This window comes from Bemisia tabaci, chromosome 8, assembly GCF_918797505.1.
Source record: "Bemisia tabaci chromosome 8, PGI_BMITA_v3".
Classification (NCBI taxonomy): Eukaryota; Metazoa; Arthropoda; class Insecta; order Hemiptera; family Aleyrodidae; genus Bemisia; species Bemisia tabaci.
Window position 1 is genome coordinate 22,738,419 of NC_092800.1, and position 143,788 is coordinate 22,882,206.

Genomic DNA, 143,788 nt, shown 5'->3' on the forward strand with positions numbered 1-143,788 from the left:
AACTCGCGGTGTGTAGTGTTCGGGAATCGTGTACATCGGGGTAGGTCCGACAGCCGACACCAAGAAAATACGTCTTTCCAACGACTTGAGCGCGCACCGTGCTATACGCGCAATGCATGAAGTATCCTGCAGGCTTGTAAGGCGCTATGCTATGCGCGGCGCGCGCCGTGCTGTACGCGCAAGGCATGAAGTATCCTTCGGTCTTGTAAGGCGCTACTATGCGTTTACGTCAGCCGCGCGCCAGCCGTACCGTGTTGGGTGCGGTTATTCAAACTTGCGGCGTCAGCTGTTTTCAACTTATGATTTTGAAGTTACAATTTTTGGAATTACTGTCATTTCAAATGATAAAGCATTACATAAAAACCAAATAATTTTCCTCTCTTCATTTACATATTTTTATAAAAAATTTTAAATAAAAGCAAGCAAGTGAAACGTCATATACATGTAAGCTCCCTCGTTGCTTAGTAATGCAATGGCGTGATCATTTGGACTACATTTTACTATTCGGAAATACATTTTCCGGCTCATCTTTAAAAACTCTTCAGTGCACAGTGAAACTAATGGTGCATACGTTCTTCTTAAAAGACGCCACAAATCGTGGTTCCTAATTGCAAAATTAAGTTCATTTGATCAGTGAACCTTTTTGAAGCGTTTGGTATGGATTCTGCGAAGAGGAGGGTATGGATTTGATCGACATGAATCGATCGAAAAGTAAAAACGTGAATCCATCTAAAAACCCGTGTTTTTTCTCTTCTACTTCTTCCTCAGCTTCCTAATCTTCCTTTCCATTTCTCACTTTGATTTTTTGCCTTTGACTTTTTTTATTATTATTATTCTCTTTTTTTTCATTCTTTATACTAGATTAATGTTTATTATAATTGCGTCTTACTCAAGTTTTAATTTATGTCAACGTACTTTTGTCACTACTTTTTTTTGTTTTGTATTATTTCAGTTGAATTTAATTTTATGTCTGATCCGGCAGAATCATTGGGTATCCCAATCTTCCGGGCAGATTAATGTTGTTTTTTACTTTATGTTTTACATTTTGAATAAATATCTCATCTTATCTTATCTTATCTCATTTTTCCTATATGGATAAGTCGACGGTGTAAGTCGGCAATCACATATCTCGTTTGCGGTGTCTAAAAATCTCCGCCTATGTGTTATTTTTTTAAGAGAGAACAAATTGACATCATTTTTTGAAGTTTTTGCAGAAATTTCTTCGCACAGAGAAGAAAAATCACCGCAGTTTTAAAGAATTACCGTTGAGTAGTTTTCCGTTTAAAAAATCAAGTATGACAGGAAGTCTGCGACGTCACAAACCGAGTTATGTGATTGCCGACTTACACCGTCGAAGTGTTTTTATGAAGAGACCAAAAATAGTAGTTCCTTATTGAAATATGTAATCCAACAGAAATCTATTGAATTGTATAAATTTGGTTAATTTGATTATTTCAGTTGTGGGATCCTGCTTATTTGCCTACGGACTACGACAAGGTGAGCTCTGCAGGAGAGACAACGATTGCGAGACCGGGCTCCTGTGTACGGACACCGGAGAGGGAAGGTCGTGTCAACCTCCGGCCTCCTCTGGCAAACAGTACAGTAAGTAATCATTCATTCATCAGTAAGACTGCTCTCCAATTTGCGGCCGTCCTAGGGAAAATCACCGTATCAGCATTCAAACGCTACTGAATTTTTCTGATAAAAAAATATTTTTGAAAAAAAGTTTTTAAAATTTTCATATAATTATTTTCGATTAAACAAGGAACTAAAAAATTTCTGGGTTCCCTCTGTTTTGCAGGGAAAGCAAGACCACAAAAATTCGATAATGTCAAATAGAGTAAAAAATTTGAGCTCTAACGAAGAGCGGTACAAGACAGATATGGAGAGTGTTCGGCTGAGGTAGATGCATTGCAATACTTGGTGAGCTGCGGTCATGCCAATGAATCTATAAAGTTTTGGGCCTTTAAAGACATCATTAGTAGATCACACTTGTCAGTGAGCAATGCATTCAAGTTTTTAATGCATTATTCCAATGCATCCGCCTGCGCCATCTGAACACTCTCTTTCCTCAGTTTTGTATACTGTGACTCGTTCGAGCTCAAATTTTTTACTATAATTGGAATTCCTAGAAATTTTTTGGCCTTGCTTTCCCCGCAAAAAAGTATGGGCCCAGCACTATTTTACTGCCTTGTTACGTACAGTTTGCATCATATTTTTAACGCTTTTTTCTTGTTTCCGATTAAATTTACAACAAAATTTTCTAAGAAATTGGAAGGAGAATATATAAAAGTCTCCCAGTAAATTTCGTGTTTTATGAAAGCAAATTTGGCAACGACGGAAAGTTCTTACCGCATTTTTTTTAGCACAAACGAATTAGACAGAGTTCAACAGAAACGAACTGTGTTGCGTCAAAATTACCGAGAAAAAGAAGTTCGAGTTTTAGCGGCTCTGGTGCTTGCACTAGAGCTGCTATTCCGGACGGTCCCAGCTGGGGAGTATCATTGGACCATGTTACATTGGAGAGACCGCGCGTTGGTTGATGGGAATCGGCGCCATTTTCTGCTGTTTAGGGGGGACTGATTTTATTTTAATTGATATCTTTTTCCTGTGAGCGAATGCTATGTTGTGTAGTGTATTTTTGGAATCATGGTGATACTGTCAATAATTCAAAACGGGTCTGTGCTTTAATCTCGCACTGGAAAAAATGTACTTTACGTTTAAAATTTGAAAATTCAAATCTATAAGTTTTCGCGCTTTTTTCGAAGAATGCCGTGGTTGGAGCTTCCTAGTCATACTACTCGACATCAGCTGATAGCAAACAAAGGTTACCAAGAAAACCGTAAACGCGTAACAACTACCGTCGCCAGAGCCGCTTTCCGACGCGAATGCGTTGGAGCTTCCTGCTTGTTTATTCCTCCATGAGACTTAATGTTGAGGATCCAGTGAAAGAAAAGGAAACAACGCTGAAAGAAGGATAGTAGCCCTCGGGTTTCTACAATTAATTCTTCACTTTCCTGACAAAAGAGCGTAACTACGTTCCGCGATGAACCCTGTCGTCCGTACAACTTAATGCTTTCTCAGGCTCATCTCGAATTGTAGTTAAGCTCTTTTCTCAGCCAAGCGACTAATTATTGCGTCCCAGGTCTCCCTCGTAACTTTCATATCGTAAGAAAAACACGTGACGAAAAAAGTGGAGGAGAAAATATCGCGAGGGAGGATTTTGTAGAGAGTGTATCACATACAGTCTGACTAATTAAAAAACTTTTGAGCCCGAAGAATTTACTGTCAAATTAAACGAAAGTTGACGACGTGGACTTTGCTTACACGGCAAGGGAAGGGGGAGGTGGCGGAGGGGAGAATCAACAGAATTATTTACTGCCCCGAGCACTTTTCAAACTTAGCCATGAATATTTTGTCAGGCTCTTTTTCATTTCTTTACTTTTGATGGTGAACCAGGCTTTCGTTCACTGTGAAAGCAGTGAAAATTGAGTCTTGCTTATCCCGTGGGTTTTGGAAAGACAGTCAAGGTCTGCCTTGCCGTGCTATGAAAAATCGGCGTATCAGCCTTCAGGTGTTGCCAAATTTCCCTTGGCAAATCACCAATTTTCAGGAGAATTTTTCAATATTTTTCTGCCGATTGCTCAGATAATTTTGGTTGTAATTTGATCTAAATAGTCTGAAAACAAGGGAAAATATTCATAATTTTCCTCCAAAACAAACATTTCATCGAAGGAAATTTGGCAACTCTCTAGTGTTCACACGGCGTTCTTCCTTTGCACGGCAGTGTCTGCATGTTTTCAAGTATTAAAAGTTGACGAATAACCTTATACTTTCTTCTCCATGTAAGTTCAGTCAAAGCTGCGTATTTAAATTTCTCACCAACTATAATTAACTAACTAACCTTTATTATATTTTGAAAAAAAAAGCAAAAATGAAGTATCACAAGTTTAATACTTTGAACATTTTGCATAAATGCTTTCTTGCATTTCAAATTCATAAAGTATGAACATGCGTGTTTTTTTCATAATTCCAGATGAATTCTGTTCTTTGAGCAGTGAGTGTGATATTCACAAGGGTCTATGCTGTCAGTTCCAACGAAGACATAGGCAAGCGCCGAGAAAGGTAATAAATTACTATTCTTTTCAAAAGATGTTTAAAGTACACGAAGGAGAAATACTGTTAACGAGTAATTGCTAAGACTCACGTCTGAATGTGAACAAATTCTTCAGAATATAATATCTTCTACCAAGTTTAATTAATTTTATGAGTAAACCATCGACAATATAATTAAAAGAGCACTAGTGACGTTACAGACTCATGTATTTTTTACGGAAATTACATTTCTTAGGACCAAATCTTGAATGCACAAAACATGGCAACACCGTATATGAGAAAAAAAATTTTAAAGTACAAAAAAATTTACTTTAATGAGGATTTCTGTAGTTTTTCAAACCAAAAAGCACGCATACCGTATTATCTTTACAAATCAAATCAGCAATCTTCACTTTGGGCACACACAAAAAAGCCCCTTCATTTAAATAAAATACCACAAATCATACAGTACACAATACGGATCGAGGTCCCCACTTTAATGAGAAAAGATATCAATGGCTGAAATTCAATGACGTTTTTCCACATTGCAAGATGTCTATCCTTATTCCTCTTCCTAAAAAGCTTATCTTTACAGTATTAAAGTCGTATTAAAGTACATCTCTACTTTGTACTCAGTATATTTTCAATTAAATATCTACCATAATAGAGGATAGCAGTCCTAAAAAAAGATCAAAATGGAATGACGAGAGATATTTTAAAATATCACCACGCTGGATTTTTTAATGTTACCTATCGAGAGAGCAATAATTAAACTGAGTAATTTACAGATTGTGGAGCGAGAAATGTACTTATACAGTAAAGTCCGTGCTCTTAAATCACATTTTCTGCAATTCTGCAGACACCTGTCAAAGAGATAAGCCTTGCAATCAATATTCTTACGGGCTCATAGGGGCTAACAGGTGAAAATATGGCATGGCATGGGTAGTTGCTGTTACTTATCCTCCGTGACCCTGTATTGATTTTTATTCTTATTTACACATCAATTAAGAAAAGTAGAAAGACGCATATCTCAACTCTCAACGTTGAAAATGTCCTCTAATTTTGTGCCGGTGATGGTACAGATATGTCGAAAGCAAATAGTGAAATCAGACATTTTATCAAATGCTTAGGTAAATAGTCAAGTGTTCTTAGATTGAAATTTTGATTTTTTACCCTAATTTTAGACAAAATAATTCGTTGCTCCCGTAAGAAAGAATTATCTGTAAAAATATGCAGCATACAATAGTATTTTAACGATTTTAAAATCCTGAATCCACGTTTGGACGTATTTCTGCCAAACGGAACTATGTGCATTAAGACATGAGCTCTGAGACCCATAAGAATATATGTATAACAGGGTTCACATCATCATGCACATAGTTCCGTTTGGCAGAAGTAAATCCATTTACGTTTGGCAGAAGTAAGACCATTTATCATGAAATTTTCAGCACATCATAAGACATAGAATTTTTAAAATTTTAACATTTAAATTAACTGCAGGCATGTAAAAAGGAAGGAACAAGGAGAGTTCGCGGATTCGAAGAGTTATTTTCCCAAAATATTGATAACCCGTCAACTCCTCACCATAAATACAGTATTCCGTAAACTGTCAAAATTTGACTACCGGCCTAGGCATTTGATTAAATGCCTGATTTGACTAATTGCCTTCGACATATATATTAATTGATATTTCCGTTCTTGTGGCGAGTTAGCAGAGATAAAACGGGCATGATTTCGTCAGAGGCTTACACTCCTCACAAGTCTTGAAATTTGGACCTTAACACCTTTTGGGACGAGAAGATAGAGTCCGCCCACACAGCCGTTACGTGACCAGTAAGAAAATTAGTTGAACGTATTTCTGCCAAACGGAACTACGTGCATTGTGACGTGAGCCCTGTTATGCATGTATTCTTATGTGTCTCAGGGCTCACGTCTTAATGGATATAGTTCCGTTTGGCAGAAATACGCCCAGTTGAGAGTGAGAACCAAACAAAGAGGAAGAAATATTTTCATCTTAAAATGTTCGTCATGGAACTACAGCTTTGAGGATCTTTCCGTAGCTCCGTCACTTTCATCCCAGGACCCGGATGAAGACGAAAAAGCTGGGGAAAACTGCCTTTGAAAAGGTTATTATAAAAGTGGAAGCGGAGTGGTCCATTTCCTGCTTCTTTCATGACGCTTTTGGGTCGTTTCTATGCCCCGCGGCCATTTCAAAGGGATTAGCGAGTAATCGCATTCAGACCCTATGTATAAGAGGAGTATCAGATTTATACTACTACTGTTCTCTTCAAACGTTAGCTTTTGCAATCGAACAAATTTTCCCGAATTGATTATTTTCTCACATAAAGCCATTACAGATCTAACCTAATCACGTTAGGTACAACCAATTTAAAGCCTTGGTGAAGGAAGGGCATTGGCAACATTACCAAAAATAGAATATAAAGATAAATAACTTAAAGTTCTTACAATTACGTAGCTCTATAGCTCAATCTTTATATTTTTATCTGCCGCACAATGGATCGAGTCAATTAGAGAGATCGGACATAAAATGTTTGACTAAAACTGCTAATTTTGATGTTTAAGCAGGTCAATTCTTCAAACTCCGACTTCCAGATTTTGTTGGAATATTGACGCCATAATGAGTCGTATTTTGTTCGAAATAACAAATTGTTTCTGTATTTTTTCTTGTTGTTTTTGCGTGATTCTGAACAACCAATGAGAAGGCGAATTTCAATTTCAGGTTAGAAAACAGCGTTGTCTTAGGCAACAACATAAAGACGACTTGCCTCTGAGCAGGTTGCAGTTGTTGTACAACAATGTTGCTGCAGGGGCTCCCAAATTTTTCGCGCAAAAATAAGCCCCGCCCCCACAACACAAAACAACTTCGAACAAAATGCAATTGTTGCTTACTTTCCCAACATGTTGCGGGTGTTGCCTCCGAACAAAATACGACTTTGTACCGACCTACGTCCAGGGGTGAATAGAGTACCTATATTGAGAGAGTATGGCCACTGGGGTTATCTGGGGCCCTCTGATTGGCTCAGCCATCTTAGGCTGAATGGAGCCCTAAGGACCCAAAAATGGCGGACGCCATAAATTAATGTAATGCAAAATGACTCAAAATGTAGTTTTCTTTGCTTATCGTAACGAGAAATTTACTCAAATGCACTTTTGCGACATCTTTACATATTTTTAAGACTAATCGTGTGCAATGTTTGAGAAACATTATCTTAGATGTAGTAAGGTTGGCAGCAAGTGCGGTTGGTGATAACCGTCAAAAGTTGGCAATGACCCCCCTCCCATCCACAAAAACCAAAACAAAGCACCGCCATTTTTGGGTCCTAAGCCTCTCCATGGGGCCCAGTGGCCATTCTAGAGGTGAGCAATCCTCAAGATCCAGAAACCCTCTTTTTTTTCTATGACTGAGATCATTCGCAATGAAACTTCACATTAATTTTTTTTTCTTTTTTTCTTTTTTTTCTTTTCCCAGGTCTGCTCGTACTTCAAGGACCCGTTAATCTGCATCGGTCCTGTTGCCTCAGACCACATCAAATTCGCCGACATCGAGCACACATCTGGTGAGAAGCGACTCACCGCTAAGACGACCGACAGCTTCGCTCATTTGACTCGCTGAATCCGCAACCCGCAACACACATCTTCACCCGAAATGTCATCACCTCCCACTGACATCCTACTCTTCCTTCCTTGATGTATGCCACAACTTCAACCTGATGGCGCCCACTCCATCCATCGAAATAATCCATCCTTCTGTGTCAACTCAACGCCTCATCCTTCGATATAAGATTTTCAGATTCATCTCGTCTATTTTGTTTAAATATTAGACACCCTAACCGATGACGAAAACCTTGAGAGCACACCTGCTGTTCGCCGTTAATTGAATTCTCTTTGCCGTAATACATTTCAAGCCATTATCAACTGAGTTAAATCATTATAAACTTGCCTCTCAGTGCTGATGGATGCTTTGTTTACTTACCCCTCGTATCATATCATTATTTTATAAGTAAGTGAATGGATTCAGATGGCAAGATAATCATAGATGTAAACGAGTGTGCACAGAGAGAAAGTATACCGAGAAAATTCATTGATGAACTAAGAATATTTTGAAGGTGTGAAATAAGTTGTCTTCCTGTTCCTAATTCCCCGTCAATTGAAATTAAAATTGTTCAAATTGATGATATAGTCGAGACGTCGTAATTTAAATGACTCCGTACCCTATCAATCCGAACAAGTATTGGAAAGCAATCGTTATTCAAAAGTGGTTTACAAACCAAAAAATCCCCATAACACAAAAAGTTCTACTCCTTAAAACTTTTCAAAATCAAGTTACCTTTACATACCTAAACAAAATTAAAATCAAAATGAACTAGGAGCTGAATTGGTTCGACACTGAGGCTCTGTTCCTTAGTTCCTGATCGATGTGACCGCATACTTGTTACGACGAATTTCAGCGTGTTTGAAAAACTTATCTAAATTTTAAAATTATCTTTTGATTTTTTCGAACCCGCAGAAATTCAATGGTTCGATGTATTGGATTTTCCATACGCATTTTAAGACTTAAAAAAAAAAATAAAAAAAAAAAAAAAAACCGTATCAAACATGCTTATTTTCCACCATTTAAATCATGTTTACATTATGAAATGGTAAAAGATGCTGGTATGACTTCCAACTTAACAATTTGGAAAACTTTAAAATTAAATCATCATGTTGAGTTTAAATTTAGATACTATGTGATTGAATTCAAATTGAAACATGATTGTGCAATTTGTCACATACTGTGGCTAATCTCTTAATCCTCTTTTCCTCGTTTTTCGATAGCAAGAAACAGTCTTTTTAAAAAAAAATTATGCGCCCATGTCTATTCATAGTAGTGTACAAATTAAGGCACATTTCAAGCCAGTGTGCAGATAAATGGCTACATGTACTTCTCAAGATCTGAGGATAGTTCATAAGATATTTGAGGAAGAAACACCAATAGGGTCCATTTCGTTTCAATCTGAAGATACTCTCGTGGTGAGGGAGGTATGTGCCTCTGTAGTTTATATTTTGTTGAGATCTAGAGAGGAACTACCTGAAAGAAATGCGTTTAATTGTTAAGTTTGCACAACTTGCACTGGTTCCTGACAAGGAAAATAAAAAATGAAAAAAAAATATTGACAATGCATTGAACAAAATCTAAGATATTTATGTTAATGTTAATGCACTAATTGCATGAAAAAAAAATAAATGAAAAAGCTAACCACTAAAAAATGGGAAATCTGACTGTCTTTTCCAAAAATATCCTGCGGGAAATCAAAACTTTCACGATAAAGCACAAAGCTGAGTCAAAAGCACAACTTGAGGACGCATCTGAGTGCTCATACTCTTTGTTGATAGAGTTTATTGGCGGATATATTTGAAATTTCATGAATGCTACATGATAGCATTTACGTCACCTGTTTTCTTTTTTATCGAAATATCTTAATTGACATATCCATGGTTTAGAAAATATAGGTAGATTTATGTATATTTCTAAATGTTATTCTTTACTTTTAGTCATTTAGAACTCTATATATTTTACTACTGATTAAAATAAACTTGATAAGTACCTATTAAAACAGATTTTGTTTCCTCATTTATAATCGTTCTTCGAAGAAACAACTATCATGAAGTCCGTGGATGTGGTTTTTTTATAATTGTTTCGAGTTGAAACCCGATCAATTTCATCGCCTCATAATCTTCCAAATCAAGAAGAGGAACTAAAAACATATGATAAAAAATCAATAAATAAATACACAAACATATAAAATAAATCAATTCTTACATCTACCGCATAAAACTGATTATACTTCTCTCCTAAAAATATTTCAATTAATTTTCTTCCTCCTTCTACGTCAGGTAAACAATTGAAAATTCTGATCAATGCCACTAAAAAATATTTCTTGTTCCATGAACAAGGATCTAGAATTGAATTCCACGCGATGCAGGTAACCTACTCGACCCCACCCGCACGTGCCGTGCGTATCCACGGTGAAACACCTAAACCACATACGTCGTTTGCAGAGTTTACAGATATCCGCTCTTATTTTATTTTATTAAAGAGAACAAATCTATTTTATTCCCTAAAGTTTTCATCTAGTTTTCGTCGCGTGGAGAAGAAAAATCTTGGAATTTCACGAGAATTGACGTTAAGTAGTATCCCGATTGAAAAATAAAGTATGACAGAAAATCTGCAACGTCGCAAACTGAGATACCTACGTGGTCTGGTCTCTGGTGGTTTCACCGTCGGTATAGCATTAAATCCGCAGGCCCAGTTAACAGCATAATTTTTTAATTTGAAGGTGAAGAAAAGAGACTGTAAAAGGGATGGAAGAAAAAATGAGAAAGGAGACGAAGATACGAGAAAGAGAAAGAAGATAAGAGAAAGATAAAATTAGAAAATAAAATAGGTACGATGGTGAAACTCCAAAACCATGTACCTTGTTCGCTAGTCTAAAAAGCTCCACTTCCGCTTTGCTTTTTTAAAGGAGGACAAATCAACGTCATTTCATAAAGTTTTTGAGATTTGCTTCCTGCAGAGAGGAAAAACCAAGGTAGTTTTTAAGAATCGACGTTGATGTAGTTCTCCGTTTGAAAAATAAAGCATGACAGGAAGTGTGCAGCGTCACAAACTGAGACACGTGGTTTGAGAATTTTACCATCGACTAGCTTTTCACCAATGAGAACTAAATTATATGAACGTCGTATCAGTTCACCTTCAATTTTTAGTTTAGGCCATGCGAGCTCCTGCGAGATCGTATATTGGTATCAAAATGAAATGCTACGCTCACTTTAGACACACACTAATAAGAGCTTTTTACGAAACGGGTGATTCGAGATAGTAACAGATCGACAAGAATCGATTGAAACGGGTTAACTTGAACCTCTTCTCTGAGTTATTCATTAACTGTAAGGGAGAAGAATTTTTCTAGCAGTATTTTCTTAAACACTCTTATGCTCGTAGTAACAGTGTAATCGGGAGTTTCATTAAAGCTGTAAACCTCCTTAGGATTCCTATAATTTTAACCTTCAATTCTCTCTCCTTATGTTTAGAAGAATTTAAGAGCATAAATTCATTGCCTAAAATATTTTTCGCTGTACCTGTGCTGCAGTTGGCAGTTGCTGATCTGATACTGTCTTTTAAAAATTATCGTAGAGGACTGATGAGCCGATAATTTTTTTGAACGACAATTTTTTAAACTCCAGAGCGACCCTGCAAGTCAGTCACTAAAACCAATGAAGATCCTCTATCGGATTATTATTGATTTAGTGTGATCTGCGTACTATTGACTGACCTTTTGATAAGGTTCACGCATGATAAAATCTATGTAAACGTCCTTTCGAACAGAAGAAAAATTCATAGTGACATAGATTCGTATGCCTGTTATTTTTGTATTTGCACACCTCTTGACTTTCTTTTTACCTCGTTCCAAAACGCGCAGATTTTTGGGGATGGGTCGGCAAAATAAATACTCTAAGTTTTTATTTAACTCTGTGATCATGGGATGAAAACCTAGACCTACTTTTTTACTATTTGAGCAGCTGAGTTATTTGAATACGAGCGTTGAGCCGATAGTGTATAAAAAGCCTAATAGAAATAAACTGACATGAGTCGATCAGTGGCGTGGTGCGAATGATCGATTATCGATATTTCCCCATTTGAGTCCGTGGTGAAGAATCGATTATGAAGGTGTTCGCTGCGAGCAACCTATTAATCGATCCTTTTCCATTGGTTCAAATGACAGATCAATCGATACATCGCAAAGCACGCCACACCACTGGAGTCGATGAGAGTACGCTCGGTTTTGAGAGTAAATATTCATGAGCGAAATCCCCTGACATTTTTTTAAAACATCTGATGCGCGTCTGGCTGGTTAAAATTGTGTCTCCATGTGTGTGATAGATGGATTTAAACTAAGAAAACAATTATCCGGCGAATAGTGTTTGATTAGATCGTTGTCACGTGTGAGGACAACGACATTTTCAAAACGAGAAGAGGAGAGTAAAAAATACATTAATGGCATACGTTTACCGAAAAAATAATTAACACTCATATTATACAGGGTGATGAAAAATTCCCGATTCTCGCACGTGAGAAGAATTTTTGAGAAAACTTGATCGTGGAAAAGTGGAGAAATCCGAGGGTTATTCCCTCTGAAAATGAAAATTAAACTGTGACTATGATGTAAATTTTTAGTCGGTGATACGGGCTTGCGTTTTTATTTAATGGAAAAAAAAACGTTTTTGCGGAATATTGAGAGGGTAGTAGCCTCGTCATTCACGTTTCTGCGTTAAGATCTCCCGGAAAAAATTGCACATGCTGTGCTAAAATGATTGGAATATGAGCTCATCAAAACAGGTTGATCAATTGGGGGTGGGGGGAGCTGTTTTTTTTATTTTTCTTTTAATAAAATATCAGGTAAAAAAATAGGTATCTATGCAATTTTATCCCAAAACCAACAAATTACAACCTTACCTGAGTAAATGAAGAAAGAAGTTCTGCGATGTTACTAACTTACTACTACAAAATTTTGACACACCCTATATTTTGTCAACAAGCGTGTGCGTTATCCATGTCGCTCTTTTTTTGGAAGAAACTGCGCGCTTTAAATTTTAAAAATATTCCAATACCTTCACCTACTTTACTTTAACATTCCAACATTATTGACTTTCCCAAAATTTGATCGATTCATCATCAAAATCAATAACCTGGCGATGATATAAATTCGAGCGTACATGTATTATAGTTCATTAGTAATATAGAATCATACCTTGTGCTCCTCGCCTCAGAGTCGACTACTTTGCGCTCAAGATGTACCTCAAATCGTGTATTTTTGTGGCCTCATCACTCATGCTCTTGCACGTCGTATCGGTAAGTATACCCTGGTAGAAATATTTTACCGGTGAGATATAATCAAGGAATCTTGTAACACATTTTGAGATTATCTTTTGCGTTTTTGAGTGGCGGTGAAGCCGTCTTAAAAACTCCAGTCAATAATTTTATTTCAGAAACTTACCGATGGCCAATTTGCGAAAGCACCTTCCTCCACTTGTGACGCTGCAGACTCCCTATTATGCTTCACTTTCTCTTTGGAAAGCTACTGGACGTAATTTTTTTTAAACTTCCTTGATTTCTCGACTCTTTTGGCAGAATATTCCGTGTTTGCAAGTCATAAAAGTTGCTTTTAAAATTCGAAAAAATAAAATCAGAAGAGACATTTTGAAACGCCGCGATGGAGGTATGTGGTTTCGCACCTTGACTATCGGTATTCTTTTAAGTTACCTATAAGAATGCGATTCGTAGAAACCAAGAGGAAAAAATTGAGAAAATGAGAGGAAAAAGTAACGTAAATTATATACTTGTACAAGATGCTCCTCTCATTTTCCATTACTGTTTGTTAAGATAAATCGTATTTCAAAAGTGTAACATTCATTGGACCACTTGACACGGTGCGAACTTAATGATTATAATATAGGTTTCCTCATCAAGCAACTTAATCACGATAATGAACTATTTTGATGCAAAAATTAAAACTTCCCGCTCATAAGATAACAATAAACTCCTCAAGTCAAATCGTAAACGCTGTACATTACCGTAACAACTTCTGCGGCGTAAAAATGTGTCAACATCAATTCCGGCGCTTTGGCTCGGCTGTTGCATGGTGTTTACACTTCTAAAAACTCATGAAGGGGAGGAAGGGGGACACTGCTTAATTCAGAGACCTGCCAAAATCGTTTTACGCGCGATTTGACTTACGTACACTCTGGTTTTTCTTGTGAGCAAGGGATTTAAGTTTTTCGTACCCAGAGCTCAACGAACTTTATTATCTTGGTTGAAAGTTGATTTCAATACTTATTGTTGTGCAAGTCGTGCTATACGTGATATTTTAAGGAGTTAATATTTAGAGAATGCTTTAATTGTTCCTTCATTGGTAGTTCATTAGATACAAATCTGGAGAATACATCTATGACCATTGTGCATTGTACATATCCACGTATATCCGTTTGCGATGTTCAAAGACTTTCTGTCATACTTTTTTTTTCTGCCGAAAACAAGTCAACGTAATTTCTGGCAAACTTTCTTGATTTTTCATTTCTGTTAGCAAAATATTCTGTATCATGTCAAGCTGAAGTTGGATTGTCTCTCCTTAAAAAAATAAAAAAATAAAAAATAAAAAATAAAATAGGAGCAAAATTTTTGAGGCACCGCAATGAAGAAATGTGGTCTCGCACTTTGCCCATTGGCATACTTCCACTGTCCCTTTAAGGTGATTCGACGGACGCCATTTTTTGTGTCAGAGCGACGTGCGATATATCGCATCGATTCGTTCAATAATTTTAGCTACTTGTCATTTTTTTCGAATTTTGAGATCGCACTTCTGTTGTCATGGGACTAAAGAATTTATGTACGAAATTTGACAAAGAAATTCAACGTAATAAAGGTAGGGTTTTTTAGAGGAAAAATATCGCACTCGATACTGATGTCAAAACTGCACTCGAATGCGATATTTTTCCTTTGAAAAACCCCTGCCTTTATCGTGTTGAATTTGTTTGTCAAAAGGTGCACATGAATTCTTTAGTCTCATGATAACAGCAGAGCGATCTCAAAATTCGAAAAAAATGACAAGAAGCTGAAATTATGGAACAAATCGATACGATATTTCGCACGTCGCTCTGACACAAAAACTAACGTCCGTCGAATCACCTTAAAGGAACAAGTGGAAGTACGCAAATGGGCAAAGTGCGAGACCACCTTCCTCCATTGCAGTGCTTCAACATTTTTGCTCCCATTTTACTTATTTATTTATTCATTTTTTTTTTAAGGGAAAAACAATCCAACTTTAGCTTAAATTGATACAGAATATTTTGCTAACAGAAAAAAAAATCATGGAAGTTTTCCAGGAATTACGTTAACTTGTTTTCGGCAGAAAAAATGGCGTCCGTCGAATCACCTTAAATACTCCGAATATAAATTGATAGACAATACTGATTTATCTCTTGTTCTACAGGCGGTAACGCTTAAGGACTTGCAGGATCGTTTACCCTCGGTATGTCCTGGTGCAAGTCCAGAATCGCACCAAAGGTGTCAGAAATTGTACAAGGATTACAAGGAATTGGCGAAAACAGACCAGTACAAGCGTGTAGCGGATAAAAAGTGCGGGCACTTGGACAACGTTCTGTGTTACAGACCTGAGGCATCAACCGCAAATACCCCCCAGTCGAGAACCTACACGTGCGCTGGGAACCCATTAAAGGGGTGGGTTCTCAAAGAAACCAACACAAAGGAGAAAATACCAATAAAACAGTGCATAGATAAATTAGCAGGAACAGGTGGCTCAGGTAGCGCAGACCCAGGTAATGCAGGTAAACCAAAGTAAAAACCTATGTCATGCTCAGTAATATTCGCTGCAGCAGGAGTACGTCAGCCGCGCTCAGTGGATCGAGTAAATGCGAGAGGTCGGACAAAATTTGGAAACTTTAAAAGCTCATAACTCCGTTTTCACAAAATTTTGAGGCCTTAAACTTGGTCCCATTGATTTTCTCGTAAAATATACACCCGTAAAATTTAAAATTTGACGAAATAAACATCAAAATTAGCATTTCAAGTCGAAAATTTCGTGTCGGACCTCTAATTGAGTCGAACCACTGTGCGGCGGCCAGAAGCTCCTCCATTGCAACTTTCACTGCGTGAAGCTTATGAACTCTAGAAAGGACGGATTTCCTCCGCTGTAAAATTAATTTTTTGGGAAGTATTATTTACTATTTCTGAAACCGATGTATATCTATTTTTTCCGTTTGTTTTGTATTAAGATATTGAATAAATCATATTTGAATTTCCGCAATTATATTCACTCCTTATAAAACTCCTGGATTTCATCTGTCTTTGTTTCCGACTTTTAATGGGTTATTTTCGCTAGTCTCAGAATCGTGTTTTGATGTTTGATTCTTGTCGATTAGCTAAAAATATTAAGATCCGTCCAAACAGCAATTTTCTACGTTCAATATTAATTAATTGAGATATATTGCCCTTTGAAAAATTGGGTTTATGACATCATCCACCCACGGTAATGGTACCCTTGTTATCATCCACCTTGCTTTCATCCGAGTTACACATTGAGTAACCAGAGAAAATGTGTGTTTCCCTGACTACTGAAAATAAGGTTGAAGAAACTATAAGTCGTCGCCCTCACGACGAAGGGGCGTATCATCAAAATTGGACATTTTGAGTTATGAATGGATCCTTCTTCACCTCAAGCTCCTTTTTCCATTGAGTCTTGTTTGAAAGCTCAACTCTCAATATTAACCGAGTTATTGAGGAAAAACAAATAGGCGTAACATAAGAAAGACCTTTTCTGGGTACGGCGAACGGGCGCATCATAAAGCAAACGCGACTACCTGACCTCTCCTCAATGATACGTCCTCGAAAATCAGACCCTTTCGGTTCGCGCGACACAATATGCCCGTCACTCACTGATCGGGTGTGTTTCTCAGTTATTGTTTCAGTATTTTGTTATTCCTGCTATAGATTTTAGACCAATCTGGCGGTATTTTTTATATTTGTCGGCGTGTTTTAATGCTACAGCCTAAAGAGCTCTTTATTGTTATTGGTCAGGAAACCTAATTTGTCGGGTGTTTCGGTAAACATTCGTATTGTCAGTCGGGATTCTTTGATTTCGATGGCTTTTCGCCTCTTAATTTTGGTTTGACAGGATATTCTGGGAAAAGATCTAAATTGTCCGGGGGTGTATAGACGGTAAATGTCAAAAGATTCTCAACTAGGTCAAGATTTTTTCAGTTTCTATTTACATGCCAATAAACACTTGGTTAGCTCTAATTGTTTTCTTTTGACGACGTATCAAATGTAATCATGTTCGGTTTTTTTTGTCTTTCACCTACAATTATAATGAGTGTAGTAATTACAATCGACTACTATCGATGTTTGATTTTTTGATTTTTCAGGCATTCTCTTGCTTTATCGTTTAAATAGACATTCATTATTCATATTTAACTTCATTGTTCTAATTGTCCAGACACAGCTTTTACCACCTGGCCATCAAGAGTAAGCAAAATGAAGTGTTTTCAATTGAATAAAAGAAAAAATCTTTCCGCCGTTTTGTTCAGATAATGAGATTTCAATATTCAACATATCAAAGCTTTTGGTAAGATTATTAATTTTCAGTGATTAAGGATGACAAAAATACATTTGGAGTGGCAAGGAAAACATTATTTTTAAACACTTCAAGTTGCGAGCTCTTATTGATCAAAAGTAAATGCAGTTAATGAAATATGACTCGTCGTGTCAGAAATACAATTAAGCATCCTAATGCAGTCAATTTTAACAGTTAACATTATTTCGTCTTTGGCGAATGAAAAAAATTATTTTACTTTATCTTTTAAAATGAAATGTCATAGTCTGCCCTGAAATTGAAATATTGGCACATCTCTTTGAATTTAAACCTCTTTTTCTTCTTAAATTTTATTATCAAGGCATTGTTTTAACTTAAACAGCTGTAAATTAAAGTATGTCAAACTATCAAGAAGGACATAAAATATATACTCTTATGTTTATTACTTCAGTATAGATTCCTTTAGAGTCGTATTAATAAGACACTGCTTTTGAAAATTCTGATTGAATATGCGCTCTCTTGATATTTTTCATTTTCATAACCTTTTAGAAATCTCAAAAAGGATGTACCTTAAACCATAGTAAATATACAGAACTGACCACCTAGAAAAATCGCGGAAGAAAAATCAAACTCAAAGAAAAGAAATTAAGTGAAAGAACTAACGAGTAAGGAATGAAGTAGGGGAAGATATAGCGCAACAAGATGATACGCCCGCCGAGAGGACGCGGCGGAGCAGCGGAGGTGCCGAATTCAGTGTTTCGCCAACGGGCGTATCAGGACCCTTTTCTAATATTTCAATGATATCAGGGCTGCTAGACATAATTTTACAAATTCAATGTGATATTTAAAATCCTGATCTTTTTCCGGCGCTGAATGCGAAAAAAAAAATCAGATACGTTAATTAGGGACGTAGCGGCGAAGGAATTAAGTTCTTCAAAATCTTATTTTCGCTCTCCTGAAAAGTAGTCAGAATCTTGATACGCCTCTTCGTCGTGAGGGCGACGAAGTGTCACTACCGCGGTGGAAGACGTTATAAACCGAATTTTTCAAAGTGCGATATCTCAGTTGACATTTAACGTAGAGAGTTGTTGTTTGGACAGATTTTATCATTTTATTGCTGAGTTTACTATTCTCATACCTCAACAAGTTTATTATTAAACTCGCTGAGGTATGAGCAATTAGTAAGCCTCTAATAAATTCAATTTTGCCGATTTCTGCTGATGACCATTTGAAGCACGGAATTCTGAGTTCTCATTTCCAACTTTATTTTGTCACCCATGAAAATTCTTATAATGTCAATCCTAGAAAGTTAAAAAGCATTGTAAGTATTGACGCCTATATATGCAACTGGACAAACAAGCTTTTTCATCCATGCCTGCATAGTGAGAAATTTTAACACAAAAGTTTGGTTACTACGGGAAGTAAAACATAAAATAACCCTAGCCTTCGGTTGACAGTTTCAAGAAAAAATGTCTTGAGTTTTCTTAAAGAATTTAGTAAAAAAAAACTAGTGATGAAGTGTAACTTCGCAATCGGAGGAGTGCGCACTTGCCCAGTCTCTCCATTGCTTTCTGCCCTAAATATACCGCGAACTGCACCAAAATCAACTTAAAATGTGTGATGATTTGTGTTTCACTTCCTATATTAACTAACAATACTCACTTGCCGTTTTCTCCGAATGACCCACCGAGAACCCACGCAACTGGTCAGAAAAGGACGTTAAATTCATGCCTTGTTGCCTTTCTCGCGAAAAAATCACGGCAGATTTCGAAGTGTCCTTTTTTCTTTACCCGCACTGAGTAGGTAACTTGCAAAAACTTGCAACTGAGGTAACTTGGGGATGAAAAACTTGCAACGTTGCAAATTGAAGTATGAATGTTTTTTATCTCGCTGTCGTTGAAGAGGAAATGTGTAACCGCGCAAGCACTATGGTGCAATTTCAGCGGCAATCGTCATCTTCCGCCATCAAGTCGAAGCGATACTGTCGCAGGCGCTATGAGCAACTATTCCGCCACAGAAGTGTTTCACGGTATCAAACGTAATTGAAGGAGCACTGTCGTATGTAAAACCGGATTCGTCACTGACTGTGAGTGGAGTCCTATTCTGCCGTGATAGTGAAGAGAGCAGTAAGTGCAGAAATGAAGCTTGGAGAAAACGGGCTCAGAAGTATCTGGCCGGGAAATTTAATTGAAAGCCTCCGTTCTTTCTCGAATTATCACCAGTCGTCGATCCGAAAGACTCCTAGAGATCGTACATGGATTATTAAAAATCGACTGATTTTATTTCAATTACATAAAAAGGGTATTTTTTTTTTCTAATTTATGATAGGTTATTGTTAGGCAGGACAGCCTTAAGGTGATTCGATGGACGCCATATTTTGTGTCAGAACGGCATGCGATATATCGCATCAATTGGTTCCATATTTTCAGCTACTCGTCATTTTTCTCCTATTTTGAGATCGCACTTCTGTTGTCAGGAGTCTAAAGCACTCACTTACCAATTTTAACAAAGAAATTCAACGTAATAAAGGCGTGGTTTTTTCAGAGAGAAAACATCGCATTCGATACTGATATCGAAACTGCACTCGAATGCGATATTTTCTCTCTGAAAAAACCACGCCTTTATTACGTTGAATTTCTTTGTTAAAATTGGTAAGTGAGTGCTTTAGACTCCTGACAACAAAATTGCGATCTCAAAATAGGAGAAAAATGACGAGTAGCTGAAAATATGGAGCCAATTGATGCGATATATCGCATGCCGTTCTGACACAAAATATGGCGTCCATCGAATCACCTTAAGTGTTATCTACTGCATGCTTTTGTGTTTGCGTTTTGGTCACACAACAAACACATTTTCAGGTTAGAAATTGGCTGAAGAGGGCCGCACTTTACTTAAAAGCACTGATTTCATTGGCTCCCTGCCAGCTGATTATTGAAACTACATGTCAGCACAACAAGAAAAGACATAGCATATCTTAACCATGCAACATATCCAAGAGCATTCCAATGTCGCTAACCTTGCAAACATAAACGATCATCTAAACTAGTTTCACCTCTACTCCCAATAAACTATGAATTCAAGACGAAAATTACCGTCGCAAAGTTTACTTTTTGCAAAGAATGTACCTAAGTTGCACAATCCCAGCAACATTGAAATGCTCTTAGTTCCTTTTTGCAAAATGCGATCCAATTGGTTGTTGCTGCAAAAAAATAGTTTCCCACAACCTGCTATACAATGCTCCAGTGACCATGTAAGTTGGCCCGAGCACTAACTTTTCGGGAAGAAAGCCTTTCCCCTACCTGGTTTCTCACTTAATATCCGCCCGAGTTTCGCATATCTTCCGTTTCTCCTCATCGCAGCTTCCATCAAACCGCAATTGCCCGGAAACTAGGACCGCACATCTTATCTGATAAAATCGTTCGCCCTTTAGACCGATTCTGGGGGGTTAGGCTAGACTAGTCGATGAGTCAACTGTTGATCTAATTTCATTACGTGAACGTAGAAGAAAAACGGGGTAAAAAATCACTAATGTGTGATCAATTTTCAAGGACAATTCTGTAATTTCTCCTACGATTTTAAATAGATTAAAACGCGTAATATCCAAAATCTAAGCTCAGATTCGGATTCCTCGTGAAAAATTGATGCGATTTCATGCATCATATGTTAGAATAGCGTGAAGGAAAGAGGTTTAATGACGTAAAAAAACACTAATGTGTGATCAATTTTCAAGGACAATTCTGTAAATTCTCTTACGATTTTAAATAGATTAAAACGCGTAATATCGAAAATCTAAGCTCAGATTCGGATTTCTCGTGAAAAATTGATGAGATTTTATGCATCATATGTTAGAATAGCGTGAAGGAAAGAGGTTTAATGACGTAAAAAAACACTAATGTGTGATCAATTTTCAAGGACAATTCTGTAAATTCTCTTACGATTTTAAATAGATTAAAACGCGTAATATCCAAAATCTAAGCTCAGATTCGGATTCCTCGTGAAAAATTGATGAGATTTCATGTATCATATGTTAAAATAGCGTGAAGGAAAAAGGTTTAACGACGCGTATAGATTCTGTCATACTGCCCTTTGAACTACGCCGCCGCCGGTCGCCGAGTGAACGAACGGGAGCGCACGCGCGTTCGGTTTCGTCCCGAGGAATTTCTCACGATAAATTCTTATTCTTCCTCCTCCGCTGACCCACTGAGCACTACCCATGTTGCCACGTTGGATTCATATGCTCGAATCAGTATGTCTACGTTACGTCTCTTTCCTTCACGCTATGCTCGGGTATGATACATGAAATTGTATCAATTTTTAACGAGGAATCCGAATCTGAACTTCGATTTTGGGTATCACGCGTTTTAAGTCAAATTTTCCAAATTCGAAAATCTGAAATGACTGACGTGGCTTAAAATGCCATCTCGGCTCCTGTTCGATGGATTTTCCTGAAATTCGGTGTCAGGGTATGATACATGAAATCGCATCGATTTTTTACGAGGAATCCGAATCTGAACTTCGATTTTGGGTATCACGCGTTTTAAGTAAAATTTTTCAACTTCAAAAATCCGAAATGACTGAAGTGGCTTAAAATGCCATCTCGGCTCCTGTTCGATGGATTCTCCTGAAATTCGGTGTCAGGGTATGATACATGAAATCGCATCGATTTTTTACGAGGAATCCGAATCTGAGCTTCGATTTTGGGGATCACGCGTTTTAAATCAAAATCTGTCAAAATTCAAAAATTCAAAATTCGAAAATCCGAAATGGCTTAAAATGCTATCTCGGTCCCTGTTCGATGGATTTTTCTGAAATTCGGTGTCAGGAAGTATTTTTCGACGGGAAACTCGAATTTTTAGTCCATTTTTTAAAATTCTCAAATTCAAGATGGCGGACGTGGGCTAAAATGCTATCTCGGTTTCTGTTTGTTCGAGTCTTGTAAAACGCGGTATCACACGGAATTTTTCAACGGAAAACTCGAATTTTTAGTCAGTTTTTTAAAATTCTCAACTCCAAAATGTTGGATGTGGCCTAAAATGAGCCCCGGTTCTAGCCTCCGTTTCTGTTCGTTAGAGCTTTGAGAACCGCGGGATCAGGGGTACTTTTCGACGGGAAACTCGAATTTTTAGTCGATTTTTGAAAATTCTCAATTCCAAGATGGCGGACGTGGCCTAAAATGCTATGTCGGCTCCTGTTCGATGCATTTTTTTGAAACTCGGTGTCTGAGGGTATTTTTCGACCGGAAACTCGAATTTTTACTATGTTTAAAAATTCTCAAATCCAAGATGGCGGACGTGGCCTAAAATGCTATGTCGGCTCCTGTTCGATGGATTTATGGCGCCCCCTTACTACATGCCTACTCTTGTATTTCTGTACAGCCGCAAATTTAGGGTCAAGGGGCGCCTGACCGTTTATGGACCAGGTGGAGTTTTTGTCCTGAAAATTTACCTTTAGACGGCAATTCTCTTTATATTTTGTCTATGGTTTTTATGCCCCCCCCCTTTCTCGCGGACTCTCTTTTCACTTTTCTTGCCTCCTTTTTCCTTCCATTTCCCCCCTTCTTCCTTCCTTTCACTGCCCAACCTTGTTTCCTTTTCCTTTTTTCCCCTTGTGATTTCTTCCCTTTTTTTCCTTTTCCTTTTTTCCCCTTGTCCTTTCTTCCCTTTTTTTCCTTTTCCTTTTTTCCCCTTGTCCTTTCTTCCCTTTTTTTCCTTTTCCTTTTCCCCCCTTTTTTCCCTCTCTTCTTCTTTCGTGGCGCCTCCCAAAGGCTGGCGCCCGTGTGCGCCGCACGCCCTGCACACGCCCTAAGTCCGGGCCTGAACATATCGCACTTCGATGTCTTATCGGGCTGCTTTAAACTTGAAATTAACTTGAGAATAAATGTCACTTACGGCTGTTTTGCCTGAAACTACGTATTTTTTCAACATTTAAGACTTTCATATATGTCTAATTTTTATACAATTAAGATGAATTTTGCTGTTGTAGCTATTTCAGTGATTTAATCTAAACTAGATTTGACGAATTTTGAAGGAAACTAGATTTCGAAAATTATTTGACACTTACTGCTCTCTTCGCTTACGGCAGTATTGATCCGACGATATGAGGCTACAATTCGTTTGTTATGGCGCTTTTTGTACTCTTCTGGCCTACTTGCTTCGAGGATTTTAAATTTCGGATCCGCTTTTATTCGTCCATAGTTCCTACTTATACTTATTTTTCCATTTTTGAAGATAGCATGAGCATAAACTTGGGTGAAACATTAAAAAGAAAAAATTTTCATCATACCTTGGGAAAATCATGGCAGATTTTAAAGTGTTCTTATACCCTTATAAAGCAGGCACTGAAAACTTACAAGATCGCATATTGAGGTATGAACTTTTTTTATCTCATCGTTGGTGACGAGGAAATGTGTAGCTGCGCGCCAGGGCGTGGCGTGAATTGCGATGTATCGATTGTTCTGCCATTTCAACCTATAGTAAAGAATCGATTGTGAAGGTGTTTGCTCCGAACACCCTGTTTATCGATACTTTTCCATAGGTTTAAATGACATGACAATCGATATATCGCAAAGCACGCCACGCCACTGCAACACGCACTCTAGACTAAGGTTTCAGAGGTAATCCTGATTTTTTTGCAATCAAATCGAAGCCATTTGTCCTCTTTTCTATTGTTTTCATACAATAAGCACTGAAAAATTTGCAATGTCGCTAATTGAGGTATGAATGTTTTTTATCTCACCGTCGTTGAGGAGTAAATGTGTAATTACGCACGCGGGGTGTTATTTCGGCAATGATAATCCTGATCCTCTGCCATCAAGTCGAAGCGAAACCGTCGAAGGCGCTATGAGCAACTATTCCACCTTAGAAGTATTGCACAGTATCAAACGCAATTGAAGGCGCACCGCGTGACCGCTACTGAAGGTCAGTAGCGCTCAGCGCTAACGTTGTTTCCTCGTACTTTAAAATAGGTGCTCAAAAACTTATCAGAAAAATGATCTCGCACTTAAGACACTCATTTGCATTATAGAATGATCAAATTGAAGCATCAAAATGAAAATCTCAGGGATTAAAAGTCTGATTTCCGGTCATTTTGATGTGATGAGACACCATCAACCTATTCTTTCTTTGGTTTCCGCTACGGTTTTTTTTTTTTTTTTTTTTTTTTTTTTTTTTTTTGTTATGTTCTGGTATTTAACCGCAGAACTTGCGCTGAAAAATTACAGTTGCGCGAGTTTAAATTACGCGGTACTTTTTTGGCGGCAAACTTTCTGCGTTCAAACACCGATGGAAGTTGAGTGGTTTGTTTACGTGCTTCGTGTTTACAAAGTTTTCAGGTTATGTTGACAACTGAAACTCGTGGAATCTGCAAAGTGCTAAGTTGGAAGCTCCGTGAAAATTCCTTTTGAAGCAAGTTCGTGCAAGTTTGCGATTGTTTTGTGTCCCATTTATTTATACAGGGCTCTCGTTTCAATTTGCGAATGTTCTCAGTTGTCTGGAAGAGTTGAAATTACCATAAGCTTCGCTCAGTGTCCAGTCAGAAATTCAGGATGTCCGGGAAAGAGGACACTCCAGCACCTGAAAGCAAGCACGTGCATCGGTTGCCCTCCTTTCGCTCTGCCAGAGATCTGAACCTAGACAAATATAAACTTCCTACTGCCAAACCCAACGCGAAAAAATATGTTCCAAACCTGAACGTCACAAGAAAAAAGCAAGATGAGTAAGCATCCATCTCTCACGGAGTACCTTTATTTCCATACTTGGTCATCAATTTTTCTGTAATCATAGAATAACACACCTTGCCCAAGATCTTCTTCGAAGTATTATGAATTTCTATGAAAAGGGCTGCGATGTGATTCCAAGGAATACGGTGACTTTTATGGCTTTGGAGCTTTTAGAAGTTCCCAGAAGCGTCACACAGCTCTCAGAATTCTCCCCGCCACTGTCAATAAAATACTTTAACTTGCACGTATCTACACTATAAAGTTGTTTAAATATTTTTTACATTGTATCCTACTGTTTTAAACCATTTATATCACGAACTTCATCATGAAATCTTGTCAGTCCTTGGTGGCAAATTCTCAAATCAGTTTCGATGACCAATTGCATCATATGGTAAAATCACTGAGGTAAAGGACACAATGTGTAAGATAGATATCGACGGTGCAAGTCGGCAATCACATAACTCGTTTGCGGTGTCTGAAAATCTCTGCAACTATGTTATTTTTATAATGGAGAACAAATGGACATGATTCCATGAAGTTTTTGCAGAATTTTCCTCGCACAGAGAAGAAAAATCATGGCAATTTTAAGTAAAGAATTTTTGTCGAGTAGTTTTCCGTTTAAAAAATAAAGTATGACAGGAAGTCTGCGATGTCGCAAACCGAGTTATGTGATTGCCAACTTACACCGTCGATATGAATAAAATGCACTATTGATTGGTGCTCTCAATGTTTCCCAACATTTTATGTGTGTTAAAGTGCGATACTCGTTAAGCATGAACCATTTCTTATTTCTGCAGGTCAAACGCAGTACCAAAGTAATATCGTGTCATTATATCTTGTTGCATTTCTTTGTTTTACAGCGAAAAAGGTGGGACAAGTTCAACATCTAAAGAAAATGATAAAAAACAGAATGGTATACCTCAGCGTGGTCGAGGTCGCGGCAGGGGTCGAGGAGCTAGCAATCTTGTTCAGGTATTTCTGTCATCCTATCTCATTCTGTTCGTAAATTTCAATATGACTCCCATCGCTCTTTCTTTAGGTACGTTTAATTTAATAGCTAAACATCAGTAACTATGTTGAGAATCGGCTAGTATTAGATGATTTGATGAGATTTTAACTCGTAGCATCAAATGTTTCACCAAAGTTATGGTCAGTTATCCCTCTAGGGGCAGTTCATTAAATAGGAACAAAAAGGTAAACTTCGGATTTTTGGATGTTTGAGGGACACTTTTTCACTCGCTTTTAATTTTTTTGATAGTAATGGAAGAAAAATCACCACATAGTCTTATTTTTTTAAATTTCATTTATTCTGAAGTGCGCTAATTCCTGATTTTAGTAGGTATATAGATTAAAACTGAAACTGAGTTGGAAAGGAATTTCCATCTCCAGTTTCTGTTTTTTTTACGTATACCCAGAGAAGTTGTTTCTACAATCATTTTTTACTCTGTTTTGTTTTCAGACCAAGTCAATTTTTTCGGAAGGAATGGGTGACAGGAAAGGTGCCAAGTACATGAAACCATGTGATGTCGAATCTGTTCCTAGAACATCAACCGTAACAAAATCTAGTTTTTCTCAGGTTAGTTGTTTTTTTCTTTTTATGTAACATTGCAGAAAAATTTAAATTAAAAAACCTAGGTAATCCCATGACAAATAATCTCGGAAACTGTCACAAACTTTTCTTACGCTTCAGTTCTATTGATTTAAAGCCTGTGCTTTTTCAGCACCAAAAATAGAGAGGAAATGTGAAGAGGAGGAAGGTGTGTAAATGAAAAAATATGTGTGAATCACTCTACATAATTTTTTTGCACTCAGCTTACTATTGATGATGATAAATCTTTACTTTTAGAAGACGAAGTGTATTTGGCATCTATTTTTCAGTAAGAAACTCATTCAAGAAACGCATCTCTAACTCATTCATGTTAGCAGTAAGTAAGCAATCATGTGCATAAGGAAACAAATGGGAGGTGCGTTGTTCCTAATAAGAAACTGAGCTAGAAATAGTAGTTCCTAATTGCAAAATGAAGCGCATTTGACAAATTCAGTCACTAATTCTTTGTTTCTTCCCAACTCTCAACCAACTACTTACTTTTTAAAGGGTCATAGCAGAGGTTCCAGAGATAGATCTTCAGGCACTTCAAAATCAAGGAAAGAGCATGGTGAAAGATTGCCAGATGATGATTTTATTGATGACGTAGATGAAGGTGGCTATGAATATTCCTTCATGAAGCCTGTTAGCTTACCATTACGATTATGTAAGTTGACCTTTCAAAGATTCTCATCCACAAAGGTTCATGTTATTTATTTTAGGTGTTTGCAAGTTGTTTTATAGTAGATAATCATATTGTTGTCCAGCTAATTATGGCTACTTAAATGAAAATGCAAAAGATTGGAAAATTTCTTGGAATTTTTTGAAGCCGTTACGTTGGAAAGAGCCAGAAGTATTTTTTTATCGAGTGCTTCGAGGACATTAGGATACAAACTAAATGGAAATAGCACAGCCTATTTATATTTCCTGCTATCTGCTGTGATTACGCATAGTGCACAACCTCCAGCTAACATTGTACAAACACCCACCAAACCTAAACTTACAAAATTTGTTCTTGTTGGTGTATTTTATTTTATTTTATTTTATGTTCTTTGTTTTCTTTCTTTTGAGAAGTGTGAAAATATATTTATTTAAAGTGTATTTGGTGCATTTCAAAAAAATAAAAAATTCATAAGGAATGCCATTGATTTTTCGATGAACGTTAGATAACATATTTTCCGAGAAGAGAAGGGGAGAATGAATGAGAGAGGAACAAAAAAATGTGATATTTTTGTAAAAATTCAAGCACATCTAATTGGTGGTGGCTGGCTTTGAACCTTTGACCTTTTAAACATTATTGAAGTGTGGTAGCCAGTGGCCAATCACGCAGTAGTGTCCACGTATAATCACTAATCTGTGCAATATTTTCTGTCCAAAATACGGAGCTTTAGAGGGGTTTGGGGGAAATTTTAGTTATACATGAGCGTTCATTTCAAACCAAAATCATTAAAATGATAGGCTGGCTCATTGTGACCTCTCCTCGTTAGTTTATCATTATTATTATGCCTTCATAGCAAATTCATGTTAAACATTACTATTTCTTTCTTTCTTTCTTAAATAATAATATTTGTTTTCTTTTTTGACTCAGCTGAAAATTATGCCTTAGAAGATATCTGTGATGATGAAGAAATAGCTCCAGGTGTTAAAAGTAAGTTGTTGCATCATAGTCTAATGTGTATCTGTGACTATTCATGATGTGAGGAAACAAATTTTTTTAAAATTGAGTGTTTTTGCAGATTAAAAATCAAATGTTTGAATGTAGGCAATGTGTGTTTCACGTATTATTTGGCTTGTTCTGATGACCTGAAACCATGATCTGACCATAACTATCTTTATTTCATGTCACAAAACACTTTACTCTAATGTCATTATTGAATGCAAAATAGTTTTGTGACGCTCATCAACGTAAGAGCAAGAAAGTGCATTATTTACCTCTGAAATAACATTAAAAAACAATCAAAATTTGCTGGCAGACTTTTCAAAGGCAAAAATTTTCTTTGTTTTTGATGACTTTTACAGCAGCAAAATTCTTATGTTACAAAAGCTGGCCTTAAAAAATTGAGAGTTGGCTTATTTTGAGAAAACTACATCCTTAAGTTATGGGAGGAAAAGTTACTGGAACTGGTAGCTCGTATTTTCAGCTTTCTAATAAGCTCTTGCTAAGCTCATTTGGTTACAAATCTATTCAAGCACCACATATTGAATGTTGTAATTCTCTTTTTGTATTTAGTATTCTCATAATTTCTCTTCAATTTTTTTCAGTTAAAGCTGAACCCGGTACTCCAAAAGTCAAAGTTAAATCTGAAAATAAACCAAGGAAAGAATTTACCAATGTCAAAGAACTTTTATCTGATTCAAAACCTCAATTGTTATTTTTGCAGGTCTGTATTCCAACCTATTACGTTTTTGGTATACTTTTAAAGTTTGTTTCACTTCCCCTTTTTTTTACCCTCACTTATATTTTCAAAGGCAGGTATTTTCAAAATTGTTTCTGGAATTTTATAAATAATTCTCATTTGCAAATGATGACTTTTGAACTCCTATGTATTTTTTCATTTCTTTTTCTTGGCTGGTTCTACAGTCCAGTGTAAGTTTTGACCTTTAAAACTGTGTTTACTCTACGTGTATTGTAAAGGAGAATCCAATGTAGTGTTCTTTTTTACGACTTACACCCTGGCTGACAGTTTTAATTTCTTTGTTTGAAAGTAAATCTTAAGTATACACCATGCCAAATCGCAGTCCAAGAAACTCACCCAAAAACTCTTTATGGCTGTATTGTCGTTTATCCTGTCAATTTTTTGTGTGCACGCATATCATAGCGATGTAGTCTTTCAGCATGAATGAAATAGCCGAATATCATTTAGCAAAGAAGTTTTGTTTTTCTTTTAATAAAACCACACGTGAAACTGCTAAAATGATTATCAAAGCTTGCAAATGAAAGAAAATGGAAAGATCTTAAATTTACAAGAGGCTAGTCCAGCTTAAACTAGATGAATTGTGCATCGACAACTTTGAATGTCCGCCCTATCCTTGTATGAGGACATGAAGGTACAACGGCCCAAACTTTTGAGGCTGTGAATGCACATTTCACTGCCTTTTAAGTCGTGTCAGCTGTGTTTACATTGATTCAAGAGATCATGATCCTTTAAATCAATTGTAATAATTTATGTCTATTTTCAATGAAGAATAATTATTTTCTAGTGCCTCAAACCCCTTTTGCTACAGCTGTTCAGTCCTTTCAGATTTTAATTTTATGTCTCATTGCTATCATTGACTTGTCCTGCAGTTACCAACCAATTTACCCGGGCTCCTATTAGATGACAAGGCAGACACTCCTTCTGTGATACATAAAGAAAAACCTATCGTGATAAAGAAAGAACCAGGCACTGAGGATAAACAGCCCCTCAAAGCAGAGCCTAGCACTAGTAGCGATTCCAGTCAGTCCACCAAACCAAACACTGCGCAGGAGGCAAAGGTAATTTTCTATTCACTATTTTGGTAACTTTAGTTGTGCAGATTGTGCCACACAAACTGGAAGCAGGACAACGCAAGAAATATGTCATTAATGCAATTTGAAGGTTATCACATGGAGTAACTACATTGGACACGTTGTTAAACTCGAGTAAATGTACCATGAATATCTGTGATTGTTGTCGTCTCAGCTGAATGCTTCAATTACAGGCTAGCAGCTAAAAAATCGACGATTGAGTTAGAAAGGGCATTTCGCTCTAAGCTTCAGTGAAAACATACTGTATAGCCAGCTCAGTTCCTCCACAGCATTACTGCTATGTTAAGCAGTGGTCATTAGAAATAAAAATGTGAATAATTTGAAACTAGCTTTTTGCCATTCTGCTGGTAATTGATCATAAGTCCTCAGCTATTGCTGACCGATTCCTCATGGCTGAGCTCATGCTGGCTCTGATAAAAATATGAAGTGACATTGTGATTTTGAAAAAACTACGGTTGAAGATGCAAGATGAAACTGTGGTCTGCGATACACGCGAACTTTAAAGTTGAATTTTAAGAAGAAGAAAAGTGAGTCCAGTTTTTTATGTTTTTTTTAAGCATACTTAAGGTGATTCGATGGACGCCATATTTTGTGTCAGAACGGCATGCGATATATCGCATCAATTGGTTCCATATTTTCAGCTACTCGTCATTTTTCTCCTATTTTGAGATCGCACTTCTGTTGTCAGGAGTCTAAAGCACTCACTTACCAATTTTAACAAAGAAATTCAACGTAATAAAGGCGTGGTTTTTTCAGAGAGAAAACATCGCATTCGATACTGATATCGAAACTGCACTCGAATGCGATATTTTCTCTCTGAAAAAACCACGCCTTTATTACGTTGAATTTCTTTGTTAAAATTGGTAAGTGAGTGCTTTAGACTCCTGACAACAAAATTGCGATCTCAAAATAGGAGAAAAATGACGAGTAGCTGAAAATATGGAACCAATTGATGCGATATATCGCATGCCGTTCTGACACAAAATATGGCGTCCATCGAATCACCTTAAAGTTAAGTTTGACTTGAAAGAACTAATATGTATCTCATTTTTTTCTTAGCTCCCTGTCTTTGCACCTGACTCCTAAAACAGCATTGTCAATATTTTAGAATAATTATCTTAGGGTATCTACTGTCAGTAAAAACCGAAAAATAACAGGAAATTTGACGTCATCATGAAAAATCAGGAAAATCGGTCATGACTCAGGAAATTCCGAGTGCGTCAAACAAGTTTAAACTACATGCAAAAATGAAACATTTTATTCAATTCATCAAATATGTTGGCGTATAAAATGTAATGAGTGACAATTTATTAGAGCAAAACATCAGGAAATTTCATTAAAATGTCAAACAAATCCAATTTGAAATGTATTATGCAAAGAAACATAAAAGGGGGTCTGTGGATCTCACAAAATGGGCTTGAGTTTCTTCAGAGTTTTATTTTTAAACTGGAATCCAACAAACAGAACAAAATTCCCAAGACTAGGAAAGCAAATACATATTTAGTATCCAACTGTAGTAAGAAAAAGTAATCATCACTAATCAAGTAACATCACCAATAAAAATATAATGATCCTACTCAGAAATTTTAATATTCTTTCTTACTAATATGTAGAGCATGTCTGTATTCAACCTTGTTTTGTTTCCATCTTGTTTCCTCATCATGTATATTCAACACAGTTGTCTGGAAATTCATCGTACGAAAGAGCAAATTTTTTTATCTCAATTTTATTTTGCCTTGAAGAATTTTCCATCAGCACCTTGTTTTGTTTGTAAATATGTATACATGCAATGCATTCAATATTTTTTCTTCATTCACAGTCGAATCTGTGCACGTTGAAGGAACTGCAACCTGGATGCATAGGCAAGATTCAAATACTCAAATCTGGTAAAGCCAAACTCAATTTAGGAAGTTGCAACTTTCTTGTCGACCTTGGTAGTCAAGTAGGTTTTAAACAGGTACGTTCATGGCTTTTTCCAATTTAAATACTCTCTTATTTCACCTGAGAAAAGATGTTTGTGTAACTAAATCATTTAAAGAAGACCTTGAACACTGTTCGTACGAGGGTCATCCAGAAAGAAAGGTCTTCTATGGATTTTCTCACTTGTCAATCATTAACGCTAGAAAAGAACCAGCTATACTATTGGATGCAATATCCTCTCAGTTTTAATTTTAAGTCCTCATTCATGAAAATTGGATCATGAGAACCTTCAGGAAAGCAATGATGTTAGAGTGGAAGAAATTGCTTTCTCGAGCATTCCTGTGATCCAATTTTAAAAGATGAGGGCTTAAATTTAAGCTGAGGGTTTACTACATTCAGTGGTATTTCTGGTTATTTTCTAGCATCAATGGTTAGTGAGAAGATTCATTGGGGACCTTACTACCTGGATGACCCTAGTACCTAAAGTAGACCTAGGTGTCACAAAGTGCGTAGATGTTTCACTTGAAAATTGAGGAAGTGTCCTTACACTTTTATCTAATTATATAAAATGTTTGAACCGGAAAGTTTTTCTCTCTGTTTATCAAAGGCTCATACCGATGATGAAACTACAAAAATGTATATCTTGATTTGCAGCCTTGCGGAATATCTATTTTATTTCGTCTTTCACATGGGAACACATTATACATCATTTCTCAGAAACTTTGATGACTTTTCCTCTCTGTGTGAAGAATATTCATGAAAATCTTAATCCGTAATGTTAGTCGAGTCTCCTTTTAAAAAATAAAATTGGAGCAAAGATTTTGAAACACAGCTACTGAGATGCGCATGTCTGCAGTTTCACACTCGATAATCGACAAGTTCATTGAACATATTTGAAATTAGTTACTGTTCATTCCTGTTTTTTCCATGAAGCCTATTAATACTTGTTTTTAAAAAGAAAAATTGAAATTAAGTATCGCGTTTATGTAGGCGCTACTTTAGCATATGGATAATCTGCAAAAATATTACTGAAAAATACTACTAAACTTTAATTTTTGATGTACATAATCCTACGCAAACCAAGATTAGAATAAGAAAGAAAGAGAAGAAGTGCGCAGGGTAACTGCAAATAATTCTGTAAGCTTTTCTATCTGTAGATCACTTTTATTTTTCCGTAATTTTCATTTCCAATCCTAAAGGGAACTTGGAAGCTTCATTGAGATTTCTCATGTGGCCTCCGCTCGACGACTCTTGTCCAACATTTCTATACTCTACAGAGTTAATCAAGGATGAGCTACAACTCATCCTTGATTAAAATGCATTAAAAAATACTCAAGAAAATTCTAACTTATAACCTCACCCTCTCTGTTTTGTTACAGGATTTAGTCTCTTTGGAATTGAATGCTGACACAAAAACTGGTGATACAATTAATTTAGGACCTCTTAGCTCCCGCCTCATAATTTCACCTGAGTGGGAGGATATGATCAAATCTAGCATAAAAAAATGATTGTTAATTCCCAACATAGAAATATTATCCCTGCTACTTCTTTTTAATTGTTTTTTGTTAATACAGCGACTTCTTTTTCATCAAGTTTTGAATCATTTTATGAATATTGTACGTATTGTCCCTAATGGGTCTGATGCTTTTGAGAGACTTAGTCAAGTGAATTGACTTGCTACGGATAAAATCGCCCGAAATCAACGATGGGCACATCACTGAAGGCAGAAATTCCTCCAAGTGTGCAATCTTCGCAGTATATATCACGCTTTTTCAAATTTCTTGTGTTCACTGGCAATTTCTCTTAATGGCTGGTAAGCAAGTTTGCACGAAGAGAGATGTACCTAAATTAAAAAACCTTTACCTAAATAAAAAAAAAAAAAACAGTCCTGCAAACTGTCACAAAGTTTCCTTACATATGATTTTAATCAAGTTGAATTTTTTTTTTTTTTTTTTTTTTTTTTTTTTTTTTTTCTAAACAAAGTAATGAGGAGAAAGCAAACGTTTGAAATCCTATATCAGAGGGAAAGGCTGCAAGATCTTTTATTTATTTAAGTTAGGTTTCCTTACATCTCTCTCTCTCTCTCTCTCTCCTGGGAGAACCCGTTAGCTGTTGACTAAGATAAGAAAAACTGCCCGCGGATAAAAGAAATTTAAAATAAAGAGCGGATATCATACTCGACATGGTCATTGTGATTTTCATGCGGTTTTACTGAGAAAGAGTACTCACCTGGCTGTATCTTTTACCTGCAACATACATATTTCATTAATGGGGGGCATTTCATCTTTTAATGTTAAATTATTATATCAAAAGAGAGATATTAATGGTTAAATTAATTATTTTGTCCCAAGAAGAAGTTAATTCTTTATTGAGGTTTAGATGTAGTCACATCAACAGTCATTACATATACTTATTTATTTTCATGAATGTGAGTGTGAATCTAAAAGGGAAATTGACAGTGTAAGTCCGCAATAACATATCTCGTTTGCTATATCTGAAAATCTCCGCCTCTATGTTATTATTCAAAGGAGAACAAATTGACATCATTCCTTGGAGTTTATGCAGAATTTTCTTCGCATAGAGAAGAAAAATCACGGCAGTTTTAGAGAATTGCCGTTAAGTAGTTTTTTGTTCAAAAGATGAAGTATGACAGGAAGTCTGCGATGTTGCAAACCGAGTTATGTGATTGCCGACCTACACCGTCAAAATGTTCTTTAAATCAATTACGTATCATTGCATCTCCTGATTCTATTTCCCTTCAATATTTTCAAAGACGGAAGGTGAAATCTCTGTTTGACCATTGCACATCATTTAATTTGACCAAAAATAACTGTAAATGCTCAAACTATCAGTATTATTGGCAATAAAGGTACTAATTGCATTTTTAGTTTACTCAATTGAGGAAGACAAAGAACTTTTACTCAAGGAGCCACCAAATGGATAGAAGGCATTGAGTTAAAGGAAACTAAATATAATTTTTGTTTAGGGGGGAAAAAAGGCATTGGGGCTAGATTAGAACACAGTTTTATATTTTCTTCTGCACCTAAAAGGCTTAAAATCCTTCAAAAATATTATTATCCAAAAATGTTCGTCAAAGAATGTTTTTTTCCTTGTTGAAGGAATGAGAGGTCAACTCTATCTATGTGTCTTTGTTCAAAGTCCATGTCTCCTTTTGTCAAATGATTCCTTTTTCCTACGTAATGTTTTCTGTTCACTCAAGGGTCCAAGCTGGCGTTCATTTACTACATCAGTTAGATGAAAAACCTGGGTGAGCTTTGAAATTTTCATTTAAGAAAAGAAAGAAAACTCATGGGGACAAGCCCAAAGATAATTTTTTTAAAGTTTTTTTTTATTATTATTATTATTATGTTCTTCTATTATTATTATTATTATTTTACATTGCACCATAGAGGAACTTACTCTTAATTGCTCTGGCTCTGAAGTTCAATCACTGGAAGTTAGCTCAAAATAAGCACAGTAAGTGGCTAAATTTGAAATAATGAAAACAAGATTTTTTTTTTTCAAAAGAATGTATGGCATATGGCAATGAAAATGAATGAGGTATCCAAAATAGAATTTTTCAAAAAGAGTCAAAAGAGCTACTGAAAGCATAAAACCAGTAATTTATTTGTCGTCCATAACGCAGACCGTAACAACGGTGAAACTGCATAAATGCGTATCTTATTTGCTATATGTAACAAAATCTCGAATGAATCAACATGGTTGAATATTATTCAGAAGAAGAAGAAAAATGAGAAAATTTTGAAGAAATGACACTGACAATGAGTATTTTTTAGTTCTGAAAACAAATTATGGCAGGAAGTCTCCAATGTCGCAACCTACATGTCTCCGCAGTGTAATTATGACAATCTTTTCAAAAAAAAAAAAGGAGAGGTCTCCCACGGTACAAACTTTTGTTCCATCGTTTAGAAGATTCGCATCACTAGCTCTGGTTCCAAGTTCAGCAGGAATTAAATTGTAATTTTAATATGAGATGCTAGATAATCAAGGAAGATGATTGAAAAATCGATGCTAAAATGTGAAACCACGTATCTCCGTTTGCGACACAAATGGTACATTACATGTTTTTTTCTTTGGGAAACTAGTCTATGTAATTTCTCAAAAACTTTTTTAGGGTTTTCTCCTCTCATGGTAAAATATATTTTAAATTAATTGCAAGAAATGAAGTTGGTATTTTTCTCATCATGAAAAAACACAGGAGGGAAAATTTTGAAACATCGCAATGGAGATACGTGGTTTTGCACTTTGGCTATCGATAGACGATTATGATTGGTGATAACGACGGGGGGGGGGGGGGGGGCTGGATTGGCGGGAGATCATCATCGGGATACGGGATCGGGGAAGGGAAAAATTCTTTGGATTTACTCTGCCGTCAAATGATGTGTATTGTTTTTCTTTTCCTATCCAATTTCTATAAAGGATAATATGGTGTAAACATTTTACTTCGGCTCAGTTCGTATGAGTTCGTCTCTGTCTCTAATCGCTCGTTGCGAATAGAAAATGAGTCGAAGAGAGGGGGCCAAAAAAAAGTGAGACAGAACCAGTGTGCGACAGAGAGAGCAAAAGTCCAAATGGGAGGAGGGGGTAAGGAGAGGATGGAGAGATAAGATACGAAGTTGTTTTTAGTTATGGTGCCAGCTTACAAGTTGTTTTTTGTAATGCGATGGTTTGTTTGATAATTTGTGAATATGGCTGACATTTGTGAAAACAAGTTCTTTCCCCGACGAAATGAGATTTAGTCGAAATTCGCAAGTGCCGTGGCGAAGTCCGAGTGATTATGTGATCGAACCGTCCGAAATTGCCCCCTGTTGACCTGCGGGCTTTGACGAGTTCGTTTATCATCCTAACCTGCGAAAGTGATACGTGATTTTGTGTTATGGTTGTATATTCAACGAGATTTCTGTGATACAGTGCAATTTTGTCCTCCTCTCATGTTTTCACCTAAATTCGATGTATTCTAATGCGTCTAAAAATGGAGGTTCACAGGCAAAGGTATTATAATGACAAAAGTGAGAAAGAGAGTATCCATTCTGGTCATTTCATGATCTCTGACTTTGAAGCTGAGGCTCAAGATGATGGTGACGAAGTTCCAGGACCAATTCCTTTACCAGACAATAATACACAGCAGAATATCATCATGAAAAGCAGTAATTTAGCAACAAGTTACAGAGCTGGATTACAGTCACGGTCGCAGCTTAACATTGAAACGTCATTAACGGATCTATTCCAGTGCATGTCTCTAGCGTACCGGTATGTTGGTTTAACTTTCTCTCTAATAATTTACTACTATTAATTCCTCTTGAAGTCTCTTTGCTGTCCAGGCTTTCTTTTACATGCTCAAGAATTTTAAGAACCCACCTAACCTAATCTGTTGAAACTTCTTTTAGGATTAACCTCCAATGACCACATAGGTTGCTAATTAAGAGTTATCATATGTTGACACATCAGCATGATGGAAGTAGGTGTATATTTGAATGGAATTTACCCATGTACCTGGACCTGATAAATTGAGATGCCTCTCGTTGTTAATTCTATTTCTCTATGGCTGAGGAGCGGCAATCCTGGTTGATGAGTCGAAAACTACTGTATGAAACCAAACTGAAGGATCTGATCTGACTCTAATCAAAATGATAAGACTTTAAGACAAAGTATATAATATGTTAAGATGGCTTGGCACATAGACCTGTGGACCTTTGTATAGCAATGACAAAATTGGAGAACTCACCCAATGAGAATAGATTGTCTGCTGAATATAGCAGGTTATTCAAAGGAAATACCTAATTCAATTTGGAAATACCTCTCCAACAGGCTGTTAGACATTTTGATGGTGAAACTCCCAAACCATGTGTCTCGTCTGGAGTTTTACAAAATATCCGTTCCGTCTTTATGTTTTGTAAGTAGAGGGCCTCGACCAGATAAGTAAATTGTAATTTTTACGGAATATTTTTCACTCACAGAGAAAAAATCCCTATAGGTTTTAAGAGTTGACGTTTAGTGGTTTTACAATTAAAGAATAAAGTATTATAGGAAGTCTGTAAAGTTGCAAGTGGAGGTACATGGTTTGGGAGTCTCATCATTGATCGGGATATTGCTGTGTTGCTAAAAAAAATTTCTGATACCTAAAATAAAAATTTTTTGTATAACTATTGACCCTTTTCTTTTTGAATAATGAAGAGAATTTCACTCACACTTTAATCTCATGTCTCGGAAAGCTGTAAGATGAAATATCTGCCATGTTTCTCAAAACTACAAGTATTATCACAAGAAATTTGGCAACGGTCAAGTTTTTATACTATGTTTTTCCTAAGTAGGGAGTCATTTATTTGACTTTTTATCAACACAGGATGCGTTTCAATCACTACAAACTTAAAAAATTGCTTATTAGGGACTATTTGTTTTGCATTACTTGCAGAGTGTAGAAGTCATCCAATGGGCATTTTTCATCTTTAATAGGATGAGTTTCAATCTCTGCAAACTTTAAAATTTTTTTTACTCGACCTAATTATAAAAATGGGAAAGTGTATCCAGGCGGCTAAAGTAAAAAAATGTGTACCTCAGATTTGTCATTGTAGGTATTAGGTAAGCCTTCGTTTTTTTTTTTCCACTTTTTTCTATTTTTTTTCTTACGGAAATCTGACCGACAGTTCCTATTTCTCCTGGGAATTTTTTTCGCTCATTCCTAAAGAATCGTTTCCCATCGGAAGGAAACATTATGATTGCCTAGTTTTCCTTGAAGAGAATAAAGCATAATTATAGATTTTGAAACGTGCAATGGAGATACGCATTTTTTGTATATGTAGCCATTGATATGTTAGAAACCCAATTTACTTGTTGCTATTTCCAATGTCTCACTGAGTATTATGGCTTTCAAATACAAAGAGTCTCTGCCAATACATTGCTACCTATTGTGTTGGAAACCTCTTATTCATAAGGTTTGAAACTTTACCGTCACACATTATTTCGAGCCTAAGTATTGATCAATATAAAATTATAAGAATACCCATATGAGCAGGTGTGTGAAATAAAGAAAAATGATGAGTTTGCCTCAGGGTGTTGGTAGATAGGTAGTAGTTACCCTGTATTCTTAATCATAATAAATATACCTAAGTAAGTCAGCCGTGCTGATAAAATCCTGAACTTTAGCACCATATTGAAGCAAGTGACATGAATTCTCTGAGGTTTCTTTTCACACAGTTGCCCAGTTTATTCAAATGTTGCCCACTGGTAGTGTTGTTATTCTGTTATAAAGTGTCCATCAGGCATTTCTTTTTTAAATCTCACGCAGATTTTTAGAAAGGTAGGTTGAGAACATTTTTCAAATCCAAGAAGTATTGTAAATGCCTATTATTTTTTTTATGAATGATTTTTCCCAGAGTTTTAAGTAGGGAATTGCAGGCAATTTATTTGAACTTAAGTTCAATTAGAACTACAATGAATGTTGAATTATGATTTTTATCTTTGTGTTCCTCCTTTTATCTGCTATTTTCCACTGATTACATTGTTAATTTTGATGTATGTAATCAGACAGCTCTCTTAGGAAATCAATCAGAGATATTTTGCCTGAATATAATTGAATTGGTCATTTTCCTAAAAACTCAAGTGCCAGAAATTAAATTAAGTAAGCACCTACAAGAAAACCACAAAAATAAGAGTCCAAATTGACTTGTTCTGAATCTCATAGCTCCATGATATTAAAGCATTTAATTGATTAATCACATTATCATTTACTTAAACAAAGATTTAAAATGGGTCTATTAATACAGTTTTAGGTACATAACTGTTTTTCTTGTATTTTCATCTCTGGAGCTTATGTCTTTCTGAGAATGACTGATTCAATTGAAGTCACTCAGAGCTGGGCAAGAGCTTGGAAATTCAAAATCAATCAGAAAAATTTGTCAGTTTTTTACAGATTGTTTAATAGGATGATCGTCAAAAATTATTTCAGTAACTATCTGCCAGTGTGCTTACTTAATCTTTGAATTCCTCAAGAATTGTTGAGCAAAGTTTCTCAAAAATTTGGCCAGAATATTGTTTTAAGAATTTTCAGGGAATATTTTCATAGAATGTTCAGTTTCTAACAATAATCACAAATTTCTTCAAATATTCTTCAGAACTATTCTCAAATTACTGCGAGGCAATTAGTGAACCAAATTAGCCTAATAAGAACCTCAGGTTGCTGTTTTAAATACTGCAATTATAGTATTTTAGTATTGATAGGTATTATAATTTAGACACCAATGAAAGTTATTTTGAATTTCCCATACGAATATTTTATGAGCTGCATATTTATAACTAAACAAATCCTAGGTGTAAATTTAATTAAAGTTATTGATTTACCCACTTCATGTCTGTGCCAACTAAGGACATAAGTAGTAATACTCAATCAGAGAATGTTACCTAAGCCCCAAATGTGACAGACAAAAACCTTAAGTGGCTTTACCCCCCTAAACTTCATTTTTTTAATTTCAAATCGCCACAACTCCAGTTAAGTTTGGACGCTTTTAGGCAGTTTTTTTGTAATATTGCTTGTGAAATAGTCCCTTCTGCAATAGATCAGTAATTCACTTTACGAGTTTCAGCAGAAATCTTAAAGTCGTCTCTCACAATGTTCATCTTAGAGTCAGTACAAATCAAGTTACATATTTTATTTCAGAGTCACAATCAGGAAGTGTGTTTCCTTTCATTTTTGGAGTGAACTTTACGGGTGCCGACTATTATGCCCCCATAAATTATATAATGGATTTAAGAGATTTATCAGATATTGACAATTCATTAAATTACTTGTTCTGTGCTTATCTGTCATGTCCCAAATCTGATAAGGACCATCACCTAACACGTGCCGGTAAAATGTCTGTGAATATTTGCTGGTACCCACAGTCACTTTTCACTTTGACGTAGATTTTTTTTTTTATTATATTTTTTTCCAACTAATATCCACTCAATTGCCATGAAACTAGGATTTTTCCACCTACAGTGTACCTGACAGGTCACCTAACATGGTACTAAGCAGTCAATGGACACAAGAGGACTTCCATACTTACTTTTTCATCCAGCTTTTTGTATTGAAAAGAGATAATTTCAACTTAAATCATTTGTTTTCCCCCTCTGAGTTGAAAAAGCTATATTCTAATTACAGGCCACATTTTTCTTTCAATGAGCATATTTTCAAAAGGGCTTTTTTTTTTTCATCCGAAGCGCAGAGCATCGCTACGGAATGCATCTTTTTTTTATCCCGTTCCTCTGGCACGTTCCAGTGCATTCCATGCGTTCCAGTGGAACACTTGGACCACTCTTCTGAGGTGGATGGAGGCTGCGGTTAGGCCGTTTGAACCAGCCCAAACCGCAAAGATCCTAATCCATCGCGTTCCATGCGTTCCACAGATTAAAAGAAAGTCCTAAAGACCTAAATCAAAATGATTAATGAAGTATTTGGATGAAAAAAAAATATGAAATAACAATTAGGTACCTTCTTAGTTTCGCTCTGGCTGAGTCGAGTGTTATATTATGTTTCTGTCTGGAATCTCATCTGGGGATCTCTTTCCTTGCTTACTTTTCCGCCACTTATTTAATGTACCAATTAGCATTTGTCACGTTGCTCAATATCTGAGAGTTAATTAAATTCTTTCTTTTTATTTGTTCCAGTCAAAAATTGACCTCTCCAAAATGGAATCGATTCAAGGGAATAAAACTTCGGTGGAAAGAAAAAATTCGACTCAACAATGTGATTTGGCGTTGCTGGCATATGCAATGTAAGTTCAATTTTCTCTTTTCTTCTCATATTCCTTTGTGCCCAAGTTTTGATGAAGGATCAATAATCTGAAAATATTTCGCAAAGAATCAAGCCCAACTTATGTCAAAGACATCTGTAGCTCTCTTTGCCAATGTGTTTTTAGTTACGTATTTTTTCCTGTCCCAGGAAACACATCTTTAAAAGGGTTGGTGAGGTAACTATTTAGAAAAATCCCAAACCAGGGTCAAAAAATTTTGTAGCCGAAAGTTTACACATACCACCACCAATTTGCCATCAGTTTGCCAACTTTTGTTGATTGTTGACCTCAGTGCATGGCATCATTGAACCAGTATTGTCCTCATGAGCCCAATGCAATGCTGCAGAAATACCTGGTTAGGCCCATGAGCTTGATGTGACAGGCAACATCTTAGTAAAATATATTGGAACATGTATTAGTTTGGAGGGAAAGGGCTCTCTTTTTTAACGCTCCAAAACTGCTCGGCGTTATGGAAATATTGGAAACCGCATCAGTTCCTCTCATACAATTCTGTCACATTTCTCTGCAATGAATGCAATTCCTATATTTTTAAGAGCGTAGGAAATGTGTTGTACATAAAAGCTCTATGAAGTCTTCTCCAGTAGCATCAAACTTAGGAAGTCAACTACTCATTTCAGGTGCTTGTGGTTTTTTCTCTCCAGTTTTGTCGGTAATTTGATTAAATGCGTCCGTAATTATCTGCAAAATTCGCATCTTTTGGCTGCTAACCAAAAGCTTGACTCAAAATTATGAAACAACATGAATTACGTTTTCGATTATTGAGCTCAATCATTTTCAAAAAATTGTTTTTACACACTAAAAAATACTTTTCATTCAATAACTCGCCATTTCATTTCTTTCTCCTCTCCAAATGAATGAAACCTCATTTTAAAAAAAGCTCCAAAAATATGGTGGAAGTTTTCTGTGGATCTTGGCAAACTGCGGAAGTGTAACATCTTATCAGTTCCGTCATGACACTCGACAGTCTAAGATGCTACAGTTTGTGTCTGTTAGCACTCAGCTCGGTATGGCTAGCTTTGATAATGAAATTTTAGCGGGAAAACCAACCTAACAACTTTTTCTCTATTTTTTTCCTTCTTAAAATTACTTTCCCCTCTGATGAATCAACACACAACATCCAATTCTTTACGAAACCACGAAGAATGATAATGTTTCTATAATGAATGGAAAATTATTATAAATAAAAAGAACTTACTAGTCGTGCTTTGAATTTTCTTCATGAAGTCTCTTTAGACTCAAAAACCAGTCCTTGCAGCAATAATTGCTAAATTCAGAGGGAAAAGCTGCTGACAGAAAACACTAACTATTCTCTGCTGTCGTTTGATAAAAATAATTGAAATCAGGTAATTCAGCACCCAAGACCATGAGCTTTTCAAGTGAAATTAGAGCAGTTTGACAACCATGTGGAAGATGATGACAGAGTCTCCGCGGATTATCCGTTGAACGAGCATCTCAGCTTATGTGCTAAAATAACAATTAACTTATAGAAATGAATCCACCTCACCTGCTGAAGTGGATAGGTAGCTACAATGTTTGCAGATATTTTTATTCAAACCCCCTCCTTGCCTCTTTTTTGAATTGTATTGTTCGTGATAAGATAAAGGAGAATTTATCTGAAGAATAACAGGCATCAGCTTACTAGTAATCAAAAATCCCTCCCGGTTCTTAATTTTTGCCTTTTGTTTGTTTTACAGATGTGTGCGCTTTTATTTTTCTCATTGCATTTTTAATTTTATCATTTGCGTTCAGTTTTCCTCCATATTTTGTTCATTTCGCGATCTATTCCCGCTGTTATTGACCTTCTTTAGTGGTAGGTCAATCTCTATAATGATTATTTCACAGTTGTTGGCTTCGGTTTATCTTTATTTGAATTTTTATGTCGAGCTTCGTTAATTAATAACGGTTTTCTCCTTTCTCCTCTTCTCTTATTTATTCTCCCATCCTCTAACAGTATTACTGACCTGGCACTCCTATTTTTATCCCCCTGTAATTATTTTTATACATCAAACTACTGCATTTGAAATATGCATTTTGACGACCGTTCGCAACCAAATTAATTCCAAGAATTTCCATGTTAGAAGAAGGCTTTATTTGTAGGTTTAACTATTCATCAGTTTAATATTGCTGAGCAGATACTTTACTCAGAGGTTAAAGATACAATTTTAGGGGAAAAAGGTGAACCCTCAGATACTCAGAGGTTAAAGATACAATTTTAGGGGGAAAAGGTGAAAAAATCATCATTCAGGTTTTTTTATTTCCTGTGGATTGTGCTGTTTTAAAAAAATTACCTATTCGTATCATTTAATTTAATTTATATCACTATAAATTTGAGAGCCATTTTGATGATCAGCTCTTCAAAACTTACTGTTTCATGAATTAGGTTGTGTCTTGGCGCATTCTACAGAAGCTTTTAACCCCCCTCCCCCCCTCTCCTCTTCAATTTAGTTAAGAAGAGTATTGTAATGTAATTTTGAAATGCTTATGCACTTACTTTTGGAGCATGTGACCCTTTTATACACAGTCAAGCAAAATACATTTGTTAAGGAAGACCAAAAGTTTTCAAATTCATGCTTTAAAGGCATTCTCCCACATCTGGGGCTCCAGCAGAGTGTCTTAAAAAATACAGCTCCTTGGGTTAAAAATCGAAAACGGAATATATACTATTTCATAATTTCAGTGTCGTATCTTCAGTTAACAGCCAAATTATGCAAAATTTGCAACCAAATCTGGGCCCATTCAATTGAATTATCAACTAAATTGGAGTCGAAAAAACAACAAATATCTGAAATGAGAAGTTGGCCTCCTAAGCTTCATGTCGATAGAAGAAACTTTATGAAGCTCCTTCACGAAGCACATTCCCTATGCTCCTACAAAAATTTAAATTGCATCCATTGCAAGAGGATTATACGTTTGTAGGTCTGCGGGGCGATTATTGAAATGATATCGACTGTATGTCGCCGCTTTGTCGAGTCGCGCCATCGACTAAGCCATTGCTTAGTCGATGGCGCAACACGACAAAGCGGCGACATACAGTCGATATCATTTCAATAATCGCCCCGCAGATGTAGTTTCCCATATTTCTGAAACACCTCACAATTTTGTAGCTTTTCTCACACCAATGTGCTCTGGCTCCTGGTAATGGAGACAGATTTGCTTGTAGACACTTTAACTTCAGATATAGCTGCAGAGAATTATTCAATTTTTGGAAAAAGGACCTTGCCATCACATGTAGGTCTAATTGGATTTTGGTTTTGATCGGTTGTATTGTGTATTAGTAAACGGTCATTAATATCACCAGCCTATATCATCTTCCCCTAAACTTGGTTTTATTTTGTGTGAGTGATGTCGTATTTCTTAATTTAAAAGCGGCACTGAAAAACTTAATGGCGCAGATGTGTGTATTTCATTCTTCTCTCTGGGAGCAGATTTCCTCACTCGCTTTGTATTTCCCTCAGCTAAAAGGAACCTTAGTACCTAGCTGTAACTGTCGAATTTGAATTGAACTTTAAAATGATAAATGATTTAAGGGTCCCTTTTCGTTCTTATGTCAATAAAATTCATGCCAATTTTAAGTTTAAAAAAAATTATGAAAAAAAATTGGCATCAAAATTTTGTCAAATTCTAATTGATTCTAGACACAAAAAATAAAGTGCACGATATGCAATGTAAGAAATAAAAATTTCTTCTAAAATTCACGCAATTTTTTTTTAACGTTTCCCCAAAGGAACTGATGAAAAACTTGTGAAAGTGCAAGGTGGAATTTTTACATAATTCAGAACAAAAAATTTTTTTTAACTTGGACATTTTAATCGTTTCTTTGAGAGTTTCCTCTTTAAAATTTACAATTTTTTTAAATTGCCAATGTTCCTAAAATAGCTTAATCTTCATAACCATTCAAAATTTTGTTCCCTATATGTTTGTATATTCATCAGCCGAAGGAAAGTTCACCGTGAATTCATAGGATGAGATGAAGCAACTCCCTCAAGAGAAATTGTTTTCTCTGTTGGAGGTTCTCATTAAGATTTTGGTTGCTTCCATTAGGGTTTTTATTGGATGAAATTCAACGTCATTGACAACTTGAGAGCACTAGAGGCTGAAGAGGCTCTCTTACTGGGATGTAGGAAAGAATTGTGCATCTGAAGGTATGCTGTAGACACCATAAGTAGGGACAAATAAGATTATTGTACAATCTTATCAAATTTAATTCTTTTATCAGCCAAGTTCTCAAAATGTGTCTGATTAAAATTTTGACTATTTAGCTGCCAATTTGCAGATAGACGAGAATAAAATAAAGTTTGCTCTCCTATCTCAGGTGTTTGAGAGTTTTGCTTAGCACCTTGAATCTTCCATCTTGGGATCTTTGTATGACTTATATCTTCTCTCCTCGTTTGCCTCCATCAAAATAATATCAACCTTTAATTGTCGCCTTGCCCCCCCCCCTTTTTTTAGGTGACAGTTAAATTGGCACTCATGCATACTTAATGAGGATTATCTTGATAATTCCTAAGAGGTGAAAATCAAGTGTTTTTTACTCAAATCCTGTCAGTTTTTCTTGTATCCTCTCTCTTTCACTGTTGTTAAAAAATTGTGTTAACCTTACAAAATCAAGCAGTTGTATTTCTGTGCAAGAGAGTGTTAGAAGATATTGAGACTAAATTTTGTCAGATAAGGTATCCATCCACTTATTTGTCATCGTTGTTTTCTTAAGTTTTTTATTCTTCTGAATGTCTGAGTCAAATATTTGTTTTTCATGCCCTATGTGCAACTGAATTAGTGAAGTTTGGTGTATGTGTAGCATGTTATGTGTACATTTTAGCATCTTAAAATGTTTAATTCTCACGGATACATGACCTGTGTCAAGTAATTATCCTTCTAAAACTTTTATCTGTTACCCACCAAGAGGCTTCTTCAAAATTTTCCTTATTTCTAATTTTTTCACTGAGTTGTTTCGAATCATTTAATCAAATTAATTATTTCCTCCTTTTTTCTTGTTTTAGTCATCACAAAGAAAAATTCTTTAGTCTGCCAGTTTGCATCTCCTCTTGATGTTGATACCCACAACAAACCTGAGGTATGTAAAATTGATTTCTGTCACTGAAACTAAGAATTTTTTTTTCCTAATTTATAATAGCACAGTGCGTTGCGAAAATAGTTAAAAATAGCTGCCACTGCGAAAACGGCTCTCACTGCTAGTATAGTTACCAAGGTACCAAGGACAATTTGAGTAGTGGCCATCTAGGTAAGCTGCTGTAGCAGTTCACGTAGAAGGCAGCTATGAATGTGATATTGACAATAAAACTTCAGGGATGTATATTTCGTTTTTGGTGTTTCGAAATTCGCTCTTATTCTATTCACTTGAAGGAGAATAAATCATTGCTTTTGCTTAAATTTTCATAAATTAATCTGTCAATGGGGATAAAAGATCAGGGAAATTTACAAGAAATGATGCTGAGTATTCGCAGTTTAAAAAATAAAGTATGACAAGAAGTCTACAATGCTGCAAACCAAGATGAGCGTTACTATAGTTTCTTTGTAAATATGTTCCCCTATCTAACACAAGTATGAGACTGAAGTTAAGAGTAGGGTCCCAGGTGGGGAGAATGTTGCAGAATACAAATAAATAGAGGAATTTTTTAAATGAAAGATCAGTTGTGTAACTCAACTACTGTAAAAATTTAGAGAAACGTCTGTTATCAAGATGAAACTTGCGACAATTGATAGGTCAATGAAAAGGTTGCAACTTGATGTACTGCAAGATGCTCTGTTGGTGCATTGCTGCCTAATTTACGCATATTGCTGTAATTACATACCTAATAAAGATATCGATCAGTGTGCTTGTTATGCTTGCGATGATACGAAACAGCAACCCTCTGTAGGTGTCAGAACTCGCCTGCTTATTAAGAGTTTTCACTATTTGAAAATAGCTTGATTTCTAAAGCATTTATATTTCGTCTATTCAATAAAGTTTTATTTCTAAAATATAATTTAGCACTTACAGTTCATAGATTGCAAAATTTTGGGAGGGTTCCAAAAGAAATTGCTTTATTTGTATTTAGTTTGTTAATCATGTTGAGCTCATAGCAAGGTTCCAATTTCACTCCCAACATCACAATTCCCATGAGAAATGTATTTTCCAAGTATTCCTTAGCCCAGATCTGTTTTAATTTATAAGAGTCATTGAAGTTTGTTAACTCTATGAGAATTTTTAAGGGATTTTGCATCAAAAAGCGTATTTTAGTTGAAGATCGATCAGACCAAAATGGGTTAATCAAGCGCCCAAGCGGTTTCGTATTTTGTTTTGACGCAATCATAATTTTTTGGAACAACATTGAGACTCACCAGACAGATAGAAGGTGGAATTCTTGCAAACGTTGGGGCCAAAATATAATCCTACAAAATGTTGGGTTTAAAAATGACCTGATGAAGATGATGGCATCCGATCAGTCTCAATTTCGAAAGTCTTGTTTACAAACCCGATTATGATCTAGCTGCCATTGTTACGGCATTTTGGCTCGACCGATCATCAACGAAAATACACTTAAAAAGCGATTCTATTTTCAGCCTTCTCCTCCCTCAATTCAAGTTTTGTAGCAGCCCCATCCATCAATTGAACTGCATTTTGCAATAAGCAACTACCGCTGGCTCATTTTAGAAACAACGCCCAGTTTCCTTGTTCGAATGGGTGATTTCATGAATAAGCCACAAATAGTAATTTCTCACTACAAAATGTAGTCCAGTTAGCAACAAATAACATCAACCTAATAAAGGGATTAAAGGAAAAAATCTGATATGCCTCGATCACCTCCAGCTGATCAGTGCAATTTAATTTCAATTATATTTAAAACACAAATTTTTACAGGCGGTTGTTCTGGAAGGCAAGTACTGGAAACGTAAGTTGAATGCTGTCACTGCTGAGTACAAAAAATGGCGCATGTTCTTCCGAAACCAGGCTCTTGGAGCCGCAAAAGATGGCCAAGATGCGGTATGTAGCATTTATTATCATCTTGTATCAATCCAAGTAATGTGCTCCTCTGCGCTCCTGAAGAAGAACCGAAAAAGTCTGTCATGAGACATTCATTATACCTGTCTTTTTTTATCTGCAAGTAAGAAGTCAGTATTTCAAGTTTTGCAGGCAGGCTTGTGAAAAGTTTCTTTGTATGCCATAATCATAGTTCCTTAGTGACAGGCATTTGAACATCAATTCCTTGCCACTTAATGGTTCTCTGTTGAAAACCATGGAAAATACTTGAAGTATATTTTCATCATTGTAAGATGTATTGGAAGCACATCCTGCTACGTTGTTGCAAACGTTTTACCACAAGGCAAAGAGAGCTTGCAAAAAAAAGAAAGAAAAATAGCGAAATGTTAAGACTGTAAACTACCATTACTGAAGATCTTTGGGACACGAGTACTATCTGCACGTTACATGATTAGCCACCAGATAGATATAAAAATAACGCTCTGCATAATGGAAGTATATTGCTGTAAAAGACTGGACACCATGACCGTTCTGACTTGAAGCAAGTGACAAATACTCACGCACAGTGTATCAGTTTTGTAAAGAATAAAAATTGAATTGAATTCAAACTTTGACTGTCCTAGAAGGTTAAAGGTTCCTGGTGGTACTCCACCTCCTAAACGGTTGAAATTTTACTCACAATATATACTTTTTTCCTAAAAAATATAAAATAATATTTAATAATATATATATATATATATATAATATAATATATATTTTTATAAAATGTATTGGGCCTCTTACTATTATTAATTTTTAGTTTTGTTATTCAAAAAGTTAGTCATCTCTCTCATCTTGCAGCGAGTTCAAAAAAATAGTATGCACAGTGAGCTTTACTCACAATGTCGCAGTATTGCCATGATTTTCCACAATTTAAACTTTAGTATCATGTTTTAAGTTTATAAAATACGTAAAGCTTAAAAATGGATTCTTAGACTCCCTTTCTCCCCACATACCACACTCACAACACATGCCCACATCTCCTTAAATCATTATGCAATGCTTAGTTCTATCCATCCCCCACAATGACACTTTGTGATGAATATCGAAAGAAAAATTGCCACCTTGCGTTGATCTCTCGTAGATCTTAAAAAAATTAGCACTACTTTCTTATTTTAACGTTCTGTAACACAACTCTGAATTCCCTCCCCCCTTACACATAATGCAAGCTCTCCTAAAGTTTTTTCCCCCTGAAGCATAATGGAGACTTGGATCTCTCCAAAAGCTTTATGTATTTTATGAATGGCTCTTTATGTAGAAATAGAGAATTTACAGGTGTCTGAAATTTGATGAATTTCTTGTCTTCGTAGAAACTACTGAGTGAACTGAACACGATGATATCCTTGGTTCATGAAGTGAACAATTATTGGAGAAGATATGACATAATGATCAAATCTGCTAAGATACGTGTGTTTAAATGGGAAATGCCGCCAGATGACGTCATTAGGTGGTGAATTTTCCTACTTTAAACTCTACTTTTATACTATTTCCCATATCAGAAAAAAATTATAAAAAAATACTGTGAAATCAGCTCTTTCAGCACTTTCTGATGAAGCAATACAAAATTTGCATGCAAATTCTCTATTGTTATCAAGCTGAAAACCATATTTCCGCTAATCTGTTATTTTTCCCCCTAAAATATAGCTGGCAGAGGCCATAGAATGGAAGACTCATAGTTTTGATAATGGAATGATGATAGATGAAGATTACATGGAATTTATGAGTGACACTCTGTTTTCTTCATTATCAGCCAATCAACCATTTGCATTTCCAGACACTCGTGAAATCGGTAAGTTAGTCAGCTATTTGTCTGCAGCTGAAGATCGTTTGTATTTGAGGATGTTAACTGCTATCATCTGTATCTCATTTCTGGAAATCTCTCTCCTCTTTGCCCTGAGTATCAATTGAAAATGCCCTATTTGCATAACACTTCAGATTTAGCTGAAATTGCTTCAACGCTTGGTAAATTAAGTCTCCTTTTCATTTCGTTTATCTGAATAATCCCCGCTTTAACTGATCCAGCAGTTTCAGGCCAATTTCTGATAGTTGAAGGTGCATTGAAAAAATATGAATGTTTGATCAATGCTATTTTTAGTGATATTTTGAGTGATGAATTTATAACTGAAAGTAGTTTAGAAACTTCAGTTATGAAGATTAGCAACTCTTTTAACACTCAAAAGATGACTTTTAATTTCTCCAGATTACTTAAATTACTTTATAACTGTCTGTCCTATTTTTTAATCACAGCTCGAAGCACAAACCTAGCGGATTTCATTCAGCCCAGTCTTGTTCAGCTTCAGCCCAACCTAGATGATTTCATGGATACACTAGATCCACCAGGTATAGAAATTAAATTTGTCCCTTTATGAATTTTAATGGAAGTATATACTATTATCATTCAAATAATTGAATGAAACAAATACAAGAAAATAGGTTAAGAAGGCTGAAAATATGATAAAAATGTTTCAGAGAACAAAAATACATTTAAAAAATCATGATAAGTGTGAATCCCTTGATGGTGGTGGTAGATGATAATCTACGTTTTTCATTATTTTTTCTTTGTTCACTTTTTTATCCTTTCCTTTCTCGGTTGATAAGGGGTTTAAAACAACGTCAAAGAGTACCAGACACATTGATATGTATTTTTAGCCATTTTTACTTATTTTCTTAAATTTGTTTGTTTTTTTTTGCTCGTAGTTAATTAGCTTATTTATTTTAATTTATATTATAGCGATATTTTTGATCTGTTAGCTTTCAAGGTTGACAGCATTGGCAATTTTAAGGTATTAATTGTTTAATTAAACTGCTGCCAATTTAATGTTCAGCATGGCTTATGAGCTCCTTAACTTTATCTTGTTTTGAATGGTACACTACAAATTTGCCTCTACATTTTGACATGCAAAAATTGCAATATTCCCAAAAACTGTATGCTATGAAGGAATCATCATGAAAATATCTGTAGTGCCTTGTAGTGAGACATTTACCAGCTCCAAAGTTTTTACTCGAGGAATGTAGCTAATTATTTTTTTCTTTCAATTGACATTAAAATAACGAAAAATAGTGCTCTCCAAAGCTTTGAAGTTGATGTTGGGAAAAAAAAGGATTGAAAGGAATGATATTGAATTGCAATCAATTTCTGAAACAATCGTTCATCAATTTGAACTGTCTCCAGCTTTCTCCTGCTTTCTCATTGAATGGGTCTGATGCAAGCAAGAGATCTAGCCAACTGAAGACACATTTTAAATGTAAATTCCCTCCAAAATCATGTTGAGCACATCACAAAAGTCTGAAATCCAGACGCTTTTTCAAATTTATCGCGTATACAGGCAGTTTTTTTTTTGGTGGCTGGCAGTCAGGTTTGCCTAGAGAGAAACCTAAACCAAATAAACAAACAATCTTGCGAACCTATTAATAAACTCTCCTTGCCTAAGATTTCAATTGATTTGAAGCTTTTGTTTCTGCAAAATAAAGAAAGAAAGCGGAAACCAAAGCTTGAAAACAAAAATGAAATCTTGCAATAGAAAAAGTTAGTTTATCGTTTGTTTTCTTTGAGTAGTTCTTGTTTACTCCTCTGCCTGTGTAAACCTGGTGGGCGGTGACTGAGAAGAACTGCCCGCAGACGCAGAAAACTTGAAAAAGAGTGTCACAGACTACGCAGATAGCGCACTAAGGAGCAAATTTCAGACTCTTTTGATGTGCCTAACGCGATTTCTGAGCAAATTTACCCTTAGAAAATGTATTCAGTTGGCTGTATCTCTTGCATGCAACAGACCCATTCAATACACAGAAATTTTTATAAATTTCTGACTCAAAACATCGTACTTTCCGAGTAAAATTTTTATGTAACACATTCTAGAGTTATAGTGATAAAACTTTTGAGTGTATTTTTTCCTGTCCTTTCTCCTAGTTTTACGTTATCTTGTTTCAGATTTTTTTTACTCCAAATTACCTCCAGTACCTGAAGAATGTGCCACCAACGGAAGTTCTGACGAAGCATTCAAAGTTGAAAGCAGCTTTCATGTTCCATCTGCCAACACATTGCCTCAGCATCTAAGTCATCAGTCCGATCAGTTATCGTCATCTTATTCAAGTGTAAAGCACAGGGACAGAATGAATTTGAGCGATCAACAGGTGAGACCGTACCATTTCTCACAGCAGACGCAGCAAAGCAGTCAGTTCATGTACAACGCTTATCAAAATCAGTATCAGCAACAGCAAGAACAATATCAACAGTTACAACAGTCTCAGCAGCTTCATCATCAGCATCACCATCAGTCAACGCAACAACAGCCTGTGCAAACGCAACATCATCATCAGCAACAACAACAGCAGCAGCAACAACAACAACAACAACAACAACAGCAACAACAGCAGCAGCAGCAACAACAACCAACACAACAGCAGCAGCAGCAGCAACAACAACAGCAGCAGCAGCAGCATCAACAACAGCATTCAACAGCAGCTCACCATCAGCTCCAACATGCACATCATCAACAAACTATGCAGCAGTCTCTTGGTTTAAGCAGTAATGTTCAAAATTATCAAGCAGCAAGCGGCACTCAGTCGTATCAGATTCCAAACTTGAACACGCAATCATATCAACAGTCTGTCTCAGCATCGCGAGCTACAGGTGACTATTCCAGTCTGGAATACATGGACATCCATCAATTAGCGTACAATAATCAAACGAACAATTCTAGCGAATCATATTCTAGTCCATCGACAGAATTCAAAGTGCCATCATCCCCTTCATCTGCTTTCAACATGCACCACAATCCGAGGCCAACACTTCGATCAAACAGTCTCCCACTTATGAATAACAGCCCATCTATGCTGCCTTCAACGGATGATCCTACCCCAATGCAAGGCGCAAAGGTATGTATCAGACGTTGTATTCTTTCTTTTTCAGACTGGAAAGAAAAAACCCAAGTTTTTGAGGGGATAAATCATACAACTATATGTGTTTTCTACCTTTTTATCCATTACAAGCTGAACGATCACTCAAACTTATCTCTACAGAAATGAAAAGTTTATTTTTTATTTATCATACTAAAATGTTGTCATCCTGCTAATAATCGAAAATTAAATGAAGGAAAAAACCAAGGAAGTGAAGCAGCTCAACTTGTTTGAGTCAAAACTGAGTTTTTCTTATTATTCAAACATACGGTCATATCTGGTTACAATTCTTTTGGCTTTCCTTTGCTGACTCAACGAGCTAGTTACTCTACAATATGTATTTTTCTTTCTTTCTTTTTTTTTTGTGCCAGACAGTAAAATTTGAATGCTTGTTTTAGAAAAAGTGTGGTGCAAAAGTTTTCATAGTAGTTTTTATGGGCGTTTGACTGAGACTTAAAAGAACAAATACTTTATCCACCAAAATGTTATGTTGGGAAATGTTATAACATGATACAACTGCAATTAAAATACGCAGGGGCTTTATCATTTGAAAAAAAAAAACATATTTAATCATATCCAGCCGTCAGTCTTGTGAAAGTTTTCACTGTAACTATTCAAATATTTTGCTGAAAACAAAGCGAAATTGTTGAAAAGAAAAATGACTCCTATTTATTTGAAAGTATAAATTTCAAATGTGAAATTCTGCCCTTGTAGCACTGTAGGAGTGCAGGGGGTAAAAAAGGATGAAACATTTTTGTCCATTCTGTTGAGACTGTCGAAATTGAACATTCTTTGGTGGTCTTTTCAATTTCAGTTGAAGCACCGAGTCCGATCAAGGAACAATCCAGGAGCATTATCAAGTGGAAGGAAAACCTCAGTTCCAATGCAATCCACAAGCAGTGATGCAACTTCACCAAGTGCCCTTCTCACCCAGTTACTGACGTCAAGTAAGTTTTCTCCTTTTATTATCCGAGGTACGGTTCCAGGTCGCTGAGCTATAATGTGTCCGTTGCGCCAGTCACAGAATCATTTTTTATGATTCAAGCTCATACATCAGCAAAAAAATTAAGATCTGTTCAAACGCCAAGTTTCTACATCCGATGTCAACATGACTTTGCCCTTCAAAAAACATGGCGTTCAAAGTCATCCACCACATTAATGCATACCACGGTTTTTCCCCATTATAGAACCGTTAATCAGTGATTATTTCATTTGTAGCGGTTGCTCAACGTAAAACATGGATGGAACCAAGGTTGAGGGAACCAGGGTTTGCGCAACTGCGATGGATAATGTCTTCCACCATGTTTTTCAATTAGCGATATCTCTGTCAGTATTGGACATTGAAATTTGGTGTTTGGACAGATCTCTTTATTTTTTACTAATCTATGAAGATCATCAACAAAATGTAAATTTGTGAATAGTACAACTGGCTCATCAAATAAAACAAATTTGGATTATTTTTTTGTGAAAAATAATAACCTCATAGTATTAAATGCTTATCGTTAGCTCTTTGAAAGAAAATGAATGGCAAACAGCTATTCCTTCTTTAAGCGAAATGCATATTTAATTGTGGAAAGATAGATGGCGGAGCGATTTTTTTTAAATTTTTTTAAACAGTTCTCTACCCAGTCAAAGATTAATCAACTCGGCTAGAAATATATATGATACTTGTCCATTTCTCTGTACCAATTCAATTTCCTTATATCATTGATCATTGATCATTGCTCTTGTTTTTCATCCTCAGATGCCGGAGGTGTACAAGCAAGCTATTCACCTTCATTGACAACACAAGCCAGCACAGATAGCAGTAAACCCTCTTTCTTTGGATTTGATTCTCAAGTGCCATTTGCGTATCCGCCCTCCCATTTACCTCCTGTCAAACGATCCAGGACTCCTGATCATGTATTAACATCCTACACGGATCAGTACGTTTATAAGACGACATCGCCTCCTGTAAATACTAAGTCTCGATCTGTTCTTCTTTCTAGTCAAAGGTATTCAACTCAATTTACCTCTCTCCTCTCCCTATATATTACTGTGTCTGCCAAATATTAGTTTAAAGTTTGATACCAAGAGTAATACACAAAAGAGCCTGAATAATTCATCGAAGACAAACACAAGAGAATTAGTGAACACGGCTATAGAAAATGCCTGGGACGTTTTAAGGGTGGTCTCAAACCCTTTATCAACCAGGAAACAAAATCAAAACCCTCCCAACTCCCAGTTGTAATATCAGATGATGGGAGAGGTTAGTATCAGACTTTGCCTCTTCTCATTTGTCATCACAAATTATGCTAAAAAACCACTATTAAAGCCATTTCAAGGTCTTTTTGGAGTTCAAAATCAAGCTCCTCGTTGATAAAGAGGAACCTGCTAAGAATCGATAGGAAATTTTGCAAGGAGCAAAATTGATTCCTTGATATTGTTGTTTATTCTCTTTTTTTCAGAATTCTTTGCATAAACTGATTTTTGGAGCCATACGCACCCTTCTCTCTGACAAAAGTGAGCTTACCCGTAAATCTCAGGGACCTGTTTTTGGGCCATCAAGGGCCCAACTGAGTCTAAAGAAACGAAAATTAACTGTCTCACTTTTTCTTAAAAAAAAAATGTCCAATTGTGCTTGGACAACAATTGCACATCATCATCTTCCAGCCAAAGTATCAAAAGTGACGTCTTACCAAACTTCTTAAAAACTTGTCTCATTTTATGGATAGAAGAGAGAAGAAATGGTACGACTTTTGCTAGAGGTCTTTTAAGAGCGATGAAAGTAAGATTTCCAGACTACAACTCTGACCTTTTAAATAATACCGCTATGTTTTTCAACCCATTTTTCAAGACAGCCCTGATGGAGGTACATATGAAGAATTTGATCATTGACAAAGTTAAGAAACTAGCTCTGGCCAAGAGGGTAGCAATACAAGATTCTACAATAGAGGATGATACACAGATGGAAAATCCAACAGAATCAATTAGCAAGAGCAAGAGCAGATTATGGTCTTCCATTAATGAAGTAATGGATCAAAATTTAGCAGGTAAGTAAGGAATTTTTAATTTTTATATCTTAGTGAATTTACCAAACATCAAGAGTTTCTTTTGATCTGTTTAAACATTAATTGAGGGGCTTGGAGGACAAGGCGCATAGGTGCATTTTTTACTATTTCAAGAATTATGTGTTTAAAGTTTCAAAATTACCCACATGGAGCCTTATGGCAGAAAGTGCAAATTCACTTTTCGATGCTTTAAAATTTGATTTTAGAATTGAATTTTACATGGAATACATTGGTACAACCAGTTGTAGTTGAAATCGTTAATATCTCAATTTTTCCAAAAACTGCACTCATGCGCTTTGTCCTTCAAGGTCCTCAATTGCAAAATAATTCATAATTGAGAGAAACTTTTGGAATTTTCTTCAAATAAGTTCTAGTTATCCTAGTCGAGTTTCTAACTGTAGTGCTGAAATAAGAATTCTTAAAATTAATTCTCACCCTTTTACAGTTAATCTTAAGCTAAACAGAGATCTCTGCATTTTCAAAATTAATTTTTTTATGCAAGTGAGCACAGAGTTCTTGTCGTACAGTATGACCCATTATTTAGCTGAGGTATGAAAGTTGAAATACTGAAAATTTGTTCAAAATGCACTCTTTAATTTTTTTTCCCCCCTCCTTGTATTTCAGATGTTATTACTGAGAATCCCAATGAAGAGATAATAAAGGAAATAGAAGCATACTTGAATGAGAAAGTAACTAGAAGTAAAGATAAAGAATCTGATCCGATGGAATGGTGGAGGTGCAATAGCGGAAAGTTTCCTTCACTGGCATCTGTAGCAAAGAACTTCTTGTGTATTCTCGCTACAAGTGTGTCATCTGAGAGGGTTTGCTCAACTGCAGGGAACACTGTTTCCATTCGGCGACAGTGCTTGAGCCCCCTCACTGCGCCCATGCTAATCTTTATCCATCAGAACTATGGTAAACTTTAGATTGTACCTTTCTCAGCAATTTTATTAAATTCTTCTTGATTTTTCGATATGCTCTGTTTTGTTTGTCAATATTTTCTGATGAATAAATTTTCTCTTTGTTTCTGAAGCCATTGTATTTATTTCCCCAGTAAATATCAATTTTTATCTTATCTTTGAAAAAATCGAATTATAAAAATTGATGATCATATAAAATAGACAAGTTTAAAGGAAAATGAAGAGAGACAATGTACGTAATAAAACCGGGAAGAAATGCATCATTAAATTTTTAAAAAGCTCGGAAAAAGCTCGAGCTCGACTCGGGCTCGATCCTATTCACAAGCTCGAAAAAAGCTCGAGCTCGGCTCGAAAAAGTCTAAAAAAGCTCGAGCTCGGCTCGAACCTATAAAATCAGGCTCGCACAGCCCTAGTAAAAACAAATGAACAGAATCGCTTGAAAATTCTATACCTATAATTTTTTTTTTCATCACAAATTATTCATGGATTTTTCATGAAAGTATGTGCAGAAGTTTTAATGAAGAAATCAAAACAATGTCAAGATGTCCGGCAACTTAGTGTCTAAGTGTGTATGGTGCTTGTGAGTTGGCTGGAAGGTAACAACATCCAGCCACATATAACATATGAAAAAATAATTTAACATTACAATTACATGTACTTTTTTCTGCTTTCAGTGAGAGCTCTTTATACAGCCTAACCAACAAAAGTACTGAGTCGCAGCGACTTTTCAATGTGTTTGGATTGGCAAACAGTGCAGCCTCCAGTTGCGGACAGCCAAAAATACAAGGCCGACGCTTTTCAACCAATGAGAACCCTTATGCCCGTCGAGATAAATCTCAAACTATGACCAGTAGTGGCAGATTAAGTAGTTATGGAGAAATGTCTAAACCTCACCCATTTATACATGGACTCCCGCATCAAAGCACAAGTTTAAACTCAATGGTACGACAAACTTTCCAGTTTTTCATTCTAATACCGTTTACTATATCAGTACTAGTTTAGATAACGTTGTATGGTGTTAACCATCAGTTTAATTTTGACAGAGTCTGTGTCAACTAAGTTTATGCACTTATAGACTCCGACAGAAGATCCACCATCTTGCTTCTTGCATTTACTTCCCATGCGAAAGTGACATCAGACGATCTTCTGTCGCAGACTAAAAGTGTGTAAACTTATTTGACGTGGGCTCTTCAATGTTGCTGTATAGAAACTAAAAATATGAAAAATAAGTTTTAATAATTTGAGTAGTAACTAATTTCATTGAGTTGTGGTTTTCTCGATCAGGCATCCTAGTAAACATCTATTCCTTTCTTTTTTGCCTGATGATTTTGAAGAACTTTCACATAGAACATGGTGGTCGTATTAAAATTGTCCAGTCATAACTCAGTTGAGTAATTAACATTTTCTGTGCTGATACATTCAAACTTCCTGCTCACCAAAAAGACGTCATCTGCTTGCGTTAAATTGGGCACTGAAATACTTTCAGTGCTTCTCACAAAGAAGTAATAAGTGTAGCGCACTGAATCGTTCTCAACAAGTTTACTAGTAATGAAGTTTGAAGGATTTCCCATTTAATTGTTGCTTGTTTTGAATTTAAATTTTGAAATGCTCCATGCTAATTTCTATTATTTTACTATAACCTCTCTTCTGTTTCAAGGCTACTAGCATGCTAGGAAGTGCATCTAGCAGTCCGAAGTATCCTGATTCACCAGGCACAAGCGAGAGTCTTAGCTTATCACCACTGAATGTTGGAAGCCCATCTAGAGCTCCTGTCTCTCCTCCATCAAAACCCTCAACATCTGCCTCGCCTTATAAGGTAATCTGCTCTGCCTTATCATTCACCTTTGTTTGACAGCTTATCAGTGAGATCTTTGCACCATCGTCCTCTTCAATTATCTCAATTTTCCTCTTCTTTATGGTCTCTCGGCAAAAGGAAATACCAAAAATGAACAGCATCAAGCAAAAGAAGGCTCTGTTCACTCTGCTGAAAGCCCCCAATGGTTCAAGAAGACAGCATTTTCAAAACTAACGTTGAAATGTGGAAGAAATTTTTTCGTTGAACTCAGTCCAAGACACCCTGGTAAGAAGCCTATCAAAACCATCAAGCACATTTATCTCCATGCTGGTCAATTTGACAGACTGTTAACAAACCAAGAAATTCAGGGTCGGCTAAATTTTTGTATTGTTTTATATGATGTTCTTCATGACTTTCAAAGCAGGATTGGATTTTAAAAGCCAAGTTTCTAATGTTTAATCAGTGAAAATCAATTCAATTAATAAAAATTGTGTTAAAACAGTGCGGGGTGATGAGATAGACTGCTTCTAAAAAAAGACACTGCATATCCGGTGCAGCAGCAATGCCACGACTGACGTCTCACGAAAAATGTGAATTGAAAATGCAGAAGAAAGTCGCCTTCCAACCCTGTTTTTCTTGAAATTGGCATATAAAACGTTGGATTTGAAAAGTCAATCCTGCTCAAGAGATTGTGAAGGATATTGGATAAAATGACAACAAAATTCATCTTGCATTGAATCCCTTGGTTTTCCGCGCAGGGTCCCTCAGATGGTCATGCGAGACTTCACAAACCAGTAGCAATAGTTTGATGTATTCCTGGGTGATAGTATCACCATGTGTGAGTCAGCCAGTAAACTGAATTAGAAATACTCGGCATGAGTCAAGCAGATACTTGCAGATGAGAATTCTGGTATAGTTTTTGCCAGCAGCCATTTTAGTGCCAGTATTCTAAAGACGCTAATAGAAGCTATAGATGATGAAAACTGTGAGAAGTTAAAATCTTTAAATTTTGCTGTCTAAATTCTCTCTGTGAAAATATACTTTTGCAGACATGAGATCGTCAACCCATGCGCTCCTTTGAACAAGGTTACCACAGTCAAGGAAATGTCAGGGAACTTAAAAAAACCTGGATATGTTTGGGAAAATGAGAAAATGTCCGGAAAAAATTGTTGAGTCACCTTTTAGAATGGGTCAAACATACAATTTTGCTTGAAATCTATTTCAAATTATGTATTTTTTTTAACCATCTGACTTATCTTTAATCGTCAGGGAATTTTACCAAAGTGTGTCAGGGAAATCAGGAAAATTGATTTTCTAAATTCTGTGGCAACCCTGTTTAAAGCGTGAGTTCTTTAAGAATGTCATCTATACCATCATGAAAGTCATTATGCTTTGAAGGAGTTTCATTTTACTGTATTCTGAAACACCACCCGTTGAGTTTTAACACGAGTAAAGACAGATTTTGAAGCCTTCTTTGTCAGTCTCATACTGTGTCATCAGCGGTAGGGTTGATTCATGATTAAACTAACGGACAATTCCTTGAACTGGTCAATAGCTTAAACCCTAGGTCTGTTGCAGGAGCATCGGAGAGTGTGTCACATCAATGCGGAACAGAAGCGGCGTTGCAACATAAAGAATGGCTTCGACACCCTCCATTCGCTAATACCTCATCTGAATCATAGTTCTAGTTCTAAGGTAAGCTGTAACTTAGAATACACAAGCTTATCGATTGATCTTGCTATTGTACAATATTTTAAATTATTTTGCCTGTGCTTAAAGAAATCATTACATAATTCGTTTCTTTTGGATATTTATATCAAGTCAAAAAACTTGGAAAGATAATTCGGCTAAATTTTTTTGTTCATCCATGTTTTACAAAAACCAGTCCCAGTTTTTCAAAAAAACAATTTAATTGTGTTATAGTTATCAGGGTAACACCAAAAGCAAAGAAGTGTAATGGCTCTGTTGCATGCAAAAAGTACAGCTAAGGGAAGAGACTTTCATAATGTGAAATCGCACCTATTTTGCTTCTTTTTAAATCCTCAGTAAATTATTATTATATTTTTTTTTTTTTTTTTTTTTTTTTTTTTTTTTTTTTTTTTTTTTTTTTTTTTTTACTAGGAATGTGTTATATTCTAGCTTAGTACATTTTGATTAATACAAATTATCTTAATTTATTGTATTGTTCTTTTTTAAAAACAGATGAGTAAAGCTGCAATGCTACAAAAAGGAGCTGATTATATTCGGCAATTGCGGGCTGAAAGGAGTCAAATCGAAGAGGACATGGAAAATTTACGGCAGCAGGTGGAATCACTTAACTCTGCGATAAGGTAAATATCAATCAAATCTACCTCTCTATTTTTTCCTTTTTTTAAGACACATCGCCTGCCGCACATGGTACCTTTAACCTTGTCCAAAAAAGTCACCATTGATGAAAATGTTTTCATCGCTAACCTAGAAAAAGTAGTCAAGTGGTCAATTTGACTAGAAAAGAAATTGTTGGCCAGGAAAGGGAAGGTACAAACGGACATAAAAAGAGAATGTCATCTTCTTACTTATGGAACGGATTTAGAAAGTTTTAGTGCATCCATTGTATTTGATGTAAAATTTTTTAACAAATGTGCTGCTTAATTTCGCTCCTTGTCTAGTAGTCCACAGTGGCGATTTTGCGAGTTCGCAACATGTTTTTCCTCCATTTAAATTCATTGAAAATATCAATTTTAGGCGAGAGAAGCTGTCTCACCGAGAATCAATCGTTTTATATACATTTAGATGAAAGAATTACAGTGTTGCCAACTTTTAAGAATCGCCACTAGTGGTCCGCTAGGCAGTTTTCAATAGAATCAGCCCAACCACTTTTTTTTTAAAAAAAATTCATTAAACAAGGCTACAAACAAACAAAGTACCAAATTAAATAAAATGAGAATTGCTGAATGCAACAAACTCGAACTTCCCTCACTTATTTCTCCAGTTGGAGACCTACTATGTTGTTTCGGAGAGTTCGCTACCCTCCACTTTCAGCGATGATAACCGGGGTTTTAACCGCTATAAAGGGGTGGGCGGCAAACCCCTCAAAACAATGTACAGTTGAAGGAATGGGTAAAAAAAATTCGAGTTTTTTCAATTTAGCGATTCCCATTTTGTCTACTCTTCTTTTGCCTAATTTCCTGCAACGTTCAATTTTTTTAACCAAAAGTTACTATTATCTGAGCATTTCTCTCAGATTTTAAGGGAAAGACCCTTGCATTTGGAAGATGAAATCTCTTGTGGTGCTGTGCTGAGAAAAAACGCCATATGAACATTTGAGAGTTGCCACATTTCACTGGATAAAACATGTATTTTTAAGGGAAGTTCTCATTTTTCCTTGAAAATTAATATACTCTAGATTAAATTGCGATCCCAACTATCTGAGGATTTGGAGAAAAATGTGAAACATTTTCCCAGTAAATTCTCTTTTTACTGAAGGAAATATGACAGCGTCTGAAAGCTCCTATGGCGTGCTTCACTAGCACGCCCATGTGGTTCTCTATTAAAAAAAAAAGTCGTCCAAAATGCATTAGGATAACTGTGATTAAACCTGAGTTAATCTCTAAGTGCTTAAAAGTGATGTATAGTTTGGGCTCCATCTTAAAATTTGATTTGAAGTGGGGATAAAGAGGCTGGATTTGAAATAAGTTGTGTAAAAGTTTTACCTTAATGTAATTGATTTTCTTTAATAGCAACTGTCAGTCACTGCTACCCGCAACAGGAGCGCCTATATCAAGACATAGAGCAACCAAAATGAAAGAAATGTTCGATGATTACGTTAGACGTAGAACACAAGAAGACTGGAAATTTTGGCTGGTATCCTTTTCAACACTCTCGTTTCATTGATTTTCTTTTATCTTTTTCCAATTTTGTATAAGTTACTAGTTTAAGATTACGTAAAAGCCATGTACTGCATCTAGTTTCTGAAAGAACAATGGAAAAAAGTAAGTTGCGGTCTCCTATCGGTTCAATCACTGCCAATGGCATATTATGAGGGGCTTGAAGGCAATCAAGTTATGGAATCATTGGTGCAGAACAACTCAAGAAAGAAGAGCCAACTTTATTCCAGAAGCTCATAAGTGCTTGCAAACTTGAATGAATTTAAATAACTCAGGCTCAAGCTTTTTTCTCCTTTTTCCTTCAATACATCTCTGCCATTCGCAAGAAAAAAAAAAGTGAATCAATTTCTTTGACCGATATTTTTTAACCCAAAGCATATTGATTACTAATGTAGGAAACGACGTATCTCCATCACGGTGTTTCAAAATGCCTGCCCCTATTTTATTTTTGAGGAGAAACAACCCAACTTTACATCTTGAAATTTACACATAATATATTCTGCTGACATAGAAGCTAAATCAAGGAAGTTTTAAAGAAATTCCATTTACTAGTTCTCCACAGAAAAAATAAAGTATGACAGGAGGTCTGTAACGTTGCAATGGAAAAACGTAATTTCGCAGTTTAGCCATCAATATGCTATGACTGAATTCTTAATTTCTCCTCCTGAATCATAATTTTTTATTTTCTTTACTTGTTTTCCTTAACTCTCAATTCATTCTCAGTTAAGTCTGATATGTGAACCTCTCCTGACTTCTTTCAATACTGTGGTGTCGACGGCCAGCGTTGACGAGTTATGTCGCACAACTTTACAATGGATTGAACAGCATTGCTCTCTCGTTCACCTCAGACCCAGTGAGTCCACTCTCTGATACTGTTCTTGTGTTGAGGAATATCCTCTTAAAAAAATTGCATTATTTGAAATAAGAAAGTAGGATCCTTCCAACAAAGAAAGTAATGCATTCTGTTTATGTAGCAAGAAATTATCGAATGGGATTCTTCATTCGTAGGGAAATCTTTTTTTACTTTCTTGTATTTTTATCATTATTTCTCTAAATTTTCCAATTTTCCTAGATTGTAGAAGATTCTTCAAACTCATGCATTAGGTCTATTGTCTATTTTTTTTGCCTGTAACTTTAAAGCTGCCCAGATTTTTCACCTAATTGATACAATATATGGATGCCAGTTGGACTAAAAGCAGACTCTATAAGAAATCACCTTAAGATGACAAAATGCGTTTGAATCAAATGTTTTTATTAATAGAGCTGCCCGAGAACTAAAAATTTCTAATCGAGTTAAGCTGAGTCCCAATTATTCTACGTGAGTTAAACGTTAGGTAAAAGCAAGTACTCAAATGAATGACCTAAGTTTTTATAAGCTGAGAACTCTGTAATGAAACGAGGCTGTGCAGATAAACCGAATTTAAACTAGAAGACTAACAAGATCAGCTGTATCGAAAAAATCAATAAAATTAATATAGAAAGAATCATTTGAATGGTGGCTTAATTTGTCTGTTAATTTTTCTCCGCAGTTGTTCCTGACGCATTGAGGAATCTTTGCACATCCACAGATGCATTAACCGAACCTAGTAGGTTACCTGAGCAAGCACGAGCTGCTGTGAACAAACGATGCAGTAAAAACTGACGATATACCTGATCTCCGTCCGGAAATTTCCTGATCAAGTCTCTCTTTAATTGGGTATTTGTTATTTATTATTTACCCTACATTTTTTTTCTACAGCTTCACTCAATGTAAGTGTCTGGCTGGCCAATAAATTGATTGCCTTCATTCGAAATGTAAAATTTCTTATTTTTCTGCCTTCAGAATTTCAGTACGAAATTTTACGATTGTTACTCCTCCCTAAAGTATGTAATTTTTTTTATTTTCTCTGTTGAGCATAGGTTGTTTTTTGCACAAACCTGACGACTCTTGTTTTTTCATAATGTCAAAAGTTTTATTCAATTGTATAAACTCTATTTTTTTCTATTTATCAAAGATTCATCGAAGCTCAATTTTGAAGTTTTGTTTTCAATAGTGTTATTTTGTTTTATACGCAGCATGTACCTTGTTTTATTTGCAGGTCTCTGTTTATTTACTGTTCTGTTAATGAAGATTCTGTAATCGTTAAAAAGAATCATGAAATCATTTTTTAATTAATGTTGGCTTTGAGTGCACCGAATCTTATTTTATTAGTATCAAATATGTGCTGTTAATATCCCTCAAGTTACCTGGTTTGCTAAAGATAGTGGTAGGGAAAGTCTTGTTTCTGTTCGGAGTTTATTTTAAGTGATAGATAACTCTAAAATTTTAGATTTTTTTCAGTCAATTTATGTTTTTTGTTGCTGCTCTAGTATGTTTCAATGTGTGATAATGTTACTCGCCACTTTCTTTTATCATATTCTCATACATTTACCACTTTACGGCGCATGTACTCCCATTGTGCTGAAAAGCCCAGTTGTCTGTTGTTATAATTTACATCTCAAAAATTAATATGGAATAATTATAAAGAAAATTCACTTATAGCAAACACAATGCTTGATGAGAGACGTAGGCCGTTTTTGCTTTCTTGGATCACAGAAAGTCCAGAAAAGATCTTCATAAGAAATGTCATCGGCAGTTGACATTTTATTAGACTAATGTTCCAGTGAAATCATTTTAGAAAGGGATTTTCTAGCCGAGAGATGCAGAAAGTTCTTTGTCCTCACATCTTTTTCTCTCATGCTTCACAATTTTTGTTTTATAAAAAAGCGCACTTAATTACTTTCTTTTCACAAAAGAGCTCATTAATCATTTCAGGGTTGCCACAAGTAGGAAAAACCGAAAAATGTCCAGGAATTTTTAAAAGTTAGGGAAAACTTGAAAGTTACCTTTATTTGCTTTCTAGAATGGGTTTCACATTTCAAACAACAAATTTTGCCTGCAAACCATTTGAAATCGTGTCTTTTTAACCATTTGGTATGACTTCAGTTGCCAAGAAATTTTACCAAACTGTGTCAGGGAAATTTATTTTCTGAATTCTATGGCAACCTGGACATTTTCTCTTCCAAAATGAAATGCGCTCAGCAGTTTCCTTCTAAAAAATTACCACGTTTGTGCCTTCTGCGTTTACATTATACTTTTCCCCCTTTTCAGGCGCCTTATCACTTTTTCTCCCGTTAGAGGCACCTTCTCATCTCTGAGGCGACCGGTGGGTTGAGCACTTTCTGCACCCTTGCTTCAGCCCTCTTTACCAAACATTCATTCATTTTCTCTGAAATGACTCATTTACTCTCTTCAGTGTTTTAAACGTACAGAATATTTGAGCCCAATAGCTTCCTGTGGCCGTAGGGTTTTTATCTTCTATTCTCTTCTTCTTTCTTTCTCTCTTTTTCCTCTGTGAGCCACATTTTTAGATCAAGCGCTCAGTTGACACAAATACCCGACCAATATAATTTAAAACATTTTTATGACTAATCATGTTCATATTTGCTATTTTTCATTATTCACTCATTTTGTGTAAGTAACATTGCTAATTTTATCAAGAGCAAGGAAGCTGAATCACGTTTAAAGTACTCTAGTGCTTTAAAGTATCTCATTGCAAATAAATTTCTCAAGTTGAAATGAAACTTATCAGTGATCGCACATCAAGAAGGAGAAAGTGGAAAAATCCAGTCTCGAATTCAAATTTTCTTGATCTCTCATTTGTAAATAACCTTTTATTAGGATTCTTTTTTAATTTGTTGTTGTTGTTGTTTTATTTAATTGTTTGTTAGTCTTCATGACTTTGATCCAAGCTGAACACATATGTCTCAGTTTATGATGCTCAATTTCATCCGGATAGGAAGCACCTGTAAATATGAACTAATTACGTACAGTAATTTATTACCAAGACGCAGCTAATGCTATTGTACCAATAGTTTTGCGACTAATTGTGAAACATATATTTCTTTTTTACGCATGAACTGTGTTTGATGTGCGTAAAAAAATATCTGGCTGGATCTGCAAAGGGATACTTTATTTTCCAGGAGAAAATTTTTGGTAACCCCTTGCAAATGTATAAGAGGAAAAAATCCTGACATGCTAGCTCAAGTTTGACCCTTAAATCTTTATAATTGAAGGGAACATCAGTACTGAAGTTCAAAGACAAAAAATTTTAGGTTTTGGAAAAACAAGGTATAAGTGTTTCCAAAAAGTTACGGAAAATTTTCTCTTCGGAGATCAGGTCACTTTTCACAGGTCCAGTCACACATAAAAACACATCATTTTGCTCATTTTATAAATTTAAACCATAAAATTATATAATTAAACGTGGAATTCATTTTTAAATGTATATTTCTGGTCAGCCATTCTGTCGTTTTGGGGAAAAAAGCTGTATGAGCATTTGGACATTGCCAGATTTATGCTAATGGGAACAAAATTTGCATATGTGCCTGTATATTTTTTTTAAAACTTTCAAGAGAACTTCATTCACAATTTAATTTACCATAACTGAAAATGTTGAAGATAAATATTCATAACTACAGTAGAAATTGGATATTAAAGCATCGCTTCAAATGACACATTAGTCATAACAACAGGATCCGGTCAGTCCTGCGACTAAAAACCCAATGATTTTATGTATTTATGCATGAGTTATAATGGCGATCAGCTGGAATGACCAAATGAGGCCGATTCCTAGGAGATTGTTTCATCCTATTTCTACTGTTTTCTCGAAAATAACTCTTTTGACAACTTTCAAATGCACCATATTTTGCTATTTGGAACTACAATTCCCAGCTCAGTTCAGATACAACTTATGTGCTGTAGGTTTTCCTATGCACATAAGTGCTTTTACAAAGGAGCCAGAAATTTTATTTTGTAATTGCACAAGTAGTTCAAATGCTCATACAGTGTTCTGCCTTGCGGCAGCATAATTTCTCTATCCCCCCTTTTTCTTGCCTAATGCTTTTACGAAGGCATGTAGCTATTGCAAGTAAATACGCGTTTCTTTTTCGTGCTAGCTACTGAAGAAAATTAATTTCATACTCATAACTCAGAGCTCATGTGATGTCAAACTTTTGACTAAAAAGTTGACAACTGATGAGCTGCTTCCTGTGAAGTCAATGATTCAAGCATTGTTCACACATCTGATAAGTCAAGGGAATTTCCTCAGGTTGCTATTCTAACAGTCATCGACATATTTGTCCATGATCAACGAGCAAACAATCGTTGGATGAGTTAAATGAGGATTTTTTTTTTTTTTGTGTGTGTGTATTGAAATTTCTGTTTCATTTCTTGCCATTATTTCCATTGAATTTTTTTCAAATAACTGAAGTTTTACGGTTTTACACCTGCGTAGCAACTATTGACAGAAAGTGAAAGCTAAAAATTATTTTTGTTTTGTTTTAGAATTAAGCCATAACTACCTCTGTTTTGTAATTTATAACAAAAATAATGAACAACTAGTGCCTTGAATGTTCGCTTTATGGAAAAACCTTGAAAAATATCGATGAGCAGCCGCTCAGTAATGAAAGCTCTTGCAGAATTGAGCTTTTAATGCTGCTTATAAGAAAAATATCAATTTTTTAATTGCCATAAGCATGTTTGTGAAAGCTTTATTATTAATTATTGTCTTCCATTAATGGCAGTGAGAAAAATAATGTGAAAGTTATTCCAGATTTTTAATGAGTAAGTCGGTCTGACAATGAACATCCCCTTAATGCTTGCTAGCATACATATGCATATCTTATACAGTGTACGGAGAAAGGAGTATGCATTGAAGAATAATTATTACAATGGCAGCACCGAGGTGAATCTTCAGTCATCTTTGGGTGTAAAAAAGTATCAAAATATAGAATTCATATGTTAAAATACTGGTTTTACTGCAGATTTTTGGAAAAAAGTAGATCCATGAATAAGGAAGTCGTAACTTTTCCTTGAATCTCTTAGAAATCTTGTCAAAAAACCTCTTGCAAAGCCAATATTATCATCCTCTGGAATTTACTATTCTATTTGATAAAATCAAGTGCCATAATAATTTGTTTAGTATAGTTCCGGTTTTATGCAGGGTATTTTCAATATTTTTTTGTGGAAAATACGCCTCCAACTGTAGAGAATCTATTCCCCCCCCCCCCTTCTTTTCAGGAATAAGATAGGAAACCGGGTGGATTTCTGTAGATTTTCATTTTGCTGTCGCCGGATGATTTCGAGGCGGTAATCTACGGAATATGTCTAACTTATTTTTTTTTACACTTCGGTAGGTCTTGGCAATCTTAAAAAATTGTTAAATCTACTTTAAATGCCGAAGCATACTTTCGGGAATTTTTTTAATAGTGCAAATGTCAACTCCGGCTAATGTCGCCAGGCTAAATTCGAACACAAGAACTGTTCTGCTGACTTTTTGGCGGAGTCCTGCACAATTTTGATGCTTTATTTAAATTGTTGAATAGATGGGGTCTACTGAAAAATTGTTAGAAAACTATTTAAAAGTCAGGGGAACGTGCACCATACATAGAAAGTTGTGTCGCTAGCTTTGGTGTCAACTCCGGCGGAGCTATTTTCGCGCATTCCGGAGCAAATAGCTGATAGTGCGCGCGCAGGGTAGCCATCGTGATGGTGTTTTTTCAAGAGTTGGAGGTCCCGGGCTATCGGAAACACTGCTTTGATAAACATAAGTAAACCTTTTCTGCATCAAATATTTGGATTTCTAAAAATGGTAATTTGAAACTGTCAACTCCATTTATGTTAAAATTTCATACTGGGGAAGTGGCGCCAGTGATATAATTCAGTATATGATGTACCTGCACGATCGAACCTCAAAACAATCGGTTTTGTTTGTATTCTGCATCGTGGACACTTTCTTTCCCGCGAAAAACACTCAAATGTCAACTCCGGCCGCGTCAACTCCGACCTTGTCAACTCCGGCCCAATGACGTTTAACGTTATTAAGCTGAACTTTATTCGACATTCGTGTAATATTTTTGTTCAATTGTTTGTTCCAGTTCATTAGATTTCAGTCTTTAGTTAAATATTCGTTATTTTTTCAAAAAACTTTGTCTTATAATTTCACCTATGTCAACTCCGGCCCAATGACGTTTAACATTGTAAAACATAGCTCTTATTTGACATTCGTGTAATATTTTTGTTCAATTGTTTGTCCCAGTTCATTAGAGTTCAGTCTTTAGTAAAATATTTGTTATTTTTTCAAATAACTTTCTTTTGTAATTTCATTTCTGTCAACTCCGACCTTATCGATTCCGGCCCAATGGCGTTTAACGTTGTAAAACTGAGCTTTATTTGACATTCGTGTAATATTTTTGCTCAATTGTTTGTTCCAGTTCATTAGATTTCAGTCTTTAGTTAAACATTCGTTATTTTTTCAAATAACTTTGTTTTGTAATTTCGTCTATGTCAACTCCGACCTTGTCGACTCCGGCCCAATGACGTTTAACGTTGTAAAACTGAGCTTTATTTGACATTCGTGTAATATTTTTGTTCAATTGTTTGTTCCAGTTCATTAGATTTTAGTCTTTAGTTAAATATTCGTTATTTTTTCAAATAACTTCGTTTTGTAATTTCATCTATGTCAACTCCGTACTACCTGTCAACTCCGGCCATCGGTGAAAAAACGGCTGTAAAGACTATTTTTTTAAGAATCAAATCGGTTTTATGAGAAGATTAGTTTAATTAAGGGTATCATTGAGAGTTTTAATGCATTTTCAGTATCTTCGATTGGTTTTTTTTCTTAGGAGGATTAAAATCAAAGTGTGTTTTTCAGAATATTAAGCCTTTTCCGTACTGAAATTCCAAAAATGACCATTTGTAAGTCATTTTAAAGTATTATCCTCATCATTTTTTTATTCACTTGACTTCTCTTACTTGAAAAAGCAATAAAAAACCTTAAGTTGAAGGAAAGAAGCCTTGCAAGTACTAAATACAGGATGTGAAATGAGACTGGCTGGAGTTGACAAAGTAGACTTTTTTCGTTCACTTACAAGCAAAAAAAAAAAAATTGGCCCTACAGAAGTTGACCCCTCCACTTAAATATGATTCTACATAGTATACTACTTCTAAAAAATGCTTTGTGGATTACCTACTGTAAAATTTTTTTTGAAGGAAAAAAAATTCCCAAAATGAAAATCTACAGAAATCCACCCAACCAGTATTTTAGTAAAGTTTGTTCTATATTTTGGTGTTTTCCTCTCTCGTATCGAAGGTTTACTCAAAAGCCCTGTGTGAATTTGTAAATCTTACCAAAATACTTTTTCCCTCACCTTGCCATATTTAAAATATGTTGAGCTTTTAATCACAATACATATAATTTTTATACCTTTAAAAGTTCATACTTTCAAATTATGAATTTCTGCTGTCAGTAAATCGTGTGAAGAAATCAGTCACATTAAAAAATGGAGGGTATAAATTATTATTAAATTGGTTAAATGATGTGTGCTATGTGTTTTTAATCTCTTACAGATTATCCTGATTAAAGTTATGCACTTGGTTCATTATCATTTATTTGAACTGGTCTTGGGAAATTTGATTTGAATCTATCAATAATGAGGGCTCTCTTATTGGTTTGCTTTTATCAGGGAAGTTTTGTCCACATTGAAAATATGTACATTGTTTTATTGGTTATCATGAGCTCATGTACAGAAATGTATCAATGGAAAAATTTTCTGTTTTGTTGATTTCTAGTTTAAGTTCTGTTAACTTACCTACTTTGTTATCATTGCAACAATTAACCCGAAAATGTACATTATTTTTTTACCTAACCTCTCTAAGTTGATCTTTCACGTAATTGGTCTGATCAGCTTTTTTTGGAAGTATGCTACCTCTTTTGTAAAATTTATTTTGGTGTAAGTCTGTCTAAATAACCGTGCCTTTTGAAATACTCGTGGAATGTACAAAGTAATGTGATGCAAGGTCGATGTTGACTCTTGGTTCAGATGATGTTTTTGAAAGGTGACCAAAATTTTATTTTTCTTGTTTTTTTCATATTACTGTTCAAGTTATTAAATGATACAGCTTAGGTTTTGTAAGATTCATTGCATGGATCTATCTATGGTCTCTGAGAAACTTTCTAGTGTAAGATGTCCATTGTTTCGTATACAGCCTGAGACTACCATTGCATGAAACACTCAATTTCCATGGTCACAGGTTTGGTAAATATCTTGCATAGGTATTTTGTAACACTCATGAGCAAGTTTAGCAGTTCTTGGCAACATACACCGATTATCTAATCGTTTTTTTTTTTTTTTCATCTTTACAGCTATGTTGGCATAATTTTAGGATTCAGTGAAACAGCACATTTTATTGGATGCGGGCCTTTCTTACTATGGATGCACAGGTTCAGTTGTTTTGCTCTTATTTGAGTGACTTGTACATCCACTGTGAGAGAAGTGTATTTTCCGAAAGAAAGTATCAACCTAGTGGTGGTTTTGTTGTATAGCACAGTGGCCAGTTCCTTTTTAAATCAAATTAATTATTAAAAAGAGCTTCTCCAAGATCGACTTTGCAATACCGCATTGGACTAAAATGACCTACTGTGCAACGCGACCCCCCTTATCCCACGCACACCTCACCTCAACCTTCGAAAGCTTTCCGTTGCAATGCGGCTGAGCCGATTATGCTCAAATTAAATACTAGACCAGTCCTATGTAAGAAGTTTCTCCGCTAGAAAATTTAGAGGAAAATCCTTAAATTTATTCGAGTTGCTGCATTGAAAAAATTGGGCCTCTTCCCTCTCCCTGTCCAAATTATAAGGGAACTTGATCTTTGGTTTTTCTTAAAGCATACATTGTCCTACGCATTACAAAGAGTTTCACCTGGACCTATATTGTACCAATAGAGATAAGTTGAAAATACATACATGTATTCATTTATCCATATGACAGGAATATGAATCCATATGACAGGCATAATTTCTACCTAAAACTCATGATTAAAGCTCATTGCATGGTCTTTGGTCCAGGTCTGACATAAGTAAAGAACTTAACGGCGTAATGCTTTCGGAAAGTACTCTCAAACAGAAATTAATTATGGAAATGAAAGGTTTAACTACCTGTCTGATCAAATTTTTTTCTCATTAAAATGAGATCAGTCTTTCTAAGAGCACCAAATGAAAAAGAACTGCGATTGCTAAAAGAAATGATGTAATTAATTTTAAAAATTATGTTATATAAATCTATTCAGATCTACCAGCTGGTATTCAATGTTTTAATTGCAGAACCAGAAATCTTTTAAGGTGGAAACTTCAGCAAGTAATTTTAAGGATCCAGTGTTTCATGCAAAGATTTAGAATTATTCATGCAAAACTTGTTTGTTATTTTACACATAGAATAAAAGTTTCAGAGCTTACCTAATCTATCTGTTGTTTTTACTTGTTCCCCCGAGATTTCTTTTGAGAACTTTTTTTAGCTGCAGAATTACAATCAGAATTGATCGGAAGACGGAATTAATGATCTGAGATGATTTCAAGGAATTACAAATACTTTTAAGTCTAATTTTATGAATACCAATTGATTTCCTCTTTAAGTTATTTGTTTTGTGCTCGCAGCTAGTCTTTGGTGCCCTGATTTCATTCTAAAATTGAACTTTTTACTTTGGCAAGTATCTGGCTCAGCTCTGTCCTTTTTTTTTCTATTTTAGACATGAAAAAAAAATTTCTAGATGGTTTCATTAACTGCGAATATGCTGATTGTGAAAATCAGTCAACTTGTGGGGCGTTCTGGACCAGAAATGCGGACTTAAATTCATTTCCTAGGAGCCGCTCTTGAGTTTACCGCAATACGAGGACTTCCTATAAGACCCTGATATTCTAGTCCATGTATCGCCCCATTCAAAATGGATTGGTTTTTTTTTTTTTCATCTTTTCCTAAAAAATGTTCAATTTTTGATTACAAACATACTCAATGAAATTGAAGAAGGGATAAGAAGTGAAAATGAGATATTTCAAACAGTTTACGTGCATTACACAATTAAAAATCATTTATTTTTGCTTGGGTCAAACAATTCCCTAAAAAAGAAAAGAAAATTAATCATTAAAATTAAAATAACACAATCAATAAGAACGTGTATGTCATCGTTTGATTTGTTCAGATGATGCTACAAAATAGAGTGAACTTTTTTCAGTGACCAAACAACGGCAAGTTAAAAGAACTTGTTATTGGGTTGCAAAATTCGAAGGGCGCCCAAATTGCATATTCCTGATCATGAAGTAAGAAAAAGAAACAATATAGCAAATTTTACAGTAAGTCACAGATTAAGTTTCAATGTCCCAGGATTCAATAACATAATATCTGAAAATACTGGCACGGTAATTTATTTTCGTTGCTTTTAATTGAATTGCATGATGATTGGTCACAAAACAACGTTCACAAAGTTGTCATCTAGAAGTAATTATTGGGGCATAAATTAATACTTCAGGCTGAATGGTGAGGTTAATATACGAGAAGGGGTGCGAAAACAGTGAAGGTTCAGTTCAGATAATAAAATTAAATAAATTATAAAAATACACACAGAAATTATATAAACAAATAAAACTAATATTAGTGAATAAAAAGTGTAAATATCACAGAAAAATGGTGTCAGAGTATATCATACTGGTCAGAAATGAATTGCTTATCAGTAAATTATTACTTGGATATCTTTAGGAACACTTGATAGTTTTCATTTGAGAAATCAGTCATAAGTTTATAAGATTGAGACTCGAGAAGATAGGTTAACTTTTTCCATACAATTCTGTCCTGTTTGTTGGAAGCAATACTGAGAGCAGTAATGTCGATCTTCGGCCAAGGTAGAGTTCTCAAAACCTATTTCAAATAGATACAACATAATTAATACACACAAAAAATAGTGCTGCTGAAAGAGAATAGAGCTGTTTCCAAAAAAAAAAAAAAAAAAATGGATGGTTAGACTTACTATATTTTGCAATGGTAACTTCTTTCTCATTTAAGAAACAACATACGTGACATCAGTTTTCCCAAGTAGATAGGTGTTTTTATGTATGAGCCAGGTATTGAAATGTGTCCAAGAATTGTCCAGAAATTGAAAATCCAATTCATGTGTGCCACAACTGGATGACCACTTGGTTATATTATTTCTCTTCGACTTGTCCTGATACTGGGAGACAGTGTTTTGCAGTCAGAAAATTTTAGATCGTTAGATGTACAACAAAAAAATTATACGAATGTTTTGACTTCCTATGTTTTTTATCCATAAAACATGAGAAAGTGGTCGTTGGATGTCTTGCTTTGCAGAAAAAGTCGCATGTTTTCTATCCACGGAAGGAGGGGGGGGGGGGGGGGGGAGGGCCTCTTAGTGTCTCTTCTTTGAGATGTGTCATATCAATGGCCAAAGTGCGAAATCACATTACTAAGCATAGATAATAATTTCGAAACGTACCTGGAACTCAAAACCATGAGCATTGATGCACATCAAATCGATTTTTGTTGAGTTATACGCCAACAGTAACGAATATAATGGGAAGCAAAAAACTCTTTTGTACTCCACAGTTGTTTGAGTTTTGCTTTCTTCTCGAGGATTCTTGAAAGACACCTGAAACAAACACAATTGAATGTTCATGAAGCACAATAAATAAACCGAAATCGAGTTAACTGAAACTTCCATCGGCTTGAAAAACAAGACTGTTTCAATATGTTTTATTCTCAAGTGCTTCTCAAATTTTTTGTGGTGTGCAGGCACTAACTCAAAACCCATGATACTTAAAAGCAATTTTAGAAGATTCTTCCAAGAAAAGGCTAGCTTTGACTGTAGAGATGTCATAAATTGGCTTCAGGGGCTCAAACACTGAAATACAGGCTACATAATAATAAGAGAACCCTACCCCTAAACGATCCTAAAAAAATGAAAAAATATCAGACCATTCCTGTTTTAAAGGCCCATCCCCTTCCCCCTCCCCAACATTTCCAAAGTACTTAATAGCTTCTTTTTTATTTTACATTTTTCCACCCTGTTTAAAGTGTTTGAAATTTTGGGGAGAAAGTGCAATGTCCTTGCGGACACACGTGGCTTTCCCATTTTTAAGGGTGGCCTTCTCATTTCAAAAACCTATTTACAGACCTTGCCATTTTTTCACACAGCCCACCGGTTGAGAGGTTCCTGTACCCTTGTAGTGACGCCATACTTGAGGGAGACAAGATGACAGGTAGCATTTTAACCTCTTTTTAGATGCATTCTGATTTCGCAAGCATTTTTATCAATTCTTCACGATTTCTTTGGTTTGGTAGATTGTGAAAAATTGGGAACCTACTTTCATGAAAACCTGGAAGATTGTGGAGGGAAACCTGTTTGCCCCTCTGGCAAGCCCATGTTCTGGGACCCAGGAATCAGGATTACAAAACGATATTAGTCAAATTCATCCTGATTAATTCCCAAATCTCTTACTCTGTCCCAATGCACCCTCATTTTTCCAAAAATCCATTCCAAACTATTCTGATTCATCACATTTATCCTTCGTATTCCCGATTTTCCAGTGCAAAATGTAGCGCACTGCTATGGGCGGTTCTTTGCCCTAACAGCCCACCTACCCTAATATAACAGCTTCTATGACAGCTAGGTATAAGTAGCTTCTGTATTTCTTCTACCACAGCTTCTATACTTGGATTGAGTATGGAGAAGCATAAACTTACCTCGCGTGGATACTGAGTCGGACTGACACATGTGTTTGCTGAAAAAGACTGACTCCTCTTTCGAAGCAGCAAATTATTGTAGATGACTGGATCTGGCTGAATTAGCAGGCCAGACCAGTTCAATGCATCTTCCAAGTACTCTGTCATTGAAAAATTGTTGTCACCATATGCACCCACATCTACAAACACTCCATCAGTCTGGTAAAAACAAGCAATACATTTAAAGAAGCTCACCGATAAATATAAAAAATCAGCCTGTCTCCTTTGTTTAGTGCTCAAATTCCATTGCTTAGAAGGAGGGAGGATACCTTTGGTACTAATAGAACAGTGGGTTCAAATTCGGGGAAAATTTAAAATTATTATAGACTGAAATTTCGGGGACAGATATCACAAAAGGGACATTTTCAACCAGTTTTTCAATCTTGCATAAATCACTTTAAAGCTTGTAGATGACCGAAGTTCGAAACCAAGTACTTATCTTTGTTTGCAACTTTTCAGACTCTCTGTCATACTCGATTTATTCTATGGAAGACTAGTCAGTGCAATTTCTTAAAATTTTCTTGATTTTTCTTCTAGATTTCAAGCTATAAAATAGGCTTGTTATCTGGCAAGAAATAAAATCGGCGCAGAAATTTTGAAACACCGCTAAGAGGAGATGCGTTGTTTTGAACTCTGGCCATCGATGTTTACGTGTTCTTGGTGAAAAGCCATTAAAAATGAAATTGCAAGAGTTTGATACTGAGGTCAAGTTCCTGAAAAACGATCCGATGTTATCCATGCAAAATGCCTTACAGTCATTCTCTGACATTACGACCATGGCCTCTGCATTACCTTCTCTTAATTTGTATTCAAAGCAAGAGCACCGAAAGCAACAAACCTTATTGCGAAACAAAGCTCCTACTCTATTGAGACGCCAGTTTTCAGTCATGGTCCGTCCATCTTGATGGGTAGTTAGAGTGCCTTGTTGAGTATTAGATTCTGCTAACGTTCCCGGAGGATTGATGAAGTTGTGTCTTATGAAGTCTATGAGCTGCGGATTGTCCTGTTGCACGCTTGTAAGATCAGAGTTTGGTTTGAGGGGTAAATTTTTTCTATGAGTTTTTCTCGCTGTTAGAAGAAAATAAACAAATTATAAAATGTCCAGGAAGTGATAAAAACATTAACATGCCAGAGAGCCGAATACTTATACTCCATTCATTCTTGCTGCTAATGGGCAGTTTAGAGAGAAACGTGAATTCTTTCCAGTCAAGTGGACGTATTTATGCTAAAAGGAACTCCAAGCAAGTGAAAAGATGGGGTGTGCGCATGGTGAGGTGGAGAAGAAACAATGTGGAAGAGGCTCTACAGTTCCTTTTGAGAAAATGGTCAAGTGGAATTTTACATTAAATCAAAAGGAACTGAGCACTAAGTCGTGAGCCGTAGACATGTAACAAGAGCCTTGTGGACAGGGCTCATGAGTTAAAGTGCCCCGACGACGAGCTTGTCGTCGTTCCGCGTCTCGATTATCGCCGCTGACGTCACTTACGCTTTAAAATCCCCATTCATTCTTATGGCCTTCAACTAACGAGCACCTCCTGTCTTTCCACTGGCACATAGTTCCATTTAGCATAAATACATCCAAGTCTGAGGCTTACTCATACCAAAGCCTGCGGTTCATTCAAACATATTCCTGATAGGTACCTAATAGAACATGGATACGTTCAAAATCAAACGTACTAAGTACATTCGATTTTGTAGCTTTGAGTGTACTCAAAGTATCTGGAATAGAAAGAATTTGTCATCTTGTAGGAATAGTAAGTCCGTTGTTCTTAATGAGCATGGCAAAGTGAGTAACCTAACACTTTGTTCCACAACTCTTTCATTGATGCTTAAAGAACTTCAAAACCTGACGAGGACTCTAAAGGAGTTGAACTGAAAATTTACACGAATTGAAAATGTACTTGACATACCTTTGAGGTCGGTGGTCAGGAATAAAATAGTCATGACAAGTGAGAAAGTGCCAAAGAAGGCAACAATCGGAGGGATCCTCTTGTGAGAGTTTACTGGACACGATGTAATCATCCATAAAATTCATTCAGCCACTTACAGGAAAACTCAAGGTGTTGAAAATTAAAAGAGAAAAAATTAACTTAAAAAAACAGCTCTATCGTTAGAATTATTCAAAAAATAAACGAAATTGAACAGCAACTGCAGGTTTTCATTTGTTTGTTTACAGTTTGCACCATAGAAATTATTAGATCCACGCCCATGGATGAATATTTACTACTCCACGCCTCACACACTATCTTTGTGCTCCTACAAGTTCAGGGTTGGCAACTTGACTGGCTCTGAAAGTAATCGAGCCTACCCACAGATTGGTCCACCATAGAGAGTGAGTGTGTACTGTGTAAGAAGCAGCCTAGCTCCTAACGTTTTGATACAAACTATTCGTACTCTAGGATGTCTATGTTGCATACACAAAAATTGAAGGCGTTTCGTATTTCTGCTGCCTCGCTTCAAATACCTAATCATGCGCGGGCAGCTGTGGTCAAAAGGACGAATTTAATCATCAAAACTTTAAAAATTCACGGAATAAATTCCACATTGCTAATTTTCACGCAGGTTTTACCAGTTGAAATGTCTATATGACTTTTTTTTTTACACTATGCCAAAAACTGAAAAACATAACAATGCAAAAAAAAATTTGATCCAATACTTTTACAGTTTTGTATCTACACACTTTAGGAACTAATCTTCATATTCTTGTTTTATCAGTGTCTTATTATTTTTTTTAAGATCGGTATTTTAAAAGAACTATTCAATGTTTGTTTGCAGCCTTGCGGATGAATTTGGTATATCGGTGGTGAAATTACTCGCGCCACGGCTCTGGACTGCTATGTTGCGATTTTTTTCTTCTTCTTCTTCTTTAGAATGAATTTCTTGACATCTTCCTTTGAAATGTTCAAAAAATATTTTCGGAAGAACGGAAGAAAAGTCCAAATGAAATTTTATTTTTAAAACGAATGTCCGGCCGCTTTCAGAAAGCTAAAATGCGTGACAGGAGATTATTGCTGCGAATCTCCCGTCTTAGTTTTGCTCTTTATGACTTCTTTAATGAAATTTAGTCCAGCTGATTTCGGTTGAATCAGTCTATTTGTTCGTTACCTATGATGATATAGTGTCCATTTGTTTATCTGCCAGAGCGCTACGCGTTACGAGCACGGTAACTTAAACCTAGACAACAGAAATACGAAACGCCTTCAATTTTTAAGTATGGAACATGGACATCCGTTGAGTACGAATAGTTGTATCGATGAGGCGCAAGGCGCTTGGAACTACCAGCTGCCTTACGCGCTTTTCCGTTCTAAACAGGACACGAGGCCACTTTTGTAATAGAAATTAATATATTTCTTGGTGTAAAAAAATTATAAATGCATTAAAGTGTTTCATTTTAGATGACTATTTTAAAGGAACTATATTTATATGCGCACGTAGAAGTATAGTTTTTCCCACATTTTTGTACCTGTTCTTATAGAATGGGATTAATGTCAAATACGAAGAATGGTTGTCCGTCCTGTACAATGACCCACTACCTTCCCTCCGTGCGAAATTGTTCGTTGCTTTAACAGTGCTTTACTTGCATACATAAGAGAAATTTACATGTGAATAGTGCGGATTACGCCATAGATATTGTTGCATGAGCTTTGACAATTTTACCAGTTTACCATCAGTACTAGTGAAGTAGTGGTTTAGATATAACACGATTATCAGTAATAAGGGCCGATGTATGAATTAATTGGCATTTTGGGTATTTTTCAAAAACGAAGACTAAATTTCTTTTTGGTATTTATGTGAATGTCTGCTGATAATGTGAGTGTCAAATGAAGGAGCTCAAACAAAGTGAATTTCATTACGAATACGTTACTTGCGGATCTTATCTTCTCTAGACATATTGTCTAAATTCAAAGCGACACAGAACGCATCTGTCACTAGACATGTACTTGTGGTAGACTGCAACGACAGAAAATCCAGATCATATAGCCGTTCAAGAAAAAAAGCAAGCGATGAATTTGATAATTCTATTACATGCGTAAAAATTTTTACCATGCTAGAAATTCGGGGTAAGTGTCGTAAAATAATTTTCAGCATAGAAGCGGATGCTTGCTGATTTTGAAATTGCTATAAGGTAATTTTGAACATGATTAATTTTGATTTTTCTTTTTCTAAACAAATATGAACTTTCAAAAATGATCAGAAATTTTTAGCGGAAAAAATAAGATCGATTATTAAAGTCAAAAATAAAGCACGGCACACCATTCACGAAATTGTAAATCTACTCTCTTAAAATTTATTTACTTTTTATCATTGCATTACGGTTTCTTCACAATTTTTAGGGACTACTTCTGCCTGATGTTTTTTGTTTCTTGTTGTGTTTTTTAAATGTAAAAATAAATTAATAAAAAAAAACACTTTTGGAACATTATAAACAGTGAAAAATTTCTGTAGATATTTTGACAAATTTTTTGAGGAGGCTGTAAATTCCGACGATTCCTTATTTTTGGAGTGTAAATTCCGCCGATTGCCCACCGTCCCGAACTGTAAATTCCGCCGATTTCCCATGTTTCTAAAGTGTAAATTCCCCCTCCGTCTAAAGTAGACAAAACTTCCGTAAGCACCATACCAGTTTCTCCGCGCCCGTGGGCGGTTGGTGATCAAACAGTCTCCCAAAATGATTCTCTGGTATAATTTCAACCAATTTCAAGCACTCAGTTTCTCTCCCATTTCTTTGAGTTTCATAAACGAATGCATTGAATATTTAAAATCACATACGCAAAGAAAATGTGTGACCATTTACGAGATGGTTTGTTTATTTATGCTAGGTTCTCTTACGCCTCTCTTTGCGTAAATCTGATTTCAGGCGAGTATAAAAAACTGCCCGGAACGCGGAAAATATTAGAAAAAGTGCGATACAAGTTCGGCAAATTGGACGTTTTTAAAGCAAAATTAATTATATTTATTGTGCGATATGAGCCTTGTCATGCATGCAGCCTTATGGATCTAAAGGTTCAAGTCAGTATGGATATAGTTTCTTGTGAGTTAAAAATGTCCAATTGTGCATCAATGGGTGGATTTTGGACATTTTTCATGTACTCAACATGATTTAAGAGCAACGTGACCTGTCGGAAGTGTATTCAGTTGGCTGTATCTCTTGTTTGCGACAGATTTTTTTGAATAAACGAAATATGTGTCGATTTTCTTTCCCATCGATGTCCAATAATGATCGATCGTTGCTGAGTGTTTGCACTGCGGTGACCAACCGGACCCGGTTTTGCTACCCGGAGACCTACGGCATAGTTTACCTAGCGTATCTACTACCGATCTCATCACAACCGCTGAGCCTCATCCTACTATACTTTCACTTTCATCTCTCGGCTAACACGCCATTACCAATCTCAAAAGTTGGCTCATTGATCTCTATTAAACTGTTTACTTATTCCCCATCAGTTCGTACTTTTACGCAGCTCATTTTGTGCAGCATACATTCATCAGGTTAGGTTGTTTCATTTTCAGTCTTACAATTGCTGCTTAATATTACAATTGCAAATTCTCACTTGGAAAAGAATATCGCGAACCGTGCGTTAAGCGTGTTATCAGTCTATTTTGTTTCCTAGTGCTCAGTGTGGAGCGGAGCTGACGCTCGGACCGAAGGCCAGCGCCTGTAAGTTGCGATTAGTTCTCCTCCGTAAATAATGTGACAAGACATTTCGAAACAGACTTTGGCTCTCAAAAATTAACAGTTTAATGGACTACACGGAAAAAATGGATTGCTGATTTAATCATTTTGTCGTAAAAAAATATGTCCGACATGTTTCAAATGTACATTTTACAAAAGTTGAGCAATAGTTACAATACTTTACAACACGCGCGTGGTTAAATTAGCGTTTTTTTTATTGTAAAATCTGCATTGAAACATGCGGGACACTTTTTTGACTACGTGATTATTAAATCAGCAATACTTCAATTTTTCCCCCGTCTAATAAGGGTTGTTTATGCGTGAAGCCAACATGCTTCCTAGTGAAAATTACGCGTGAAAAATATTCGTGTATTGAATTTTTTTTACATCTATTCTAGAAAGATGATTCAAAAAATCCGCTCACTGGGAAAACCGAGGTCTACGTGATTTATCGCAAGTCAAATCGATTCTCACGGACATTTCAATCAAGTAGGATTCCATTAATCGTTCATTGTGATTTCCAATTTCTGTTTCATGTGTGCTACGCTTAAACTGACAAAAAAGCAACAGTCCGGTGCTTAGCATATGTATTGTTCTGAAAATGTCACTGCATGCATCATTCCCTCGGTGCATCAATTTCAACCCTGCGTAGTGGCCATCTTTTGAACTTAAGTGAGCAACTGTGCGATACAAATATTTTAACAATTCAACGTGGAAGATGAGCCCCTTCAATCGGTGAATAGACAACACACGCAACTTTCCGGTACAAGCAACTTTACCACGGTATGCAATCTGCTCCACTTGGAATAACTTTTATAATTCGGCTAATAATGAATGATTTTCATTCGACGAATGAGGAGAATACAATTTGATAAAGAAAGCTGCGTAAATCAAAGATCTAGAGGCGCATTGTTGGAGCCTCGTAAATCCAAATAGATGCCACTTATTAGCCGACATTATTTTTTTTTTTAAATCCCTTGCTTTAATAGTTCCTGATATCCTCATTTTCAGCGCGTTAAAGACATCTTGAAGGAGTGAGAACAATCGTATTACAATGCAACCATTTCTGATCTTAGCCTCGTTATCCGCTATAATTCTGTGTGGATCATTTTTCATCGCGGATGGAGACTTCGCGCCGGATGTAAGTACTTAGCTTCTGATGTTTCTGAAAGGATCACTAGGTAATAAATCGCAGATTCTATGTAAAAGACTTATTGGAATTGAACTTCGCGAGCATATGTCATCGTCAGATGAGTCTATAACTGGCAAAAACAAACCATATCCGGGAGACGAAAGGTTTTTTGTGGTTTGTAGGATTCTCGGTGTTTCGTTGGATTTTTTGAAGTAATTCAAAAATTACTATCTATCGAATAATTTTAGGTCTAATGTCAACTAAGTTTCCGCGCTTTTAGAGGGCGATATAAAATTAGCTGTCCTCAGTTTAGAATTGAGAGAAAATACATGAGCAAATCTGGCGGAATCATCTGTCTCGCCTTAAAAGTGTGTAAACTTGTTTGGCATGGACTCCAATCTGCGTGTGCTTGAATTCTCTCTGTTATATAAATTTGATCCTATATAGAAATCCGACAAGAAACTAACTGTCCATAATGTCCGCAAGTCCTTTTCTAAAATAAAATAATCTGGAATTTTCCGAAAGAACAAATAGATACATCTACTTACCTATTGCTAAATTACTTTCTATTGAATTTGACGTTTTTGATCGAATTTACTTGAATCTCGTAAATACAATAAATTCGAAGTCAGTTAAAATTTGTAAGTTCGGCACAATACAATTTTTTTTTTAACATGGATTGAAAGTAAACCTACTATGTATGTTCAACGAGAAAACACCTTATTCTTTGTCTTAAAAGTCTTTGTTGAGATAAGTATTTCGATGTCTACTTGTGTTTTGTGTTATCAGCACAAAATCAAAAGGTAGCCGCGGCTCCTCTATCGGAACTTCTTTAAAGTATTTTTTGCCCGTTAAAACTTGTATTCATATTCATCAAACCCACACTCTCAAGTTGAAGACTTGATTCAAACCAAGTCATTTTCTGCTGCTAAAATTGCATAACTGATAAAATGAAGGAGCATTGAATGCATAATGCAAAGCATTAACCAGAATCTGTCTAACCAAATTTAAACGTAGCCTAACTTTCTCCCTCGCTTTATGCTAAAATAGAAAACCAAACAGCCTCCCGACTTTAAATTTCCGTTCCGCAGAAACACGTCCATTTTGTATTAAATATCTACTGTCTCCAGCTTCATTTAAAATCATCATACAGATAGTTTCCTCGTGAAGATATGTGATTTTATGGACGAGCGAGACCATACCTGGTTCCTCATTGTAAAATGTAATCCAAATCACTTCGTTTAAATTCACTATGTTGCAGAATTGCCCTCTCCGCGCAGTGGTTGTTTTAAAGGAGGATGGAGTTGGAGCAAAATGTTATGGATACGTGGAATTTTGCCAAAGCTACCAGTCTTACGAGCCAGTTTTCATGCAACTAAATATTTATGGTCTCTCACCTGGACTCCACGGGATGCATGTTCATGAGAAGGGAGATTTGAGGCAAGGCTGCAACTCCACCGGTGGCCATTTCAACCCATTCAATGTGAGTATAGCCTCCATCAAAATACTCAAATTCATATTAACGGGGAAAAATGGATTGCTGATTTAACAATTAAATTGTTAAAAAAATATGTCCGACATGTTTCATAACTGTATATTTTACAATTATGGAAAGCTAATTAAACCACGAAGGTGGATTAATCAGCGTTTTTTCATTGTAAAATCTACATTGAAACATGTCGGACACTTTTTTCAACTAAAAATTTGTTAAATCAGCAATATCATTTTTTATTTCGTGGTCATTCTTGTCTTTTCTCTTCCTCTTCAAGACTGCCTTGGTAGCGTTCTTCAAACCAGTCATTTCTACATTGAACCTATTAATTCATTTCTATATCGAACCTTTTAAATTTACCTATATTTGCCTCAGCTAAAGGCTCTTAGATTTTTTCAGCGTACGATAAGTATCTTGATTTATTTTGCGAGGAAAGATCTGTACTTTTAAAGGATGCCTGTCATTCCTAATACGTTCAATTTCGTATAATACTGTGCAACATCTCGATTGTGAAATCGTTGCTTCAGGCGCCGCCAAACGGCGGGCGGGCGGCCAGCGCGAAGCGCGCATTGGCGCCTACAAACCTAAGTGGATACTTCACGCATTGCACAATGCTTGAAGTAGCAGTGAGCCTCCCGCGCTGGTAGCACGCCGCTGCTCCGCTCTGTTAGGCTTTAATATTTATACTCGCATAGTCAGCGTTTTTTAACTCATGATTTTGAAATGTATGCACACTCTGCATTGATTATTCTCATTTAAATTGATGGGGATATGTATCAATTTATCAAAGGATAATAATAATATAATGTGTGTTTTTTTTATATTGGTGGTTCCGTGTCGAATTTAATGATTTCCAAAGCTCTTTAATGTTTTCTTTTACATTTTGTGCATTTATTGTGCTGCAGCGAGGTGTACGCGCAAACAACCGCTCAAAATTTGACGTATTTGACTCTAAAAGATCGATGTACAAATGGGTTAAAACTAAAGATTTGCGTGCTTCTTGGTTTTTCCCCTCTTTTTTGCAGTTTCTGTCGGCACAACTGCGGCTTATTGAGATTAATGTCGCTTAAAAAAGGTTGTACAAATATTTGTCACGTTTTAAAAATATAAATGTTTTCAAAATGAAGTAATAATTTCGTAAAGAAAAAATTAAAAAAAGTACCTATACATGTATGAGGTATATTGTACATTGAATATTTTAAGGATAGAAATAAAACCAAATATTCACCAATGAAAATTTAAAAAAATGATTCAAAAGGAGGAAGTAGTAACATTTCATTTAGAAAATGAGCAACCATAACAACACCTCCTTCTCTCTCAATTTCTCATTTCCATATTGTCAATATAATTTTACATACCGACTAAAATATAACGCTTGGACCAAGTCACTGTTGCTTATTTTACGTGTGGGCGTAAACTATTAGACAAAAAAGGTGCGCGGACAAAAAATCGTTGACAAAATGTCCTGAAACCAAAGTATTAGAATGTCAAAGTCATTTGTGGTTACTGTTGGAAATGAGCACTTAACATAAGAGAAGATACGACTGAAAACGGATCGCTCCTTCAAATCGGCGGTTATGCAATGAAAGCTACTTTGAAGTTTGAATAGTTGTATTACGGAATTTCTGTAAGGCGCTCAATTCAGATTTTAAAGATTCATTGCTAAAAACGTTCAAAAATTAATTTTTCATGTGAGCTCCGGGAGAGGAGCTGCACATGCATCCTAATAAATTAGTATAAAAATAAAAAAGCTGTCGTCAATGCCAACATCGCAATTTACTTTCTCTCTTAAAACAGAAAATGTATACAACATCGTCTTAAAACACTCAATTTTATTTCCTTTCAGTCCCTGGTATCGGGGTGTTCTCACTTTTTTCATGAAGACGACAGTGTCATATCGACGACTTAACTACGAAACGACATACCTCCATCGGAGTGTTTCAAAATCTCTGCTCCTATTTTATTTTTCCGAGGAGATAAACAGGCCAACTTTATGGCTTGAAAATACAGAATATTCCGCACTAACAGATAAGAAAAATCAAGGAAAGTAAAGAAAGCTAAGCCAATTTTTGTGTGTGCAGCGCTATCTTTGTCCTGATTGGTTAATGAATTAGCCGATCATTGGAAAAGCCAAGATGGCGTTATCGGAAAATCCTTGATGACGTCATCTTGGCGCTCCTGATTACTTCCTTTTCTTCCAAATTATCGTGGTTTTTGTATGACATAACCTTTATGAGTGCGGCGCTATATTTGATTCTCTCTTCTACGGGGTGATTCAGAGATAAACGGCCAGACTGTAGGAGCTGGAACACCACCAAACCCTCTCTTCAAATTAAGATTTCGATTTTATTTAGATCATTTATGAATTCAGGGAAAAGTACATTTAAAAGTACAAATTTTCATGAGATTTGGTTCGCAATTGTTGCCAAAATTTAGGATAAACGATTTACTTTCCGAAATTGTAGAGGATCGTAGCTCCAACTGGGGGCACTTTTGGGGAAAAAAAACTTTATACAACAAAAAATTCTTATTTCCACCCATAGGACGCACGCTCCTGCAGTGGCCGTTTAACCCTAGCTGGATCACCTGCATTTCTCATTGATTTTTTTAAGGGTGCAGAATCTTCCAAGCTTCCACATTTTCACGCACTTGCCAGCCGATTTTCCACATTTTTCTTATCAGTTGTTCACAAAATTTCCCACCAATCTAAAAGATAATTGACGTATCCCTCCTGTTTTCCTCATATTTTCGACTTTTGGCCCCTCAAAATGTTCCCCTTCCACATTTCGTCGCCCCTTTGACGCAAGAGCGTATCTCGATTTCCGTATAAGCCCCAAAGAGTACGGTTTTATATGTAAAACGAGGCTCAAGTGGAAATTAAGATACGCCCTTACGTCGAAGGAGCGAGGATTTTTGGGGCTTTTCCACATCCACATTTTAGGCACCCCTGGATTTTTTATGGTCCCTTTACGTTAATTCAACTATATACGTTAATCATCCTGAGCGTTATATTTTCATGCTGACAGAACAAACACGGAGACCGTAACGCGCAGTTCCGTCACCAAAAAGTCTTATTTTGATCCATAGAATACGCTCCTGCAGTCCGGCCGATTAACTCTGGATCACCCTGTATTTGTTTCTCTCTTCTTTTAGTCATTGATTTTTTATAATCCCTTTCCGTTAATGGAGATGTTGCATGTGTGAGGGATTTGCGATTTGACCATTGATTCTAATGTAAAAGTTCGCGAGAAACACGACGGTGCCACTGGTTTTCTCTGAAATCAACTCCCAACCTCAAAAAAAGCTCTCAAGTTGAGGCCAAAATGGAGAGGATATCCCACCCTACCCTGAGATTCCACCTCTACATCAAAAAAAACTCTCCATGCAAAGATAGGGAGCAAATACATTAGCAGTGATGCCGTGTTTTCAGTTTTAGAGTCCCCAAATGAAGTGGCAGCCCTGCTAATGCATTTGCTCCCTATCTTTACATGGAGAGTTTGTTTTGATGTAGAGGTGGACTCTCTCGATATCCCCTTCATTTTGGCCTCAACTTGAGAGCTTTTTTTGAGCTTGGGAGTTGATTTCAAAGAAAACCAGTGGCACCATCGTGTTTTTCTTAAACTTCTACATAAGAATCAACAGTCAAATCGCAAATTCCTCACACATGTAACATCTCCATTATCCAAAGTGATTGATTATACAATTGGACGTATTTCTACCAAACAGCACTATGTGCGAGTGGACAATATCGGATGTGCTCGTTAGTTCTCGGGCCGTAAGAGTGAAAGGGAATTATAAAGCGCCAGTGACGTCATCGTGTTTCTCGCGAACTTTCACGTAAGAAACAACAGTCGAATCGCAAATTTCTCACTTGTGCAACATCTCCATTCAACATTATGCGTTAATCCTGCGTTATTTTTCTATGCCAACAGAACAAACACGGAGACCGTAACGCGCAGTTCCGTCACCTGGGGGACCTGGGGAACATCGTGGCGGACGGGTCGGGGCGCGCGGTCTACCAGCTGGACGACCGTCTCATCTCCCTCCACGGGGACTATAGCATCCTCGGCCGGGCCCTCGTCATCCACGAAAAGGAAGACGATCTCGGTCTCGGCGGGAACCTAGAAAGTCTCAAGACGGGCAATGCTGGACGAAGAGTCGCCTGCGGCATCATCGGCAAGCTATAAATCTTCCGCTCCTCTTCTGCCGTGCCCAGGAAAAAAGACATGAGAACATTCGGACGTTGCCAGATATTCTTCATAAAAACACATTTTTGGATAATTGGACGTATTTCTATCAAACGGAACTAAGCGCCATAGGGGGAGGAAGGTAGAGGGGGGCTTGGATTGGCGGCGGAAACGGGCGTCCTGCTCGTTCCGTCCTATACTCGCAATGCTTTTCCGTGGCGCTTAGGTCCGTTTGACAGAGCGCGCTATCCGGGATTCTAAATTCCTCAAAAGGAACTCAAATTGGCGCTTCGTTCCGTTTGACATAAATACGTCCAATTGTAAATATTTCCCTCTAAATTTCTAGAGAATGCACCGAAAAAGAAGTGAAGTTGATTTAACATTCTGGATGTAAAAAAAGTGTGCGAGAACTTATAAACTGCAGAATTACACACTGCAGCAGTTGCTTTAACAATGTCAAGATGTAAAACTAACTGCTGTGGCGGGTAATCCAGCAGTTTATAAGTTCTCGCACACTTTTTTTACTTGCAGAATGTTAGATCAACTTCGCTTTTTTTCGGTGTGGAGGGGTATCGATAAGGGTTGCTTTTGGACCCACCCCAGCTGAATTTCCTCAACTCCAATGCTCCCATTCCACGACTGTCAAAAGTTCCGGAATTCGGAACTTTTTAATTTCTCCCATTCCATGATCGTCAAAAGTTCCGGGATTCTTTTTAGATTTTTTCAAAAGTTCCGAGGGAGTTCCAAAAAATACGAGAGATTCGAAACCTTTCGTGAATTTCCAAAGTTCTGGGAGAAATTCAGGAAAATCTCATAAAGTTCCGAAATTTGGAACTAGTTCCGGGAAATGGGAGCACTACTTAACTTTACGATTTTTTACTCATTGACGATCAAGTTTCAATGGGTTGCATCATGATTCAGCCATTTTTGATCTCTTTTCAGGTCTAATACTGGCCTGAAAATGGATTATTAATTGGGCCGATTTTGGCGAAAAATGCGGATTTTGCTGGTTTGCGGTTGAGTGCCGAAAAATCCGCATTTTTCGCAAAAATCTTTCCTCCGACCTATGTTTAGGCCAGAGTTAGACCGAAAAAGGGACCGAAAATGATCGAATTTGATGCACTCCGTCATAACCTTCAATGGGCAAAAAATTGTTTAATCGAGGAAATTCAGAGAGAGAGGTCCCTATCAATAAGCCTCCTTTCCAGAGAATTTTATTGGCAATTATTTCTAGTGTGATTACCTGAGAGTTTCAAGTAAAAATGTTCATAGCTTTTTCCAAAATAAAAAACCTTGTCGGAAAAATTTTGGCAACATTCGAATGTTCTTGCGGCGTTTTTCCTCAAAGCGGCAGTGGGGTTTACATCGTCTGCCATGGAAAAATTCTTCGTTTTTTCTTGTTTTCTTTTAATCACCAACTGGGACAAGTGCTAAAGATGTCCATCGAGCAGGCAGTCGAGATGAGACCTGGATGCTCTTTAATCTCAGGAATCCGATTATTTTCACATTAGAGATCGTTGCATAACAAACACGCCCGGTGGGGAAGGGGTCTGTCTTAGTCAGTGTGACAAAATTTCATGGAATTTTCTGTGAATTAATTCTGAGAATTTCTGAAATGTATAAAATACATGCTTCAAACTGTTACTTTTCAGCTGAAACTAAATATCTATTAAACCTCTGACAATATTACTTGGAAGAATCATTTTGTATCACTTATATTTTACACACGAGAGAAATGTATATAAATGTAGAATTGAAATGCGGTTTCCGTAGTGCAACGTGTCTGGTTAAGAAATCAGCACCTGAAGTACATGTTTCATATTTTTCATGGGCGTAGTCTCTCGGTATTGTATGAAATATTCCACGGAAATTTCCGATCTTCCATCTCTCCAGTCTCTTTCATTTCAAGCTGATCACTGGTACCCTATGCCATAGTTTCTGAGTCACCCCAGTAGTGCGACCCCTTCCTTACTCACTGCACACGTCTGTTTCGTATCTTTTAAAAAAATTGGTATAATACAAATATAAGAAGTATAAAAGCAAAATGTAACAGCTAAAATAGATGATATGCTTGGATTTTGAGTAACTCAACGAGCAAATTCTTAGTCTAAAGTATAGCGAAAAATTGTAGTAAAATTATAAACGTGTAAGGCGATACGAGCTAAGTATAATGACATTACTGCAAGTAATTGAGAAAGTTAAATTCGACAACATCTTCGTCTCTGACCTCGAAACGGCGCGAGTTCTTTATACTTGGATTCGAACCAGAGACTTCTCAACAAGTCGTCAGTTGCCGTGACCACGTCTGTTCGAAGAGATTGCCGTTCGGCTCCCTACGGTCTGAATGTAGCAATACGTTTTTTAACAGGATATGTGATTTTTGTTATTTGTAATTTTTATTTGTTTCTTTTTATTTTAATTGTGATTTCATAAAAACCATGAATACTGAAAAAATGTCGTTCGAATCCGTGTGTTATCAATTCTCCAATAGACCACCGCCCATCAAGTGAGGTTCTAAACCTTGCTGGTTTGGAAAACAAGATCCAAGTACGGTGAGTTTGCTCGATTTTATCTGCATTTAAGTGATTTTTTGATGTTGGTAAATTCAAAAACAAAGTGATCGTGAATTTGGAAATTGATTGCTGCGATTCAAATACAGGAATGTACTAAGGAACATGAGAGGTATGACCTTTCGTTCAAAATTTTGATTTCAAAGTATGAATGAGTAACTTCCTGTCGATGTTTAATAATCTCATTTCTCAAAAAATTACAGATCAATCGTTTCTCACTGCCCAAGAACGCTAACTAATAACGTTGCTAATATAAGTATTTTTGTCCAGTTCGGATTGAATGATAGAATTTTGTTTCCTCACTCAAGTTTTCGATAAACTTCCACAATTTCAACTTCAATAAGTTCTCACGCCTCTACTTAAATAAGTACTTTCACAGTGTGTTTAAAAAATTTACACAATAGATAATTTACATCATTACACAATTTCATCGAAAAAAAGCTCTGGCTCCAAAACCGTATTATCAGCCTTTTTGGTGCAGTCAAAACCGCAGCCTCTAAGGCCGGAACTAACGGTCTGCGAGTCCGAAATTGCCACGATTTCGATTTAACCCGTTTATAAGTAAGACTTTTAGACCCAATACATTTTTCCAATATACAGTCAACTAGTAACGTAGCGTGCTGTGCGATATATCGATTGATCTGCTATTGAAACCTACAGAAAAGGATCGATAATTAGGGTGTTCGCAACAAACACCTCATTATCAACACTCGATCAGTGGCGTGGCGTAAATTGCGATGTATCGATTATTCTGCCATTTAAACCTATGGTAAAGAATCGATTATTAAGGTGTTCACTGCGAACACCCTGTTTATCGATCCTTTTCCACAGGTTTAAATGGCAGAACAATCGATATGTCGCAAAGCACGCCACGCCACTGCATTCGATACTTTACGATAGCTTCAAACAGGGAAATATCGATAATCGATCATTCACGCCTCGCCTCTGCAATTTTCACTTGAAAATACCGAGCATTACTCCAGCATCCCCGTTAAATTACATTATCACCAATCATCATACCTCATAACGCCTCTGTTCTGACGTAAGGGCGTAACTTGATTTCCAGAAGAGCCCCAAAAAGCATGGATTTATTTGTAAAACAGGGCTCATATGGATATTGAGATATGCTCTTACATCAGAGGGATGGCGATACAAAACGAGGATTAACGTTGATCAGAAGCAGATCCAGCAATTTGGCAAGACCGGGTTTCCTCCATTTAAACCTGTGTTAATTAATCGATTCCTGTCGGAGCACCTGGCCCCTCCAAGGATCGATACATTTCCATAGGTTTAAATTGAGAAAAACAATGTTGCCAATTTGCTGAATCCGCTAATGACGTTGATCCCAAAAGTAACCAAAGTAGAAATTCACATTAAGTTTTATTTCTTTTTTCTTTTTTTCTTTTTTTTATTTGTTACAAGTGAGCTTTCATAATGAAAATATACACTTTGTTTCTAATTTAAATAAAGAGAAAATACAATCAACAGAGCAGTTTGTAACTTATTTACATATTATATATAATGAATTAAAATTAATGGTTCAGACCGAGGGGCTGGCCAGTTCCCACGGTTTTACCTTTTTGAGGCATCTGTATTCGTTGGAGTTGTTTTATTTCTGAACGAGAAAACCATCCCTTACGCGAGGTGGATGAAACGCGAAACTGGGTACCGGGAAGAGGGAGGGTGGAAAAGGACGGAGGATCTGTGCGTGTACTGCGTGACCATGACCAATTGACGTGAAATATGTATCACTAGGTCAGCTCTTGTTTCACCTCTCCCGAGGCAGGAATTCCGATCAACAGGAGCCAACTTCCTCCAATATTCTCCCTGCAGCGCCTGCGACACCTGCAACAAGGTGAACTTGCTGCTCGGTTCGAGCCATGTTGCCAGTTTGCCACTTTGAAAGTAACTTTTTCGTAACATGATTATAACAATATTTTTCTCCGAAGTGAGTGACGGTCGAGTTGAAGTTATCGCGTCTAATATTTTGAGATCACAATGTTTTTTTGATACCCTGAGAAAAAACCAACACGTTTTTACGATTACACAGGCGTAATGTCGTAATGGAAATCCACGATAGTATAACGGTGGATTTGGTACCTATCATACGTCTACTAGTCTGCCGTGCTAAGGAAAAACGCCGTATGAGCATTCAGGCGTTGCCAAATTTCCTCAGGCAAATCACTAATTTAAGGAACATTTTTGAATATTTTTCTACCAATTTCTCAGATAATTTTGTCTGTAATTGTAATCTAAAGTGTCTAGCAATTTTCAAAGATAATATGTATAATTTTCCTCAAAAATAAACATTTTTATCGAAGGAAATTTGATAACTATCGAATGCTCATACGGCGTTCTTCCTTAGCACGGCAGTAGTGTCAGGTGTACTGCGAGCATACTCTGCCCATACCTCCGTGGATTTCTGTATGACATAACAACAGTACAAGAATAAAAACCTGTGTTGCTGTAGTGTTTTCTTCTCCGCGTAAAATGTAGCGTGGAAATCATATATGATGATCAAAATGTTCATCACAATCTCCTGCATGGCTGGACATATCTATTCATCGCCCCTCATGCCGCGGCCGTCAATGTTTTGCCGCTCCCGCGACTTGCCGTTGCGTAAGTTGGGGGGGGGGGGGGGGAGGGCAAGCAGGGTGAGTCACCCTGGTAAAAATTGGCAGTAGAATCGGTGTTCCAAAATACCATAGACCTAAAGCCGGCTGTAAAATTTCCAATAGCTTCTGTAGCCGCACTGGAAAAAAATCTCGGAGTATTTACTAAGAAAAGGGTAAAATTACCAAGGATTCAGGGTTCTATTTGATCCCGGTTTTTTCTTGGTAAAATTACCGTTTATGGAATTGGTGATTTTACCGAGAAATCTCGGTAAAATTATTGACTTTCTCGGTAATTTTACTGGACCCCGGTAAAAAAGCCATCGACTGTGGTAGAATTACCGAGATAAAATGGCAAAGTTACCGGGAATTGGTTACCAATAAAAGTGGTATTCTTACCTGAAAAAAACAGGAAAAAACCGGTTTTTAGGTAAGCTTACCAGTATGTCTTGGTAAAATTACCAATAATCGGTAAAAAAAAGTGAGATGGTAAAGGTACCAACGGACCTTGGTAAAAACACCGAGAATTTTTTTTTCAGTGCGGCTGTACAATTTCTTATAGCCTTTTGTAGCCGATGACGATTCAGCAATAGCCAGACGATAAAGTATATACTAAACGTTACTAAATACGGATACCAGGACTTAGTTAGTTTTTGGACTATCGCTCTCTTTTTGTGCCGTAGTATCTTGATTTATTTTGCGAGGAAAGTTTCGTACTTTTGAAGGATGCCTGTCATTCTTGATATGTTGGAGCGCCTTCAATTTATTATGATACTGTGCAATACCTCTGGTGTGAAATAGTTGCTTCAGACGCCGTGGCACGCTGCGGCGCGGCGGGCGGGCAGAGAGTGCGAAACGCGCATTGACGCCTACAAACCTAACAGGGATACTTCACGCATTGCGCAATGCGTGAGGTATCCCTGTTAGGTTTGAAGGCACCAGTGCACCGCCGCTCCGCTTTGTGTTAGGCTCTAAACATATTTAATCTCGTGGAGTCAGCGTTTTTCAGCTCATGACTTTGAAATGTTTGCACATACTCTATATGGATTATTCTCATTTTAATTGATGAAAACAAATATGTAGTAAAGGAAAATATAATGTGCGTTTTGTAAATATTAAGGTGATTCCGTACAAACTTAAAGATTTACAAAGCACACGAATTTCTACCCAATTTCTTGTAGCCTATTATAATCGATGGCGAAAAAGCAACAGCCAGGCGATAAAGCGTAAAGCCCGGCGATAGGAACTATAGCCCGGCTGTATAATTTTTTATCGCTTCGTGTAGCCCGGCCGTATGATTTTTTCCACTTTCTACAGCCAGCTATATGATTTTCTATCGCCTTCTTCAGTCGGTTATAAGAACTTCTATGGTATTTTGAAACGCAGCTCCTACCGCCAATTTTTACCAGGGTCATGCGAATCATTTCATTAATAATTTGCTAGATGTGACAACGGTCCATAAATAGGGAAAAATCTTGCTCCCAAGAAACCTAACTCAAATGCAGTGGTAAGAGTGGAGTCCGTCAATAAATCTTCTGAAGTCGATTAATTGTTCCATCAAGAGGATCGCGTTAATGTTTGGCGGCCGTGGCGCAGAGCACGCTCTGGTTAACGACCTTTACCCGACGTCCCAACGTGTTGCACCTTGAGAGCGATTCTTCAATTAAGTCTTCAAATTAAGTTGAATGTAAGTGAAATTACCAAAAAGAGTTACAATAGTCGTTTCCCGAACGAGAGAACGTAGCAATGTGAATTATTTTCATATTGATTTTTCTAAAAATTAACCAAATTCGGATATATAGCAAACTCACATTTGGACTTTATTTAGCAATTAGGAACTATAAATTCTGGTTCATCCGAAAAAACACGTATGTGCATAAGGAAACCAATGGTTCATAAGTTTTTTTTATACTGAGCTAGAATTCATAGTTCCTAATTGCAAAATGTAGTCCATTTGTAATATTAGTAGGGTTTGGTGCTAATGATAGTAGCAATTTCTTACGAAAATTTTCTACAAAAACCTCTCTGATTGGCTTTAACTAGTGCTGGACCGATCGAATAACATCTTCCTGAAGAAGAAATTGTCCCGGAACGAGCTTTTTCTCTCCGTCAGGTGACAATCAAGTTTTGTACCTAATGAATTTAACGCGTGATGGTAAACATACCATCTCCCCACTCATCTTTGAAAGAAAGAACTTACTGCTACTCTGCCGTGCTAAGGAAAAACGCCGTATGAACATTCGAGAGTTGCCAAATTTCCTTCGATAAAATGCTTATTTTTGAGGAAAGCTAGAAATATTTTTCCTTGAAATTTTCAGGAACTTTAGGTAAAATTGCGAACAAAATTATCTGAAAAATTGGAGGAAAAATATTTACAAATTTTCCCGAAAATTCGCGATTTGTCGACGGAAATTTGGCAACGCCTGAAGGTTCATACGGCGTTCTTCCTTAGCACGGCAATACTGTCCACTGATTTTTTGCTGGATGAGGATTAATGTTATGTTTATTGATTCCTTCCACCAACATCTGTTTACGAGAGCGACGCTACGCATTGAACAAGATTTGGCCCGAGCTCAATACTTTACGTAATTTACCTGTTTTAGTTTAATTCGAATGCAAGATATGGAGTTGAGTAATCCGAGGTGAAAGACCCTAATAAGTTGTCGAGCAAAATTGAAATGCATGGGTAGAACATTAGAGCTTAACAATGCTAACTAATTATGTGTAGGCTCTAGTATTAGTCTTTTGAAATAAAAAGTGTGAATTCTTTGTCCTCCTGAATATGTCTGTCTGGAGGGATTCTCAAAATGACAATGGAACTGAAACATACGAATGAAAGATTTAGCAGTCATCATACTTATCGTCAGGTGTGAGTTTTCGTACCGACTTTCAAAAAACTTGAATTCACTGCGGACAATAGGGTCAGCGCGACGCTCTCTTATATGATATCACGAAGAGAAATTATTGTAAATATTACAATTTTTTGGCCCTGACAACGATCGACGGATGTATTACGCAGCATATGCGTTTTTATAACTTTATGTTGAACCTATGAAAATACTTCTGAGGGTCTAAAAATACAACATGGCCATACAATCCAACCTACTTTATCTGATTAGAACATAATTACAAAAATCACAATATAACCGTCAAAACTGACAGCTGGCGCGATCGTCACATTTTTTTGAACAAGGAAGGCTAAATCACTTCTGGCTGGTTGAGATTTCCGCCCCCTCCTGTCATAGAGGGGGAGGAGGGGCGGAAGGGGATTCCGGTGGGCTTCACTTCAAAAAGTTTTTAAATTTTAGAGCACCTAATATGCAGTTTGAGTCAATTGAACCCTGGTAAAAATTGGCAGTAGAATCTGTGTTCCAAAATATCATAGACCTACAGCCGGCTGTAAGATTTCCAATAGCTTCTATAACACAATTTCTTATAGTCTTTTATAGCCGATAGCGATTAAGCAACAGCCTGGCGATAAAGTGTATGCTAAACGTTACTAATTACGGATACCAGGACTTAGTGAGTTTTTGGACTACCACTCTCCTTTTTGACCGTAGTATCTTGATTTATTTTGCGAGGAAAGCTCCGTACTTTTGAAACATGCCTGCCATTCCTTTTATGTTGGAGCGCCTTCAATTTCGTATGATACTGTGCAATACCTCTGTTGTGAAATAGTTGCTTCAAGCGCCGTGGTACGCTGCGGCGCGGTGCGGCGGGCGGGCAGCCTGCGCGAAACGCGCATTGGCGCCTACAAACCTAACATGGATACTTCACGCATTGCGCAATGCGTGAAGTATCCCTGTTAGGTTTGTAGGCGCCAGTGCGCCGCTGCTCCGCTTTGTGTTAGGCTCTAATATTTAATCTCGTGGAGTCAGCGTTTTTCAACTCGTGACTTTGAAATGTTTGCACACTCTGTATGGATTATTCTCATTTTAATTGATGAAAAAAAATATGTAGTAAAGGAAAACATAATGTGCGTTTTGTAAATATTATGGTGATTCCGTACAAACTTAAGGATTTACAAAGCACACGAATTTCTACACAATTTCTTATAGCCTTTTATAGCCGAGGGCGAAAAAGCGACAGCCAGGTGATAAAGTGAAAAGCCCGGCGATAGGAACTTAAGCCCGGCAGTATAATTTTTTATCGCTTCGTGTAGCCCGGCCGTATGATTTTTTCCACTTTCTACAGCCAGCTATATGATTTTCTATCGCCTTCTTCAGTCGGCTGTAAGAACTCCTATGGTATTTTGAAACGCAGCTCCTATCGCCAATTTTTACCAAGGAGATGTTGCATGTGTGAAGAATTTGCGATTTGACCGTTGATTCTTATGTAAAAGTTCGCGAGAAACACGATGGTGCCACTGGTTTTCTCTGAAATCAACTCCCAAGCTCAAAAAAGCTTTCAAGTTGAGGCTAAAATGGAAGGGATATCCTACGCTATCCTGAGAGTCTACCTCTACATCAAGACAAACTCTTCATGCAAAGATGGGGAGCAAATACATTAGCACGGTTGCTGTGTTTTCAGTTTTAGAGTCTCCAAATAAAGTGGCAGCCCTGCCAATGTATTTGCTCCCCATCATGCTCAGGATAGCGTGGTGTATCCCCTCCATTTTTGCCTCAACTTGGGAGCTTTTTTTGAGCTTGGGAGTTGATTTCAGAGAAAACCAGTGGCACCATCGTGTTTCTCGCGAACTTTTACATAAGAATCAATTGTCAAATCGCAAATCCCTCACACATGCAACATCTCCATTCCATCATGAATAATTACCAAATCTAGCATCCTTCTTCCCTCAGTTCCTACCCTCATTCTTCCTCCTTTTTTTCAGCCGAACGGAGAAGGCGTACGCCCCTTACGCCCTCCCCTTCCATTTCCCTTTGCTCACTGTTAAAAATGGAGGAGTGATATTCTCATAGAGTACTACATAGAGTCGTAATGCAAGTGGGAGAGCTGGCGCCACTTTGAAGCATTTTCCAGGTCCCGAATTCCGAGATTCCTGTGCGGCGCCGGGTCCCTTTTTCGATACATAATTCGATTGTTTGCGATACACGGGGACCCGGCCATATTCCACACCGCCATTTTGGATCGAATATGTATCGAAAAAGTGACCCCGCACACCGGGCTCGGAACTCGTCGAGCAGAACATGGCGCCGGCCCTCCCACTTACATTACGACTCTATGTACTCAATGGATATTCTATGCTAGAGTACATAAGTCCAGGTAATCTTTTCCCTGAGGTTGTCCGGTCATAGAAATTTTCACCGAATTTTACATAAGAGTTGACCCCTCAAGCAAAAGATGCCAGAGGCGGGCCTAAGATTCGCCGTTTAGAGGGTCATTACGAAACGACCGGGCCACATTTCCACTCGTGGCCGAGTACGTATGTCGTGGACGTCGCATCGCGTCGCGGCGCGTCAATGGGGATGGGGTGCGGGGGTATGCTAATCGCTAATGCAATTAGCTCCTACCCGACTCGCCCGCCGCCGCCGCCGCGACGCGACTGCAGCGGCGTTCGGTATCGCGGGCGTCCTTCGTCGATGCGGCATCTCTCTCCTGCCTCCGAGGTCCTCATCTTAACGACCGCTCCTCTCCCTTCCGCCCTCTCTCTCACCTTTGAAAACGCGGACAATATCATGAGATCCTCCTCTTGTTTTCATTCGGGCTTCCTCAGTCGGAAACTGTCCGTTCTTCGTCCAACAACCTCGTTCCAAAGGCAGGTGAGTCGCCTTTTTCCAATCGTTTTTATCGTCGGTCAGTGCTGAGATCTTCACGCCGCACAGTGGATCGAGTCAATCAAAGAAGTCGGTCATGGAATTTTTTACTGTAACTGCAAATTTTGTTGTTTCATTCGTCACATTTTGAATTTTTTAAGGGGTGATTCTGGAAAAAATTTTCACGAGAAAACCAATAGAACCACTTTTAAAATCCTGAAGTTTTCTTATAGACGGAGTTATAAGTTTTTAAAGTTTCCAAATTTTGTCCGACCTCTCCCATTACCTCGATTCATTGTGCGCCGCTTGATTCCAAATTCATAACTCGAATTTTTTCAAGATACCTGGTGTAATTTCGAACATTTTTATCAGTGGACACTCGAAGTTTTTTTTCGATTTGAAGACAGTCGCGAAGGAGAAGGTTAACTAAAAAGTTTTTTCGGACAAATATGATTGAATTTAATGTTCAGATTTATCGAGTTTTCAGCATCGATTTTGCAGACTGTATACCCTCCCCCCACAACCACCCCTTAATAAAAATTTAATTTACAAAGTATTTTTAAGGACAAAACGTACCCGTGCTTTTGATGTATAGCTGAGATAATGTATTCTTTCACCCGTCCCTTTTTTCTTATAGGGATTTTTATCTTATTCACTACCTTTTTTTCTCAATAATTAATATTTTTTGTATGAAATATTCTCTAAATTGTTAATTAAGGATGGTCGATTGATTCCATTTTTATCGGACGACAAGAACATGAAGTGCATATATTTAGCTGCGCCAGATAAGGAAGCGCTTTTTTCAAATCAATTTTTCATTAGGTTGAAACGCGTGGAGGGTGTGCTCTCCAAATGTTCCCATAATATGAGGCTTTGAGACAAACTTTTCGTCCATATGCATGCGCATATATTTCAGATTCATGAAATAAACCCGTAATTTGCACAATCTTTAACACGTCTAGAAGAAGAAAACTACTGTGAATTTTTGCTTGATAGGGTTCTTACCCGTCTCGTATAGAAATAGACCCGAATGAGTAAATAGTTTTTCTGAAGTGTTAACCTCGTTTGGTCGCATGAATTGGATCGACTTTTTAGAAGAAAAAAAAAGAAATAAAAGCAGCTTTTGCGATTTGAAAATTATGGGAAACCGGCACGTTACGAAGTTTGGAGAAATTTATGCTGAAAGTATAACGTCCCATTATAGTGGTAACATTTGAAAATTCTGCTGATTTTCTCTCGTATTTAGCAGAAAAATCAGTGCAATTTTCGATCAGGAACGCCTGCAGTTTGCTTGCAATATTAAAATCACTATTGGAAATTTGACAACGTTGCAATATAGTTAAGCTCTTTCGTCTGGTGAACGACGAGCTCTTGCCTTGATCGATGATCCATTAACGGGAAGGTTCGATCGATGTACTTTGCTCTCGTGACAAGATCTCATATTTGATTCTGTGCATTGTGTCAACAGAGAAGAATAGGTCAACCGCAGCGGTGAGACTGCACCGATGCACGGACAGAACAAACAAACATGCATTCAGACACAAATAGTGACCCTACAATGGACTCTTGACGATCCTTCCGCGACCCTGCTGTCGGAGTTTCACCACTTAACCTTTTAATATAGAGCACTTTCTTCTTGGCTGTGTAGCTACGAGTTGAGCACTTCGCTTACGCCAAGTGTACATGCTGAAATTAGGCAAATTTCCGCAAGTAGATTTGGTTGTCTTTCTAACCAGATCGGCAGGGTTGCAAACCAAAGGAGAAAAACGCTGTCAGAACTAAACTCAGTTGCTTGGTACATTGTGGCTGCATGACGTTCGCATCCATCTGCTTTTCGACCCATCCGGGGGGGGAGGGGGGGGGGTTGTTTGTCGGAAGTGTTGAATGTGGTCGTAATTGCTGCCAGTATGAAAATCAAATGTCATTCAGAGGGAATTTTGTTTTGTTGTAACGGAGATTGGCAGTAGGTCAAAAATTCGACCGAATCCAGTCGCGGAAATTCGCCTAATGGAAGCTGAAATTGGAAGTCATCGGAGGTCGGTGATTGCTCAACCGACCCGTAAATTTGAGTTTTTTACCCAAATTCATGCAAATAGCTCAAAAAAAAGCTGATAACAGTTGCGCCTCGCGATCCTTATTGATTGCTAAAAATTGAGCCAGGGAAAATTTCCAAAAAACGTCGATGACCCAATTTTTAGCATGTTATTAGATAGCAATTCATAAATTAGCCAACAAGCCGATTTTTGGTAAAATTCAACAGCCAACAAGCAGATGAAATGGCCATGAATATCCATAGGGTTACAGTCCTAGAAATTAACACTCCACTTTTGCTCGAATACGAGTGGAGGGTTTTTATTTGTCCATGCGTGCTCGCACATTCAAGGTGAGAACCGCATGAAAACTTAATGAGGGCTGAGCAACTCACCCTCACCATGAATCATCGCTATTTTAACTTGATTTGATAGGAATGGGCGTCTTGTATTGAATTTCTGCGGTATCTTGAATTCTTAGCCTTACCAATACCTATTTTTGAAACCTATTAGATTCCTAGGAAGAAAAAAAATCAAGCTATCCTCTAATAAATGTTGAATTTGTATTATAAATTTCGGAATAAATTTTTGGAGCTCCTTAAAGAAGTAAAACGTGGCTTTATTGTATTGTGCTGCAAGTTTTTATCTTCAGTCCAAGGCACCCCAGGGGTAGTTTGAATATGGCCGGGTTAAGGATGACGTATGATGGGCAGGGCCAGATTAAGGGGGTGGCCCCTTGCGCCGCGGCCCATGGCGGCAAATCTATAGGGGGCGGCAAATTTTGCAATTTTTTTAAATGTAGGTATAAAAAAAATCGGATTTAGAAAGAAAAAATACAAACGAGAAAAGCGACCAAATCTCTCATTTCCTGAGAGTATAGTAATTTCTAATTTTGTCGTCTTTCAGTGATACAAGAGACAGCACCTTTAATTAGTTGAGTTAAGAAAGAAACCAAACTCGCAATTTGGCCTGGAACGGCGCGACTTAGAGAGAAATGATGACGAGGAATTGAGATGAAAAGGAGAAGCCCTCGGCGCGACGATCGGCATGTAACACATACTAGCGCCTACAAGACTGCACGAATACTTCACGCATTGCATCAAACACAGTGCGGTCATTGCGTCAGCGTGAAACGGATAGCGCCTACAAGAATGCATGAATACTTCACGCATTGCGCCAAACACAGTGCGGTCAGCGTGAATCGCATAGCGCCTACAAGACTGCGTGAATACTTCACGCATTGCGCCAAACACGGTGCGGTCTGCGCGGCGCGGTGGCGGAAGTTAAAATCATTAATCCACATTTATGTTTGTTCTTTCATAATTTTTTCGTTCATTTCTTATGAATGGAAGGCCTTGTCCACACAGAGATAGGTTTACGAAACTTAACTTTCGCGCAAAGTTCCGTGAACTTTTGCTAGTAGTGTTGACAGGGCTTTCCCAAAAAATGTGTTCAACACGAGTAAACGCGTCTTATGCACCCCTCCCCCGCTGGCACGTTCATTTGATAGTTTTTACTGATGTTTCGAAGCGAATGAGAAGGGAGCGGAAAAATACAGGCGGCCCATGGGCGGCAAGTAGGTAAATCCGGCCCTGATGAAGGGCATGTATATTTTATGGAATGCATTATGATTTGGTCATTTTCGGTCTCTCTTCAGGTCTAATAGGGTCTGGAAATTGGTTTAAGGACAGATTTTTACAGAGAATGTGGATTTTGCTGGTTTTCGGTTGAATGCCAAAAAATCCGCATTTTTCGCCGAAACGGGCTCTCAGGCCAGGCCGAAACCTAAACATCGCCTGTTAGGATCAAATGCCTTGTTAGCATTTGATCCGAATGGACACCGGAAATGATGACCATCAAACGTAAATCATGATGCATTCCGTAAAATATAGATTTTCAATGAGCAAAATATCGTAGAGTCTAGGAATTTCAGGGTGGGCCCAAAAAAGGTCCTTTTTCGATACCCCTCCTTTAATAATCCGGCACTGGGTTTCAAAAACAGCGCGTGAGCCAGTTTTTAACGTTCATAATATTATAGTAAAATGCACTGATTTCTGACAAGAACTGGCACTAGCTGGTATCTTATTCCATATTCGAGTAATATTAATTGCAACCATCAGTGCTTCTTGAATTATTCCGTGTGACTTCGGTTTAACCAAATGAGATTAAGGTCCCTCTTGCCCTCTCGCTTAAACCGATAAAGTTACTGCGATTTAGCAAGCCTAAAGTTTCAAAAGTAAACACAGTCGTTTTCTTCGGCATGCATCCAGTACGAGTACATCCTGGAGGGCGTTCGAGTATTACGTGAAACAGTTTTCGGTGCCCACTGTGATTAACCCTTGTACTGTAGGCATGACGCAAATCTGGACCTTCCTCTGGGATTTCACCCAAATCAAACTGTCATCTATTGGCGCGTATACGTAGTATACCGCCTTTGCGATCGTTTCGAACCCTGCTCGATACAATAACCGAGTCCCTTAGTTCCTTACCGAAAAGTGACTACCGCGAACTTCTGAGATTTTCCAAAGCGTGTAAAAAGTTTATTTATCCATCAATAATTATGATTTAAAGTTGTTTCTCATTCTGGGGGTCTCTAGTTTATGTGCAGTGAATACCAAGAGTCTACGTTACTTGGTTTTTTTAAAAAAAGCCTAAGAATGCGACGCGCTGATTTAAAATATGCATATATAAGAAGAATCAAGCGAATTGATTCGAGGATGGCTGAGCAGGTCGGCACTCTCGGAATGAGAATTTAACTCCTCCGTTTTGTTCAAAACGTTGCTTTGACAGATCTGTAACCTCGGTTATACTTTTCAAAAGTTGGTACCCGTGCTCTGATAGTGCAATCTGTGTAAGTGCAATCTGTGATGAGCCTCGAGACTCATTAGACCATTAGCTAAACGTGGCTCATACAGGAATCCACTTACCCTTCTCTTCCCCACGCTCCTGCTCACTGCGTCGGCGTCTCGACGAACAATAGCTAATGACGGTCGCCAAGCGACGATCCTCAGCCCCTCGCCCAATTACTTACGCTTCATTAACCATTTCACCGTCACGCTAGGATTCGTCCAATTTTCAAAAAAAATTGTTTCGCGAGTTTTTAGCAATTTTTTCCTTCCTCTCCGTTAAAACACGAATTAAAAGAGGTCTCATTCATAAAAATCGGCCAAATAGAAGAGAAGTTACAGTATTCGAAATCCGAAGAAATCAACAAAACTTCTCCAAACAAAAAATAAAATGAAGGGGGAAAAAAGAAATGTATAAATTACAATTTAATATGATTGACCTCAGAATGTGACAAGCAATTCAATTATAAAAAGGAGAAAAAATTGAGTGAAATTACAAAAAATTAGCCTCTTGCACGGGGCTTCCTTGTATGAGTTTTGACCTGAAGACAAGTAAATCCCGTTATATTATTAAAACGAAATTGACTCCATAGTTTAATGCCTTAGTTTCTTGAATACAATTATTTTAAGCACTCGAAAATTTATACCAGCAATTTTACCCATGGGGTGATTTCCTAAGAGCTGATAATATCACGAATTTCTCATAGAGCCCTTCAAAAATGGCTTGCTTTTTGGGCAGCCGATTCGGCCATCAAACCGGAGTTTAAATGGAAGCTGATTACAACACAAAGCTCTGAGAAAAATTTTGAGATGAGTATAGGAACGGTTTGTAAATTACGAGGAGATGCGAGCATTCTGTTCAGCATATCGATACATAAGTATTTTCACACGTAGAATTTAATTTTCACGTCAGGGAGTCGACATATTTTGATTTTTTCGATTTTATACGGAAAATTTATGGTTTTTCGGGATTGAAATTACTAACAATTGTTTCATGAAAAATGAATGCACCCAAAATGACTATAGCATTTTGACTTTCACATACGTGCACTCACTAAATTGATTGGTAAATTCAAAGAGTGGGTACATCGACCTGGTATATCAAGTTTCTGCGATTTTTTACGGCAAATCGGTAGATTTTCGGGATGTGGATTGCTTACATTCAATTCATGAATGAATAAAGCATGGACATGGTTGAGCTTCTTTGCATGAAAAGGCGTTTAAAATAACAAAATCAAGACATATTTAATACAATTGCATTTATATCGAGTCAATTTCTTTTCAATAATATAACGGGATTTATAATACCGGTGATTTGGGTATTTTAGCCCCAAAATACCTTTAAATCGACTTTATCTTCTAGGAGTTCGACAGAATTTTTCCTTTCTTCGCTTAAATTTTTCCGTAGCACTTTTCTTCAAGAATCTGATAAGATTTTGCTTGAGGCAGATCAAAAAACTTAAATTTGTTCGAATAGCTTTCTAGATTCACAATACACGGTCTCGTCAAGGTGCGTCGTTGACCTTGCAGTGTTGGATCGTGAATTCTCTTGTTGTGCTGCTTGCCTTTTTTGAAATCTCTGTAAATGAAAACAAGCAGTTCCAACGCCCAAGCGTTGGAGGGCGCTTCTTTGACAAAGCATATTACAACCAACTAATGTACCCGAAGACTGACGAAGATGGAATTTAAAGTGGGATTCATTAACCGCATAACCAACCAAATCTTCAGATTGACCGCGACGATCTGAAATCTTCCACAAGCACTTTGTGATGAATGTGAGTTATTGGAGAATGGAAACATAAAGGATGCACTGTAAATCAGACGACGGGAAAGAGCGGCGGAACCTCTAAAGCTGGTGCGTCAACGCGATCTAGCGGACAGCGGCGTCGCGACGCCGCGAGGTAGGGCGCGCAGGTCGCGGGGGAGCGGGGCCGCGTGAAGAGGAGTTCAGCAGTGGGGAGGGGAAGCGCGGGTCGCGGGGAAGAGAGGGACCGGCCGGCCGGCGGTGACATTGGCGCTGGCTGGACCCATATTCACGGCGTGAACCGCTAACTGGAGTTGGGGGTCCTTATTCATTCTCTTGGTCCATGACATAACCTTAAACCTTCCGCTCAATGCCGCAAACAGCTGACGTGTCGATGCTGCGCCAAGAAAATGAACCAATCACAAAGTAGCACAGTAATACGTCACTAAAATGAAGAGATCACGTGACTGTTCGTAATATTTTCAAATCAATCTGAAAGTACTGCCTCGGATATAAGTATTTAAAGCATAAGGAGGCCCTAAAATACTTTAACCAGGTAATACGTCCGTGCGAGATTGTTATGCTTAAAAGCAAAACATTTCACGAAAACTTTTACGAATACCAGATGCAGAAAAAAATCAAATTTTCCCGGGTGTACCAGAATGGCGTCATTACCCATAAGGCAAAAGGGCATGTAGTATAGTACATGTTACATCGGGGGAGTCGAACGGTTGGAAAGGGCGCATCTGGTACCCAGAAGCGCCCAACTAAAGGGTTTGATATGTGCGAGTTAATGACGCGCCTTATCAACACATTGTGTTGGAGTTCACTGCTTGTTTTTATATGGACGCATTTCTGCCAAATGGAACTATGTGCATTAAGACATGAGCCCTGAGACCCATAAGAATATATGCATAACGGGGCTCACGTCATATTGCACATAGTTCCGTTTGGCAGAAATGCGTCCATATGAAAAACGGATCGAAAATATTTGATCCCCACAGTAATCGATTATTTACTAGACTATTACTAGATTTGGTTAAATGACACTCTGAGTTGGACGCATTTAAATTCATAAGATTACTATATATCTGATGACATGATCCCTGTCATGTATGTATTCTTATGGATCCTGGGGCTCATGTCAGAATGGATATAGTTCCTTCAGAATTAAATACGTCCACCACGTCCAGTTATGCGTATTTAACTCCTGCTCTCTTCTCACTATTCGTAACGCACATTAGTGCAGATTCAGACCCTGTTACTTCTCATCCATCGAGGGCGTTATATAATATTTGAACTTGAACGTTACCATACGCAACATTTTGATGATTGAACGTAAAATTAGGTATGCGTGAGCCTCAATCTTATCCATTATAATCTGTGTCACCCAGTGACTATAAGATTTTTTTTTTTTTTTTTTTTTTTTTTTTTTTTTTTTTTGAAAAGGTATCTAAAAGGGTACCTTAGTAAGGCGAAGGGCGTGCAGGGGTAGGTATTTCTCCATTCGAGATGAGGGGGCCCTTCCCTGGAAAATTTTGAAGACGTCTCAAATGATATTTTAAGTTTTTTTAGTGATAGATTTATTGAATTTTATTTTCAAAAAACACAAAATTTCCATGCAGCTTTTTTTAAAAAAAAAAATCCCTTACATTATTTAAACAGAAAATCGACGGTGAAACTACCAAACCACGTATCTCGGTTTGCGGCGTCGCAGACTTCCTGTCATACTTTATTTTTTAAATGAAAAACTGCTCAACGTCCAGTCTTAAAAATTTCTGTGATTTTTCCTCTTCGTGCGGAGAAAATTCTGTGAAAATTTCAAGGAATGATATTGATTTGGTCTACTTCAAAAAAATAAAATGCGAGCGTAGATTTTTAAACACCGCAAACGAGATACGTGGTTTGGTAGTTTCACCGTCGATATGTAGAATCTGAGGATTTCTGGGCCTCTCTCTTTGGCATATATACAGTATTTTAGAGAAAAATACCTTTGGCCAGCGGTGTGGGCCATTATACTCTTCATGCCTGTAAGTGCTGGAAATGAATCAAAAAGACTACTTCCTCATTGCAAAAATATAGTCTATATGATAGTGGAGCATTTTATTTGAACAGCGTGCGCGGGCGTCGCGTCAGTGTAATAAATTTTACAGGCCGGCGCGAGTTCGAGAGTGACCTGGCGCGGCCGACCCTGGAGTCGTCTCCGCCTCCGTCGAGTCGGGAGGAACACGGGAGACATGGAACACAGGTGCTCTTGATAATGAGCTGTTAAGAACAATATCAATCGTGACCATAACGTCAGCCACTTGGGCCGTCGCCGGAGGGAGGTTGAGCCAGCAACCTCGATCTCCTAACGCCTCAATGTCGCTCGCTCACATGCGTCTAGCTGAGTGCTCCGAGCCTCGCTTTGGCGCGGAGTGCTCAGCGAAAGTGTTCAGGAAGTCTTCCGTTTCCATAAATAGTTGCCGATCTGGGCATCCGACACCCCGATTCTAGAAGTACCTATACATACCACGGACTTTGAGGTTAGGTCATGGAGCTCTTAGGGCCCGAAAAGGCAGCCAAAATGGAGATGTTGCATATGTGAGGAATTTGCAATTTGACTGTTGATTCTTAAGTAAAAGTTTGCGAGAAACACGATGGTGCCACTGGTTTTCTCTGAAATCAACTCCCAAGCTCAAAAAAGCTCTCAAGTTGAGGCCAAAATGGAGGGGATATCCCACGCTATCCTGAGAGTCCACCTCTACATCAAGACAAACTCTCGGCAAGCAGGGTTGCCGTGTTTTCAGTTTTAGAGTCCCCAGATAAAGTGGCAGCCCTGTCAATGTATTTGCTCCCTATCTTTGCATGGAGAGTTTGTCTTGATGTAGAGGTGAACTTTCAGGATAGCGTGGGATGTCCTCTCCATTTTGGCCTCAACTTGAGAGCTTTTTTTGAGCTTGGGAGTTGATTTCAGAGGAAACCAGTGGCACCATCGTGTTTCTCGCAAACTTTTACATAAGAATCATCAGCCGAATCGCATATTCCTCTCACATGCAACATCTCTATTATCCAAAGTGATTGATTATACAATTGGACGTATTTCTACTAAACAGTATACGATTGGACGTATTTCTACCAAACAGAACTATGTGCGAGTGGACAATATCGGATGTGCTCGTTAGTTCTCGGGCCGTAAGAGTGAAAGGGAATTATAAAGCGCCAGTGACGTCAGCGGTGACGACCGAGCCGAAATTCTGCGGATCCGAGTCTTCAACTCATGAGCCCTGTACGCAACGCTCTTTTGCCATGCCCACGGCTCATGAGTACCGCATACAATTGGCACAAATGGCACATAGCTCCGTTTGGTGAATTTAAAATCCCACTTTCCCAAGTCTTCAAAAGGAATCAAGCCCACTTTTACATTGCTTCTTATCCAGCTGACCACGAGCACACCCCGCATCTTTCCCACCCGCACATAGTTCTGCTCGGTAGAAATACATCCGATTGTTATGATTCATCGTTTTTAAAGCACATATTTGACTTAGTTTTTCCATACATTTACTCATTTTTGCGAAAAGGCGCTCATAGAGGTGTCTCAGAGTAATCCACGGTTTCGGTCGATTCTACCAAAATCTTGTCCATCAACCTGGTCCTTGTGGCTAATCTGACCCCAAAAAAATGAACTCAAACTAACCTAAAGTAAGCATAAACACAGCAATTTATAACCAATGAAATCTCCTGACTGAATCGGCCTTTGAATGAAATATCTGTAATGTTTTGGTAGTTTCACCATCGACATTCTTCCCGCATGCGAGAACTATAAGTCTTCTACATTAGTTTAAATGTCTTCAATCGGCACTTTCCATTCTTTACTATTGCGTCTACGATTGCGTACGCCCCTGAGTCACGGAGGTGTAGAATCAGTGATTGAGGACGTATTGGAGGATCCGGTCAGATTTCTTGAACGGTCCGTTTAAAAATCGCAGTACTCCAGCGGAACTGAATCGTAAGGTTGGAGTTGTAACCTCTGCCAGAGTCACATGACCCAGTCCGCGATTGATTTTCGATCGGTAAAATTAGGGAAAATCGTCCGTGTCGAACGGTCTCGCTCTAGTGAAGAAATGATGAGACCAATTTGTCAGGGTGTCACTGACCGTCGCATAAAGGACGTCAGCAGTGATTAGCTAAATGATATATTTAATGGAGTTTTACTTGCGTACTCATCAAAATTTGGTATCTTCCTGCCCACTAAGTTTCCTTGGCTTTGCGACATTTTTTTTGTTAGAATCATTTCGGCGAGAGATCCCTCCAAATTAAACAACTGGTAGTTTACCTCTTTCTAAATTAGTTGCTTACAAGCTATTAGTTTGCTATAAATAATGAAGAATCAGACCTCTTTAACTTTCGAAAAGTTTCTTCCCATTATTTCTTCTGATTCCATAAATATTATACACGATAATTGAGGGTTTCTACTTTTTAACGATTGCGTAATCTCAGATCCTAGAAAGTAGAAGTTGTTGCGTCACATTCAATTGAAGGCTAAACTCATGAATCACGCATCTCGGTTTTCAATGTCGAAAATCTCCGTTTTGTGTTAGATTTTCGAAGAGAAACGAGATAGTTTCATTATTTGACATTTTTGTAGAGTATTTCTTTGAATACAAAAGAAAATTTGTGGACTGCTCAAAAATATTACGTCCATTAGTTTTCCGATTCAAAATTGAGGTATACATTAGCAACGCTGCAAACCATGTACGTGTTTTCCTATGACTGTCATGCATATTATACATTCATTATCGGTAAAACTGAAAAAAAATATAACAAATCTCAGTTGATCCAATTAATTTTAAATAGCTTAATTACTTTATTTTGATTCCTGAATTTATGCACGCGTGGTGTCACAGCGAGCGACTAAAATTGTCGAGGGGGCAAAAAACCTCACGCGCGGGTGGCGAAAATATCCGTGGAAGTATTTAGGGCGAAACTGGACAGTCCCAATCTACATACGCAAGTCTGAAAAAGGTCGTTACTCTAAGAATATCGATCTTCATACGCCGATTCAAGTATTAAAAATGCAAAACCCCCGCGACCCCCTCCCCGGCCCCTCGGCCCGCGAGCAGTAGTTTGTCTGAATAATAAATCGAGGAGTTTCATTCAACTTTGCGTCAATAAAACTGCCACTCCTCTTTATCATCTTAGATGAAGGGCCGCCTTATTTGGACGTATTCATGCTAAAAGGAACTATGTGCATAGGGCTTGCGTGAGACATAGGTCCTTTTAGCATAAATACGTCCATTTGACGAATCAAATAGAATGCCTACCGCGAATGCTTGCATTGGCCTAAAAGAGAATTTCAAATAGCGCCGTAACGAGAAAATCGATGTTAGCTGCGGCTAACTTTGTGCATGAACACTGCCGGGCTAAGAAAGAACGCCGTAGACGTTTTCGTATGCCGCCAAATTTTTAATATAAAATATTTTTTCGTGAGAAAATGTTCAATATTTTCCCGTATAATTTCCTGATACGCCGGATCGAATTGGCAGTTAAGTTCTTCTGAAAAATTCGTAGAGATAAATTGAGGAGTTTGGTGGACAAGGCGCATAAGTGCAGTTTTTGCTATTTCGAGAAATACGATGTTTGAAGTTTTGAAGATTACATGGAGCCTCATGGCAGGAAGGAAGTTTAAACTCACGTATTGGTGATTTAAAGTTGGATTTTAGGTGCGAATTTTTCACAGAATATGCTTTCAAGACTAGTTTTACTTGAAATCATAAATTGATATCTCAAGTTTTTCAAAAACTGCACTATATGCGCCTTGTCCTCCAAGCCCTCATTTGTAGTTTAAGGTTGTCGTTTTTTATTCGAAGAGATTTGGCAATGATCGTATGTCACACGCGGTTTTAGCTCGGCACGGTAGAAAGTTCTGCTGTGCTAAGGCAGAACGCCGTATGAGCCTTCAGAATTTGCCAAATTTCATTTGATAATATTTGAATTTCAGGGAAATTTGTGAATTTTTTTCTTCGAATTTTTCAGAGAATTTTATAGGCGGCCAGATCTAACTTATCTAAAAAATTCAAAAGAAGATATTTATAACTCTCTTTAAAAATAAACATTTTACTGAGGAAAATTTGGCAACTCTCGAATGTTCATACGGCATTTTTCCTTGGCACGGTAGAACAGTTCTTGGGGAGGAGCTACCCACCTTGGGTATCAAATTAAGTTTTTATGATAACTGACCCCTTTAGAATTGGGGTCGATTCTTTGTCGCTGTGCCTAGTTGATGATAAGATAACTCCTTCGTTACCCTAGATGTTGATTTTTCTTAACAAATGACCGAAATGTTAGAGACAAATCTTGAAACGCTGCTTTAGCTGTGAACCAAAATAGCGCTCATTATAAACTTGCCACAGAAATCTACTAAAAGTAGAGTCAGGAGCAAAAATGGCTCCAAATTTTCTTAGGAGCGGACCTCGCCAAAAGCAGAACCGCCGAAGTCATTTTTTTTACAAGCCTTGAGGATCCAAAAAAGGACCTCACCGGGCATGACATTTCTGACTGCGGTTTTTTTTTAACTCTTTCGCGAATAAAATAATAATATGTTGGGATGCGCGCTCAAAAAACTCTCCCTGAAAAGTCAATGAAACGATACTGCTACGTTTGCTGATCTCAGGTAATCGTAAGTGCAAAGGACATAGCCTATATTTCAGAAGGGCAATGTTGTGATACGTTTCAACAATCAAAGTATTTTACGGGATATTGACAATGTCGCAATAAAAATCAGTCACAGTTTACTTCATCGACAAAATAGGCAACGCTGGATATGAGTTTAAGCGTCAAAGAAACGAGCCAAGTACCCTTAGTACTAGTACCGCATGCGACGAACACTCGACGAATTTCATTATAACGCCTTGATACAACTATTCGAGCTCCACGGATGTCCGTGTTGCATACGCACGAAATGTGAAGGCGTTTTGATTCTCCAGACACTCGCCGCCTTACGCGTGGGGTGCGGCGTGGTTCGGTGGTGGTGGGCTGTACTGCCGTGCTAAGGAAAAACGCCGTATGAATCTTCAGGCGTTGCCAAATTTCCTTCGACAAATCGCGAATTTTCGGGAAAATTTGTAATTATTTTTCCTCCAATTTTTCAGATAATTTTGTTCGCAATTTGATCTAAAAGTCCTGAAAATTCCAAGGAAAAATATTTCTAGCTTTTCTCAAAAATAAGCATTTTATCGAAGGAAATTTGGCAACTCTCGAATGTTCATACAGCGTTTTTCCTTAGCACGGCAGTGTACTGCGACTACTGCGAAGATCCAAAGTAAAAATGTAATTTCAATTGTTCGCTTATATTTGACTGATCTGCTGAAACAGACTGCACTCAGCCTTGATCCTTGAAAATTTGAAATGCCGAAAGTATTAATGTGTCTATTACCCTGATGCCTCGAAAACTACATGAAGTCTGTAGATGGCTATAGATTCCGTATGGGATATAAGCACAAAAATTATTTTAAAAAGAATAGAAAAATAAATAAATACAAAAATCTCTGACGAAATACAAATATTTAAAAGTAACCGGCCTAAAATTCCTCGGATAAAATTATCGGTAAAACCTAAAAATGTATGTACAAGATTCTCCTTAAATTTTCTTTTATTTAGGGATTTGCGCTCTTGGAGTGAGTTTTGACACACTCCTTTTGCACTTTAAGCATTTCTTATTCTGTAGGGATTTGCGTTTTTGGATACCGTCCAAAAATTGATTGTCAAAAACACAATTTTCCGCTGACGACTTTCTCTAAAATCTACGAGTTAGAATGTACCGCTTCTATCTATCATAGCAGATTCCTTTTATTTAAATGTTAGCATATTTCTAAACTTTTAAATAACTTTAATGGTCCACTAAAATATTCGATGGCGGCAGCTAAATTCCGACCAGACGAGAAAAAGACGAAAACAACCTCCAGATTGATGAGTCTGAGCATCCGAAAAAAGTCGAGCTATTTCGTCGCTCTTCTAACGTAAGGACATATCTCAATTTCCAAGTGAACCCTGTTCTCCGTTTAACCCTATGCTTTTCAGGGCTCATGTGAAAATAGAGATACGCCCTTACGTCAGAGCAGTGAGGATTTGGACCATTTCCTTTAGCGTGATGACCGAGAACTGGAGCGAACGACGCACACAGTGGATCGAGTCGATTAGAGAGATCGGACATAAAATTGTTTAATAAAACTGCAAATTTTGATGTTTATTTCGTCACATTTTAAATTTCAATGGGTGTTTCTCGCAGAAAATTTAACGAGGAAACCAATGGAACCATTTTCAGAACCTCAATGTTTTGTAAAAACGGAGTTATGAGCGTTTAAAGTTTCCAAATTTTTTCCGACCTTGCCCTATTGACTCGATCCACTGTGCGACGCGGCTCCTGGGCAGTGAGTCAAGGTCGGGAGGGATGTAAATTTTGCGTCCGCAGAGCTGGAATTCACTTGTAAAGATTCTTGATGGATTTTTAATTTAATTTAATTCCTCTGTTGAGTCGCGACGCTTGTTTTTCTTCAAGCTTGCACATTTCACGTAAATCGAATAACCTAGTTATCGACTCGGTCGTTTAGCGTTTTAATTCATCTGCTAATGAGAGCCGATCACGTTGATTTTACAGATGTCTCTCGTCTGTCCGCCGCTACATAATCCGTTGAAAGATCGTTCAATGGATCGAAACGTTTTATATGAAAGCCTTTTGTGTTTGACTGATGAGTAATTTTAGAAAGAGGGGGAGGGAGAGAGAAGGGGCCATATGATAACGATATTAACCTGGGACATATCGCTCGCCCTTTTCCCTCAGTCTTCTCTGAAAAAATGTCACCCCCTTCTGCCGTGTTAAGGAAAAACGCCGTAAGAACCGTCAGGCGTTGCCTAATTGCCTTTGATAATATGCGGATTTATTGGGAAAGTTGTAAATATTTTGTCTTCTAGTTTTCCAGGCAATTTTGTTCGCGATTCAGTCTAAAATATCTGAAAATTTCAAGGAAAAACGTGCATGACTGTCTTCCAAAATAAATTATTTATCAGGAGAATTTTGGCAACCTTCAAATGTTTATACAGCGTTTTCTCTTAGTACGTCAGCCTTGACAACGAAATTTTCCGAAATTATTTCGAAGAATGATGCCCCAAAAGGAAATGAGATTCTTGTTAAGGAGATCATGCCCGTCCATTAGCTCCGACCAAACCGTATTAACCTGGGAAGGATTAAATTATGATACTTGTAATCACCAGTAGTTCAGTACCTCAAAAATTGGCAGTGACTGAGTACGTTTAATTTGTCATATTATCGAGGTAAATCAAAGGTTTAAGGATAGAATAATTTTTTGGCATAGATAAAAGGATGCATGCTACATTTTGCTAGAATCCTACCGTCCAGAAAAGTCAAAAGCGCCTTCAATTTTTTGCGCATGCAACACAGACAACCCTTGAGCTGGAATAATTTGCATTCAGGCGGTACCATACTTACCATACGCGCCTTGTGCTGCACGCTCGATGAGATTAAATGATATGTCAACATACGTTGTTGAATGCTGATCGAGGGGAAAATTTAGAAATAAATTGCCAAAATCACCAATTTTAGTGTTTCATTCCAAATCAAGCGAAAATTTGGTACTCTTTAAAAGCATGCAACCGATTTTATTTATAAACGCATCAAAGTTTCAAACGCGCTCAAAACTTCAAAATCACTTAAGGTCAGCAACCTAATATAGGTATATACGTGGTTAATAATTCGCGATAAACCTTATTGATCCGTTTACAATGCACTCTGTACCTGATATGAACCAACCAATATAACTTGAGCACACTCCGGATTCGCACCTTACTCCTGCGGATTAAATTCATCGATTTTCTTTATCTAGGTGAGTCAAGTATGCAAATGTTAGGCATTCGAGGCTACTGAACCGGATAATTTAATAAAAAGTAGAGCCTAGCCCTTTGGCAGGTGTCGACTCGAGTCACTTCCAAGCTGATGTAATAACAACAATTCAATTTTTTGTTGCAGAAAAATGGCTCCCTTACAACAAATCACCATTGCCGTGGCTGTGATACTGTGTTTATCTCAAGTTTCTCTCGCACAAAAAGTAAGTCATTTGTTTTTTGCTCATATGAAGCTGACGATCACTTTGTATTTTGGAAATGAAATGTCCTTTTCGCTTTTATTTCTAAAAATGTACTTTATGGTTACTTAAATTTATATTAAGCAAGTGAATGCTCATTGCGAAAGAAAATTTTACGACTCCTTTTCCCAAAAAATAAGATATTCCTAAAAGGGATATAGCTGTAAAGCTTATCGAATTGAGTCATTTCTAACGCACGCGCCACCTAATGCTCCACTGTAGACAATCGATCTCTCAATATTTCACCAAATTATTGAAAATTTGTACAAACTGGAAAATATCTTCATAAAGGGAAATAATAAAGGCGAAAATCTTTTTTTTCCTTTGAGCCTAAAATTTTCAAAATTATCAAGACGAATCAAAAATTTCAATAACCTCCCCCTCCCCTCTCAAAAGTTTGTGGGACAGCTGAGTGATGCAAATTACTAAGCGAAAATTCAGAAATATTGTTAAAGACTTTTGATACTAGATTATTCTGTAAAAACCAGAAAATATTTTGTAATATTCTTAGTTTTGAGCCTTTTTAGTCCCCTTGCAAATTTCCAAAATTTGCACCCCAAGTTTTTTATCAATTTTTACATGATAAGACGTAGCAAATAACGTCATTATAATTATTGCATGAAGCTTAGTATTCTGATGTCCCTAATAACGATTCACTCATTCTCCTCCGCAGGGAAAGAAAGCTGTAGCTGTAATTAAAACCGACATTGTATCTGGAGTCATCAAGTTTAGTCAAGAAAATGCCACAGCGCCAGTTTTCATCACAGGCCAAATAGAAGGTTTGAGCAAAGGTAACCACGGATTCCATATCCACGAGAAAGGAGACACAAGTGGAGGGTGTGGAACCACCGGCAGTCATTACAACCCTCACAAGGTAAATTTAAAGGATACTATCTAGTTAAATCTATAGTCTCCATCAAAGTCTTCCACTTCTTTCTAAAGTAAAAATTTTAATTTAAGCAACGAGGCAAAATTATGTGCACGCTTCAAGTGAACGGTAAAATTTAACGACTATTTTCATATCAATGGAACACAAAACGCTTAGGTGAGGCAATGCGTGTGATAACATCGAAAATAGAGTTTGAATTACGGTATGAAAATATGAGCACGACAAGGATACCTAATTCATGATTTGAGTAATAATTCGACAATAGTATAAATCAATTTTTGGACTTCAAAGGCCTTCTCACTTATAAAATTCTGATAAAATTTTACAATTTTTCACCTGAATATAATGGAATGGTGCCTGCAGGGTTCGCCAAAAAATCCTATACCAAACATCTAATCCGACCGTATTCAAAACTGGATGTCGCCTAAAGATAACAGGACCTGGTCACAAAATGCCCCTTCAAAGTTCTTCATGGATTTTGAGCGATAACTATTTAAGCACTGTTGTCGTGGGGTTGCATATTCGTAGTTTTGAAGGCACTTTTGGCGCTTCACGTGTTTACCCTGATCAGACTATAATACTCCATGTTTTGACGAAACTTGGCACTGAACTTCTCGGCACTAGAATACAGCGCCATATCATGCTGAAAAATTCATTACGATGAGAAGTCACGCACCTTTTAACACACTTGCGAGCCGACCCTTTATCGGTTCAGATCTTAATCTGTGCCAAAAAAAAGTCGGGTGATTTCATCAGCAGTAAGAAATGGGCAGGAAATAGTATCAGTCTAGTACGTTATCCAAAGGACCATGGTTCCACTTTCAGTTCTTTAAATTATGATCAGTGCCTGTTTCTAATTTTGCGCGCCCGAAAATCAATTTTGCTCCAATCTTTGCGCTTTCCCTTTCATTCCACAGTATTTGTGCAGTTTTCTGTGCTGTTATTTCTTTAAGCATACCTACTTTTCTTTTAAAGCATACTTTTAGTGACTGCTGTTGAAATTCGTCGCGGTAGTAAATTACTCCACATTAGTTTAATCTGTGTGCAAATATTATAATCATTTATTAGTTTATAGCTAAGGAACAATCTGCAAACTGGACAAACTTCGCCATTTTCGTAATTTTGAGGTTGGATTTGCATTTTTTTTTCTTCATAAATTACAGCGTCATTGAAGCGCTATCCGACCAAATTTGAAACAACTAAAATCATCAGCTTGCTTACTATATACTGCAGAATGCGGCGAATTTCCTAATTCATTTTTGCCAAAATGGTCAATTTGGCGTATTGTTCCTTAGTCCTCGATATGTTGAATCAATATAAGTAAAAGTTTTCACCTACACTGAAAAAAAATCTGGCCGCGGAAGCCGTACTTACGGGCTATGTAGACCGACCATCCGCGTTCCTGGCTCAGAGGCCGAAAGTTCCGGGATTAGCACCCGGAGCAGTCGAAGTTACGGCTTCAACACCCGGAACTTTCGCCTTCTGAGCCCGGAATGGACGGTATGTCTACATAGCCCGTATCTTTTTTTCTAATGTGTCACCATGGGGATGGTCGCAGGGTGGTCTGTGGAGTCGTTGCATGTGTGAGGAATTCGCGATTTGACTGTCGATTCTTACGTAAAAGTTCGCGAGAAACGCGATCGTGCCACTGGCTTTCTCTGAAATCAACTCCCAAGCTCAAAAAAAGCTCTCAAGTTGAGGCCAAAATGGAGGGGATATCCCACCCTACCCTGAGAGTCCACCTCTACATCAAGACAAACTCTCCATGCAAAGATAGGGAGCAAATACATTAGCAGGGTTGCGGTGTTTTCAGTTTTAGAGTCTCCAAATGAAGTGGCAGCCCTGTCAATGTATTTGCTCCCTATCTTTGCATGGAGAGTTTGTCTTGATGTAGAGGTGGACTCTCAGGGTAGGGTGGGATATCCCCTCCATTTTGGCCTCAACTTGAGAGCTTTTTTTGAGCTTGGGCGTTGATTTCAGAGGAAACCAGTGGCACCATCATGTTTCTCGCGAACTTTTACTTATGAATCAATAGTCAAATCGCAAATTCCTCACACATGCAACATCTCCATTGTCCTTGTCTCTGTTTCCATCTCACAAACGACTGACCCATTATTCTCAACACGTGTTCCAGGCGAACCACGGTGGTCCGTCGGACCAGGACCGTCACATCGGTGACCTGGGCAACATCTACGCCGAGCCCAGCGGCGTGGCCCAGATCAACATCGTGGACCCGAAAATCACGCTCGTCGGCAAGTACAGCATCATCGGGCGCGCCGTCGTCGTCCACGCCGACCCGGATGACCTCGGCAGGAGAGGTCACCCCGACTCCAAGACGACCGGACACGCCGGCGGTCGCTTGGGATGCGGAGTCATCGGAATCGAGTATGAGTAACCCTCCCTCCCTTGCATCCCTGCACCCTGCACCCTAGCATCTCGACCCTGTAGCCTTGGCCACCTTACTTAAGTCCCGGATACACCTGCGAGCTAGACGCGCGTCTTGAGCGGCGAGTAGGCCTTCGGCCGTGTTCGGCAATCTCCGTAGCCAATCAGGTCGCAACTCGCGAATTGGATCCTATACTTTTCTCGTCTAGACGCGCGTCTAGCAAGCAGGTGTATCTGGCGTTTTAGTGGTTGAAGACCTAGAATGATAACTACCGGAAGGGTAACAGTCGGTCATCTTCGCTCCGATTCTTGAAATGTCCTTTTGACCTTTGGCGCCAAAATTTCCCGCCAAAACGGTGCTTTTTCGCGGTCGTCGCCCCTCTGTCATAAAGGCGTATCTCAATTTCCACGTGAGCCCTGTTTTACGTAAAAATTAATTATTTTTACGGCTCATGCAAAAATCTAGATACGTCCTTACGACAGAGGACCGACGATACCTCCAATTTTTCGCGGATATGGCTCCAAATTTGCTTCAAAAATGTGACCACATATACAATCTCAAGGGATAGACCGATAGTTGCCTATCTGCTTGGTAATCATCCTATGGTGAAAATTAAGTATCTTTATAGAGGGAGCGTTGCCATCTCAAATCCTTTTTCTAAGGTTGGCATCCAAAAATTTTCTGATTCATAAATTCGATTTTAAGTTCTGAACTAAATGTGCTAGATACTCTCGCCTATGGAGTTGTACTGCCTCTGTGGGTATAATTTGCATTGGTCCTTGAGAGCACCAGAAAAAGCCTAAAACTAACGAACTGTAATCATGAACTATAATCGGGGAACACCAAAGACATGGCAATGCTCTCTCTATAAATGCACTCTTGTGAAGACTATTATGGTCTGTATTAATCTGTCTTTGTATGAGTCCTTTGACGTTTTTTAGTGTCATCATGATAACCGCAGCGCCCGCCTGCTGACCCTATCATGACTCTTTTTCATTCTACCTTCCATTCTCATACGCAAACATATTAGATCATATCATATCATATATTATCATATCAGATACGTAATCTTAGCATAAAATTAAATATGATATCTTGTTCAAATGCCCACTAGAGCTAATAAAATTGTTGCAAATTAGATCGCATTGATCAAAGAAAGCGAAGCTTGTAACTGATACGTGCAGCGAGTCTGATTAGATTCACTGTAATTGTATTTGTATCAATTTTTACTTACATTCAAGGCTATGGGTATATCATCCCACCCTGGTGACTATGGACGAGGGAATGAAAATTACATTTTCTCAATCCTTGAATGATGCTATAATTTTACATTTTAAGTTTCTGGATGTTTGCATCCCATCTTTGACTATGCATTTCTTGAGCTTGAATCCTTCAAACTTTGCTGCTTGCCTACAAAAACTTATAAAAGCAATTGATCACTCCAACTGGTGATTTTTACCTTTTTGCGCTAGCATTATTCATTTTATAAACTTTATCAGAGCATTTAAAGTACGCCCTGCAATGAAATCACTGTTTAGCTTAAAATGTTGGAGACCTATCAAGAGCTTCAAATGCATGGCTGTAAACTATAATAAAATTTTGCGAGCTTCAGAAATTGTGAGTCATGGGCTCGAAGCTATAATGGCATTAAATCAAAATAAAAAGTACCTGATTTTCTAAGCATGAATCACTGCATCTAATTTATTTTAAATTATTTATTTATTTATTTTCCTCTCTTCTATCAGGGTTCTAGTCTTTCAAACCATGCATTTAAAAACAACTGTATTTTTTAAAGCATCGAACCCGCACTGAATGATTTCCATGACATAATACCCTAGTTCCGCGATCGCAGTGGAAAATTTATCGCTTTATATAAATCTTTAACTCGATTCATTTTCCTCACGCAATCCCATTGTGGTCATGTCTCATCTCATTATGGTCAAATAGAGCTTGTGTCATAAAATCCTCCGAAAGTGGCCCATATTACGCATATCAAATCATTAGATGTCAAATTTCATAATGTATTTTGGTAGTTTTAGTTATATTCGTAGTCTTATCATAACTGAACACCTCATAAAAATTTTATCCTGTAAAATATTCAATAAAAATGGCTTATTGCAATGGGCATTTTTTACGACATTGTGTTGCGCGCATGTTTCTAATACACTGATATAAATCTCGAAATGAAATTCACTTCGGCTTTCATTCCGAGGTTTATAACAATGTGACGTACACATTTAAATGTAGAGATTACACGCTTAAAATGTTAATAAATATAAGCGCGCCAGATAGACGTACAGAGGAAATATTATTTAAATTTTTCTTATTTTTTTACTGTGAGGATCTCACCTCAATAAATATGCCTATTAACGCCCAAAACCTCAACCTATCATGCTCACCTTGACGAAAACCTTGCGACTGCGAAAGTCCTAGAGAGATACCATCTGTGGCGTAATTAACGCTGCTTATACACATGCAAATATAGTCCGCCCAGCGGCCTTTGCCAAAGGCCTAAATCACCCTCCGCGTTTGTAAACGAATCGTCGCACAGTGGACCGAATCAATGGGAGAGATCGGACACGAATTTTTTTTACCAAAATTGCAAATTTAGATGTTTACTTCATCAAATTTTAAATTTTGAGGGGTGATTCGTGAAGAAAATTTTACGAGACAACCAATGAGGCCATTTTTAAGACCTCAAAATTTTGTAAAAACGGAGTTATGAGCCTTTAAAGTTCCCGAATTTTGTCCGAACTCTCCTATTGACTCGATCCGCTGTGCGTCGGTCAAATTATTAGCGTCTGACGCATTTCTTTTGTGGGGATTATTTAATTACTCTCCCTTCAGCGGTGACCTCGGCGGAACAGCCTTCAGGGGCCAGATTTTCTACGGAGGAGGTGTGTTTTGTCGTCTTAGTGATCGATGGCGGAGGAGGCTCATCGGAAAATTGGGATCTGTCCTCTCCGGTGACCTTGAGTGACCTTGAGAAAACGGACACCGCGTGAAAACGTCTTATTTTGCGTGGACGGTCGCTTTCCCGGGTTCCGCGCGGTCAGTGGACGAACGAGGTCAAGTGCCGAGTTCTGCCGTGCTAAGGAAGAACGCTCTATGAGCATTCAAATGTTGCCAAAATTCCTCTTGGAGGAAGAATCCCAAATATCCATTTTTGAAGAAAGTCATGAATATTTTTCCTTGAAATTTTCAGACTTTTTAGATCAAATTTCGAACAATATCCAAATAAATTCGAAGGAGAAATATTCACAAATTTTCCTGAAAATTATTTTATTTTTCGAAGGAAATTTGGCAACGCCTGATGGCTTATACGGCGTTCTTCCTTAGCACGGTAGAGTTGTACTCAATTCGATATTTCACGGGGTTTCGGGTTTAATCATTGGAAGATGTCTTGTGATGTCCGGAGAGTTAAATTTATTGGCGATGTATGCATTTCCGGTAAAAACTATTATCACGCGGAGCTTAATGTCGTTAATTACATATCGATAGCTTAAGTCAAAAAATGCGTTTCTCTAGGTACATTTGATTTCTTCTCTTCTCCTTTTTTTGCTTGTTACGAAAACTAACAATAGGAATTCCTTGAAATCTCATGTGAATGTTTTTGAATAAGTGATGAAAATTTACGGAAAATTTAAAGAGACACTCTCCGTTGGATTTCTTTTTAAGAAACAACACGTGTCGCAGATACGCAGTTTTTGGATTTAGCTAATCGGATTGCTCCATTTATGCCCATTGCAAGCCTCAAATTATTAAGTAGGCGGTAATGATGTAACTTTCTGATGTATTCTTCGGTCACTTTTTTATTACTCAAACATTTTGTTTACTATTCGAAGTCCATACCGTAGTCAAATTTACACATTTTTCCTTTTCAACTTTAAACTTTGTACAAAATTTGAGTTTCCTGTAAATATACGCACAGTTTTACTTTTTCTAAAATAGCTTACCTACTTTCTTAATTCCTCCAGCGACCTTTACACCTAATAGTCCTTCGCATCTTTCTATCAATATTATAACATGCACGGGAAAAAGTTATTTACAACTTGTGGTTAAGAGGATTTCCACTTGATCTCTTGAAAATTGATACTTGAGAGACGCGAAGCGCCTCGAGGGGTTGGATCGCGGAGCAGTCAGGGGGCTCACCCTTTGGTCAAGAGTTAATCGTTAAAATAAAGTAATTTTCTGCTTGATACAAGCTACTTTCTTCTGAGTATAAGCACATTTCCTTCTTGATTCGAGTGAAATTTCTTCTTGGCGCCAAATTGAAGAATATATGTTGCTTAAATTAAGTCACTTTTTTTCTAAAATGGCACCGTTGTTTTTTCCGCAAAAAGTTTGTAAAAGAAGAATTTATAGTGTCCAAATGCTTACAAAATCACTGGAGTCTTAAAATCTCCGTACATTAATCGCTAAAAGTTGCTCACAATATGTTTGATCTCTTCAAAGCTCAGTAATAATTAAACCAATTGAAAAGTAATTAACAAAGAGTGGGGTTTATTTTTATCGCAAGATCAAATTCCAGAGCTTTCGGCCAACTTGAAATTATCTTGCGCTACAAAATTTGGCTCATTTTCCATTACTTCACGAACGAAAGTTAGCTTAATCCTAAAATGTGTGACAAAATTCAAAAAGACCTAAATTTCATATTCTCTGGAAAGTGAATTTATAATTTTTGTATCAACAGAGAACACACGTATGCACAATTGTATAGTAATCTGTTTTCGATATGTTTAATTCAATGAATCTCATAAAGAACCGTTAACAATTTTCTTTTGACATTACGTATTTTGAACATCAAACGTTGCACCATCGAATGCAAATTCGAATTTGCTTAATATTTTAGGCGTTATTCTTTCAAAAAATTTTACAAAAATACTGTATTTACAGAGGGAGTCAAGCAAAAATCAAAATATCAATTTACAGTAGGTTTTACCAACGAGCAATAAAACTTCCTTCCTCGCCATGCATTTAAGGATGAAACTACAAGAGTTTGTTGTTTAGAGACCTCATGAGTTGGAACACCTTAGTATCCGTAGACCCCCTAACATTAAAACAGGCTCAATACTATGGTCCTTAGCACCTCAGCACACGTCTCTTTGCCAAAATTTAACTTAGGGTACCATAGAGAAATTAAAAATTTTGAAATTCAACGCAAATACTGTGTGAAATTAGCATTCTCAGAGCCAGTGAATTGAACCGCTTGAAAAAAAAAACTGAAGTCTATTTGAGTCAAATCAGGCCTTATTATATGTGTGAATGCCAACATGCATTGCGGATAGATAGTTTTTTTTGAAAGTTAAATTTTTCCCAGCGATTTAAGAAGCACTATTCATAAAAAGAGGAACGATATTTTTGTTAAATTAAGCTCTACTTATTTGCCAAAGGCTTCATATGACTTGGAACGACCAATTTGACTCACGTTCATTTTGGTTTTTTGAGGGAAGTCTAGAGCAGATTATCAATAAGACTAGGTATAATCGCTAGTTTCTCCCTTATAGATTGAATTTGGACTTTTTAAACATTTTGAATGTATATTCAGTGACATTTAGATCAGAAAAAAATTATATCGAAGTGCTTTAATATATCTTCAATCTGTTATGGATTATATCCGCAGGTCCGTCCTATTTTCATTAAATATAATCATAATATAATCTAGTTTATTGAGCAAGTTAAATATTTTCCAAAACTTATGTGTTTCTGTTGCAGACATCCCCCGGACTTTTGGAACAGTAGTTCAACTGCCTCATCGTCCATTATTCTCATTCTTGCCGCAGTTATAATTTCTGGACTCGCAAATTCACGATAACTTTCGTGCCAAGATCTAATTATAATTTTGTGATACTATCTTTACTTAATTCCTATTTTATATGTTACCTTCTTTGTCGAACGTCGAGTAACTTTTTCCGGAAATCCATCTACCTTCAATGTAAACGTCATATTTATTTCTGCGCTGCGCAACAGTCGATATGACGTCATTATTTGCCGTTACATAACGCCATCGATTCACTGAAACGTTCTATGTAATTTTCTTGAGGAAAAATCGTATAGCTTTTCTCAGTTTTGAAATGTAATTCCTATTAACTGATCACTGCCAAAACAACAAGGACCAAATACTCACTGTCAGTATTCTGAGACATAGACAATATTTTTCCAACCCAAGCACATTGAACTATATAAAAAAATGATTTTGCATACAATTTTAAGATAGGAAACTTTATTTTTAAAGAAAATTCCATGGATAAACTTTGTACACCTCACATAGTTTAACTTTTTCCCCTTCTGTAATCTCAACGATGTCAAAATTTGTCAGGCTTATTTTCACATCTAAAAATTATAATTATTTTTCTATTGCGATATTTCTAACTAAGAGAGTAACTGATATTTCAGCACCAGTACTTAATTCCTCCACTTTAATATGGAGATCGAAAATCGAGTGTTCATGATGTATCACTTTAGTTTTCATCCTGGTAACTAAGTGCAATCGGAATCCTATGTCATTAATATTGATGTCTTGTTTAAGTAGCTCGTAAGTATTTATTGAATTATTTATTGATATTTATTTGACCAACTCGTTTTAGTTGATAAATAATTAATTTATTTATCTATTCATTCCTTGATGAAGTTGAAGCTTGTAAGCATACTCAATGGATGTTACCTCAGCTCTTTACCTCATTAAATTCAATTATTTATTTTTCTTATTAAAAGTCTTCTCTTTTTCCGACATGAAATCGTGCCCTGCTTTCATCGGAATGAATAATTGTCCAATTTGTTTTTCATTGTGAGGAGTCAGTATTAGATCATCGTGGCAACTACAATTCCGAACGTGATATTAAAATGAAGGAAGTGTCCCTTAACGTTATAACGAAGGGTTATAGGACATTTTGTCAATGATTTTTTGTCCGCGCACAAGTTTTTCTTAGCAGTTTACGTCCACGCGTTTTTTAGGCAGAGGAGTTTTGGTCCACTCATCAATTGAGACCCAAAGTTAATTGGTCTACTTGTAAATACAATCGACGATTGCTCACGACGTTTTCGGTTGAAAATGTATAATGTTTTGAAAGAAGAAGAGTTCGCTTGTTTTTTTTTTTTGTTTTTTTAGGAATCGATAAAGAAAATAATGCTTGTTTAAAGAAGAAAAGATTCTCATATAAAAAAAAAGTCACGTACATGAAGCAGAAACCCGCTTTCATTCAGCTATTTTATTCTTGATTCAAAATACAATCTTCTTGACGGCATACTCAATGATTTTTCTGTCTATATCGAGTCATCATTTTCTCTGATGAAATTAAAAAATTATGCAAAATGTTATTAAATACGGATGCTAGGACTTGGTGAGTTTTTGGAGTATCACTCTGTTTTTGTGGAGTATCTTGATTTAGTTTGCGAGGAAAGCTCCGTACTCTTGAATGGTGCCTGACATTCTTAATAAGTTGGAGCGCTTTCAATTTAGTATGATACTGTGCAACACCTCTGTTGCAAAATAGTTACTTGAAGCGCCGAGGAGGCGCGGCAGGCGAGGGCGACCAGCGCGACACGCGCATTGGCGCCTACAAACCTAACAGGGATACTTCAAGCGTTGCGCAATGCGTGAAGTATCCCTGTTAGGTTTGTAGGCGCCAATGCGCGTGTCGCGCTGGCAGCACACCGCTCTGCTCTGTGTTTAGCTCTAATTTTTAAACTCGTGGAGTCCGCGTTTTTCAACTCATGATTTTGAAATGTTTGCACACTCTAAATTAATTATCCTTATTTAAATTGATGGGGGGGGGGGGGGGGGGAGTGCGCGCTTCGCGCTGCTAACACGCCACTCCGCTCTGTATTAGGTTCTAATATTTAAACTCGCGGAGTCAGCGTTTTTCAACTCAAATGTTTACACGCTCTGCATGGTTTATTCTCATTTCAATTGATGGGGGAGGGGGATATGTATTACTGGAAAATAAAATGCGTATTTTTTGAATATTAAGGTGGCTCCGTGTCGGCTTTAGTGATTTCCATGGCACGTTAATTTTTTTCTTTTATATTTTGTACTTTCACTATGCTGCAGCGTGGTGTACGCGCAAAAGGGTGGTTCTTATTTTTCGACTTTTCGAAAATCAAATTACCGAAATCATTGTCATGTCCTATCCTCGAATTTCCATTCTGATTCGTTAAGGGAAAATCCGTATGAAAACTCTAGCCTTGCCAAATTTTCTCCACTTCAATACGAATTCCCTTGAAAGCTTTTGAGTTCTGTCTTTTTAAATTTTCAGAGAATTTTCTGTGAAATTGTCCATAATCATCCAAAAGACGCTTTTGCGAAAAAATAACTTTACGCTGAGCCCCAACAATTTAGGTAAAATAGCGCCGACTAAAGGCAGTAGGACTGAACCCTGAAGCTGCGGGACTCAGCATAACTGCCTTTCGTTCGGCGCTGTTTTACCTAAAGTGTTAGGGCTCAGCGCTAATTTTTTTTTTTTTTTTTTTTTTTTTTTTTTTTTTTTTTTTCCTGTAGAGCTTGTGCGGGTTATTAAGAATCAACGATGCCCCCAACTATGAAAAGGAGAACTATATTTTTGCAATCATGGAAAAGACAGCAGAATGTTTTATATGTATCTTTTCCATCGTTCCGTGATTACATCATTGACAAATAAAAATAATGATAAAAGGTGGCACAAAGAGGTGCACTGAGAAAAAACTATGGCTTATAAACCTATTAGAGGTAAATATGGAACACCACTAATAGTAGTACCTCTACATATAATAATAGCACATATACCTTAGTTATGGTACCTGTACCTCATTAGGTACAGAGACCTTAGTATGGTTCACAGACCGAGAATCATTAGTTTATTTACGACTATTATAGGTGTTCCATATTTACCTCTAATAGGTTTATAAACCATAGTTTTTTCTCAGTGTGCCCTTTTTGCAAACAACAATTGGACGTCACTATCCAGACGGAAAGCGTACCATTTCAAAGTCGCGAAATTTGCACCAATCAATTGTATTTTTACGAGGGAATTGTTAAGCACCATCAACTAACAATTTCACTGATTTTTTATCTGATTACACAAAAAATTCGGCAAAATGTTTAATAGAAATCGCGCGGTCAAGTTGTGAAAAATTGAATCGTTTGAATAAATTCTTTAAACCTTGGAATGGACTTACGCTCTTTCGTCTGTGAAATGATACGATACTGCTGTCTTTCAGGATATTAGGCAAACTTGCAGTTCTCTCTATTAATTCTCTCTCTTTTTTTTAAAAAAAATGAGTTAAATTATTCTCCATTGTAGCGGAATTATTCGGTTATTTAAATTAGACTGACTGAATTTTGAAGAAATTTCTATCTTGAAACTTTGGTCACTGCCACTCTCTTTTAGTATCTCGACGGCGAGCTAATAATTGAAAATGATAAACAAGTGATAGACAAGTGATAGACAAACAAGATAGATTGAAGAACCCAATAGCCATCCTATGGGTGGAAACGGATGTTGCGACGGATAAAAGAGGTAATAGACTAACTGAGAGATCCTGTAAATAGTCTATCATTTCCTACTTTAGTCTAAAATAACCACCCCTTTCAACCAATTGAATCGCTTCATATTCCCATCGTCATCTTTGTCTATCGATTTCAATAATCAGCCCGCCGCTCTGAGGACATTGAGAAGCTTTACACGACACCCACAGAGGGTCCATTGAAAAATCGCAGTCTTGACCTTCCACTATTTTTCAAGTTCACTCTTGAGCATGCAATTTCCATTCAAGACCCGCGACAGTCCCCACAATAACCTACGGTTCGTCAAAGCAATGCCCCGTCTCAGTATGATAAATCGACGATTTTTTTTAGTCATCAGGCCCGGGGGCGAGAGTCCAAGAATGCGAGGGATGGCCGGAAGATGTTTACACACTTTGTAACCATGGTTCCCATTGTCGGTGGTGGCTAGTTAGATTGGGTAGGGATTGAACCCCGACTGAACCCGCGGTGTCAACGGACTCACCAAGGGTTTCCGACTCTTCAGAGAGTTTCGGCCCGTAGACTGGTTACTTGGCTCCGTCGCTCTTCCGTCCGGCGGGTTGCGTTGCGGGATCTCTAAGGCGTCGTTTCGCGCGAGACTTCGGACTGAACCTCAACGTGGAATTCATTGCTATTGAGTGATACTTCTAAAGGATAAACTGTGCAACTTTCAAGGCTTCTTGATACGCTCTTTTGTTTTGAGTGCGTGATTCCGAATACTCAAAAAAATCTCGAAAAAGGGCTATTTTTCATATCGGCGACTGTTTCAACTTTTTCAATCACGCCTTTGAATATTAATTTGTGCTTGAAGGAGACTGTTTCTTCGTTGGATTAATCAGTGATATACTCATCTCAGTGAAGAAATCATCGAAATTGGCAACGTTTTTCGAACAATTCTACAATTACATCTAAGGAATGTTCTGCGAATCTTAGACAGAACAGCTTGCACAGAGAGGTGGAAAAATGTGTTATGACTCAAGACTTCGAGGAAGAAAATTCTTTTTATTTTTTCGAGTCGTTCTATTTCTAATAGGTACATGATCAACGCAAAACAAAATCAAAAGTTTTACGATTAAAGGCTTTTTTATTACAGGGCCTTTAACCTATCTTGAGAGGAAGTAAAGAATACAGAAAATTATACTTTCCACACGGTCGGAATAGATTTACTTTTATTACTTAGTTCCGTATTGACCCTAGGGTCAATTTCATCCTGTTCAAAATTCATCCCGAAAGCCATAATTTCATTTTCATCAAGAAACCAGACCATAGGAGAGAGTCCGGTGATAACCGATCCGATTATAAGGATAATATGGGTGAGGAGGATTGGCTAAACAAGTTATCTGATCAGTTCAGAAGCTGTGGCGACGGCATCGTTAAATATTTGGTCTTTCTGTTCAATTTTCTTTTAGCGGTAAGTTTCATTACTTTTTTGCCTTATATTTTCACATTCCACGCACACATTTTTTGCGGCATTTGTGACGCTTCTTCATAATTTTATGCAATAAGCGCCTTAAAAAAGAAAAAGAAAAAAAAAGAAAAAAAATGAAACTCTTGTGGTGCAAACCTATTACACGAACTAAAATAGGACTTCTCATGGAAAGTCTGATGTACTCTGGATGCACTTCAAATAGAATCAGCCTCACTAAATGATTAATTGCCTGATTTCCTCTCACGCTTCATTTATTTTACGGTTACCAAACAATGTGACGCTTTGATACTTTCTGTGAATTCTCCTCGCTTAAAAAGAAAGTACTAAAACAGCTCTACGGCAACATGCGTAAAATAAGGAAATTAGACAACGGGTAATGTAGTTAGCTGATTCTGATTTGTGGTTTAAAAAATGGGTAAAATATATAAATAAGTTAGAAATAAAAAAAAACCTCAAAAATTTCCGACTTTTTTGACGGAAATTGTGAAACGTGGCAACTGAATTGAACACTTTTTTTGGAGCGCAGGCATCGTGGTATAGTCATCTTCCAGCCAAGCTCCATGCGAAGTTTAAAAACTTCCACCGCCATTTTAGTTTTTTATAGAGAAATTTTTTGACGAAGCTGTCCAAAAATTTTAATATATTTTCTTTGAGCTGTCGGTAGAATTCAGTGAAATTTTCAAACAGATTCAACCAAAATTTCCTCTGTAAAAAAATAAAATGACTGCGGAAATTTTCAACTTCGCAAGGCGCATGTGATACTTTGACCGGAAAGTGACGATATACTCTCGTGATTTTTCACGCAGTCCTTCGATGATGAATTGACTAAAAGTATACCTAAAAGGCACTTAAATGTATTTATATGCGCCATTTAACCTTCAGTTCACCGTAAAAAATGCATTCATCCTATGCTACTTGGAATGCAATTTAGGCACCTACATGCAATCAGCGTGTATAATGTGTTAACTACGCATCATGCATATGTTGACTTATCATCGGATAAAACTAGTATAGAGGTCGTGTTGCAAGGGTTAAAGACGAAGTTAGATTAAGTGTGGAGAGCTATCAACTACGGCACTTGCAGGGACAAAATGGGATGTCAGTTATTATTTCATTGAATAAACCTCGGTGTATGCACGCTTTAGATGAGCATGGTTGCCTGTTTTCTTTTGCGTTTGTCACGTTTACTTTTAATTTTTTGTTCTACTAAAAGTGCTCGCTGATTTTACCTCTAAAACGCGGCAACGTAGCCACACAAATTTATCTTCAAAACAGGACTCCAAAAGTACTTATTGAGTATTAAAAAAAAAAATCATTGATTAGTGCATATTTAACATCGAACCGTTCAGGGAATTATTGTCAACTGTTTAAACAAATTCTCAAAACATTCCAAAAGAAAATTTACAAAAATGCAATACAACTAAGCCTCGTTAAACTTTCAAGTCTTCACTTGAGAGACGGTTTTCTATCTTTTCCAGAAATTTTTCTTAACCAAAGATCCTGATAACTTTAAGATGAATGATAAAAAATCTTCTCCTAAAAAAAGTGTTTCTCCACATAATGAACTATGAAGCTATTAAAACTTACTGGAATATGACTTTCAGTGCGCGCGGCATAGTCAAAAATTACATCATCCACAGATTTTGAAACTGTATAGTACTATACATTCATCAAGTAAATATAGGAAAAAATCAGCTACATACAGGCATTTCAAATCCCTGGGCGAGGCTATAAAATGTCTCTCAGAATGTGTTGTTATTGCACAGTCACTCATCATCACAAATCATTCAAAGATGTCTCAAGATCATGCTGGAAGCCTCTTTGCCTCGCCTCGTCCAAAGATTACACCTAATTCGTCTTTTACAAATAATTTCTAAAATATTGGGTGATGGCAAATTTGTGCAAAAATAAACCCATTTTGTGTCTCGACAGTTCATTACTTAAAATTACCCACAGATCTGCGGACTGATACTGGTCATTGCTGGTGCCATCGCTTTGGCTGATCTATGGCCAAGCAGTCACTTCTTAGACACCAAAGTTCTTCTTCCACCCATCATCATTCTTGTAATTGGCATACTCACATTCTTTGTCGCCTTCCTGGGATGTTGCGGCGTGCTAGCAAGAAGTCACTGTATGCTCACATCCGTAAGTCTGCCTTTTCCAACTTCAAGCACAGTCTTATGATCAAACTTGAAACAAAAAAATCGCACTTCGATTTCAAGACAAAATAAATTGGGTTTCTTGAGGGGAGGGGAAGTACATATCCAATCAACAGCGCGCGCTGCCATTCAAAGCAGAGGTATAGTAGATTGATCACGGTGTTCCGTTTTTTAAAAGAAACTACTAAAACGTCTTCTAGCAGAAAAATTAAAAATTAAAGCTCTATTTCTATCGGAGAAAATTTTGCCAAGTCTGAAACCGAGATAGAGCTCTTCCGGGTTTCACCATTAAGCGGCTTGGAGGAAAAAGAGCATGAGTGCAGTTTTTGAAAAAATTGAGATATTCATGAACTCAACTAAAACTAGTTTGAAAGAATATTCTGTGAAAAATTCACAACTAAATTCCAACTTTGAAGAATCAAAAAGTGAGTTTAAATTTCCTCTCTGACATTAAGCTCCATGTAATTTTGAAACTTAATACACGTATTTCTTCAAATAGCAGAAACTGCACTTATGGGCTTTGTCCTCCAAATTGTCATTCAAACGAACTTTTTTCTTACAATTTTACATCATTTTAATGTGGTATTAAATCTCAACACATTAAACGTGTAACTGGCTCATAAGTTAGCAAAATGTGTTGCTGCTCAACTCTATAATTTGGTTTACTTTTTTACGATTCCAGGCTTTATGTTTTCTCTGTAGTTTGCTGCGATCCTTCTATCGCTTATCATTATTCAAATTCTCGCCGGAGCGATAGCCATCATAGCAAAAGATGATTTCAGCAACTCGATGAGGAGCGCCTTAAAATACTCGCTAGGCAACTATTCGTTCACCAATCTGGACGGCCAATCTTGGGACGCGGCGCAAAGGAAAGTAAGTACATAATCAACTGAGCTTCCTCTCCAAAGGCAGTCATATTTCTCTACGAAAATTGAGCTATTTTTACATGTCATAAATTTATGTATTCCATCCTTACTGAAAATCGTTACTTATACAAATCACTTCGGCAAAAGTATGCGTAAAGTTGGTACCTGCGCCGGATAAATTCATTGCACCTACAAACTGTAACGCAATTACTTCTAAATAAGTCTCTATGCGAAGAAAACCGACACATATGCCCAGAATAACTTCCAATCAATGAATTAGATGCGGGGGAAAAAATGGCGAAATTCGTCCTCCTTTTGATCAATGTCACCTGCTCACATTAAAAGCTCACAAGAGAGTTGGTTCTTGAGACTTTAATTGAACGTATTTCTGCTAAAAGGAACTATGCTGCGCATTTGCACTTACCTAGTTTCTTTTAGCATAAACACGTCCAATGGACCACTAGATAAGGTACGAATTTCAGCATTCTGATACATGTTTCTTAATTAAACTTTTACGTAGAATACGACGCGCACAACGAAAATTACCGAAATTAACTCCTTACGAAGATATTTAATGATTCTTAATGCGTGAATTCAAACCACCCGCTCATGAAAACTCAATGCTCTACGTGATTCACATCGCGCGCAAAACGTTATCATGACAGTCGCTGGGATATAAAAATCTGGCAACCTCAATCTTGACGCTTTGGCTCAGTTATAGCAAATTGCTAATAGTTTGAACAACACATGATGGGAAATGAACATTGCTCGATTGAGAAGCTTGCTGAAACCGTTGTAGTGGGCGATTTGACTTACGTAGAGTTTTGAGTTTCTTGTGAGCGGGCAGTTCAAATTCCTCGTAACCAATGTGAAATAAAAACGTTAATATCTTCGTTAGGAGTTGGTTTCCGTAATTTTCGTTGTGTGAATCGTTTTCTACGTGAAATTCTGGTTAAGAAACATGTATCAGATCGCTTAAATTCGTACCTTGTCTAGTGGTCCATTGTGTATTATACCTACACACATTGCTAGTCTAATTGACACTTTTCCAAAGTGGAAGCACAAATTTTTTCGCAAAGTCCATTGAGAGTTGGGGCTTCAGATCTAGAGGGAAATCATCATCCCACTTCCGCAAGTCGACGGTGAAACTGGAAAATACGAATATTTGTTGCGGTGTTTCGCAATCTCCGCTTTTATATTTTGAAAAAAGCGATCGAACCAACAACCTAGCTTAAAATTTTTACAGAATACTCCTCGCGCGGAGAAAAGAAATGACCGAAGTTTTCAAGAAATGTAGTTTTCCGAGTAGAAAATGCAATATGACAGGAAGACGTATCGTCCATTATGGTGTCTCAAGAGATATCTACGGTGAAATTACCAGATCACGTATCTCGATTTGTGACTTTGTAGACTTCCTGTCATACTTTATTAATTAAACCCTCAACGTCAGTTCCTCAAAATTTCTGTATTTTTTCTTCTCTGTGCAAAGAAAACACCGTGAAATTTTCGAGAAATTAAATTGATTTTTTCTCCTTCAAAAAATAAAATGGAAGCGGATAATTTAAAACACCGCTAACGAGATACATGGTCTCGTAGTTTCACCGTCGATATGGATTTTTTCAAAGGCTCCTATATATAGATAGAGCCGTTCTTCTTAATGATATAATGATTTTTACTAAATTAGCATATGTTTATCGTTTTTCTGTTTCAGCTGGAGTGTTGTGGGGTTGACGGTCCGAGAGACTGGGCGCAAGTGTTCACTGAAAACCAAGTTCCGGCTTCTTGTTGTCGAGGGGCGCCTGACAATGTCAACGCCCTTTGTCGCAACACTTTCGACGATCGGATCGTCTACCAAATCGGTTGTTATGCCAAACTACAGCAATCGGTTCGAATCCATTCCAACTGGATTATAGGACTCGGTTTAGGCCTCGTACTCATTGAGGTAAGACACCTCATCTCTCGAACCCCTTAAAATCAAACCCCATAAAATCATTTTGATTATCAAATGAGGCATCGGCTTTGACTTTTTTTACTATTTACTACGGGTTTTACAGAGAACTCTGTAAGGACTTTCAAGGGATAATCACTATTTATTACCTGGATCATACGACTCAGGTTAGGCCTCGTACTCATTGAGGTAAGACACCTCATCTCTCGAACCCCTTCGACACAGAAAAAATGAAATTGCTGATTTAACAAGTTTGTGGTTCAAAAAAGTGTCCGACATGTTTCAAAGTAGATTTTACAATGGAAAAATGCTAATTCATCCACCACCGTGCTTAAATTAGCTTTCCACTATTGTGAAATGTACATTTGAAACATGTCGGACATATTTTTTTAACAATTTAATTGTTGAATCAGCAATCCATTTTTCCCCCGAAATCAAAGCGAACCGAATCATATAATGGGACATCGGCGTTGACTTTTTTATTGTTCGCTGCGGGTTTTACAGAGAACTTTGCGAGGACTTTCAAGTGACAATCACTATTTATTACTCCAATTCTCCCGTCTCCCTCACCGTCATTTTCACTTGACCCAATTCTCCACCACTTAGGGCTGCTTCGTGGTGATAAAAAAATATTGGTACATAATAATTATTTGAATATTTGAATACTTATCTTGCGGGCTTATCTGGAGATTATTTTTTTGCAAACTGCTGCGAAAGCAAGGGATATCAACTCGGTAGATCTTTAGTAATATCTAGGACAAGATATGCATACTTAAAGGCTGTAAAAAGCGGATAGTAGGTAATGAATTTCGAAGTGCTCTCTTTCGTTTAATTGTTTCCTTTTGGCATGAAAAGTGCGCACACTAAGAAAATGCCATTACTGATGTCCCCGTTGAAGAACAAATAAAGTTTTGCCTCACAAAGGGCGTTTTAAATTTTGATCGCCAGAGGTATATCAAAGATACACCCCGTAAATATAATTCCAATATTAGATGGAACCAGGCTTTTAAGTCCAACGCGGCTGGTAAATTTAAATAACGGCGTATTATCTACTGTACGTAGAAAACCCGAATTTAATTTTTGAAAACAAGGGTCTCAATTAATTACGCAAATATGCGCACAAGTTGAATATTTAGAGCTTTGAGATACATATGTTCACGGTGTGGATAAGCGAGATCCTAACATCCTTCTCATTTTTACAAAAATTAGCCTATCATCTTACAGAAAAGGTGTCTTCGACATAAAAATCATAGATCTAAAATATTTCGTGTATCTTATGAAATGAAACAAATGACGCAAAAAATATCCGTCGAATCTGGTTGTAGGAAAATAGTATTTCTTATTCGCTTGCTTTTCTTAAGTTACGTAATGTCATAACGTATGTAGGTATTCTATTTGGACTACATTTTGCAATTAGGAACTATGAATGCTAGCCCTGTTTAAAAACAACGTATGTGCCGTTAGTTTCCCTGTGCACACAAGTGTTTTTTCAGATGAGCCAGAATTTATAGTTCCATATTGCAAAATGCAGTCCATTTGTAGGACATTTACTGAGCATAACTTATTGAGTCTGTTTGTGTAGTAAAAAAAGCCCTCAATTATAACAAAATGAAAGAAATTATTATCTACTCAAAGGAAGCATGTAGGGAAGTTACTGTTGTAACAGACGAACATTCACAATTGCGAATCAATCAACAAGAGGTGGGAACTCGTGTTTCAGCGAACGCTCGCTACCAGTTATTTTATTCACGGAGTAAACGTGGCCTAAATAAACATGCATAGTCTTAATCAAAATATGGATAGAAAAATATGTAATAAATGACGATGGATATTTTTATACTTATCTTCGATCAGCAGACCATTTTTAACTCGATTCTATTAAACGAATATTAATATACACACACAAAGATAAAGCAGAAAAAGAAAAAAGTTCGGGCCTCATTAAATATCGAACTTTTTTGGTTCAGGTAATTGTAGATTTCACAGAAACCGAACTTCGGTTTAACTTACCAGAATTCGGTCCCTGTTACTGAAAAATTTGGATACCTGAACCGATAAAATTCGGTTTGCAATATGAATCCCTATCAGTCCTTATGCGCCCGAACCTTTTTTCTTAAAGTATGGCCCATCAAACACGGAAAAAAAGTTGCGAAAGTAACATCCTGGATGTTAAAAATCTGCGCGACGACTCTGAGCGTTGATATGAACGTAACGGTCGTTAATTCAACGCAGCTATAAGATGTTACTTTAACATCCAAAGCAGGGCCGGATTTACCTACTTGCCGCCCATGGGCCGCCTGTATTTTTCCGCCGGTGGGAGAGGGGTGTATGAGACGCGTTTAGTCGTGTTGGGCACATTTTTTGTGAAAGCCCCGTCAACACTAACAAAAGTTCACGGAACTTTACGCGAAAGTTAAGTTCCGTAAACCCATCCCTGCTTGGACAAGGCCTTCCATTTATAACAAACGAACGAAAATATAATGAAAGAACAAACATAAATGTGGTTTAATAATTTTAACTTCCGTCGCTGCGCCGCGCCGACCGCACTGTGTTTGGCGCAATGCGTGAAGTATTCATGCAGTCTTGTAGGCGCTATGCGTTTCTCGCCGACCGCTGCTGACCGCAATGTTTAACGCAATGCGTGAAGTATTCATCCAGTCTTGTAGGCGCTATGCGTTTCATGCCGACCGCCGCGCCTTTTCATCTCAGCCCTCGTCATCATTGCCTTCTGCGCCCCTCCGCTCAAGGTCAAATTGCGTGTTTGGTCTCTCTCTTAACTCGACTAACTAAAGGTGTTGTCTCTTTAATCACCGAAAGACGACAAAATTAGAAATTACTATACATTTACTCTCAGTAAATGAGAGATTTTATCGCCTTTTCTCGTTTGTAATTTATTTTTTGGATCCGATTTTTCCTTCTTTTTTTTTGATAGCTACATTAATAAAGATTGCAAAATTTGCCACCCCCTACATTTTGCCGCCATAGGCCGCGTCCCATGTGGCCACCCCCTTAATCCGGCCCTAATCCGACGTGTCCATAACACCATTCAAGATTTGTCGCGCAGATTTAACACCCGCATGCACGATGTTCCTTCAGTAAATTTTTTTCCGTGAAGTTTTTTGTCCAAGCAATCAATGATTTTGACCAGATAACTATAATGTCCTAGATAGAAAATACAAGTCTTATAAGTTTCTATCCAAATTTTCCTTTCTTATGTATCATAATATGATAGCAAATCAAACTCCCTAAAGCTGTTTTGGAATCGTTTACGATGCAATGAAGTACCCACATCTTTTAAGAAAAACAAATAAATATTCTGTCAATCCAATTTATCGAAAAACTGAAGTGTCCTAGGTCCCAATCCTCAACCAATAAATGTGCCCAAAAGTGAACATGCTCTTGGACCAGTCAACCCCAAAACATTTGACTGTAAGTTGCATGCCAATTATACCGAGCCGAAGTCTGCCACCGCTTATGACCTCTCTAAATTGAGTTCAGATTGTTTGATTGAATCACCACAGACTGTTCGGCATATGAAGTGACACGAATAATTTTACAATTAAGCTGGACCGAAAGCTACTTGAGACTCAAGCCAGGTTCATGCAATCACATTTGCTGGTTTACGCACTAGAGATCGATTTCCGTGATAGCAGTGCAATCGATTGGCTTATTTCGTGTGACTGTTCTTCGAGATAGAATCAGTTGCACATCTGTAGCAAGACTGATCTCATTCCTAAACGAAGCTCCATATGTCCATGAGCGGCACTGGGATCTTTTCGAAGGGGGGGGGGGGGGCAAAAGTATATCTCATCAAGGGGGGTCTAGGTGGGCACAAAACACTCAACTAAGGGAGGTTTCTGCCTGCATCGGCGGGATATTCTCCTTGCTCTTGCTTCTTTTTTTAATGCATTTTATTACTCTTCGAAGACAAGTGAATTTTTCGTTACCTGCATATTTGACATTGATAAAGGAGCACCTCAGTAATTTTTTTTGAGCCAGTCATACAATGTTTACAAGTATTATGTGAGAAGAAAGAAATTGTAAAAACGAAAATTGCTTTGTTCCGAGATGAAATAGTGGATAAATAATGGGACTAATTGCTCTAGTTCCAAACGATTAACAGAACATTTTAGGACCTAGCGATGAAGTGAAAATTTCTATGATTTTAAAAAATAATCCCCCCTCTTTTTTCGATCATTCATATAACTGCGGATCAAAAGCACTTGTTTTCAAACAGTTGTACTTAAATAACAAAGTAATGTTTTTTGTGATTTTTATTTTATTATTTTTTCATTTTATTTTTGTACATTTTTTATGACTTTGAAAAGGCACCTTAGACTTTTTATCAGCTTATCGAGTGACAATTTAAACTTCAAGATATGAAATTGGAAATCCGGGAACCAAATTAGTCACAGAATTAGGTTTTGAAGATTTAAACAAATATGTTAGCAAAACATGTACAGTTACATGTTCAGTTATGTTATGTACAGTTTCTACGTCCGGTAGAAATGGAACCATTTCCTTTAGAAAATAAGATGTACACGATGTCATTCACCGCGGTAGCACATGTCATGGTTTCTTCCACCTTGGTGGATTCATCAGTCAATCATACACACATTGTCGTTTTTCTGACGTATATAAAGGCTTACCTCTAATTTCACTTAAGCCCTGTTGAAAAAGACCTCAACATATTCTGGAGCCGAAAAAATCCTCTGTACCGTAAAATTTATAAAGGGAACCATTCAGACTTACGATCTGAAATCATCAAAAGACGATTTTATGACTGACGCGACCGATCCATTTCGATAAATTCCTGTAAACCGTGACAAAATTGTTGAGATTGTTAGGAGGAAATGAAATGCCGAGAACTGAAACTTTCCTCGTCCTTGCAAATCACGCGTCTACTGAACTTATTTTTAACATGACCAAAATTATGTAATATTAATAAAAATTTCTGCTGACTCTTACAAAGTCAGCACTATCTCTTCCTCACGAATAGCTCTTTCCTCTCTTTTCAGCTGAAAAAGCACTACCGACATTTCTAACGGAGTTTTTTGAACGATTGCACAAAACGCAGCTTGAACACTGAAATTTTGAAAAACTTACTATCACCTTTAAAAATGCACATGAATAGTTGACGGTCATTCTTGTTTAAACCATTCTCATTTTAATTTTTATTTTGTTGCAGATACTTGGCGTCATATTAGCTTGCGTTGCAGCTAAATCAATCAGAGATGATAATCGCAACAAGTAAGATGTTTGATTATACTACTCTAGTCACAGAAACATGTATCAACATTATTCAACTTCTTTAAATGTGGATTCCAGTGTGAACTACAAAAATGGAACTGATCAATTTCCATTAATATCCATCTTTCTCGCAAAATAATACGGTATAGATACAAGTGAATGTAAAACAAGTCTTTTTAATGTAGTATACGTGCTGAGCAATATATAATGTATTACTCTTATTTTTCTTTTCGTAGGCTTACAATTTTTTACTGTCTTCTACGTATAAATTTCTTAGAACTGAAAAATATTTGATAACTATGTATAAAGTAACTTTATTTCATCAGCACTTACTACAGACCATTATTATCACTAATTTTGAGGTCACAATTGTTTACTCTGAAATATATAATAGATGAGAAGAAAAATAATTATTTTGATTTAAAAAAACGAAGACAAATTAGAAAACGACAAAAACAAAAGATGAAATCAAATTGATTTTTGTATATTTCACGGATTAAGTAAACTTTTTCGATGATGATTTGTACTATTTTATAAGAAATATAATGAACCACGGTCAAAAAATCAAATTGTAACCATTCACTGAAAAAATTGCATCGCAGTCCCATGAAACTCAAAATTGATTCTTTGTACTGTATTGATGCTTCAATAAAGATTCTTAGGAGAGGAGTATTTGATAAATTTAAGGTTGAAAACTCAAATTCTATCTCATGTGCATGAATGCATGAAAAGCCAAGGAAGAACGCCGTAAAAACATTTTAACATTGCCAAATTCCACCTATACGATGTTATTTATAAAAACTTTACGTATTTACTTTTTTTAAAATTTTTCACACAAACTAGATTAAATCAGGACGTAAACTCTCCAAAAAATTCAAAGAAAAACATCACAAGTTTCCCAGGTTTGGCAACACCAGAAGGCTAAATTCCTACGGCACACAGTGGATCGAGTCCATGGAAGGAGTCGGACAAAATTTGGAAACTTTAAAAGCTTATAACTCCGTTATCAAAAGATGTCGAATTGTCGAGGTCTTAAAAATGGTCCCACCGGGTTTTTCGTAGAATTTACTCTAAGAAGCTCCCCTCATAATTTAAAATTTGACGAAATAAACGTGGAAATTTGCAGTTTGAGTGAATAAATTATTGTCCGACCTCTCCAATTGACTCAAACCACTGTGCGGCATTTCACTTTAGCGCGGTGGCACACAGAATGGATCTAAATTGCAGGAATTTATGTTTTATTCAGTCGAAGGTGGTTCATCACGGCTCCGGAGGCTTGGCAAAACCGTCTTAATCACCGAGCAAACCTCATGAGGTTGCAGAGGCCCGTTATACCCGAGTACGTATCTGAATCTCATATGAGGGAGGCCCATCGACGAGGGATGCTCCTAAAAATGAGGCATATCCCACAAAAGTACTTCAAATTAATTCATGATGTACAGACATACTTCAAATCAATTCATGATGTACATACAAGGTTTTGTGGCATGCTGCTTTTCATTATAGCCTGTTGATTTGAACATGGATTATTATCTAAGCCTATGTTTCAAAGGCGATGAATGCATGTTTGAATATTCCAAAATTATGGTATGGGTCTTCTCCACAGAATTTAAACGAGGACGACGATCTTTGAAGATCAAGTTTGCGTGAGAAGAACAGAGATTAAAATAACTCAACCCCACAAGGAACCCCTTTGACCAAGGTTGCTGTAAAGCACCCCAAAAATGGTAAAGTAACCAAACTTAATTGTGGTGAGCTGCGCTATCATAGAAGAGAGGTGTGCCAAAGATCAGAAGGTCTAGTTAATCGCATGACCACACCCCTTGCCCTAAACCTAAACTCTTCAGCCAAAAATCGTCATGATATTAGACATGTTTTTTTTAAATTTTTGACCTCCTTCCCCCCCCCCCCCCAAAAAAAAGTTCAAAAAGCGAATTTGTGAAGGGATAGTGTGGCTTCTTTTTCTTGGTTGCAAGAAAAACCGTCTTGCTAGCGAAAAGGGACCAACACCTACTGTAAGGGCGAAATAAGTCCTAAATTTTTTATTACGATCAGCCCTTGACCATGAATAGTTGCATCCAGGCATTGGTAATGAGAATATCTAAACGCCTTCAAGTTTTAGGTTATGCAAGAAGGTCAGCTATTGAGCACGAATGCATGGCATACGTAAGCAGGCGTTGGCGATACAGAATCAAGATCGCCTTCACTTCTTAAGCACGGATAGTTGCCTCAAGGCGTC

The 143,788-nt window shown here is 37.2% G+C and overlaps 9 protein-coding genes across 14 annotated transcripts in view; 8 read left to right on the forward strand and 1 right to left on the reverse strand.

Annotated features, from left to right (window-relative positions):
- spab (space blanket) overlaps nt 1-9,710 on the forward strand; it is a 43,005-nt gene extending 33,295 nt beyond the window's left edge. The window contains exons 4-6 of the mRNA XM_019044832.2: nt 1,459-1,602; nt 4,037-4,125; nt 7,586-9,710. Of these exons, the coding sequence (XP_018900377.1) occupies nt 1,459-1,602; nt 4,037-4,125; nt 7,586-7,729 (377 nt within the window). The 3' untranslated portion in view covers nt 7,730-9,710. The remainder of the gene's footprint in view (nt 1-1,458; nt 1,603-4,036; nt 4,126-7,585) is intronic.
- Nucleotides 9,711-12,344: 2,634 nt separating this feature from the next.
- Nucleotides 12,345-15,509, forward strand: LOC109032542 (uncharacterized). The gene is made up of 2 exons (XM_019044722.2): nt 12,345-13,003; nt 15,141-15,509. Exons 1-2 carry the CDS (start codon nt 12,944-12,946, stop codon nt 15,507-15,509), a joined length of 429 nt encoding a protein of 142 aa, XP_018900267.2. The 5' UTR covers nt 12,345-12,943.
- Nucleotides 15,510-24,577: 9,068 nt separating this feature from the next.
- On the forward strand, nt 24,578-33,580 carry Polr3D (RNA polymerase III subunit C53). Its single transcript, XM_019044862.2, has 9 exons — nt 24,578-24,971; nt 25,836-25,947; nt 26,435-26,551; nt 27,071-27,227; nt 28,149-28,208; nt 28,823-28,941; nt 29,847-30,035; nt 31,888-32,025; nt 33,368-33,580. The coding sequence occupies exons 1-9, from the start codon at nt 24,802-24,804 to the stop codon at nt 33,494-33,496; spliced, it is 1,191 nt and encodes a 396-aa protein (XP_018900407.2). The 5' UTR covers nt 24,578-24,801; the 3' UTR covers nt 33,497-33,580.
- Nucleotides 33,581-36,394: 2,814 nt separating this feature from the next.
- On the forward strand, nt 36,395-73,659 carry Mondo (MLX interacting protein mondo). Of its 3 annotated transcripts, XM_072303617.1 has the most exons (17): nt 36,404-37,259; nt 41,652-41,758; nt 46,795-46,868; nt 48,657-48,779; nt 50,460-50,604; nt 51,063-51,155; nt 52,744-53,690; nt 54,526-54,658; nt 55,456-55,705; nt 58,356-58,623; nt 59,339-59,497; nt 61,055-61,171; nt 61,679-61,806; nt 63,196-63,319; nt 64,066-64,195; nt 64,872-69,461; nt 71,461-73,659. In XM_072303617.1, exons 1-16 carry the CDS (start codon nt 36,970-36,972, stop codon nt 64,982-64,984), a joined length of 3,201 nt encoding a protein of 1,066 aa, XP_072159718.1. In that variant the 5' UTR covers nt 36,404-36,969; the 3' UTR covers nt 64,985-69,461; nt 71,461-73,659. The 3 variants fall into 3 exon arrangements, with proteins under 3 accessions (XP_072159720.1, XP_072159718.1, XP_072159719.1); XM_072303618.1 differs by lacking the exons at nt 36,404-37,259; nt 41,652-41,758 and adding an exon at nt 43,465-43,607; XM_072303619.1 differs by lacking the exons at nt 64,066-64,195; nt 64,872-69,461; nt 71,461-73,659 and having other exon boundaries at nt 36,395-37,259; nt 61,044-61,171; nt 63,196-63,274.
- Nucleotides 56,428-57,687, forward strand: LOC140225257 (uncharacterized). Its single transcript, XM_072303515.1, has 2 exons — nt 56,428-56,743; nt 57,386-57,687. Exons 1-2 carry the CDS (start codon nt 56,473-56,475, stop codon nt 57,685-57,687), a joined length of 573 nt encoding a protein of 190 aa, XP_072159616.1. The 5' UTR covers nt 56,428-56,472.
- A 597-nt stretch (nt 73,660-74,256) lies between the features above and the next one.
- On the reverse strand, nt 74,257-79,042 carry S (EGF receptor activation regulator Star). The gene is made up of 5 exons (XM_019044793.2): nt 78,897-79,042; nt 77,825-78,054; nt 76,948-77,145; nt 75,701-75,853; nt 74,257-75,108 (listed from the first exon to the last, which is right to left on the reverse strand). Exons 1-5 carry the CDS (start codon nt 79,006-79,008, stop codon nt 74,932-74,934), a joined length of 870 nt encoding a protein of 289 aa, XP_018900338.2. The 5' UTR covers nt 79,009-79,042; the 3' UTR covers nt 74,257-74,931.
- A 3,189-nt stretch (nt 79,043-82,231) lies between these two features.
- Nucleotides 82,232-91,160, forward strand: LOC109032630 (superoxide dismutase [Cu-Zn]). Of its 4 annotated transcripts, none has more exons than XM_019044864.2 (4): nt 82,232-82,645; nt 83,672-83,801; nt 85,054-85,275; nt 89,217-91,160. In XM_019044864.2, the coding sequence occupies exons 2-4, from the start codon at nt 83,715-83,717 to the stop codon at nt 89,469-89,471; spliced, it is 564 nt and encodes a 187-aa protein (XP_018900409.2). In that variant the 5' UTR covers nt 82,232-82,645; nt 83,672-83,714; the 3' UTR covers nt 89,472-91,160. The 4 variants fall into 4 exon arrangements, with proteins under 4 accessions (XP_018900409.2, XP_018900411.2, XP_072159301.1 ...); XM_019044866.2 differs by having other exon boundaries at nt 82,233-82,476; XM_072303200.1 differs by lacking the exon at nt 82,232-82,645 and adding an exon at nt 83,225-83,443.
- Nucleotides 91,161-100,192: 9,032 nt separating this feature from the next.
- LOC109032607 (superoxide dismutase [Cu-Zn]) lies at nt 100,193-127,111 on the forward strand. The gene is made up of 5 exons (XM_019044833.2): nt 100,193-100,373; nt 117,009-117,087; nt 117,797-117,997; nt 120,147-120,397; nt 126,114-127,111. The coding sequence occupies exons 2-5, from the start codon at nt 117,013-117,015 to the stop codon at nt 126,211-126,213; spliced, it is 627 nt and encodes a 208-aa protein (XP_018900378.2). The 5' UTR covers nt 100,193-100,373; nt 117,009-117,012; the 3' UTR covers nt 126,214-127,111.
- A 2,195-nt stretch (nt 127,112-129,306) lies between these two features.
- On the forward strand, nt 129,307-143,755 carry Tsp47F (Tetraspanin 47F). The gene is made up of 5 exons (XM_019044721.2): nt 129,307-131,308; nt 133,283-133,471; nt 134,188-134,358; nt 136,063-136,293; nt 141,488-143,755. The coding sequence occupies exons 1-5, from the start codon at nt 131,207-131,209 to the stop codon at nt 141,551-141,553; spliced, it is 759 nt and encodes a 252-aa protein (XP_018900266.1). The 5' UTR covers nt 129,307-131,206; the 3' UTR covers nt 141,554-143,755.
- The last annotated feature ends 33 nt before the right edge of the window (nt 143,756-143,788 follow it).

Coding starts and splice junctions, on each gene's coding strand:
- S (XM_019044793.2), bottom strand. CDS start 79,008: ATGATTACATCGTGTCCAGTAAACTCTCACAAGAGGATCCCTCCGATT. Junction 78,055..78,896: donor CCTGACCACCGACCTCAAAG/GTATGTCAAGTA, acceptor TTCTTCTAACAG/CGAGAAAAACTCATAGAAAA. Junction 77,146..77,824: donor GAGCTTTGTTTCGCAATAAG/GTTTGTTGCTTT, acceptor TGTTTTTACCAG/ACTGATGGAGTGTTTGTAGA.
- LOC140225257 (XM_072303515.1), top strand. CDS start 56,473: ATGAAAGTAAGATTTCCAGACTACAACTCTGACCTTTTAAATAATACC. Junction 56,744..57,385: donor AATGGATCAAAATTTAGCAG/GTAAGTAAGGAA, acceptor CTTGTATTTCAG/ATGTTATTACTGAGAATCCC.
- LOC109032542 (XM_019044722.2), top strand. CDS start 12,944: ATGTACCTCAAATCGTGTATTTTTGTGGCCTCATCACTCATGCTCTTG. Junction 13,004..15,140: donor TGCTCTTGCACGTCGTATCG/GTAAGTATACCC, acceptor CTTGTTCTACAG/GCGGTAACGCTTAAGGACTT.
- LOC109032630 (XM_019044864.2), top strand. CDS start 83,715: ATGCAACCATTTCTGATCTTAGCCTCGTTATCCGCTATAATTCTGTGT. Junction 83,802..85,053: donor ATGGAGACTTCGCGCCGGAT/GTAAGTACTTAG, acceptor ACTATGTTGCAG/AATTGCCCTCTCCGCGCAGT. Junction 85,276..89,216: donor GCCATTTCAACCCATTCAAT/GTGAGTATAGCC, acceptor CTATGCCAACAG/AACAAACACGGAGACCGTAA.
- LOC109032607 (XM_019044833.2), top strand. CDS start 117,013: ATGGCTCCCTTACAACAAATCACCATTGCCGTGGCTGTGATACTGTGT. Junction 117,088..117,796: donor AAGTTTCTCTCGCACAAAAA/GTAAGTCATTTG, acceptor TCTCCTCCGCAG/GGAAAGAAAGCTGTAGCTGT. Junction 120,398..126,113: donor TGCGGAGTCATCGGAATCGA/GTATGAGTAACC, acceptor TTTCTGTTGCAG/ACATCCCCCGGACTTTTGGA.
- Mondo (XM_072303617.1), top strand. CDS start 36,970: ATGCGTCTAAAAATGGAGGTTCACAGGCAAAGGTATTATAATGACAAA. Junction 48,780..50,459: donor CAAAAGATGGCCAAGATGCG/GTATGTAGCATT, acceptor CCTAAAATATAG/CTGGCAGAGGCCATAGAATG. Junction 61,807..63,195: donor TCACTTAACTCTGCGATAAG/GTAAATATCAAT, acceptor TTTCTTTAATAG/CAACTGTCAGTCACTGCTAC.
- Tsp47F (XM_019044721.2), top strand. CDS start 131,207: ATGGGTGAGGAGGATTGGCTAAACAAGTTATCTGATCAGTTCAGAAGC. Junction 133,472..134,187: donor GTCACTGTATGCTCACATCC/GTAAGTCTGCCT, acceptor TTTTCTCTGTAG/TTTGCTGCGATCCTTCTATC. Junction 136,294..141,487: donor TAGGCCTCGTACTCATTGAG/GTAAGACACCTC, acceptor ATTTTGTTGCAG/ATACTTGGCGTCATATTAGC.
- Polr3D (XM_019044862.2), top strand. CDS start 24,802: ATGTCCGGGAAAGAGGACACTCCAGCACCTGAAAGCAAGCACGTGCAT. Junction 28,209..28,822: donor AATAGCTCCAGGTGTTAAAA/GTAAGTTGTTGC, acceptor AATTTTTTTCAG/TTAAAGCTGAACCCGGTACT. Junction 32,026..33,367: donor GTCAAGTAGGTTTTAAACAG/GTACGTTCATGG, acceptor GTTTTGTTACAG/GATTTAGTCTCTTTGGAATT.